The 144,179-nt window shown below is 40.4% G+C and overlaps 1 protein-coding gene across 9 annotated transcripts; it reads right to left on the bottom strand.

Annotated features, from left to right (window-relative positions):
- Nucleotides 1–51,977: 51,977 nt before the first annotated feature.
- Nucleotides 51,978–141,682, bottom strand: GatA (glutamyl-tRNA(Gln) amidotransferase subunit A, mitochondrial). 9 transcript variants are annotated; one of them, XM_053781312.1, is made up of 9 exons: nucleotides 141,584–141,682; nucleotides 118,063–118,249; nucleotides 115,542–115,832; nucleotides 105,514–105,633; nucleotides 96,141–96,342; nucleotides 82,808–82,978; nucleotides 60,036–60,296; nucleotides 59,423–59,514; nucleotides 51,978–52,253 (listed from the first exon to the last, which is right to left on the bottom strand). In XM_053781312.1, exons 2-9 carry the CDS (start codon nucleotides 118,245–118,247, stop codon nucleotides 52,016–52,018), a joined length of 1,560 nt encoding a protein of 519 aa, XP_053637287.1. In that variant the 5' UTR covers nucleotides 118,248–118,249; nucleotides 141,584–141,682; the 3' UTR covers nucleotides 51,978–52,015. The 9 variants fall into 9 exon arrangements, with proteins under 9 accessions (XP_053637287.1, XP_053637050.1, XP_053637129.1 ...); XM_053781075.1 differs by having other exon boundaries at nucleotides 141,545–141,663; XM_053781154.1 differs by having other exon boundaries at nucleotides 141,541–141,627.
- Nucleotides 141,683–144,179: the final 2,497 nt, after the last annotated feature.

Raw genomic sequence — 144,179 nt, 5'->3', positions numbered from 1 at the left:
TAAAGTAGAATAAGTTCACAATTTTGCCATTATATTCCAAAGCTCATTTTTTGATTACCACTTTATTGGTCACCACAACCTATATTAGTCCCTTTTATATTATAATTTTATACTATAATTCTAACTTTAAAAAAATTACCTTTATAGTACTACCTACTATCATATTCCCAAGCTCCACTATTTGATCATCACTTTATTTGTATTAGTCCCTTAGCTCATTATTTTACATTTGTTAAATAATCCAGGTGCTATTTTTTAGCTTAAGACTATTTACTTTGTTTTATACTTAATTCAAACTATAGATTCACTACAAATCTTATGATTACAAGCATTGATCCTGATACCAACCTCTTATTTAATGACTTAAATGAATCAAACAGTAACTGTAATTACTACACTGCAGAACAATCAAAGGCACTTCTCAGTGTCAACAACAACATAACTATATTTAACTACAATATCAGATCTTTAAGCAAGCATTACGATGACCTCATAGCATTACTAAATTCCTTACATGCCAATATGTCCATCATTACACTAACTGAAACCTGGCTAAAGCCTGATAGTACAGATGTCTATGCCATTCCTGGTTACACAGCCATACACAACTGTAGGCCAGATCAACAAGGGGGTGGCACAGCCATATACTACTCAGACCAACTAGAATGTATCACTAATACTTGCACAAGGGATGAACATGGGGAATATATAATAGCTAAATTCAAATCAAAGTACCTACAAAAACCTCTCACATTGATAAACATCTACAGAGTTCCACAGTCAAACATTAGCCAATTTAGTCAAAATCTAGGAAGTATGATAACTGATGCACGCATGAACAAAGATCACTTACTACTCTCAGGTGACTTCAATATAAATCTCCTGCAAGACCAGGACCCACACGTTACTGAATTCACAAACACAATGAGTAACTGTATGTTACTACCAACAGTAACAAAACCTACAAGAGTTACAGAGACTAGTGTTTCCCTACTTGACCACATCTGGACCAACACCATATCCCCTTTAAAATCAGGCATAATTACAGATAATACCACAGACCACTACCCTACTTTCCTCATAACAACTCTTGGTAAATTACCCCAAGACACTACTAAAGTCACCTTCAGACTTCACAATGAGGCAGCCATTAATAACTTCACAACAGCAGTAGCAAACATTGACTGGCACACCGAGCTAGAAATCTATACAGATATTGACGAATGTATTAATAATTTTCTAAAAAAGACCCAATACCTCTATAACAAGCACTGCACTAAAAAAACTAAACAGATGACAGCTAAGAGACTGAACAGTCCCTGGTTAACACCCAGCATTCTCAAATCCATAAATACAAAACACCAATATGAAAAACAGTACAGAATGGGTCACATAACCAGAGACCAAACAAAACGTTACTCGTCAATCCTAACCAGCCTGATAAGAAGGGCAAAAAAATTGTATTATGAGAACAGATTATCCAACTTACGAGGTGATATAAAAAAGACCTGGAAAACCCTATCAGAAATTCTAGGAACAAAAAAGATATCACGAAATAGCGGCATAAAATTAGCAAAATCAGATGAACCCCAACTCCCACCAACAGAAACAGCAAACAGACTCAATGACTTCTTCTCCACTATAGGACAAAACCTTGCCAATAAAATCCCAAGCTCAGATACCCCACCAAATGACTACCTCACTGGCAACTACCCGAACACACTGTTCCTAGCTCCGACTAACCCATACGAAGTCTCCCTTATTATCAACACGCTAAAAAACAAGGCAGGAGATTTAAATACCTTACCACCCTTTATATACAAAAAAGTGTCACAAGTGCTATCACCAATCATTGCAACACTCTTTAACAAATCCATTGAATCCTCCACCTTCCCCACAGTACTCAAAATAGCAAGGGTCACCCCGATCCACAAAGGAGGAGACCAAACAGAGTTGAATAACTATAGGCCAATATCCAACTTACACCCTCTCTCAAAAATCTTCGAAAAATTAATTCATAAACGAATCTACTCCTACCTTATCTCCCAAAACATACTCAACCCCTGCCAATTTGGATTCAGGCCAAATAAAAATACTAATGATGCTATTATACACATGCTAGAACATATATACACTGCAATAGAGAAAAAAGAAGTCCCACTGGGGATCTTCATTGACTTACGTAAAGCTTTTGATACAGTTAACCATGACTTGCTCCACGTAAAATTGTCACACTATGGTATAAAAGGGCACTCCCTCAACTACCTCAAGTCATACCTCAGCAACAGAAGCCAATATGTGTATGCAAATGGGGCAAACTCTTCTGCACAACCAATTACAGTTGGTGTCCCACAGGGAAGTGTCCTTGGCCCTCTTCTCTTTCTCCTATACATAAATGACCTACCAAATGCTTCGCAATTACTCAAACCCACACTATTTGCAGATGACACTACATACGTCTTCTCCCACCCGAGCCCAGTCACGCTAGCCAATACTGTAAATACAGAATTACAGAAAATATCTACCTGGATGAGGACTAACAAACTTACACTAAACATTGACAAAACCTACTTCATTCAGTTTGGTAACAGAGCTACAGATGTCCCTCTTAACATAATGATAAACGGATCACCTATCACAAAGCTAACAGAGGGAAAATTCTTAGGAATCCACCTTGATAATAGACTCAAATTTCATACACATATACAACAAATTTCTAAGAAAATTTCCAAGACTGTAGGCATACTATCGAAGATACGGTACTATGCTCCACAGTCAGCCCTCCTGGCCCTATATCACTCTCTTATTTACCCCTATCTCACCTATGGAATTTGTGCATGGGGCTCAACAACAAGTAACCATCTCAGACCACTAATTACCCAACAAAAGGCTGCAGTTAGAATGATAACAAATTCTCACTATAGGCAGCACACTCCACCAATATTCAATACACTAAACCTATTCACCATACAAAACATTCATACTTATTACTGCACCTATTACATACATAGAACACTTAACTCTGATATTAACCCTCCCCTCAAACATCTCCTTGCCAACCTCAACAGAACACATGACCATAACACAAGGCACAGATCACTCTTTGATATTCCTCGTGTCCATCTCACACTATGCAAAAACTCAATGCACATAAAAGGCCCTAAAATCTGGAACTCATTACCTGTAAATATAAAAGAAACACTACCTGTTTATAAATTCAAGTCTCTTCTCAAAGATCACTTACTCACCCAAAACCAAATAAATACTGAATAACTGAACCTTATAAATTGTATATCTTAAATGTTTCTCACAATTATATCACATAAATGTTAAACCTAAAACCCAATCTAACTTTATTATTTTTTAAATACACTACCTAACAGAATACTCCATTCTACTGAATGTACAACAATGCATACAACCATATGACCTGTCTTTGTAATACTCACTTGTGCTTTATAGTAATCTGTTTACATTAAAGTTTTATCACCGATGTCATCATTGCTTAGTTCATCTTAAGTTAATTTTAAGCCAGCCCGCAATGCTATGCATAGTATAAGTGGCTTTGGCATACTGCTCTATTCTGTATTTTTTGTACCTCTGTATGTGTGCACAAATTTTTAAATAAATAAATAAATAAATAAATCTCATGGGCATGGCCCTACCGGGCCATGGGCACAAACACACAAGCCTGTGTAGCCACCACGGCTTGGCAATTAAAGTAAGAAGCCTCCGAAGACGTTTATCAATGAACCCCGCTCTGCAAGAGCCACCAAATAATCTCGTTATAAATGGTAGGAAGTGGTGGTTGTAGCAGTTGTGTTTGCCTGGAGAGAGGAAGGAAGAGGGATGAAGTCATCTTGACCTTATCACCCTACACAACAAGTATCCGTCTCTCAACGAGTTATCCTGATGTTGTGTCTGCATGTTTCAGCATCCAGACACAGGTACAAGCAGGATCTAGCCGAAATTTACCGAATATCTTCGAGAATTGTAAGTGGAGTCCCAGTGACCCCACTCTACAGCATCCCACGCTGATTCTCAAGTCACGTGTTCAGCATCACTTGTATGTTGCTGCTGTTGTTCAGCTCAGCACAGCTGTTTGAGCAAGCCAGAGGTGAGTTTTGTGGTGATTTCTGCGTCCAGAGTGAGTTTCTTCTCGTGTTTGTGGAGAGAAGAGGAGGAAGTGGCCGTTCCTTGCCTCGTCCACGCTCGCCCTGCTGTACACTCACATCTCACGAGCCTACCATACACTCACCACTGCCCACTCCCTCTGCTGTGTTTCTGCTGTTTTTCATGTGAATTCATTGCTAGAGCTGTGTATCTGAGTGCCAGACGCCACTCGAAGCTATGTGGATCAGCATGCCACGTAGATCAACAAGCCATGTGGATCAGCAAACCATGTGGATCAGCAAGCCATGTGGATCAGCATGCCATGTAGATTATGACACCACGTGGATCCCGATGCCATGTGGGGTGTGGACGAAGCCACGTGGATCTACGAGCCACATGAGTTACAGATGCTGTTGCCCGACTTCATGACGTCACGAGGTCTGCTGACATCACAGTGCTGCTGACGTCACCTCGCAATGTCACGCCTGACATCACATGATGTCACATCGAGTGTTTCAGTAATTGTCAGTATTGTTGAGAAGATTGAGAGAAGACACATGTTGTGTGTTAATTAATTCCTCTCAGTGTTCTCACATGTTAATATATGGCTTAGTGTCAATTTTGTGCACAGAAAAGCATCTTTTGCTAGTTTAAGCCATGTTGTACCGCATGTACCGTGGGTGTGTGTAAAGTTTTCCATGTGTCCAGTGTGGTCTGCGGCAAGACCCCTGAGTAGCACCACTGTATTAGTCACCTGGTGTGACCAGTGCATTTGACAGATGATACTAGTCAGCCTGAGCATATGAGCCCCTTTGTACAGAAAGCTCATATGCTCGTTGCTCTTAGTTGTTCTGCAGAATTGTACCTGCTACGATTCCCATCGAGATTTGTTTCACTTCACCTCCAGACCTTCAGAGTGCAGCTATATGTAGAGAAACAAATCTGGGGATGCTTAGACTAACCTCTGCTATAACTCCAACTGCCGAGAGAATGACACTCGTCAAGCCGCAGTTAGCCCTGTTGGCAGGCACTCTGTCAGCTTCGTGTCACAAGCTTCAGTGAGCAGCCTGCACAAAGAACATGTTACTTTGACTGCTAGCTCACTCACTGCAGTCTGGTGTATTATGTTATGACTCCCTGATGTTTCGCCCAGTCGTCTCTGCCACAACTAGCTCCACAACTCATTCCACGCTCACTGACAGTGACAGCTCAGCGACAGTACCAGTCGAGAAGTGTCCCCCTGAGTTGCTTGCCAGAAGAAGTCCTGCCCAGCATGTCATGCTCCAGGTTGAGTGAAACCTGCAGTGACTCCTACAATGACTGCTTCACCGTTCTAGACGAGACTGTACCCTGTTAAGTCACAGCTCAGCCACAGTGATGTCTCCTGTGTTGCAGTATCTGTCCAGACGCAGGAAGGCATGCAATGATGCCCATCGACGCTCACTGCCTATGACCACGATGTTTAGCACACCCCACATGTTTTTTTCTTCCCTCCCTGTAGGAAGTTTTTTTTTCCATGTCCATATGTATATACGTATATATTTTTTTTATTTTGTGTTCTGTGCCCTGTTCCTACGAGAGAGAGACCGAGTTTTTTACCGCCAGACATGGTCAGGACGACCATGTGGTAGGTGGCCGAGTGTATGTAGACAGCCTGTACTGTCTGCACAGACAGCCTATGCTGTCTGCCAGCTTAGTTCATTTTTTGCGGCACTAAGGTGCTGCCCTCTAGGCCAGCCCAAAGTCAGTGGGACGCTGGTCCCACATGCGCACACTCACTCAGCGGCCTAGCAGCAGTCAGTAAGTCCTACTAGCTCTCTCCCTCGTGGGCATGGCCCTACCAGGCCATGGGCACAAACACACAAGCCTGTGTACCCACCACGACTTTGCAATTAAAGTAAGAAGCCTCCGAAGACGTTTATCATTGAACCCCACTCTGCAAGAGCCACCAGATAATCTCGTTATACACACACACAAACACACACACACACACACACACACATGCACACACACACACACACACACACACACACACACACACACACACACACACACACACACAAATTGCTCCTGAGGTTTAATCCTACTAAGTGTAAAGTCATGAAGCTTCGGGATGGACAAAGAAGACCGCATACGGGGCAAAGACTGTAAACCTCACTAAAGGAGGACCTTGGGGTGAATATCAAACTGAGCATATTCCGTGAAGGGCACATTAGTTAAATAACTGCAGCAAATGCATGTCTAGCAAGTCTAAGAATAGCTTTTCGACATTTAAGTAAGGAGTCATTTACGATACTATATTATGAAACCAACACATCAAGAAACTGGAGAAGTTGCGGAGGTTTGGAACAAGACTAGTCCCGGATCTAAGGAGTATGTCGTGTGAGGAGAGGTTAAGGGAACTCAGCCTGATGACACTGGAGGACAGGGGTCATATGGGAGATACGATAGCGACGTAGAAAATACCTGGAGGAATTGATAATCTTGCCCCTTCCATTAAATTTCAAGCTGAATTGAAATCTGATTCTTTGCTTCCTTTACTTGAAATTCATGTCCACCGCTCAGATACAGGTTTTACTTTTCCCGTGTAACGCAAGCCTATGTACAGTGGCATATACATTCACTGCTTTTCTTATCATGCTTCCTCTGTCAAGAAAAGTGTTCTTATTACCTTGACGAAGGAATTACAAGTGATATAAACAAATTCGCTGATGACACGAAGATAAGTAGGATAATCGATTCAGACGTAGATGTCACGGACCTTCAGGAGGATTTAGACAGACTCTATTCGTGGTCAGAAAAGCTCGGGAATGTTCATAACCCTAGCATTTATCAGTTAAATAACGTAAAACTTAGCCGTACAGAATGCGAAAAGAACTTGGGGATTATGGTAAACAGCAACCTTAAACCAAGATAGCAATACCTAAGCGTATGTATTATATACAATTCTTGTTCTACTACTACTACTACTATCACCACCTCTTCCTGCCTATATATAGCCGTCCTGCTCCACCTCTGGTTAGTGTGACTTTGTCAATGGTCCAAGTCGGACCGAAACGTCGTCGTAAGCTTCTCTCTTTTATGTGCGGGTTATTTGTGTATCGTTCCAGTCACGGTATTGTGCCTTTTTTGTTATCTAAGCGTACGTAATAAGGCAAATAGATTACTGGGATTTATATAAAAAAGTGTGGTATAAACCTTGGTAATAAATACCGACAAGTTGGTTTAGAAAGACACGTAAGCAAACACTATGACATATTTATTAGAAAACGTTTCGGTCCTGGAACCCTGATCAATTCTAACACACAGAGTAGAGAGACATTATATATAGGCGGAGAGTGAGGTGTGAGTGACGCATGGTGACCTGAAGAATGCCATGTTGGGATGAGGACGGGTAGACGATGAGATCATGTGACTCCTGTGTTGTTGGGTTGGTGGTGCTTAGCCTACTTAAGTATCATGTATGCTAATGTTTTTGAAATTTTGTGGTTTCCAGTGTTACGTTCTATTGTGTCGGTGATTAGTGAGGCTTCTAGGCACCGTTGGTATCTGAGGTCTGGTTCGGTGAAAACGAGTTGTGCCTCATTCCAGTTCATCAAATGCCCTGTGGAGTCTCTGTGGAGTCTTGAGAGCTCTTCGCATCCCCAGCCCAGTGTAAATAGGTCGTCGTCCAACCGTTGGACGACGACCTACTTACACTAGTGGCAGGTCCCACTGTGATCCCGCCTCCTCCTGCTTCGACTCACCTGCCTGCAGTATATAAGCCACCTCTCTGGCCCTATGCTGTACTTCCTACAAGAGTGATGGACTGAACACATTGATTCCAGGCTGAGGGACTGATTACCTCAAATTCCCCCTCTCCTTACCCATTTCTACTTTGTATTGGACTGATGAAGCCACTGTGTGACGAAACGTTTCTTCAATAAAGATTCCCATGTGTTGCATAAGTGTCTCAATTCTTCAACTTGTCGGTTTTCAAAACCACTCGTCAAACCAGCTTATGCTTATCCAGATGGCTTCTTATAATCTCAGCTATAATTGACTAGCAATTTACTTACAATTGAGGTTAGGCTTATCGGGCGGTAATTTGACGGTAACGACTTGACTCCTGCTTTAAAAACAGGAATTACATTAGCCATCTTCCACATATCAGACACTGGATCTGTTTGAAGAGATAAATTAAAAACATTAGTTAATGGTTCACAGAGTTCCATTTTACATTCCTTAAGAACCATCGAAAAAAGCTCATCAGGACCCGGCGATTTATTTTGTTTCAGTCTGTCTATTTGTTTCATAACCATTTCACTAGTGACTGTGATGTTACATAATTTATCTTCTTCAGGCCCACTATAAAAATTAATTACTGGGATATTGTTTGTGTCTTCCTGTGTAAAAACCGAGAGAAAATAATTATTTAAAATCGAGCACATTTCATTCTCTTTGTCAGTAAGATGCCCATAGTTATTTTTAAGGGGCCCTATCTTATCTCTAACTTTTGGAAAAAAACTTTTTTGGATTAGTTTTCGAATCCCTAGCAACTTTAATTTCGTACTCCCTTTTAGCTTTTCTTATCCCCTTTTTAACGTCCCTCTTAATGTCAATATATTGGTTCATAAGATGACCCTCACCTCTTTTGATACGTCTATAAATTCCCTTCTTTTGCCCTAAAAGATATTTGAGCCTATTATTCATCCATTTTAGATTATTTTTATTCAATCTAATTTCTTTATACGAGATCAATGTTCTTTGGGCAGCATGTATTGTGTTAAGAAAACTGTCATACTGATAGCTCTCTTCGTTACCCCAGTCTACAGATGATAAGTGTTCTCTAAGCCCATTGTAATCTGCTAAGCGAAAATCTGGGACCATTACTGAATTATCCCTACTGTCATACTTCCATTCTATGTTATAGGTAATTGATTTGTGATCGCTTGTGCCGAGTTCCTCTAAAATAATTTCTAAATTATTAACAAGGGTTTCCCTGTTTGCCAGAACCAAATCAAGGTAGGTTCTGTCACAAACTGCTTCAAAAAACAATCCTGAACTTCTTCTAAAAAATCATTTGATTCTAAATTTCCAGTCAAGAAAATCCAATCAACCTGATTAAAGTTAAAGTCCCCTTATTAAGGCCTTGTGGCCTTAACAATTTCCTCCCATAGTAATCTCTCCTGGCCCCTGTCTAAGTTTGTGGGACGGTATATCACTCCTAGAATCAATTTTTCATGCCCCTCTGAAAATTCTATCTAGACAGACTTTGTATGTGTTATTTCAGACTTATTACCCGTTTTTATGCAACAGTTCAAGCGATCACGGACATACAGTGTCACCCCACCCTCCTTCCCGATACTTCTGTCTACTTGGAACAATTTAAAACCCTGAATGTGACATTCTGCAGGCATGTCCCGACTTTTTTAATTAAACCAGGTCTCAGTTAAGGCAAATACATCAATGTTACCTGCACTAGCAAATAATCTCAACTCGTCCATCTTATTCCTAGCACTACGGTTATTAGCATAATATATTTTAAAAGACCCTCCTTTCTCTTTACCCTTCCTGCTCATTTCCGTTTTTCCACTAAACCTATTACTGTCCTTGTCACCTAGTGCCACTGGCTTTTCTATATCCACCTCGTTCTGCTTATTACTAGTTCCCCTAGAACTCATAATATTACAACACTGGGACTTCACTGTATTCCCGCCAAAACCCATACCACTAACTATTCCTAGTTTAAAGCCCTAACAGCTCCCGCCACTGCCGTTGCCAGTGCCCCCACCCCAGACCTAGATAAGTGAACCCCATCCCTGGCATACATGTCATTTCTGCCGTAGAAGAGGTCCCAGTTGTCAATGAATGTTACCGCATTTTCCTTACAGTATTTGTCCAGCCAGCAATTGACACCAATTGCCCTGGACATCCATTCATTTCGAACTCCTCTTCTTGGCAAAATACCACATATGACAGGGTTCCCACCCTTCTTCGTAATTATTTCTGTTGCTGACCTATACCTGCTAATCAGGTCCTCACTCCTACATCTGCCAACATCGTTGCCTCCCGCACTGAGGCAGACAATAGGATTGCTCCCATTACCTTTCATGATGTCGTCCAGACGGCTAACAATATCCCCCATCTAAGCCCCAAGAAAACATACCCTGTGCCTCCTCTTCCCGTCCCTGAGACAAAAGGCCCTATCCATAAACTTAACCTGATTGTCTCCAACTAAAACAATGTTCTTACCTTCACTTGTGGAATTCATCATGACGTTCTCGATGGTCTTCGTTGGGGTTTCAAGGGATGTCTCACTCACGTCTGCCAATGCTTCTTTGGTGCTCGTTGTGACGTTCCCAGTAGACAACCCACATTCGTCAGGTAGCACCGAAAATGGGTTGGAACCTTAGACCTGGCTTTGTCTCTGTAGTGATGTGGCCTGGAAGCTAAAGGGAAAACAGTCTAAAAAAATTAGGGACCACTGCTCTGAACAAATACAACTACTTAAATTTCTCTGTTTCTGTCTCTCTTTGTCTGTCTCTGTCTCTGTTTCTGTCTCTCTTTGTCTGTCTCTGTCTCTGTCTCTCTCTCTGTCTCTGTCTCTGTCTCTGTCTGTCTGTCTGTCTGTCTGTCTGTCTGTCTGTCTGTCTCTCTCTCTCTCTCTCTCTCTCTCTCTCTCTCTCTCTCTCTCTCTCTCTCTCTCTCTCTCTCTTTGTTTTTTTTTTTACACAGGGTTTGACAAGGTTAAGAATCCCTAGCTTTATTGACAAGCTATTTACAGGTTAAGGATTCCTAACTTTATTGGCAAACTAAGAGCTGTTACCTACATTAGCTCATTTGAAAGTATTTTTATTGTTATGAGACATACAAGTAGGGAACAGGATGAAGTTGGAGCCATCTGTGGGCCAGCATTTTCATGTGATCAACTGACGTTATCTCGTTGACATCATTATGCTGTACGAATGTGTTCCAGACTCGAGTCATCCTGGGTATGTATGATCTCAGATGGAGTGATGTTCTGGAGAAGGGTACAGCCAGAGTGAAGTTGCTGCTTTCTGCCCGTCTTGTGGCATGAAAGCTTGTTTCACGCTGTCCTCGAAGTGGATCCAAGTGTGGTACTTTGACAATATTGGCCTTGTACATAACAGTAAGGCCACCCACATCCTTCCTATGTTGAAGGCTCTGCTGAAATGACAGATCTATCCAGGATGGGTCCAGGCGAGAGATAAGACGTCTTGCTCTGTTCTCTACTCTGTCAAGCAGTCGCAGATGAGAGGGGGGGGGGGGCCGGGAAACGAAGAAAGTGGGACATACTCAAGGTGTGAGCGTACTTGTGCCTCGTACAGAATCTTGCAACCCCTACTGTCAAGCAGATGCGAGATACGGCGAAGTGCTGTAAGCTTCCTGGCTGCCTTGTTTGCAAGATTTACAACATGGTTCTTCATGGTTAGTTTGGAGTCAAATTTCACCCCAAGGATATCAACTTCTTCTCCAGGTGCCAACACCCTCCCATTCATCCTTACCACTGCACCAGCATTACCATCATGGTGCCTAGAGACGATCATCATTTGCATTTTCTCAGGTGCAAATGTTACTTGCCATCTATTTCCCCAAGCTGATATAGCTCTCAGCTGGTGATTGATGTAGCTTAGAGCAGCTGGCATTTCTTCTCTTGGATAAGTGAATGTCAGTGTACAGTCGTCTGCATATGCATGTGATTCTGGGATGAGATGAAGAAGGTCGTTGAAGTAGACATTTCATAACAATGGTCCCAGTACGCTTCCTTGTGGAACACTTGCCCCAATAGGATGTCTTGCTGATTCCGTTCCATTGAGAACTACACTTAGAGATCTACCATGAAGGTAATCACTGAGGAGTCATAACGTCGTAGGGCCTGCAGTTCCCAGTGCTTGAAGTTTTGCTAAGAGGCCCTGGTGCCACACCCGGTCGAAAGCGCCAGCAATGTCCAGTGCTACCACACAGCTGACTTTGGATTCATCCAGTGACTGGTGCCACTTAGTGGAGAGGTTTAACAACAGATCAGCAGCAGAGTAACCTTTCCTGAAGCCATATTGACGATCACAAAGTAGTGAGTGGTAGTCAAAAAACTCTGTCATTTGTCTTGAGATTATTGTCTCAAGGATCTTACCAGCGATTGACAGGAGTGACACTGGTCTGTAGTTGCTAATTTCTGCTCTGCTCTTCTTTTTGTGAACAGGGACTACATTTGCCTCTTTCCATAGAGAGGGCCATTTACACTGTACTAGGCAGTGTTGAAAGATGCGAGTTAGAGGTGCTGCTAGCTGGTCTGCACATCTTAGCAATCTTGGGCTAAACTTGTCTGGGCCCACAGCCTTTTCTTGGTCAAGCGATTTAAGAAAGAAATGCACCTCCTCCTGCCTTATTGTCACCACTGACAGTTTTGACACAGTTCTCTCAGCTAGCCAAGGTGGGTCCCTTGCTGGATCAGGAACTTGCATTTTGGTAGCAAAGTGTTCAGCAAAGAGGTCACTCTCTCTCTCTCTCTCTTTCATTCTCTCTCTCATCTCGGCAAGAAGAAGCAAGTTGCAGTAAGAACAACAGCATCACTCTCCGCGTATCCAAGAAGCTGTGAAAATCAACAGCCGAACAGCAAACTTTATGAAGAAGCAGCAGCAATTAGTCAAAAACCAGCAACGACCAGACTGGTCAGGATGATATATGGGAAGGAGGAGGAGGAGGAGGAGGAGGAGGGGAATGAGCAAGAGGAAGCCGGAGAGAGGGAAAAGGAGTATGAGAAGGAATAGCATGAGGGAAAAAATGCCTGAGAAAAAGGAAAAGTAGAATACATAGGAGGACGAGGCAGAAGAGACAACGGAGGAGGAAAAGCAAACTATTCAGTAATCTGTACTACTTTTTTTTAAAAGTTCTGAAGCTTCGGTTGATACCCTTTTATGTGATGGTGAATGTCCAGCAGGTTGACGGAGCCCTGTGCTCTTCTCACCCCTTCCCCTCCATCCCCCACCATCCTTCCTCAGCACCCAACATTACTGCTTCCTCCCGGCTTCCTATTGTCTCTACCTGACCTTCCAACTTCCCTCCCCTCCTCCTCCTCCTCCTCCTCCGCCACTAGCCTACCCACCACTCAAATTTTTATTTTCTCCTCTCTTCCCTTATTTTACTTTCTCCTGCCCTTATGGGAGGGAGCACATGGAAATTCATAAGAACGGCAGATAATATCAGAAGACGTTTCGTTCTTTAACGAGGCTATCTACAGAAATTTATATATATATATTTTTTTTTATTCCTTGCTTCGTCAGGAAACAGCGTGCTTCCTGACGCGGGTTATCTTCTAGTGATGACCTACTCAGTGACACCTTCCTCGTAGACGCAGAAGTGGAGGTATAGTATTCCTCATGGCTGGGGCTCGTTGAGTCATGCCCTTTTGCTGGGTGCACTGATGGCTGATGTCAGGCGCCCTATGATGGAGGCATGGCAGGTCGGAGCCGGCCGTGCTGTCTGTTGTCGTGTTATTAAGTGAGGTAGCCAGTGAGTGCTGGTCAGGGCGCATCGATGAATTCTTCATTCCAGTGCAGCGACAGCGAAGCTCTTCTCAAAGACTCCAGCAAGAAACTCGTTTACAGTGTGGCCAACCAATCTTGCTGATCAATACTTTTGGCTAAAGGAAGGCACTGGTAATTATAAACGAGACACTGACCAAGTAGTAAAAAGAAAACACCAGTTGTGATGTAGTCCTTTATGGATACAGAGTTTCACCCATCCTTGGAAAAGCCCACCCGTGGGGTATACTTTGTATTAGAATAAAGGACTCCACTGCAAGGATAATTTTATTGTACTTTCCAAAGTGTTAAAACCGAGTGGGTTATTGTTACGTTGGTATGTCTTATTACTTTGATAGTAAGGTTCTTTACTTTTTACTTAATGGCCTTATCTGTCTAGGAGTAATACTTACATCATGGCTGATCATCTTGAGTGTCTCTGATATCCTTTCACCAGCCCTCTTCACAGGTTATGTAAACTACTACTATAAAAATATAACTATATTCTAAATAGATATGTACAGAAGATACAATCACAGCAATCACATTTTCAAAACAAAAATCTACACACTCCTTAGCTGTTCTCCCACATGGTGCATCTCAGCAACTTTGTCCATCTCTCTTCTTGACTAACTCTGGGCTAGCCAGTGTTTTGACACACTTTATTCACCCTGGGTATGGTAGCCACAACTTATGTTATAAAAACTCGCCCCTGGAGCACACATAATGCCCCAAAAAGATAGAAAGAAGGACCCAGAGGTCCTGTCACCTTCATGTCAACAGAGAGAGGGGGGGGAGGAGCCAAGCAAAGCTCCTCCCACACCCACCAAAAACAAAAGACTGTTGCCAAGCACAATTCTCCAGTTACCACAATTCTGCCACACCTTAATTTTACTTTTACAAAAAGAAATACAACTTTATAAACTACTTATTTAAATTGTGTTTGTGTGTCTATAGTATAACCTTTATATTGAGAAAAAAGGCTTGACCCAGCTGCCTCTCAGTCATAAGGGTGATCTGCCCTTATGACATTTAGAACTGAGTCCCCATCAATTCAATACAATTAGGTATTCCAGAGTAACTGTTACTTATAAATACATGTTGGGTCCTATAGTCCTATAACAGTTATTCAACAGGTGAAGGATGAGAAAGAAAAGTTAGTCTAGCAACATATAATTTTTTCTAGATAGTTGAAATTAGAGACAAAAATAGCAGAAGGCTTTTATGCGTTTCGCTTAGAAAACGGGATCTAATTCATATGTTAATTTAAGGTATTAAAGAAACTGGAGAAACTTGAACAATAAGAACAATATGTGCCAGGAGACTATGCAACACGAAATAACAGTAATTCAAAGAAATGCAGTTTAAATAAAGAACACCGGAACAAAATGGCTTAAAAGGTTGAAGGATTAAATACAATACAATCAGTTTAAGAATCGTTGGGGTAAATATTATTTTTCATAGTATTTGAATTACTAGTGTTAGGGTCGACCTACAAAATCTTTTTGCGCACTCTTCGTTTTTGGTGTCTTCCTTCTGACTGCTGTCCGATATTTCTAGGAAAATGATTTTATAGGTCATTACATCATCTTTGGGGAATTTCCGCAAATGCATAAATAAAAGATGGGGTGAAAAACAACTTTACCGCAGGGGTCAAATTATCAAAAATGTCACAGATATTTCTATTTAGATTCAAATGAAAGGGAATTTTATGCTGAATAATATACTATCCCAGTCCGACTTGATCTGGCTAGATCTTCATTATTTCTTATAGATAAATAGCTTACTGTCTATTTCTTATGCAAGAGTTTGAGATGGTTTATGCAAATCTGATATGAACTGGCTAGATCGTCCCTATGTTTTGTTTCTAATTTGTAATGTAGGAATTCCAGATGGCCGATGCAACTGTTGATGATGGGAAGTGTCTTCTCTTAACCTACTGCAGGTCTACTGTTGATGAGGTAAAGTGTCTTCTCTCAACCTGCTGCAGGTCAACTATTGATGAGAGGAAGTGTCTTCTTTCAACCTGCTGCAGGTCAACTATTGATGATGGGAAGTGTCTTCTCTCAATCTGCAGCGGGTCAACTGTTCATGAGGTGAAGTGTCTTCTCCCAGCCTGCAGCAGGTTAACTGTTGATGAGGGAAAGTGTCTTCTCTCAACCTGCAGCAGGTCAACTGTTGGTGAGGGGAAGTGTCTTTCAACCTGCAGCAGGTCAACTGTTGATGAGAGGAAGTGTCTTCTCTCAACCCGCTGCAGGTCAGCTATTGATGATAGGAAGTGTCTTCTCTCAACCTGCTGCAGGTCAACTGTTGATGAGGTGAAGTGTCTTCTCTCAACCTGCAGCAGGTCAACTGTTGATGAGGGGAAGTTTCTGCTCTCAACCTGCTGCAGGTCAACTGTTGATGAGGGGAAGTGTCTTCTCCCAACCTGCAGCAGGTCAACTAATGACGATGTGAAGTATCTTCTCACAACCTGTGGCTGATCTACACTACCCCAACCATGCCCAGCTACCAGGATTTAATGAAGTGACTGAATGAGCAATACAGCGGCATGTCTATGAGGCTCTTAACATAATATCGGCTGATCTAGATTCTCGTATGGAACAAGCATCTGTAGAACGCCATAAAAGCTATTATTGTAAATTTACCTCGAAGGAACATGTCAAAATGCTTCTAAGTAAAGAAAGATGGTTCAGATGATAGTGATGAACCACCAGTTGTCAAAAAAAATCACAATTAAAAGTGTTTAATTTAAAAAAAAATTGCGCTGAAGCTTGTATGCCTATAGACCCTAGACATTCTGATAAGTGGGACGTGGTGTTCCTCGTTTTGAGAATATATAAGATTACTGCGATGAATGCAATATGTGGGGTAGTGATGTTCTCATGCGTTGTAATGCTGCGCATGATTTAGCTGCAGCTGAGGCACGGTATCATCTTCGCTGTTATGATGAGTTGAAGACATTCCCTGTGCATATTGACCAGACCTCAATGATTGATGATGAAGCTATGAAATTGCTTGTATATGAGAGGTATGTAAATCGAGAGATATGTATTTGGACATCCACCCTATCTCACCCAGTGTCTAGTGGAAATGTGTGTTCTCCCTGCTGAGGTCAGGGTGAACTTTGTCTGTCTGTCTGTCGGCACCATGAGCAATATTTTGGAATGTCGTCTCTAGTGACAAGTTTGGCGAGTAAACTGCCATCAACTATTTAGCAACAGAGCTCTCAAGGGCATGACTGTTTGCTGAGATTGTTTCTGAGTGAATTGACGTTTTCCCAGTCATAGTGCACGTGTCATTCTGCACGAACTACGTCTACTCTGTTCATCTGCCAGGTCGGACTGCTCAAAATCAAGACGAGGAAGAGTTGAAGCACCGGCGTGTCTTAGATGATCTGGGTCACATTGCTACGAAAGTGAAAAAAAACTACCTCACTCACCGGAGGATCATCGCTCTCATCTTTACAGTTCAGTCACAGTCCAAATTCCCCTGATGAAGTGAATAGTGCTGATTCCATTGTGATTGTAGAAAAGATAGAGAGCAAGTGCGTTACCATTCACCTTGATGGGTTCTGTTATCCTATCAGTAGCCCCATCAAGCTGATGGACGTTGTCAAGAAGCACTGTCAAGGGCAACAAGAACATTTTCCTGAGACTCTTGGTAATTGGGCAGGGAGTTTGGGCCTCTGTTCACCTACGAGGTGTGTGCAGTGCCTCCAGCGCAACAAGTCAGCCTCGTGCAAGCGTTTTGGTGTGCTCGAGATCTTACCAACAGCTACTGATATTGTCATCGCAGCTGTTCAACAACTGTTCCACTATATCGTGTGGCCACACGGCAGCAGTCCCTTAGATCTCATCACATCCATCAGAGGTTGTCTGAATCACTCTCCAGAAAGCGCTCAGAAAATAACTGTTTTTGGCTATTACCAAGATGTCTCTACCGAGGACGACGAGAGAATGTGACGGACTGATGAAGTTTCCATCGACTATGAGCTGTCACTCACCAGTCCTCTGCTCAGAAGAAATGCAGTCTTAAGAGCAACAACAAGCGAAAGCTGGCACATGTGCTCTCTACCTTTAGTCTGAGAGAGAATGTTACAATGCAGACTCAGGATGATGCCTTTAATCATGACAAGGCAGACATCATTATCATCCACATCCTTGAGGCTGCCGTTCCTGGTTTTATTATCCTAGGTTATTAACCCTCCCAAGTTAACGATCAGAATAAAATAGTCCTTCCTTTTTTTCCTCTCCCCTGCGAAATATTTTAATATGTGACAGGGGAGGGAAGAAAGGCTGGAAGAAGAACAGGGACAAAATTGGATGAAAACAGGTTTTGTTTGACAGAGCGTATTGCTGTCGAGATCACATTAAGGAGATGAGGTACTTTTTGATTATAGCTTTGGAACAATTGCCTGATGCAAAAGCGGACTGGGTTTTAAAACCGGCCCGGGCATCCGTGGCACGGGCAGCGGTCAAGCCTCCCGGCTTGACCGCTGCCAGTGCCACACTAACAGATTGCTTAGGGCCAGAGGCGTATTTTCAGTGCTCATTTAAGGTACGTTCCATTTTCGCTTCAATCTTTGTACAGCGAATATGACTTTAGTTTTTCATGACATTTTTTCATTTTTTTTTTTTACCCAGCCCAGCGACCCACCGGGCATTGCCCAAATACACGTACCCGGATGGCCAGTCCGCCTCTGCATGATAGGGGACCTTTAGAATCTTCAGGTAGAGAGTTCGATATTAAAAATCATACACTCAAAGTTTTTAAAACTAGCTTGAGCCTAGTAGTACGTTGCTATGTTGCTAGCATTCTTTAATATATACATGCATATAAATAAAAAACAATAAAAGGTTTTTCATCTAGCTTGTAAGAGGACGGAGAGTAACCAGACAGTGGTTTATTAAGGAGAGTCTAGGCCGTGAGTGGTGGCCTTATTTACCGGGTAGACCACTTGTGGCTTCATTACGTGGCTTACATACATTCATTAGGCACTTTGACTGCATTTTTGCCCACCCCCCCTCTCGCTTTAGATGTCACCCCCTTCCGTCATCTGACTCATGTGTGCATTATATATATATATATATATATATATATATATATATATATATATATATATATATATATATATATATATATATATATATATAAAATATATATATATATATATATATATATATATATATATATATATATATATATATATATATATATATATATATATATATATATATATATATATATATATATATATATATATATGCAATAAGATCACAGTAAACAGGTGATTTCAGAATATGCAAAACAACCACTCTGAAAGAATAGAGAAATTCCAAGCGCTTTCGTGACTACTCACATCATCAAGGAACTATAGTTCCTTGATAATGTGAGTAGTCATGAAAGCGCTTGGAATTTCTCTCTTCTTTCAGAGTGGTTGTTTTGCATATATATATATATATATATATATATATATATATATATATATAAATATATATATATATATATATATATATATATATATATATATATATATATATATATATATATATATATATACATATATATATATATATATATATATATTGTGTGTGTGTGTACTCACCGAATTGTACTCACCTAATTGTGGTTGCAGAAGTCGAGACTCAGCTCCTGGCCCCGCCTCTTCACTGATCGCCACTAGGTCCTCTCTCTGCTTCCTGAGCTTTGTCATACCTCGTCTCAAAGCTATGTATGGTTCCTGCCTCCACTACGTCACTTGCTAGGCTATTTCACTTCCTGACGACTCTGACTGAAGAAATACTTCCTAACATCCCTGTGACTCATCTGAGTTTTCAACTTCCAATTGTGACCGCTTGTTTCTGTGTCCCCTCTCTGGAACATTCTGTCTCTTTCCACCTAATCTATTCCACGCAGTATCTTGTATGTCGTTATCATGTCTCCCCTGACCCTTCTGTCCTCCAGTGTCGTCAGGCCGATTTTCCTTAACCTCTCTTCGTAGGGCATTCCCCTTAGCTCTGGAACTAGCCTTGTTGCAAACCTTTGCACTTTCTCTAATTTCTTGACGTGTTTGAACAGGTGTGGGTTCCAAACTGGTGCTGCATACTCCAGTATGGGCCTGACGTACATAGTGTATAAAGTCTTGAGCGATTCCTTACTGAGGTACCGGAACGCTATTCTCAGATTTGCCAGGCGCACATATGCCGCAGCAGTTATCTGGTTAATGTGTACTTCTGGCGACATACTCGGTATTATACTCACCCGTAGATCTTTCTCCTTGAGTGAGGTTTGCAATCTTTGGCCGCTTAGCCTATACTCTGTATGCAGTCTTCTTTGCCCTTCTCTGATCTTCATGACTTTGCATTTGGCGGGGTTAAATTCTAGGAGCCAGTTGCTGGACCACGCATCCAGCCTGTCCAGGTCTCTTTCTAGACCTGTCTGGTGTGTGTGTGTGTGTGTGCGCGTGTGCGTGTGTGTGTGTACTCACCTATTTGTACTCACCTATTTGTGGTTGCAGGGGACGAGTCACAGCTCCTGGCCCCGCCTCTTCGCTGATTGCTACTAGGTCCTCTCTCTCCCTGCCCCATGAGCTCTATCATACCTTGCCTTAAAACTATGTATGGTTCCTGCCTCCACCACATCACTTTCTAGGCTATTCCATGGCCTGACTACTCTATGACTGAAGAAATACTTCCTAACATCCCTTTGATTCATCTGAGTCTTCAACTTCCAATTGTGACCTCTTGTGTCTGTGTCCCATCTCTGGAACATCCCGTCTTTGTCCACCTCGTCTATTCCGCGCAGTATTTTATATGTCGTTATCATGTCTCCCCTGACCCTCCTGGCCTCCAGTGTCGTCAGGCCGATTTCCCTCAACCTCTCTTCATAGGACAATCCCCGTAGCTCTGGGACTAGTCTTGTTGCAAACCTTTGCACTTTCTCTAATTTCTTGACGTGCTTGACTAGGTGTGGATTCCAAACTGGTGCTGCATACTCCAGTATGGGCCTGACGTAGATGGTGTACAGAGTCTTAAACGAATCCTTACTGAGGTATCGGAACGCTATCCGTAGGTTTGCCAGGCACCCGTATGCTGCAGCAGTTATCTGATTGATGTGCGCCTCAGGAGATATGCTCGGTGTTATACTCACCCCCAGATCTTTTTCCTTGAGTGAGGTTTGCAGTCTTTGGCCATCTAAACTATATTGTGTCTGCGGTCTTCTTTGCCCTTCCCCAATCTTCATGACTTTGCATTTGGCAGGGTTAAATTCAAGGAGCCAGTTGCTGGACCAGGCTTGTAGCCTGTCCAGATCTCTTTGTAGTCCTGCCTGATCCTCGTCCGATTCGATTCTTCTCATTAACTTCACATCGTCTGCAAACAAGGACACTTCTGAGTCTATCCCTTCCGTTATGTCGTTCACGTATACCAAGAACAGCACAGGTCCTAGGACTGACCCCTGTGGAACCCCGCTTGCCACAGGCGCCCACTCTGACACCTCGTCGCGTACCATGACTCGTTGTTGCCTCTCTGTCAGATATTCTCTGATCCATTGCAGTGCCTTTCCTGCTATGTGTGCCTGGTCCTCTAGCTTTTGCAGTAACCTCTTGTGAGGAACTGTGTCGAAAGCCTTCTTGCAGTCCAAAAATACGCAGTCGATCCACCCCTCTCTCTCTTGTCTTACTTCTGTCACCTTGTCATAAAACTCTAGTAGGTTTGTGACACAGGATTTTCCTTCCCTGAAACCGTGCTGGTTGTGTGTGTGTGTGTGTGTGTGTGTGTGTGTGTGTGTGTGTGTGTGTGTGTGTGTGTGTGTGTGTGTGTGTTTGTGTTTTCGGATGTATATGTATAAATGTATGTACGGTCTCTCTAATGAATTAATGTAATGTAACTTAGTCCTGCCCAAACCTATCTTGGGTCAGCCTGCATTTAAAGAGTACTTCTGAAGGAAGGCAGAAATTGATTTATTTTATTAGCTAAAATACTGATGAGAGTGATAGCATTATCACTTGGTATGAATTAGATAATGCATTAAATAAAGGGCGATCAACCGTCGCTGGAGAGGATCGTATGACTTTTTTTAGCGCTATAAAATCTTCGTAACATCGAGGATGATCTTCCTACTTCCTAGACCAACATTCTTATTGTGTCTATCCCGAAGCTGCAACAGCCTGATACATTTAGACGAATCTCCTTAACTATTTATCATTAGAAAGCATTTGAGAAAATGAAACTTAATAAACTACAATAGACTCAAATACCATCTTTCTCCTCATTTCTATTTTTTTTTAAAGGAAAATGTGTTTAGAATTGTATTACCAGTTTTCTCACTTTCGTAGGTATAATGTTTGTTAGAAAAAGAAGACAAGTCTTCCCTGACGCGGATCTTAGTCATTTGATGACCCATAGCTGGAGCGTTTGGTCATCTGCCCAAGGACTTCCGCTGGCTTACCGGTCCACCTTTTTAAAAAATCATAGTTATCATTTTATGATAATAACCATTAAGCAGTAATTGGGAGGAGGCAGCAAGAGCAGTGACCCCCGACCTGTAGATAAATGATGCAGCGCGGGGGATTATCGTGGCCTTCTCTTTCCTCCGTCTCCTTTCTGCTATTTTCTTGCCTTTGCTCTGCGATGCTGGAGATATCTTCATAAATATTCCATTTCTCCTGTGTATGGGATATGCTATCCCGAGGAATGGTAATACTTAACAATATCCTCATTGCCCTACTAAAGTCTTCCAACTCGGGTTGACAGATTTCAATACTTTGTATGTGGTCAGTCCTACATAATGGAATATGACAAGGAAACGTAATTAACTTTTGTTTCTACTGTATAACTATCATGTGCAGTGATCCCATTATTCTTATATAAAAAGAAACTGGGACACCTCAGAAAAGAAACTGGGACACCTTAGTAAAGAAACTGGGACACCTTAGTAAAGAAACTGGGACACCTTAGTAAAGAAACTGGGACACCCTTAGTAAAGAGAGTACTCAGTGATTACAGCAATAAGGTAACTCAGATAACAAAATATTACATACAGTTACAAAGAAAATACAACAATAGGAATAAGTTTACTATTAAAACTAAACTCCTCGTCAATTTACATTTTTGTTTGAAATAAATCCTGGATATACGGAGTCCCGAACAGAATTTGGTGAGGCATTACTCCTAAATCCGGGACTGTCCCTGTTAACTTGGGACGCAAAAGATCTCTAATCACATGTAATAAGGTGACGGCATACTACTGATGTCTCCAAATTTGCTTACAAAAAAATCATTCCTCATTCTCGCTCCTCTCCGACTCCTCTCCCTCTGGTTCCTTTCACTTCTCTTTTCCCAACCTCGGAGAGACACTTGGATACTGGGAATTCCTTCACCAGTCATGACTGCATTTAGGACTTAAGCCAACACGAAAAATTCCTAGCAAACCTCTCACGGTAGCACCCAAGAGTCTCTTTCTCTCTCTCCCTCGCTCGAGGCCTGTACGCCAGAGTTCATAAAATCCGGTATTTGCTATAAGACTTCCCTGCTAGTGATTGAAAAATAGACTTGTATTGAAGAAGTGAATATTTTATTGAAGGCAGTTTACTTGTGTTTGTGCTTTAAGCAATGAGTATGATTTTTTTTAGGGGAGTGATTTGTGATAAACTTTTCTTTACGTCATCGGACATTTTCCACTGAAAGAAGGAAACACTTTCACCGTTACTCATTCAACATCTGTCTTTCCAGAAGTACATGGACACTGCGTCCCAAATGGTGCTTCGAAGTCCGAACATCCTCATCCATCCTTCACTGTGCAGACACTATCCTTCCCATTTCCAGAACTGCAATATTCCTATCCTTTCTTCAGAGTGCAGGAACTGTACCTCAGCCACCACAACTGCAACATTTTCACTCATATTTAAGACAGTTTACTTTCCACTTCCATAACTGCAACTTCCCTCCATCCCTCAGAGTGCGGGCACTGTACCTCCTACCTCTAGAATTGCAACATCCCCTCCTATCCTTTAGTGTACAGACACTGTATTTCTCACCTCCAGAACTGCAACATCCCCACATATCCTTCAAAGTGTAGTCACTATATTGCCTACCTCCTGAATTGCAACAGAACCATCCACCCTTCAGAGTGCGGGCACTGTACTTCTCATCTCCAAGAACCGCAACATGTCCACCCATCTTCAGCGTTCTGGCATTTTACTTCCCGCCTCCACAACTGCAACATTCCCAACCCCATCCTTCAGAGTGTAGACGCAGACACTGTGCCTCCCTCCTCCAGAACTGTAACGTCCCCCCATCCTCCCATCTCTAGAACTGCAACATCCCCACCAATCCTTCAGTGTACAAACACTGTATTTCTCACTTCCAGAACCGCCACATCCCCACCCATCGTCCAGAGTGCAGACACTACTTCCCACGTCCAGAACTACAACATTTTCGCATATCCTTCAGAGTGCAGGAACTATATTGCCTCCAGAATGACGTCTCCATCCATCCCTGAGAGTTCAGACACTGTACTTCCCACTTCCAGAACTCAAGTCCGATTAACACTTTATCTAAAAAATACTGCTAAATTAATCGGCGATCATAGATTGCTGGGAGTTTAACTAATTTTAATGAGTGTGGAAATATCCACAATATTCAAACCAAAGAAAATGTTGGGTTCTTCGTCTGTAAACTGTTTTTAAGAGTGAATGCTTCCGGGCGCAATCCACGTCCTGGGTTTCTGTTTGAGAAAGACAGAATGAACTCTTAAATTCAATTCAAGTTCTTGAACTGTGCTTAAAAGAGTAGTCAAACACTCAATAAAATCTAAGAATGGAAGCAGTGAAGGAATAATAAAAAATTAAGAAAGCAATTAAATCCTTATTCGAAATGGGTAACTGGCCTTTATCAAAAGTAAACCTTATCTATGGAACAATTATATCTGGTGAACAGTTAGAGTTGTGTGATCTCTACACTTTGTGAAACAGTGGCAGACAGTCATCAGGCAGTGATTGTATTTGTGTAGTCATTAATTAAGGAAACACGAGAATACTATCTTTGTCCCAGTCAGCGCACAATCCATGCTACAGTTACAACACCAGTGGGCAGCTCAAAGGCGTCATTTGCCCTACCAAGACATCCGAATAGGTAAAACTGGTTAATTAGCCAGAACTCATTTAAAATTAAGGTCTTTCTAAAATTTTCTCTTATACGTTTAAAGATATATTTTTTTTAATCAAACTAAATATAATTAGATTAGTTTACAGTGATTTAATAAAAAACAAACATATATTTTTCGTTAGGTTCAGAATGATTTTTGCGAAATTATTGCATACACAAATTTTCGCTTGCCTTATTCGGCAAGAAGAGCATTGCTATTTAAGCCAAAATCGCGTTTTACCTATTCGACATGATATATTATATTATATTATATATTATGTATATATATATATATATATATATATATATATATATATATATATATATATATATATATATATATATATATATATATATATATATATATATATATATATATATATATTGCATATTTGTATGTACTTACCTATATATGGTTGCAGGGGTCGAATCAGCTACCGCTTCTTCGCTGGTCGCTACTTGGTTCATTCTCTCCTGGCTTCGCGAGCCTTATCGTACCTCTTCTTGAAGCTATGCATGGATCCTGTCTCGACCGCTTCACTCTACTACTCTAAGGCTGAAGAAATACTTCCTCACTCTACTACTCTAAGGCTGAAGAAATACTTCCTAACATCCCTGTGACTCATCTGAGTTTTCAACTTCCAGCGGTGCCCTCGTGTTCCTGTTTCCCATCTCTCAAATAATCTGTTCCTATTCACCCTATCATTTCCTCTCGGTATTTTGTACGTCGTAATCATATCTCCCCTAGTTATCTTCTCCTCCAGTGTCATCAGGTTGGTTCCCTTAACCTCTCCTCATAGGGCATACCCCTTAGCTCCAGGACTAGTCTCATTAGTAACATCTGCACTTTCTCCGATTTCTTGACGTGTTTGACCAGGTGTGGGTTCCATACTAGTGCTGCATACTCCAATATGGGCCTAACGTAGACGGTGTACACGTGTCGTGAACGATACCTAACTACTACAGTAGTTATTGGGTTCATGTGCTCCTCAGGTTGTATGCTTGGTACAATATTCACCCCAAGATCGTTCTTAAGTGAGGTTTGCAACATTTAGCCATCGAGTCTGTACTTCGTCTGCGGTCTTCTTTGCCCTTCATAACTTTGCATTTGCTGGGGTTAAACTCCAGTAGCCACTTGTGAGAAAAGATCTGCAGCCTGTCCAGGTCCATCTGTAACCTTTCCTGGTCCATGTCTGTTTGCATTCTCCTCATTAATTTGTATGTATTTATATTTATTTATTTGTTTCCGTGTATGTATGTGTGTATGTATGTATTTATATACGTATGTATTTATAGACGAATAAGGAGCAGAGATAATAATGCCTTGGTAAACATCTTTACTGAATATCCAGTCACCCTCATTAATCATCCAAACGTTTCGGGGTATCAAACTCCATCATCAGTGCTTAAACAATTAAGAACAATTGTCAAGGAGAATAGTTGATCATTATAGACAAAATGTACGGTTTGTGTAGGCTTTATTTTATGTCGCCTTTGTAAGAAGTAGGAATAATGGAGAACTGGCAGCAACAAGGGTACAAGAAAAAGCAAACATTAATTTCAAGTTGGAAGAAACATTATAGCAGATTAATATAAAAATATTACATGGAAATGGCCCGTGGCCTGGTAGGCAACGCCCTTGCTTCACACGCTGAGTGTCCGTGGTTCGATCCCCGTAAAGAAAAAAACAGTGGGGGTGTTTCCTTACACCTGCTGTCCCGTTCATATAGCAAGCAAGTAGGTACCTGGGTGTTAGTCGACTGGTGTGGGTGGCATCCTGGGGGACATGACTTAAGGACTCCAATGGAAATAAGACAGACAGTCCCTCGATGACGCACTGACTTTCCAGAGTTATCCTGGGTGGCTAACCCTCCGGGGTTAAAAATACGAACAAAATCTTATCTTATTTTAAAGATACGTTAAAAAAATAAGGCGAATCTGGAGAATATAATAATTTTCAGAAATAACTTTTCGTTACTTAAGAGAAGTAATATAATAACTATTGTTGACAAGATTCCATCCTTCCAGAGGAACCTCCAAGGTCATGTCTCAGCACGTCTTGGAATATTATATTAAGTCATAACTTGATAATGGTACATGATGGACCGAAACGTCGTTTAGTTTTCTCTAGAAAGTGTTGGTTATTTGCGAAGTTTTTAGTCACGGTTTTGTGACTTTTATCTTCCAATAGTTAATATTATATATATTTTAAATTAGTTTCTCTTTAAATAAGGAGAGAAAGAAATTTTTACTACACTTGATTTCTAAATATTTTGTTCTCAATATTTTCTGGACCACGCGAATATTTTTCTGGACCACGCGAATATTTTTCTGGACCACGCGAATATTTTTCTGGACCACGCGAATATTTTTCTGGACCAAGCGAATATTTTTCTGGACCACGCGAATATTTTTCTGGACCAAGCGAATATTTTTCTGGACCACGCGAATATTTTTCTGGACCACGCGAATATTTTTCTGGACCAAGCGAATATTTTTCTGGACCAAGTGAATATTTTCTGGACCACGTGAGTATTTTTTGGACCACGTACAGAAAATACTCTGAGCCACATGAATATTTTCTAGACCACGTGAATATTTTCTGGACCACGTGAATATTTTCTGGACCACGTGAATATTTTTGGGGCCACGCGAATATTTTCCGGACCACATGAATATTTTTTTGACCACGTGAATGTTTTCTGGGCCTCATGTGAATATAAAACCGCGACATGGCGGCCAATTTCCCGCTTTAAAATTGACACTATAGCTCTCACTAGGGGCAAATATTCCAGCTCTCTTCTGCAGGAGGACAGCCTTTGATGGCCCGGCAGCAAGAACCAGCGCTCAGGGCCACTCACCAAGGACCAGGGTCCTGTGTTGAGGTGCCCGGCTGTTGACCCTTACGAGTCGAGGGCGCTTGTGGCAGTGCAGAGCAGTTGAGTGCCAAATATTGCCGAGTGCCTAAGGGGATGGGGGAGGTCGGGAGGCCTTTGACAGCTCCTCCTGGCCCAGCCCTCTGTCTTATGACCCATTCTCAACCCCCACCCCCCTTTCTTCTCCCCTCAGTCTTATCACCCCGAGGCACAACGTAGCTCACTGTTGAAAACATTCTACTCACAACTGCATGATCCGATTCCCTGGCACGGAGAAACATATGGACCAGCTTCCTTAGACCCCCTACTGCCCCAGCCTAACTTGCAGCAAAACTAAGAATCTGTGTGTTAGCTGACTGTCGCCGGTCGTATCTAGGGAAAAATGAGTTAGAAAACTCCAATCCTGTTGGAATGTCACATGATGTGTGAGAAAACATTTCAGTCGCGCTTAAGAAAATTTAAGTACCTGATATTAGTTGGTTTAGAAAGACACGTAAGCAAACACTATGACATATTTATTAGAAAACGTTTCGGTCCTGGGGCCTTGAAGTGATCAAGGTCCCAGGACCGAAACGTTTTCTAATAAATGTCATAGTGTTGCTTACGTGTCTTTCTCAACCAACTTGTCGGTATTTATTGCCAAGGTTTATACCACCTGATATTAGTATTCAAGTGCCGGGTAAAAGACAACCGTTTACCAAATGATGGTAATTAAAAACATTTTTATCACTCCACCTTGCGTCCTGAGTCATGTCCTCCAGGCAGCCTGGGTACTTACAGCTCATCATGTGAACAGTAGCACATACAAAAAAAAAAAGGATTACAGATATTACGAAGGCTTTTGTCTGACCAACTGGGCATAATTACTTACGTCATTAAGATATTACAGTTATTTCATGTAAAACACTCTTATCGAAATTCGTTGCGTGGGTGTAATAGCAAAATGCTCTTAAGTCATATCATTGCTACTATATACACTGGTCATTTACTAGGTTATAGTCTCATCAAATAACAAGTGTGCAGCAGGATGATACAAACTCTGGATTTCAGATATTATATTACATCATGTGGATGCCAGGACACTTTTAAGACATATTGTTCTAGTGTACTCACCTATTTGTGGTTGCAGGGGTCGGTTCATAGCTCCTGGCCCCGCCTCTTTACTGATTGCTACTAGGTCCTCAAACCTCGTCTTAAAACTATGTATGGTTCCCGCCTCCACTACGTCACTTTCTAGGCTGTTCCACTGCCTGACAACTCAATGACTGAAGAAATACTTCCTAACATCCCTTTGATTCATCTGAGTCTTCAACTTCCAATTGTAACCCCTTGTTTTTGTGTCCCATCTCTGGAACATCCTGTCTTTGTCCACCTTGTCTATTCCTCGCAGTATTTTATATGTCGTTATGATGTCTTCCCTGACCCTCCTGTCCTCCAGTGTCATCAGGCCGATTTCCCTTAACCTTTCTTCGTAGGACAATCCCCTTATCTCTGGGACTAGTCTTATTGCAAACCTTTGCACTTTCTCTAATTTCTTGACGTGCTTGACCAGGTGTGGATTCCCAACTGGTGTTGCATACTCCAGTATGGGCCTGACGTAAATGGTGTACAGAGTCTTGAACGATTCCTTACTGAGGTATCGGAACGCTATCCTTAGGTTTGCCAGACGCCCGTACGCTGCAGCAGTTATCTGAATGATGTGCACCTCATGACATGCGCTCGGTGTTACACTCACCCCAAGATCTTTTTCCTTGAGTGAGGTTTGCAGTCTTTGGCCACCTAAACTATACTGTGTCTGTGATCTTCTTTGCCCTTCCCCAATCTTCATGATTTTGCATCTGGCAGGGTTAAATTCAAGGAGCCAGTTGCTGGACCAGAATTGTAGCCAGTCAAGGTTTCTTTGTAGTCCTGCATGATCCTCGACCGATTTGATTCTCCTCATTAGCTTCACATCAACTGCAAACAAGGACACTTCTGAGTCTATCCCTTCCGTTACGTATGTATGTTCCTGTCTTTGTCCATACAACATTTAATGTAGCGTTCAGCGAAGAGGAGGGGTCAGGAGCTGGGTATCGACCCATGCACCCACAATTAGGTGAGCACATCTCAATACAAATTGTACTGTCAAAGATGTGATGAATGGTTTGAAAAACCGACAAGTTGACGATTGAGACACTTATGCAACATATGGGAATCTTTATTCAGGAAACGTTTCGCCACACAGTGGCTTCATCAGTCCAATATATAGTAGAAAGGCGTAGAATGTACAGCATAGGGCCGTAGACGTGGCTTATATACTGTAGTGAGGTGAGGCGAAGCAGGAGGAGGTGGGGTCATAGTGGTATCATCCACTAGTCGATGTAGGTCTTCGTCCAAAGGTTGAACAAGTGTTGAAGAATTCTTTGTAACAAGATCCCATGATGCTGCAGTGTCTAACAGTTGTGATGAATGGTTTGAAAAACCGACAAGTTGACGATTGAGGCACTTATGCAACATATGGGAATCTTTATTCAGGAAACGTTTCGCCACACAGTGGCTTCATCAGTCCAATACAAAGTAGAAAGGCGTAAGGAGAGGAGGAGTTTGATGGACTGAACACATCGACTCCAGGCTGAGGGACTGATTACCTCAAACTCCTCCTCTCCTTACGCCTTTCTACTTTGAATTGGATTGATGAAGCCACTGTGTGGCGAAACGTTTCCTGAATAAAGATTCCTATATGTTGCATAAGTGTCTCAATCGTCAACTTGTCGGTTTTTCAAACCATTCATCACAACTGTCAGACACTGCAGCATCATGGGATCTTGTTACAAAGAATTCTTCAACACTTGTTCAACCTTTGGACGACCTACATCGACTAGTGGATGATACCACTATGACCCCACCTCCTCCTGCTTCGCCTCACCTCACTACAGTATATAAGCCACGTCTACGGCCCTATGCTGTACATTTTACAAGATTGGTGGACTGAACACATCGACTCCAGGCTGAGGGACTGATTACCTCAAACTCCTCCTCTCCTTACGCCTTTCTGCTTTGTATTGGACTGATGAAGCCACTGTGTGGCGAAACGTTTCCTGAATAAAGATTCCCATATGTTGCATAAGTGTCTCAATCGTCAACTGTCAAAGATACTTATAGCCTAGCCTTAGTCTAGTAGTCAGGACGTCTTGTAGTTCAGTGATCATGTTACTTTCTCCAGACATTACACAAATAATCTCAACAATTCTCTCCGTCCCTTAGACATTAAGCTTACCTTCCGCCAGACTAACACTCTTCGCACTAATCTCGTTCATACCTCTCCTCCCTCTACAGATGTTCCTGGTGTCTACTCTATTTCTTGCTCCTCCTGTCCTCTTCAATACTTCGGAGAAACTGGTCGATCTCTTTCTGACAGACTTAGGGAGCACAAAAATAGTGTTAGGCTTGCCGACACTAACAATGCTCTTTTCTGTCACGTCAGAGATCATAGCCATCCTATTGACTGGTCTTCTGCAAAAACTGTCTTCCCTACTTCCAACTCGAACAGTCGCCGTCTAGTTGAATCCTCTCTAATACACAACTTTCCTTGTATGAACCTTAGCCCTGGCTTCGTCTCTGTAGATGACTTCCTCTCCCACTACATTGTAAAATGCTCCAAACTTCAGAACACCCGTGACTTAACCTGAATGCTCACTTTTTTTTTTTTTTTCTTCTTCCTCTTCCCCTTTCCTCTCTCCTTTTCTCCTCTGGGTTGTCTTTCTCTCTCCTGTCTCGTGTTTCTGTTCCTTCTTCATTTATTTTATTTCACCACTTCCCCTTTCACGCACCTCTGTGCGCTTGCTCTCCCTCTGTGGGTATCTAGCTCTCTTGCAGTGCTCCCCTTCCTTTGTATTTGACTGGCTCGTCTTCCTTATTTCCCACATTTTCCGCTACCACTACTACTACCTCTTCTTCTTCTACTACAACTACTGTTGAAATTAAGACACATGTGCGGCGTCTGGTTGTCTTTGTTGTGGACGTTTCGCCATCCAGTGGCTGGCTGGATGGCGAAACGTCTACGATGGGGATGCCCGGGCGTTGTGCATGTGTCTTAATTTCATCCTGTCAGTATTATATACAATTCTTGTACTACTACTACTACTACCACCTCTTCCTGCCTATATATAGCCGTCCTGCTCCACCTCTGTTAGTGTGACTTTATCAATGGTCCAAGTCGGACCGAAACGTCGTCGTAAGCTTCTCTCTTTTATGTGCGGGTTATTTGTGTATCGTTCCAGTCACGGTATTGTGCCTTTTTGTTATTTATTTCTCCAGACATGTTTTACTTGACACGTGTCATTCCCTCCTTCTCTCTCCTGCTCCTGCCTCTCCTCTACCCCTCAGTCTAATCATCTCAGTCCTGCGTCCTCAGTCATCCCTCCCTCCTCTCCCGTCTATCCTGCCCCTGCTGCTCCTCATGGGAGGGGAAGGGGGAGGGGGATAAAAAGATAATGGAGAGCGACCCAACATCCCAGACAGTAGTTCGCTTGCCCCGGCTGCGGGATTATTTTTATAATAAAAGCGCTATACTCGTAAGGGTAATACCGCACTAGGGAATGGGAGATAATCAGGTTTGATCCAAAGGGGAAAGTAGCTCCAATTCCTTGGATCAGTTGTCCACTCTGAAGGGATTCCCCGGCGAGATATGATCAGTTAATCGCAAATAAAAGAAGGCGGAGAGAGAGAGAGAGAGAGAGAGAGAGAGAGAGAGAGAGAGAGAGAGAGAGAGAGAGAGAGAGAGAGAGAGAGAGAGAGAGAGAAAGAGAGAGAGAGAAAGAGAGAGAGAGAGTTAGCCAACCAACATTCCCGCCTGATAATCTCATTGAAAGTTGCTTGGGCAAATTCTATAAGGGCGACCTATTACCGAGACAAAGTTAGGTTCACACAGGTGGCGGCGTCGACGATATTGCATTCACGACGTGCCATCCCAGCCTAGATCAAAGACGCATCCCCAATTAAACTTATCTAGGCATGGGACGGCCCAGATTCCTATTGATCAAGCCAATGTAATGACCGCAGCCTCGACAAACACTGATCTCTCCCTCTCCTACTCTCTCTCTCTCTCTCTCTCTCTCTCTCTCTCTCTCTAACTGGTGTTTAAACACATAACTGTTTAGTCTTTTTATAAATGGCTAAACTAGCACTTTGTAAATTACAGATTTAACTATGAACAATCATTTTTAATTAAAAATACGAAATTTAGCTATAAATAAAGGGAATTTAGCTATAAAATGGATTTAACTAAAAACAACAGAATTTAGCTAAAAATGGGACTTAACTAAAAGTAATGGGATTAAACTCAAAAGAAAGTGACTTAGCTACAATGGAATTTAAATATAAACAACAGAATTTAAATGCAAAAAAATGGGATTTAACTCTAAACAGTGATGTGACTCGTAGAACAATTATGATAATTCACAAATTTCTCAGGACGATCGGTTAACCGTGAACAAACTAGGACATATTAGTAGCAGAGATAGTAACTTATATTTGTTGGTAGTAGCAGTAGCAGTCCAAGCGTTGTTTTCAGTCATATGAGCGGTCCAAGAGGGTTCCATGGGCTAGTTAATAGTAATAATAATAATAATAATCTTTATTTCTACAACTACCGTTACCTGCAGACTTTTAATTTAATTATCACTTCCAATGCTAGCAATTTTACTGTTCAGTAAACATCTATTCAAAATCTACAAATTTTGTCAAACTCTAAAACTATAATAATTCAATATTAATTCATCAAATCCGTACCATATGAAGAGTAAACTGTATCTCTGTATTTTTTAAAAGCTATTTGTAACAATTCATTATCTAGTAAGATATATTAGTTAAGTATCAAAATTATTAAGTTTAACATAATACTTTATTCAAAAACCTAGTTGTAGAAACACTCTCATTCTTATGACTACATGCATTGATCCTGATGTAAACTTTTTATTTAATTAATTACACTAATCAAACAGCAACTGTAATTATTATACAGCAGACCAAGCAAAGACATTACTCAGAGCAAACAATAACATAACTGTCTTTAATTACAATGTCAGATCCTTGAGCAAACATAACGATGACCTCATAGCATTACTCAATTCCCTTAATTCCAGTATGTCAATCATCACACTCACAGAAACCTGGCTAAAGCTTGGTACTACGGATGTCTGTGCCATTCCTGGTTACACAGCCATACACAACTGTAGGACAGACCAGCAAGGGAGTGGAACAGCTATGTACTACTCAAATCAAGTTGAATGTATCAATAATTCTTGCACATGGGATGAACATGGTGAATATATTATAGCTAAATTTAAATAAAAAGACCTGCAAAACCCCCTCACAGTTATAAACATCTACAATACCACAGTCAAACATTTACCACTTTAGTGAAAAATTAGGAAACGTGATAGCTGATGCACATATGAACAAAGACCACCTGCTGCTAACAGGAGATTACAACATAAATCTACTACATGAAAGGACCCACAAGTAACCGAATTCACAAACACTATGAGCAACTGCTTGTTGCTACCAACAATATCAAAACCTACAAGAATCTCCGAGACTAGTATCTCCTTATTAGACCACATCTGGACTAACACAATATCCCCTTAAAATTAGGCATATTCACAGACAACACCACAAACCACTACCCTACCTTTCTCATAACCAACCTAGGTAAATTTCCCCAAGACACTACTAAAGTTACCTTCAGACTACATAATGAGACAGCTTCTAATAATTTTATAACAGCTATGAATAATATTGGCTGGCATAATGAGCTTGAAACACATACAGATGCGAATGAATGTATTAATAATTTTCTAAAAAAAAAAAACACTACCTCTATAACAAGCATTGCCCTAAAAAACTAAACAGATCACAGCTAAGAGATTGAATGGTCCCTGGCTAACACCCAGCATCCTTAAATACATTAACACAAAGCACCAACATGAAAAACAGTACAGAATGGATCAAATAACACAAGAACAGCCTAAACGTTACTCGTCAGCCCTTACCAGCCTGATAAGAAGGTTTAAAAAATTGTACTATGAAAACAGATTACATAACATAAAAGGTGATATGAAAAAGACCCGGAAAACCCTATCTGAAATTCTAGGAACTAAAAAGATATCCAAAAACAAAACAATCAAATTAACAAAAACAGACGAACCCCTACTCCCACCAACTGAAACAGCAAACAGACTCAATGTTTTCTTCTCCACCATAGGAAAAAACCTTGCGAGTAAAATCCCAAGCTCAAGCACCTGTCCATCAGACTACCTCATGCGCACCTACCCGAATACACTATTCCTAGTTCCAACCAATCCAACAGAAGTCTTGTTCATCATCAACACCCTTAAAAACAAAGCAAGAGACATAAACAACTTGCCAACTTTTATGTACACAAAAGCTTCACAAGTACTGTCACCAATTATTGCAACACTCTTTAACAATCCATCAAATCCTCCGCCTTCCCAGCAATTCTCAAAATAGCGAGGGTCACCCCGATCCACAAAGGAGGTAATCAAGCGGACTTGAATAACTATAGACCAATATCTAACTTACCACTGCTCTCTAAAATCTTTGAAAAATTAATTCATAGACAGATCTATTACTACCTCGTCTCATACAACATAATAACTCCGTCAGTTTGGATTCAGGAATAATAAAAACACAAATGATGCTATTATACACATGCTAGAACTAATATATACCGCTCTCGATAAGAAAGAAGTCCCGCTGGGAATTTTCATTGATTTACGTAAAGCTCTTGATACAATCGACCATGAATTCCTGCACACTAAATTAACACACTATGGTATAAGAGGCCACTCCCTCAACTAGCAGATTACGATGAGCTTAGAGAACACTTATCATCTGTTGACTAGGGTAACGAAGAAAGTTTTCTGAACACTATACATGCTGCTCAAAGAACGTTTATCCCGTATAAAGAAATTAGATCAAATAGAAATGACCCAAAATGGATGAATAATAGGCTGAAATAACTACTAGGGCATAAGAAGGGAATTTATAGGCGTATCAAAAGAGGTGAGGGTCATCTTATGAATCAATATATTCACATTAAGAGGGATATTAAAAAGGGGATAAGAAAAGCTAAAAGGGACTATGAAGTTAAAGTTGCTTGGGATTCGAAAACTAACCCAAAAAGTTTTTTCCAGGTCTACAGAACAAAAGTTAGAGAAAAGATAGGTCCCCTTAAAATTAACTATGGGCATCTTACTGACAAAGAGAATGAAATGTGCTCGATTTTAAATAATTATTTTCTCTCGGTTTTTACACAGGGAGACACTAACAATATTCCAGTAATTAATTTTTATAGTGGGCCTGAAGAAGATAAATTATGTAACATCACAGTCACTAGTGAAATGGTTGTGAAGCAGATAGACAGACTGAAGCAAAGTAAGTCGCCGGGTCCTGATGAGCTTTTTTCAAGGGTTCTTAAGGAATGCAAAATGGAACTCTGTGAACCATTAACTAATATTTTTAATTTATCTCTTCAAACAGGCGTAGTGTCTGATATGTGGAAGATGGCTAATGTAATTCCTGTTTTTAAAGCAGGGGACAAGTCGTTACCGTCAAATTACCGCCCAATAAGCCTGACCTCAATTGTAGGCAAATTACTAGAGTCAATTATAGCTGAGATTATAAGAAGCCATCTCGATAAGCATAGCTTGATTAATGATACTCAGCATGGATTCACGAGAGGCCGTTCTTGTCTCACTAATTTATTAACTTTCTTCAGTAAAGCTTTTGAGGCTGTTGATCACGATAAAGAATTTGATATTATTTACTTAGATTTTAGTAAGGCTTTTGATAGAGTTCCGCACCAAAGGCTGTTAAAGTGGCAGCTCATGGCATTGGGGGAAAATTGCTCTCGTGGATCAAGTCATGGCTCACAGACAGGAGGCAAAGAGTGTCCATAAATGGGGTTAAATCCGAGTGGGGATCTGTAACAAGTGGGGTTCCACAGGGATCAGTGTTAGGCCCGTTGTTGTTTATAATATATATCAATGACCTTGATGAGGGTATTACTAGTGATATGAGCAAATTCGCCGATGACACAAAGATAGGTAGGATAATTGATTCAAACGTAGATGTTAGGGAACTTCAGGAGGATTTAGACAATCTCTATTCTTGGTCAGAAAAGTGGCAGATGCAGTTCAATGTAGATAAATGCAAGGTTCTGAAGCTCGGGAGTGTCCATAACCCTAGCACTTATAGGTTAAATAATGTAGAACTTAGCCATATAGATTGCGAAAAGGACTTGAGGGTTATGGTGAGCAGCAACCTTAAAACAAGACAGCAGCGCCTAAGCGTAAGTAATAAGGCAAACAGATTATTGGGATTTATATCAAGAAGTGTAAGTAACAGAAGTCAAGAGTTGTAGATGAATGGTTCAGAGAACCGACATGTTGTTGAATTAGACACATGTGCAACTCTTGGGTATCTTTATTGAGGAAACGTTTCGCCACACAGTGGCTTCATCAGTCCATACAAAGGATAAACTTGAAGAACAGGAGGGGAATAAGGTAATCAGTCCCTCAGCCTTAACAGGACACACGACCATAACACAAGACACAGATCTCTTTTTGATGTACCCCGAGTCCATATCACACTGTGTAAAAACTCTATGCACAAAAAGGGCCCCAAACTTTGGAATTCATTACCAGAAAATACTAAAGTAACCTGGTCTGAAAATCAATTCAAAACTCTTCTCAAAAGCCATTTACTTGCCCTAGACTAAATACTCAATACTCAATATTTTAACTTTACCAAAAGATCTCCCAGTTACCTAAATCTTAAAACTTCAAGACTAGACGCCCAAGTTCGTATATTAACTAATACTACATAGTTTACCTGGAGTTTACCTGGAGAGAGTTCCGGGGGTCAACGCCCCCGCGGCCCGGTCTGTGACCAGGCCTCCTGGTGGATCAGAGCCTGATCAACCAGGCTGTTACTGCTGGCTGCACGCAAACCAACGTACAAGCCACAGCCCGGCTGGTCAGGAACCGACTTTAGGTGCTTGTCCAGTGCCAGCTTGAAGACTGCCAGGGGTCTGTTGGTAATCCTCCTTATGTATGCTGGGAGGCAGTTGAACAGTCTCGGGCCCCTGACACTTATTGTATGGTCTCTTAACGTGCTAGTGACACCCCTGCTTTTCATTGGGGGGATGTTGCATCGTCTGCCAAGAGTCTTTTGCTTTCGTAGTGAGTGATTTTCGTGTGCAAGTTCGGTACTAGTCCCTCTAGGATTTTCCAGGTGTATCTAATCATGTATCTCTCCTGCCTGCATTCCAGGGAATACAAGTTCAGGAACCTCAAGCGCTTCCAGTAATTTAGGTGTTTTATCTCCGTTATGTGCACCGTAGATGTCCTCCTCCATCAGGCCTATACAGTAAGACAAGACCTCCACTTTTTCTTAGGATTCTGGCCAGTGTCTGGGGAAAGTTGCGAGTGAGTTGAGCTGTAGGCCTTTGTGCAGTCAGCAGTTCATGACCAGTACGTACTTTGTCTCTTGTCAGCCTAGAAGCTAGTGTCACTTTCTGCATAGTTATTCTAGGGGATTCACCCCCCCTTGGAAATAGGAATTTCTGAGGTGCAGGCAGGTCACTAATAACGATTGAATATTGCAGGAACTACGGCTCCTGGTTGCACGTGGTTTCTGAGGGGAAGTCCTATGGGGCTAAGCTTAGGGAGGTTGAAGACCAGAATAGCTTCTACATCACCAAGTAAGTTAGTCCTTTAAACGTGCATGCAGGCGAGATTTCTTGCAACATCAGTCATTTATGAAAATCTGTGAGGCTGAGGTACTGACCTCAGAGCTCGGTGTCAACAGAGCTTGCCAGGGTAGGCGACTCACTTGGAGGCAGTCCAGACAAATTTTCACAGCAATGAACTCCAGGAGGATTTGGACAAATTAATGTCTTGGTCTGAAAAATGGCAGATGAAGTTCCATGTGGATAAGTGTAAGGTACTAGTCCTTGGTAATGAAAATAACCCTCGAAGCTATGAACTAGGTGAAGTAGAGCTTGATCATACAGAATGTGAAAAAGACTTGGGAGTCATGGTAAGCAGAAACCTAAAGCCAAGACAGCAGTGCCTTAGTGTGCACAACAAGGCTAACAGATTATTTGGATTTATCTCAAGAAGTATAAGTAACAGAAGTCCAAAAGTTATTTTACAGCTCTGTACATCACTAGTGAAGCCTCATTTAGATTATGCTGCTCAGTTATGGTCTCCTTACTACAGGATGGATATAGACTCATTGGAGAACATACAGAGAAAAATGACTAAAATGATTTACTGTGTAAGGAATCTCCCGTATGAAGATAGACTTAAAGCCTTAAATCTCCACTCTCTGGAGAGACGTAGAATGAGGGGAGATATCATTGAAGTGTATAAGTGGATGACGGGCATAAACAAAGGGGATATTAATAAAGTACTGAGGGTGTCGAACCAGGTAAGAACCAGATTATTATTATTATTATCAAGGGGGAAGCACTAAACCCGGAGGATTATACAGCACCTGGGGGGGATGTGGAAGGCATTCAGGCTTAATTCGGGGAACTGGAGCAGAGATCCAATTCCCTAAATCAAGAGCCCCTCACCAACGTCAAGGAACCTTCCTTGAGGGGTCGGTAAGAACCAGAAATAATGGATTTAAGTTGGATAAATTTAAATTTAGAAAGGACATAGGTAAGTACTGGTTTTCTAACAGAGTTGCGGATGCATGGAACAATCTTCTTAGTAGGGTGAAAGAGGCTAGGACCTTGGGTAGCTTTAAGAAGAGACTGGACAAACATGAGTGGGAGGGGCTGGGTTTGATTGATGTCATTGAGTACAGGAGTTAATTCTTGGGTAGCGGTGGTTTTGATAAGGACCTGCCTTGTATGGGCCAGAAGGCCTTCTACAGTGTTCCACCATTCTTGTGTTCTTATGAGTAAATTTGCTGATGATACAAAGATAGGTCGTATGATTCATTCTGAGGAGGATTCCAATGAACTCCAGGAGGATTTGGACAAATTAATGTCTTGGTCTGAAAAATGGCAGATGAAGTTCATTCTGGAGTTTACCTGGAGAGAGTTCAGGGAGTCAACGCCCCCGCTGCCCGGTCTGTCACCAGGCCTCCTGGTGGATCAGAGCCTGATCAACCAGGCTGTTACTGATGGCTGCATGCAATCCAACGTACAAGCCACAGCCCGGCTGGTCAGGTACCGACTTTAGGTGCTTGTCCAGTGCCAGCTTGAAGACTGCCAGGGGCCTATTGGTAATCTCCCTTATGTATGCTGGGAGGCAGTTGAACAGTCTCGGGCCCCTGACACTTACTTTATTGTCTCTTAACGTGCTAGTGACACCCCTGCTTTTCATTGGGGGGATGTTGCATCGTCTGCCAAGTCTTTTGCTTTCGTTGTGAGTGATTTTCGTGTGCAAGTTCGGTACTAGTCCCTCTAGGATTTTCCAGGTGTATATAAGCATGTATCTCTCCTGCCTGCATTCCAGGGAATACAGGTTCAGGAACTTCAAGCGCTCCCAGTAATTGAGGTGTTTTATCTCCGTTATGTGCGCTGTGAAGGCTCTCTGTACATTTTCTAAGTCAGCCATTTCACCTGCCTTGAAAGGTGCTGTTAGTGTGCAGCAATATTCCAGCCTAGATAAAACAAGCGACCTGAAGAGTGTCATCATGGGCTTGGCATCCCTAGTTTTGAAGGTTCTCCTTATTCATCCTGTCATTTTTCTAGCAGCTGCAATTGATATAATGTTATGGTCCTTGAAGGTGAGATCCTCCGACATGATCACTCCCAGGTCTTTGACGTTTGTTTTTCGCTCTATTTTGTGGCCGGAATTTGTTTTGTACTCTGATGAAGTTTTGATTTACTCGTGTCTACCATGTCGGAGTAATTGAAATTTCTCATCATTGAACTTCATATTGTTTTCTGCAGCCTATTGAAAGATTTGGTTGATGTCCGCTTGAAGCCTTGCAGTGTCTGCAATGGAAGACACTGTCATGCAGATTCGGGTGTCATCTGCAAAGGAAGACACGGTGCTGTGGCTGACATCCTTGTCTATGTCAGATATGAGGATGAGAAACAAGATGGGAGCGAGTACTGTGATTGTAAAACAGAGCTTTTCACCATAGCCGCCTCGGACTTTACTCTGTTGGCTACTACTCTTTGTGTTCTGTTTGTGAGGAAATTATAGATCCATTTACAAACTTTTCCTGTTATTCCTGTAGCACGCATTTTGTGCGCTATTACGCCATGGTCACACTTGCCGAATGCTTTTGCAAAGTCTGTATATATTACATCTGCATTCTTTTTGTCTTCTAGTGTTTCTAGGACCTTGTCGTAGTGATCCAATAGTTGAGACAGACAGGAGCGACCTGCTCTAAACCCATGTTGCTCTGGGTTGTGTAATTGATGGGTTTCTAGATGGGTGGTGATCTTGCTTCTTAGGACCCTTTCAAAGATTTTTATGATATGGGATGTTAGTGCTATAAGTAAGTAAGTAAGTAAGTAAGTTTATTCAGGTATACACAAATACAGTTACATAGAATTATCATACATAACAGCATATGTGTAGAGAACCTAGGATAACCCAAAAAAGTCAGACTGAGTGACTTATTTCCATTGGGGGTCCTTTTACCTTATTATTATAATATAAAGGTTATAATATTTTCTTATTATTCTATAATGAAGATAACATCTTATTATCATACTAAAAAGACTATCTACTACACGAGGGTCGTTAAGACTATCTACAATACGAGGGTCATTACTAGGAATAAGGTAAAATTTACACGTATGTTAGCTAAAAAATAGAAAATCATTCCCCTCCCTTTATGTAGCTACATTCATCAGACATCTTTTGGCACTCTTCTTGAACTGGTTCATGCTAAGACTGGCTTTGACATGTGCGGGTAGTCTGTTCCATTCCTTTATTGCTATACAACAAAAGGTGTTTGAAGCCTGGCCAGTGACTGTGGGTACTACAAAGTTGTGCTCTCTCCCCCTAGTACTATGATTGCTTTGGTTCCCAACCTTGACAAAATTGACAGCAAGATATTCTGGACACTGTTTGTGAGCAATTTTATAAACATGATTTAGCTTCAGTTGTTTTACTCTGTCTTCAACATTCAGCATATCCAACTGCTGTAATTCATCCTGGCCTACATCTTCTCTTGGTCCCAACCCCAGGATGAATCTTACGATTTTGTTCTGGGTGATTTGTAGTCTATCTTTCAGTTTTTTTGTCAAGGCAGAGTACCATGAAGAGCATGCGTAATCCATATGGCATTGTATAAGGGCTAGACATATGGTCCTGCGAGCCTCAGTAGGTAGACACTGTGCTTGTCTATACAGGAACTTCAGTTTGGCATTCGCTTTCTTTACTACACTGTTCCCTATCAATTCTCCTGACATGCATGGGTCAAAGGGGATTCCCAGATATTTTACTGATGAAACCAAAGTGATGGGCTCCCCATTACACTGGACATTAAAATTATTTACCCTTCTCAGTTTATGTTTCGTGCCAAAGAGAATGGCTTCAGTTTTCCCGAGGTGTAATGATAGTTTGTTGTCTACTAACCATTTGCTGCAGGACTCCAGTTCCAGTGTTAAAACATTAGCTATATCTTGTGGGCCTTTACCTGACACTAACAGGGCACTGTCATCTGCATACAGTAAGAGTTCGCACTTGACACTGATAGGCATGTCATTGACATAACATAAGAATAATAAGGGACCCAGAATACTACCTTGGGGAACTCCACATGTTATCGGCAGGGGTTCTGATTCCGTTTTGTTGATTTTGACAATTTGTCTCCTGTTGCTAAGGTAGGACTTAAACCAGTCTACAGAACCTATACCGATAGCTTGAAGTTTCGTACATAATATATTGTGGTTGACAGTATCGAAGGCCTTTTGCAGGTCTAAGGTTACAATACCTATGAGGTTCCCCTTTGACATTTCAGTTCTCAGGTAATCCATCAGATTAATTAGGGAGGTGTCGGTTGAGTAAGATCTTCTAAAGCCCGATTGATAGCTATGGAGAATGTTGTTGTCATTAAGGTACTTAACTACTTGAGAGTACACTGCCCTCTCTAGAATTTTGGATATTATACTGAGTATACTAACAGGCCTATAGTTGCTGACATCAGACCTACTATTTTTCTTGAAGATAGGAGTAACTCTGGCCTCCTTGAACCCCTCCGGTATGGTATTAGTGGTGATTGATAGATTTATTATGTGAGCAATAGGGATTGACAGTTCAGAAGCACCATCTTTTAGGAACTTAGACGGGATGTTATCAGGGCCTGTGCTCTTAGTTGGGTTTAACCTACTTAGTTCTTTTTGAATAAAGTCATGAGATACACTTACTAGTTGACATCTGTTTGGGGTTACCCCTTTATTTGTATAGTATGTTTGAAACTTATCAGTCTGTGTTAAAGGTATTTGATGCAGCTGGTAGTTTACTTATTAGTGTTGATGCGACAGATGTGTAGTAGGAATTAAAGCAATTTGCCACCTTAGATGTTTCGTGGCATACCTCATTATCGATAGTGAGTACTATGTTAGACCTATCTACTGGCTTATGGCTATACCCCAACTGTTTTAGTTGTTGCCAGAGCTTTCTGGGGTTATGCTTATACTCTTCAATTTTTGAGCAATAGAGCTTTGCCTTTGCTCCTTTTATAAGTCTCTGTACTCTGTTCCTCACCCTTTGGAATTCATTTAGTGCTGCAATATCCTGTCTGTTTGCTTTAAATCTTTTTAGCAGCTGGTCTCTGAATTCCATATTATCTAATATCTCAGTATTCATCCAGGGTTCAGTTCTTCGTTTAATCCTAACCTCTTTAACTGGTGCAATATTATCAAGGATGGTAGTGAACATTGTTTTGAATTTTTCCCAGGCATCGTTTACGTCCGTGCAACTTGTTATCTCTGTCCAGTCACAATTGTGTAGCCTATTTACCAGTGTTTCTTTACTGTAGTTTCTAGTTGACCTCATTTTTATTGTCCTGTGTAGGCCTATCCTATCCCTAGTGATTTTCCTGGTGCAGTAAATGATGAAATGATCACTAAGGCCTGTGGTAATGACGCCTGACTGACTAATGTTCTAATGACTAATGACTAATGCTATCGGTCTGTAGTTCTTTGCTATTGCTTTACTGCCCCCTTTGTGGAGTGGGGCTATGTCTGTTGTTTTTAGTAGCTGTGGGACGACCCCCGTGTCCATGCTCCCTCTCCATAGGATGGTAAAACATGACTCAAGAAATCGTAATGACACGATTGCAAACAAACCATACCCCCGGCCGGGATTGAACCAGCGGTCATAGAGTCTCAAAACTCCAGCCCGTCGTGTTAGCCACTAGACCAGCTAGCCACAATAAGATTCATCCAACTAGGTATATTTCTACACCATAGGAAGGTTAGCACAGGCACCTCTGTAATGACACGATTGCTTGCAATCGTGTCATTACGATTTCTTGAGTCATGTTGACGGCAGTGAAGGGACTTGAGCTAGAGTTCGTCACGGCCACTCTAGCTGGAGATTCGTCTGTAAAAACTTGCATTTGTGGTCACAGAGGTGCCTGTGCTAACCTTCCTATGGTGTAGAAATATACCTAGTTGGATGAATCTTATTGTGGCTAGCTGGTCTAGTGGCTAACGCGATGGGCTGGAGTTTTGAGACTCTATGACCGCGGGTTCAATCCTGGCCGGGGGTATGGTAGGATGGTAAAAGCTTGTGATAGGGGCTTCTTGCAATTCTTGATGAACACGGAGTTCCATGAGTCTGGCCCTGGGGTAGAGTGCATGGGCATGTCATTTATCGCCTGTTCGAAGTCATTTGGCATCAGGATAACATCAGATAGGCTTGTGTTAACGAAATTCTGTGGCTCTCTCATAAAAAATTCATTTTGATCTTCGACTCTCAGTCTGGTTAGCGGCTTGCTAAAAACTGAGTCATATTGGGACTTGAGTAGCTCACTCATTTCCTTGCTGTCATCTGTGTAGGACCCATCTTGTTTAAGTAGGGGCCCAATACTGGACGTTGTTCTCGACTTTGATTTGGCATAGGAAAAGAAATACTTTGGGTTTCTTTCGATTTCATTTATGGCTTTTAGTTCTTCTCACGATTCCTGACTCCTATAAGATTCCTTTAGCTTAAGTTCGATGTTTGCTATTTCTCTGACCAGTGACTCCCTATGCATTTCAGATATATTGGCCTCTTTTAGCCGCTGTTATTCTTTTTCGTCGCCTGTAAAGGGAGCACCTGTCTCTTTCTATTTTACATTTACTCCTTTTTCTTAAAGGAATAAGCCTTGAGCATACATCGAGTGCCACCGAGTTAATCTGTTCTAGGCATAAGTTGGGGTCTGTGATGCTTAGTCTATCTTCCCAGCTTATATCGGTTAGGACTTGGTTTACTTGGTCCCACTTTATGTTCTTATTATTGAAGTTGAATTTGGTGAAGGCTCCCTCATGACTAATCTCATTATGTCGGTCTGGAGCTCCGCTCATACATGTCTGAACCTCGATTGTGTTGTGATCTGACTATATTGTTTTTGATATGGTGACATTTCGTATCAGATCATCATTGTTAGTGAAGATGAGGTCTAGTGTATTCTCCAGTCAAGTAGGCTCTATTATTTGCTGGTTTAAGTTGAATTTTGTGTAGAGATTTAAAAGCTCGTGTGTGTGTGAATTCTCATAAGAGCTGCCTCCTGGAGTTATCACTGCAACAACATTATTCGCTATATTCCTCCATTTTAGGTGACTTAAGTTGAAAACTCCCAGGAGCAAGATGTTGGGGGTAGGAGCTGGCAGATTTTCCAGACAGTGGTCAATTTTTAACAGCTGTTCCTGGAACTGCTGGGACGTTGCATCCGGAGGCTTGTAGACTACCACAATGACTAGGTTTTTGTTCTTGATCTTTACTGCTAAAACTTCCACTACATCATTTGAGGCATTAAGCAGTTCTATGCAAACAAGTGACTCTGCGATATACAGGCCAACCCCCCCTTTTGCCTGTTCACTCTGTCGCATCTGTATAGGTTGCAACCTGGGATCCATATTTTGTTGTCCAAGTGATCCTTCATGTGGGTCTCTGTGAAAGCCGCGAACATTGCATTTGCCTCTGCAAGCAGTCCACGGATGAAAGGTATTTTGTTGTTCGTTGCTGGCTTTAGACCCTGTATATTTGCAAAGAAGAATGTCATCGGACTGGTGGTATTGGTGGTACTGGGGGGGGACTTTTTTTTCCGGCATTAGTATCCGTATCTGTTGGTTTGGAGTGGAGGCCATCGACTGTGGTTCCACTCCAGGAATGACTGGATTTGGTGTATGATTTCTGCCATTTCCTGCCAGATTTTTTTCTTCCTGGCACTAAAAAACCTCTCCCTCTTGAGTGGCTGTGGCTACCCAGGTTTTCCCATGGTCTGGATGTTTTGCATCTTTTTGTCCCCTTTAGATGGTGTGCCTAGCAATTTAAGTTATAGCACTGTCTTTCCTGTACTGAAGAAGGACACATTTCAGGGTGAAAAAGCTAACAGGAAGGGAGTTTGCATTTTCCTGTTGTCATATGGGTATGGCATTTTCTAGGGTGGTCAAAGTTGCATGTCCCATCTGTTTTTCCAGATTTCCCATGCCTACAGATACCAAGTGCATAGTATGTGCACAGGCTTGGTTTCCGTTTGCCTTGGGTTTCTGTGACTGTATTCCCTGTTGGTGCATGTTTGCCTGTGTCTTTCGTATCCTCACTAGCACTAACAATGGGGCTCTCACCAGTTGTTTTTGGTAATGTATCCTCACTGATGCTAGTGGAGTCCCCTTGTTCGCTATCTCCTGTGGTATTACTAGTTTGTAATATTGGTATTATCTTGTCTTTGAGTACATCTGTTTCCTCACCACAGCTCCTGTCTCCCTCGGGGTCATTTATATGCATTCCCTCCTGCGTATAATTACTGACTACCTGGCCAGCACCTCCATCCTCACCATTACTGTCTCCTAGGACAGCACCTCCAGCTTCACCATTACTGTCTACCAGGACATCATTATCAGCCCTACATTTACTGACTACCGGGGCAGCACCTCCAGCCTTACAGTTTCTGACTACATGGCCAGCACCAAGGGTGATACCATCCAGCCCAGACTTTTTATTTTTCCATCTGTTATAGAATGCTTCCAGGTTTTCTATGAAGGCTGCTTTGATGTTATCCTCTTTTAATACCAGTGTGATTTTAGTCCACAGATTGATCTCATTTGGGCATACCCAAGAACACTTCCCTTGGGAATGAAAACCCTCGAAGCAATAAACTAGGTGAAGTAGAACTTCATCATACAGAATGTGAAAAAGACTTGGGAGTCATGGTAAGCAGAAATCTAAAGCCAAGACAGCAAGTGCCTAATTGTGCACAACAAGGCTAACAGATTACTAGGATTTACAAAAGTATTGGGAAGGGGGGTGGAGTGGCATTGTATATCTGAGATCGCTTGAACTGTTGCATAAAAACGGGTATTAAGTCTGAAGTAACACATACAGAGTCTGTTATGATAGAATTTTCAGAGGGGCATGAAAAATTGATTTTAGGAGTGATATACCATCCTCCAAACTTAGATAGAGACCAAGGGAGACTACTATGGGAGGAAATTGTTAAGGCCACAAGGCACGATAACGTAGTAATTCTAGGAGACTTTAACTTTGGTCATATGTGATGTGTACTTAGCTCAGTGGTGACGTGTACTTATCTAGCGGTGATGTGTACTTAGCTCAGTGGCGACGTGTACTTAGCTCAGTGGTGACGTGTACTTAGGTCAGTGGTGACGTGTACTTAGCTCAGTGGTGACATGTACTTAGCTCAGTGGTGACATGCACTTAGCTCAGTGGTGACATGTACTTAGCCCAGTGGTGAGGTGTACTTATCTCAGTGGTGAGGTGTACTTAGCTCAGTGGTGACATGTACTTAGCTCTGTGAAGACTTGTTTGTGTGCTGTCTGTGAATCTGAACCAGGATGCCCTCTCTTGAGCAACTCTACCAGCAGCTAAAAGAGGACCTTAGGGTTGCTAAGCTGGAGATAAGGCGATTAATGGAGGAGAACAAGAGGATTCGTAATCCTGTTGTGAGTCCTCAGGTTAAGAGAAGAACCTGGTCAGTGGCTGCACAACTGCTGAGGATCAAAAAGACTGTTGGAGAGGCAGAAACAATGAAGAACCAGAAGATTTCTGTGGAAACCTCCAATCCATTTGCAGTGCTACCTGACGAATGTGGATTGTCTACTGGGAATGTCACAATGAGCACCAAGGAAGCATTGACAGACGTGAGTGAAACATCCCCAGAAACCCCAACGAAGACCATCGAGAACGTCACGACGAATTCCACAAGTGGAGGTAAGAACATTGTTTTAGTTGGAAACAGTCAGGTTAAGTTTATGGATAGGGTGTTTTGTCTTGGGGACAGGAAGAGGCAGAGGGTATGTTTTCCTGGGGCTGGGACGGGAGATATTGTTAGCTGTCTGGACAACATCATGAAAGGTAATGGGAGCAATCCTATTATCTGCCTCAGTGCAGGAGGCAACGGTGTTGGCAGACTTAGGAGTGAGGACCTGATTAGCAGGTTCTCACTCCTACGTCTGCCAGCAATAGAAATAATTAGAAAGAAGGGTGGGAATCCTGTCATATGTGGTATTTTGCCAAGGAGAGGAGTTGGAAATGAATGGTTGTCCTAGGCAATTGGTGTCAATTGCTGGATGGACAAATACTGTAAGGAAAATGCGGTAACATTCATTGATAACTGGAACCTCTTCTATAGCAGAAATGACATGTATGCCAGGGATGGGGCACACTTATCTAGGTCTGGGGTGGGGGCACTGGCAACTTCAATGGAGGGAGCTGTTAGGACTTTAAACTAGGAATAGTTAGTGGTATGGATTCTGGCAAGAAAATAGTTAAGTCCCAGTGTAGTAATATTATGAGTTCTAGGGGAACTAGTAATAAGCAGAATGAGGTAGATATTGAAAAGCCAGTGGCACTAGGTGACAAGGACAGTATTAGGTTTAGTAGAAAAACAGAAATGAACAGGAAGGGTAAAGAGAAAGGAGGGTCTTTCAAAGTATATTATGCTAATAGCCGTAGTGCCAGGAATAAGATGGACGAGTTGAGATTAGTTGCTAGTGCAGGTAACATTGATGTATTTGCCATAACTGGGACGTGGTTTAATTAAAAAAGTGGGACATGCCTGCAGAATGTCACATTCAGGGTTTTAAATGGTTTCAAGTAGATAGAAGTATCGAGAAGGGGGGTGGGGTGGCATTGTATGTCAGAGATCGCTTGAACTGTTGCATAAAAATTGGTATTAAGTCTGAAGTAAAACATACAGAGTCTGTTTGGACAGAATTTTCAGAGCATGAAAAATTGATTTTAGGAGTGATATACCATCCCCCAAACTTAGATAGGGACCAAGGGGGACTACTATGGGAGGAAATTGTTAAGGCCACAAGGCACGATAACATAGCAATTCTAGGAGACTTTAACTTTAGTCACATTGATTGGAATTTCTTGACTGGGAATTTAGAATCTAACGACTTCTTATTAGTAGTTCAGGATTGTTTTTTGAGGCAGTTTCTGACAGAGCCTGTGAGGGGAAATAACCTGCTTGACTTGGTTCTGGCAAGCAAGGAAACCCTTGTTAATAATTTAGAAATTACAGAGGAACTCAACACAAGCAATCACAAATCAATTCATTACCTTTAGCATTGAATGGAAGTATGACAGTAGGGATAATTCAGTAATAGTCCCAGATTTTCACTTAGCAGATTACAATGGGCTTAGAGAACACTTCATCTGTAAACTGGGGTAACAAAGAGAGCTATCAGTATGACAGCTTTCTTAACACAATACATGCTGCCCAAAGAACATTTATCCCATATAAGGAAATTAGATCGAATAGAAATGACCCAAAATGGATGAATAATAGGCTCAAATATCTTTTTGGGCAGGAATTTTTAGACATATCAAAAGAGGCGAGGGTCATCTTATGAATCAGTACATTGACATTAAGAGGGACATTAAAAAGGGGATAAGAAAAGCTAAACGGGAGTACGAAATTAAAGTTGCTAGGGATTCGAAAACTAACCCAAAACAATTTTTCCAGGTGTATAGAACAAAAGTGAGGGATAAGATATGTCCCCTTAAAAATAATTTGCGGCATCTTACTGACAAAGAGAATGAAATGTGCTCCATTTTAAATAATTATTTTCTCTCAGTTTTTACGTAGGAAGACACTAACAATATCCCAGTAATTAATTTTTATAGCGGACATGAAGAAGATAAATTATGTAACATCAGTCACTAGTGAAATGGTTATGAAACAAATAGACCGTCTAAAACAAAATAAATCACTGGTCCTGATGAGCTTTTTTTCAAGGGTTCTTAAGAAATGCAAAACAGAACTTTGTGAACCATTAACTCATATTTTTAATTTATCTCTTCAAACAGGTGTAGTGTCTGGTATGTGGAAGATGGCTAATGTAATTCCTATTTTTAAAGCAGGAGACAAGTCGTTACCTTCAAATTACCCCCCAATAAGCCTGACCTCAATTGTAGGCAAATTACTAGAGTCAGTAATAGCTGAGATAATGAGAAGCCATCTGGATAAGCATAATCTGATTAATGATACTTAGCATGGATTCACAACAGGCCGTTCTTATCTAACTAATTTATTAGCTTTCTTCAGTAAAGCTTTTGAGGCTGTTGATCACGATAAAGAATTTGATATTGTTTACAGTATTTAGATTTTAGTAAGGCTTTTGATAGAGTACTGCACCAAAGACTGTTAAAGAAAGTGGCAGCTCACAGCATTGGGGGGAAAAGTGCTGTCCTGGATAGTCATGGCTCACAGACAGGAAGCAGTGTCCATAAATGGGGTTAAATCCGAGTGGGGATCCGTAACAAGTGGCGTTCCACAGGGATCAGTGTTAGGCCCGTTGCTGTTTATAATATATATCAATGATCTTGATGAGGGAATTACTAGTGTAATGAGCAAATTTGCTGATAACACAAAGTTAGGTAGGATAATTGATTCAAACGTAGATATCAGGGAACTTCAGGAGGATTTAGACAAACTCAATAACTGGTCAGAAAAGTGGCAGATGCAGTTCAATGTAGATAAATGCAAGGTTCTGAAGCTCGGGAGTGTCCACAACCTTAGCACTTATAAGTTAAATAATGTAGAACTTAGCCATACTGGGCCATACAGATTGTGAAAAGAACTTGGGGGTTATGATAAGCAGCAACCTTAAACCAAGACAGCAATGCCTAAGCATACATAATAAGGCAAACAGATTACTGGGATTTATATCAAGAAGTGTAAGCAACAGAAGTTCAGCAGTTATATTACAGCTTTATACATCATTAGTAAGGCCTCACCTAGATTAAGCAACTCAGTTCTGGTCTCCATATTACAGAATGGACATAAATTCGTTAGAAAACATTCAGCGTAGAATGACTAAATTAATACATAGCATTAGAAATCTTCCTTATGAAGAAAGATTGAAGACCCTTAAATTACATTCACTTGTTAGACGAAGAATGAGGGGAGACATGATCGAAGTGTATAAGTGGAAGATGGGTATTAATAAAGGGGATATAAATAAGGTCTTGAGGATACCTCTCTTAGAGAGAACCCTCAGTAATGGATTCAAATTAGACAAGTTTAGAGATTTAGAAAGGATATAGGAAAGTATTGGATTGGAAATAGGGTAGCTGATGAGTGGAACAGTCTACCTAGTTGGGTTATTAAGGCTAAAACCTTGGGTAGTTTCAAATTTAGGTTGGATAAATACATGAGTGAGAGGGGTTGGATTTGAGTGTGACTTGCATATGAGAGTGGATAGAGTTATCAGAGCTTATTTCTTGATTGGCATTGAAAATTGGGTTGGGCAATTGTTTTGTTAGTGGGATGGATCGTAAAGGACCTGCCTAGTGTGGGCAAACAGGCCAGATTTGAAGCCGCTAGAATTTTGGCACAGTATTACTGGACCGACACCCCTTTGGTGTCGGTCCTGTAATATTATGGGACCGACACCGAAGGGGTTAATATATGATAGTGTAAACATGCTATCAGGCTTTTATATGCATTTGAAGGTGAAAAAGGCTATGATTCACTGTTTCGCAATTTTTCACTTTACAGCAGTATCTCGGAATCTAACCTTCTGTATAAGCTGACCCCTCCTGTACAATAATTAACAAAAAATATATCAATACTTAGGAAAAAAAAAGTGCTAGTTCAGCTATATAATACTGTATTTACATATAAAAGACACTTATTCTAAAATATTTATTCTCGGAAATTTTACATTTTGTTCAACCCACTTAGCAGCAGACAACATAGCTGGATCTTTTCCCCACTGACCTATCAGCTGAAGTGATACTGGTAAGCCTTCAGTATTTAATGACACTGGTATGCTAACTGCTGGTACACCTGCCATGTTAGCTGCTTGAGTACAAATGTCTTGAGTTGCTGTTTGAGTACGGTTATCTAGGTTTTGGAATTCAGAGTATCTGCAACAAAAATATATGAGCAGCATTAGTAGACATCACAACATTCTTGTAATCTTCACAGCTCTAAATTGCAAAGAACATTTTTATTAAATGTCAAGTACAGTAAGGCCCCATTTTACAGTGTTTTGCTAATACAGACATTTCAAATTATGACAAAAATTCGTTATATGACTCCTGGTCTCTGCACGCCACTGTTTGTTTACATCCTCTGTGAGCTGTAATTATATTGTTTATTATGTCATATTAGATCAATTGTGATAGATAAATAAGCCGTAGAGTTGATATTTGAGTTATATTGAAGTGTACTGTAATGAGGAAAATTGACTCAGCATACAAACAAATCAGGATACGAACAAGGTCACGGAACGGATTAAGCTCGTAAGCCGAGGTTCCACTGTATAGGCAATGGGGTAGATGATGTATGGGGTAAATTTAAGAATATAGTGTTAGTGTGTTCAGCAGAAGTTTGTGGTTACAGGAAAATAGGTGGAATGATGATGTAAAGAGAGTAGTAAGAGAGAAAAGGTTAGCATATGAGAGGTTTTAACAAAGTAGAAGTGATGCAAGGAGGGAGGAGCACATGGAGAGAAAAAGAGAGGTTAAGAAAGTGGTGAAGCAATGTAAAACGAGAGTAAATGAGAGAGTGGGTGAGATGTTATCAACAAATTTTGTTGAAAATAAGAAAAAGTTTTAGAATGAGATAAATAAGTTGAGAAAGCCTAGGGAACGAATGGATTTGTTAGTTAAAAATAGGAGAGGAGAGTTATTAATCAGAGAGTTAGAGGTATCGGGAATTGTTAAATGTTGATGAAGATAGGGAAGCTGTGTTTTCATGTATAGGGCAAGGAGAAATAACATCTTATAAGAGTGAGGAAGAACCAGTCGTGAGTGTGGGAAGTGCATGGGGCAGTGGGTAGAATGAATGAAAGGGATTAAAGCAGCTGGGATTGATGGGATAAAGATAGAAATGTTAAAAGCAGGTGGGAATATAGTTTTGGAGTGGTTAGTGCTTTTATTTAATAAATGTATGAAAGAGGGTAAGGTACCTAGATTGGAAGAGAGCATGCATAGTTCCTTTGTATAAAGGCTAAGGGGACAAAAGAGTGTAAAAATTATAGGGAAAGGAGTCTGCTGAGTACCTGGTAAATTGTGTGGTAGAGTTATTATTGAAAGAATTAAGAGTAAGATGGAGAGCAGGATAGCAGATGAACAGGGAGGCTTTAGGAAGAGTAGGGGGTGTGTAGACCAAGTGTTTGCAGTGAAACATATAGGTGCACAGTATTTAGATAAGGGTAAAGAGGTTTATGTAGCATTTATGGATTTGGAAAAGGCATATGATAGGGTGGATAGAGGGGCAATGTGGCAGATGTTGCAAATGTATGGAATAGGAGGTAGGTTACTGAAAGCAGTGTAGAGTCTTTATGAGGATAGTGAGGCTTAGGTTAGAGTATGTAGGCAAGAGAGAGATTATTTCCCAGTAAAAGAATGCCTTAGACAGGGATGTGTGATGTCACCATGATTGTTCAATATATTTATAGATGGAGTTTTTAAGAGAAGTGAGGGGTTGAAAGATAAAGAATCTAACACAAAGTGGGAGTTATCACAGTTGCTCTTTGCTGATGACACTTTGCTTTTGGGAGATTCTGAAGAGAAGTTGCAGAAGTTAGTTGATGAGTTTGGTAGGGTATGTAAAAGGAAAATAAAAGTGAATATAGGAAAGAGTAAGGTGATGTGGATGTTGTGAGGGTTCGTGGAGATGTGATGGTTGGAGTTAAACACACTTGTTGGATGGAAACACTTATATTAGCAGAGTGTGAGAAAGGGAGCCCAGCCTGGCCTGTCCTGTTGCCTGGTAAGTCTACGGTGAACTGAGAACAAGACCGGGAGCACAGCGCTCACAACGGCATCACGTGATGTCACACAAGCTAGTCACTGAGCCTAGCAATGGGTCATGTATGTAAAACATATGGATCGTACAAACTATGATACTCATACAAGCTATACAACACATGTAGGGGATCAGCAACTATGCTGACATGGATAACAAAAAAATTAGGTAATGGAAGATTGGATATCAGATTGGAGGGAGAGAGTATGGAGGAGGTGAATGTATTCAGATATTTGGGAGTGGACCTATCAGCAGATGGGTCTATGAAAGATGAGGTAAATCATAGAATTGATGAGGGGAAAAAGGTGAGTGGTGCACTGAGGAGTCTGTGGAGACAACGAGCTTTATCCATGAAAGCAAATAAGGGAATGTATGAGAGTATAGTTATACCAACTCTCTTGCATGGGCGTGAGGCATGGGTTGTGAATGTTGCAACAAGGAGAAGGCTGGAGGCAGTGGAGATGTCATGTCTGAGGGCAATGTGTGGTGTGAATATAATGCAGAGAATCCAATGTTTGGAGATTAGGAGGAGGTGTGGGATTACCAAAACTATTATCCAGAGGGCTAAGGAGGGGTTACTGAGATGGTTTGGACATATAGAGAGGATGAAATGAAATAAAATGACTTCGAGAGCGTATAAATCTGTAGTGGAGAGAAGGCGAGGTAGGGGGTGGCCTAGGAAAGGTTGGAGGGAGGGGGTAAAGGAGGTTTTGTGTGCAAGGGGCTTGGACTTCCAGCAAGCATGCATGAGCATGTTAGATAGGAGTAAATGGAAATAAATGGTTTTCAGAGCTTGACATGCTGTTGGATTATAAGCAAGGTAACATTTATGAAGGGATTCAGGGAAACAGGCAAGCCAGACTTGATTCCTAGAGAGGGGAAGTACAGCGCCAGCATTCTGAAGGAGGGGTGTTAATGTTGTAGGTAAGCATGCCTCTGGCAAGACAGAAATGGAGTGAATGATGATGAAAGTTTTTCTTTTTCGGGCCACCTTGCCTTGGTGGGAAACAGCCGATGTGTTAATAAAATAAAAAAATATTACGTGTGTGTGTGGTAGCCAGGTGGGCTACCATACTTACCACACCTGACTTTCAACAATAAATACTAGTCACCTCTCACCCTACATTAAGACTACAATTATTTTAAAGTAAGTACAGTGGAACCTCAGTACAATTTGGTATTCGAACGCTTTGTTCAGTAAACAAATTGCTCGGTAGTCGACCGTTTGCTCAGCACTCGACCAAAGAAACATGACCTGCCTAAACTTCACTGTAAACTACAGCCTCTCCTCAATGACATACTCATTTACTGATGACTCAGACTTACGATGGGTTCTCTGACCAGTATGCATACCTAAATAATGTATATTAAGAGTTGATTTCCTCTATTCTGTTTATTACAATATACAGTACACTACTGTATAAACATTTAAGAATATACAATAGGGCCCCACTGTTCGGCATTTCGCCTTACGGCGTTCCGCTAATACAGCAATCTCAAGTTATGACCAAAACTTTCTATATGGCAAATGGTTTTTCAAATACGGCACGGGCCACCCAATTTGTTTACATTCTCCATGAGCACATCTCTCTATTATGTAATAATAATCACTCTTGGGCACATTAAATGTCTAATTTTACGTCAATATAGATATTTTTCATTAAATCCGTCTATGATATTTTCTTCAAAATTATATAAGAAACATGTTACATAGCATATAAACATGCTGTTTATATGCTATGGAGGTGTGGTTGCCAGGTGGAGGGTAAACATTATGTAATATGTACTAAAAATAATCACTCTTGGCCACATTAAATGTCTTATTTTATGTTAATATACACAGTTTCATTAATATATCTATTATACATGTATTTTCTTCAAAATTATATAAGAAACACGTTACATAACATATAAACATTTTATGTTTATATACTATGGAGGTGTGGTAGCCGGGCAGAGGGAAAACATTACATCACTCCCCTTAATACATAACGCTTTTGTTTACAATTCTTGGCATGAATTATTCATTACTTCTTCCTTTGTTTATGATGACATCTAAAGGTAGTTGTTAGAAACGATTAACCTTGGTGAACATGGTATGTCAATGGTAATAATATGGCTCTGGGCCACATTAAATATCGTGTAGCTATTTATTTTTATTATTAATTTGGACATGATACATAGATGTACAAAGAAATACAGTGGTTAAGTGCACATGCTAAAAGCCCCTTGCATGCAAAGCATTATGGGCAGGCTTAAAATTAACTTAAGAATAACTAAGCAATGATATATTCAGTGGTAAAAATTACAGTAAACAAATAACAATTAAGCACAAATGAGTATTTCAAAGACAGATCATATGGTCATTTGATGAGTTACCGTGCATTCAAGAGAATGGAGTATTCTATTAGGTAATGTAATTAAAAAAACAAAGTAGGTATAGGTATGTAGCCCAGGCAGACTACATACCTACATTATTATTATAACTGATAATTAAGTGATAAGTGTTGACATGTACTTGGCTCTGTGAAGACCTGTTTGCGCGCTCTCTAGAATTGAAGCAAGATGCCCTCCATCGAGCAACTTTACCAACAGCTTAAGGAAGAATTGAGGATGGCGAATATGGAAATTCGGCGACTGACCGAGGAAAACAAAAAGATTCGTAGTAGTCCTCCTGTTTTGAGTCCTCAGGTCAAGAAGGGAAACTGGTCAGTGGCTGGACAGCAGGGAAAGAAGTTGACGATCAAGAAGACGAATGGAAAGGTAGAAACGATGAAGAAGAAAGAGACTGCCGTGGAAACTGTTGTGGAAACATCTAATACATTCTCAGTGCTACCCGACGAATGTGAGTCGACTACTGGGAATGTCACGACGAACGACACCAAGGAAGGTACGAATATTGTTGTTGTTGGGGATAGCCAAGTAAGGTATATGGATAGGGCGTTCTGCTTGAAGGACAGGAGTACGAGACAGAGAGTTTGCTTTCCTGGGGCTGGGATGGAGGATATTGTTAGCCGTCTGGATGACATCATGAGAGGTAATGGGAGTAATCCTATTATCTGTCTCAGTGCTGGAGGCAACGATGTTGGCAGACGTAGGAGTGAAGACCTGATTAGCAGGTATAGGTCAGCAATAGAAATAATTAGGAGTAAGGGTGGGAACCCTCTCATATGTGGTATTTTGCCAAGGAGGGGAGTTGGAAATGAATGGTTGTCCAGGGCAATTGGTGTCAATTGTTGGCTGGACAAATACTGTAAGGAAAATGCGGTAACATTCATTGACAACTGGGACCTCTTCTATGGCAGAAATGACATGTATGCCAGGGATGGGGTTCACTTATCTAGGTGTGGGGTGGGAGCACTGGCAACTGCAGTGGAGGGAGCAGTTAGGACTTTAAACTAGGAGTAGTTAGTGGTATGGGTTTTGGCAGGAAAACAGTGAAGTCCCAGTGTAGCAATATTACGAGTTCTAGGGGAACTAGTAATAATAAGAACGAGGTAGATATTGAAAAGCCAGGGACCTTGGGTGATAAGGACAGTAATAGGTTTAGTAGAAAAATAGAAATGAGCAGGAAGGGTAAAGAGAAAGGAGAGTCTTTCAATGTTTATTATGCTAATTGCCGTAGTGCTAGGAATAAGATGGACGAGTTGAGATTAGTTGCTAGTGCAGGTAACATTGATGTATTTGCCTTAACTGAGACGTGGTTTAATTCAAAAAGTCGGGACATGCCTGCGGAATGTCATATTCAGGGTTTTAAATTGTTCCAAGAAGATAGAAGTATTGGGAAGGGGGGTGGGGTGGCATTGTATGTCCGAGATCGCTTGAACTGTTGCATAAAAACGGGTATTAAGTCTGAAGTAACACATACAGAGTCTGTTTGGACAGAATTTTCAGAGGGGCATGAAAAACTGATTTTAAGAGTGATATACCATCCCCCAAACTTAGATAGGGACCAAGGGAAACTACTATGGGAGGAAATTGTTAAGGCCACAAGGCACGATAATGTAGTAATTCTAGGAGACTTTAACTCTAGTCATGTTGATTGAAATTTCTTGACTGGGAATTTAGAATCATACGACTTCTTAGAAGTATTTCAGGATTGTTTTTTGAAGCAGTTTGTGACAGAACCTACAAGGGGAAATAACCTGCTTGACTTAGTTATGGCAAACAACGAATCCCTTGTTAATAATTTAGAAATTTCAGAGGAACTGGGTGCTAGCGACCACAAATCAATTACATTTAGCATTGAATGGAAGTACGATAGTAGCGATAACTCAGTAACAGTCCCAGATTTTCGCTTAGCAGATTACGATGGGCTTAGAGAACACTTATTATCTGTTGACTGGGGTAACGAAGAGAGCTATCAATATGACAGTTTTCTGAACACTATACATGCTGCTCAAAGAGCGTTTATCTCATATAAAGAAATTAGATCAAATAGAAATGACCCAAAATGGATGAATAATAGGCTCAAATATCTACTAGGGCATAAGAAAGGAATTTATAGGTGTATCAAAAGAGGTGAGGGTCATCTTATGAATCAGTATATTGACATTAAGAGGGACATTAAAAAGGGGATAAGAAAAGCTAAAAGGGACTATGAAATTAAAGTTGCTAGGGATTCTAAAACTAACCCAAAAAGGTTTTTCCAGGTCTATAGAACAAAAGTTAGAGATAAGAAAGGTCCCCTTAAAAATAACTATGGGCACCTTACTGACAAAGAGAATGAAATGTGCTTGATTTTAAATAATTATTTTCTCTCAGTTTTTACACAGGAAGACACTAACAATATTCCAGTAATTAATTTTTACAGTGGGCTAGAAGAAGATAAATTATGTAACATCACAGTCACTAGTGAGATGGTTGTGAAGCAGATAGACAGACTGAAGCAAAATAAGTCGCCGGGTCCTGATGAGGTTTTTTCAAGGGTTCTTAAGGAATGCAAAATGGAACTCTGTGAACCATTAACTAATATTTTTAATTTATCTCTTCAAACAGGTGTAGTGTCTGATATGTGGAAGATGGCTAATGTAATTCCTATTTTTAAAACAGGGGACAAGTCGTTACCGTCAAATTACTGCCCAATAAGCCTGACCTCAATTGTAGGCAAATTACTAGAGTCAATTATAGCTGAGATTATAAGAAGCCATCTCGATAAGCATAGCTTGATTAATGATACTCAGCATGGATTCACAAGAGGCCGGTCTTGTGACCGATATTTCTTTTAGCTGTAAAACTGTATTTTTTAGGTTAAAAGCATCAAAGAAGTTACTTAGTATACCTGATAGCAGTGGACAATGTTACTGGAGTGAGGAGGAGGTTAACTCCGCTGGCCCACACCTTGCTAAAGTCTTCTGAAATAAGGCGACGTACCTGTAAAATACACACTTGTATTACTACTGTATTCTTATTTTATAATCTTAGATGTCAGTAGAAATATTTGAATTTTGATGATTTTCCTGAGGAAGGGTAAGGCACCCTCCTCCAGTCTGATTTATGGGGTTTTTGCTAAGTCTGCTTCAATTCCTGAGACACTGTACCCCATAACCAATCATTCCTGGTTATATTTTATTTTCCAAGAAATAGACTAAAACTGATTTTTTTGTGTGATGATGGATTCAAAATGGAGGGCAAGTGTAATATGAGAGGCCTGGGGATGAGATTAATGAACAAAGGAGTGGTTGCTTTAGTAGATGGAATACATAGTGTTTATTTTGGTTTCTGTTTTTTATACTGCAATTAAAGTTTGTGTAAAACTGGCCAAATTACCAATTTCTGTGGACCTTGTTTTTTTGTGCTCAATTAAAGAACTGGGATGTTACAAAATGCAGAACACATGTTGGGTTGTAATAAGAAATAAACAAAATATGTGCATCAAGAATAAGCTATCATACCTTTAAAGCTTGTTTAAAATATTTGCTTTTATTCTCCCTTAAGAGAAAATAGTTTCCAGCTAAGATTCGTCCCTTAACAACCTCATTCAATCCTGAAGATCGAGTGAAGGCATACATAGCTTCCATAGAGTGAGATGCCGATACGCGATGCCCATAGCCAACCCCAGTGTATCTTGTAAAATTGGAAGCCACTTCACATGGATTTAAGACTGAGTAGCAGATGATGGAATACTGTGTATGTGGCATTGATACCTCACGAACCTGTAACAAAACAGATAAATAACAAGAGAAATATGTCCCACAGCCTTTTGGTAACTCCACACCTCCTAAATTCCAAACTCTGAATTCTCAGCATAATATTCACACCACACATTGCCCTCAAACATGACACCTCCACTGCCACCTGCTTCTTTCTTGTTGCAACATTCAAACTCATGCTTCACACCCATACAACAGTATTGGTACCACTATACTCTGATACATTCCCCTTTTTTGCTTCCATGGATAAAGTTCCTTGTCTCCACAGATGCTTCAATGTACCATCCACCTTTTTTCCTTTGTCAATTCTATGGCTCAACTTGTCTCTCGTAGAACCAAATGCTGACAAATTCACTCCGAAATACATATCTGAACACATTCACTTCCTCCATACTCTCTCCTTCCATTCTAATATTCAATTATTTTCACTGTAGCTACCACTATATAATGACCCTTATACTCAAAAAATTTCCTTACCCCCTTTCTCAAACCTTTCCTTGGATGATCCCTTCCCCTCCTTCCCTCCACCCAGGATTTACGTATCATCCTCAAGAGCCTCTCCTCAACCTTTATTAATCCCCCACCTTTTAGTCTACATGATCCAAATTATGTGTGTAATATTCACACCAGACATTGCTGTCAAACTATTGTAGTACGTATATTATGTATTTTTTCAACACACTGGCCGCCTCCCACTGAGGCAGGGAGACCACAAAAAAAAAAAAAAAAAAAAACACTTTCACCATCATTCACACACAATCACTATCTTCGCAGAGGTGCCCAGATATGACAGTTTAGATGTCACTCCAAAGAGCCAATATCCCAAATCACTCCTTTAACCCTTTGAGGGTCGACAGGCCCTCTCTGAGACTTGTACTCAGGGTCCCCTAAATTTCAAAAAAAAAAAAAAAAAAAAAAAAAAAAAAAAAAAAAAAAAAAAAAAAAAAAAAAAAAAAAAAAAAAAAAAAATATATATATATATATATATATATATATATATATATATATATATATATATATATATATATATATATATATATATATATATATATATATATGAAAAGATAGAGAATCTTTTCCCGATCATAATGACACCAAAAGTATGAAATTTGATGGAAAACTTATGAAATTATGCTCTTGCGAAGTTAGCAGTCTCGACAATGTTTACGCATCGGCGATTTTGCCCACTTTGAGCCCTATTTTCGGCCAATTCCTCTGTACTAGTTGACAAAAATCATAACTTTCTCTAGAACTCCATTTTTTCTATTGAATGAGCACAAGAAACCACCCATTTACTGATTTCAACTATCCAATACAGTGGTCAGAATTTAGCAATTTTGCCAATTTCACACAAATTTCAAAAGATGCCAATTTCCAAATAGGGTCCAGAATAAACAAGAAAGTCATTCCTGGCACTAACATAACATTTCCTCTGTTCGTTAGTCACATCCCCAGGCCCCTCTTATATTTCTTTGGCTTTCCACTTTCAATTTTTATTCTTACAAAAAATAGAAGATTTACTGTTATGCAGATTACTGCATTAGTGTAGAAATGGTATAAATAATATCAGTGCACTTGTGAAAGAATATTAGACTCACCAGTTGACGTGTATTGGACGTTTGGCATGATTTGTTTACTGTACTTTTGAACTTTGGTAAAAATCGAACATTTCTGCTTCTTTGAGCTCAATTTCAAGGTACTTTTCATTGTAAAACCAGTCAAAATCATCTCAATTTCTGTAATATGTCTTCCATTCTATAAAATGAGACCAGGAAAACTAGAATACAATAACAAATACCATATGCAAATACAGTGTAAAGTCGCTGTTTTATTCCAAAAACACGGTCAAAGTTTTTTTTTTCTCATTATGCACTGTGTGCTGCAGGATATTTTTTATACTGTGCACACTGACCACATAGACCCATTCTTTCATATGTATGCCTACCAACTTTCTCGCACTAGATTTGAGGGCGCTAGAATTTAGGCGTACTAGTATGCCAAAAACCCTGGTTTGTAAGCCGTACTAGTACGGCCGAAACCCTCAAAGGGTTAAAGTGCAGGCAGTGAACTAGAATATTATTATAATCAAAAAGAAGCGCTAAGCCACAAGGGCTATACAGCGCTGCAGGGAAGGGAAGGAAGCGAGGGTATCGGGTAGCAGAAGGGGGGAGGGATGATTAGTAGGTTACAGAAAACAGCAGGGCAGGGGATAGTGCTGGGGTATGGGGTAGCAAGAGACTGAGGTAGAAAGGGCTGAAGGTATCATCAGAGTTTGTGGAGTAAGTCAGTTGTTGTCAAAAAGTCAATGAGAGAGTCCGGATGAAAGGTGGGTCCATCAGCAAGAAGGGAAGGTAAAGAGAGAGTAGTAGAGCAGAGACGACGTTGGAGGTAAATTCTGCGTGCTCGTTGATAAATTGGGCAGTCTAACAGAATGTGGCTGACTGATAATGGAGCCTGACAATGCTCACAGAGAGGAGCGGGGCGCCTCTCCATGAGATGTCCATGAGTAAGACGAGTATGGCCAATGCGAAGGAGGGAGAGAGTAGTTTCCCAACCTTGATACTGGTGACAAGAAGACGGCCAGTAACCTATACTCGGTATAATAGAACAAAGTTTGTTATTGAGCAGAGCAGACCAACGTTGTTGCCAACAGGTGCGAAGGTGGGTAGCTATTACAGCAAAATAGTCTGGAAATGGAACACCTCTATATGAAATTGGTAGGTCATGTACTGCTGACAGTGCAGCAGTGTCTGCCTGTTCATTGCCCTGTACATCAACATGACCAGGGACCCAACAAAAAACAATATCTTTATGTATGGTAGAGATACGGCGTAGCCAAAGTTGGATACGGAGAACTAGGGGGTGAGGTGTATCAAATTTCCGTATAGCCTGTAGAGCACTGAGGGAGTCTGAGACAACCACAAATGATGACACAGGCATAGATGCGATACGAATAAGTGCTGCAAGAATGGCATACAATTCAGCAGTAAAAATACTAGCCGAAGATAGTAAATGCCCTCGCACAATGCTGTCCGGAAACACTGCTGCGAGCCCAACGCCGTCAGAAGATTTAGAGTCATCTGTGTACACGGCGATGGCATGAGAATGAGAGTGGAAGTGGTCAAGAAAAAGAGAGCGGGAAGCCACCGTAGGCAGTTGGGGTTTCGAGCAGGGGAATGAGAAAGAACAGACCCGAACAGCTGGAACTTCCCAGGAAGGGGTAGGGAAAAGTGAGATGCTACATGAACATATAAAGGCGATAACTGAAGGGAAGACAAGAGCGAATGTATGCGAAGAGAGAAGGGACGGAGCAAACAGGGGCGGCAAACAAATAAAGAATGTCTACTTATATCAGTGACCATTCTATAAATGGAAGGACTGCGGAGATTGTGAGAGCGCACATAGTAGCGAAGGCAATGGGCATCACGGCGATCAGACAAGGATGGAAAATTCACTTCTGCATAGAGGCTCTCAACAGGGAAAGAGCAAAAAGCACCAAGACATAAATGTAATCCTTGGTGATGGGTGGGGTTAAGGCTAGAGAGTAGCAGGAAAGGCCGCTGAATAGATCTGGTCACCATAATCAAGTTTTGATAAAATGAGGGCTGAATGTAGGCGAAGGAGAGTTCGACAATCAGCTCCCCATGAAAGATCAGCAAGGGTCTTAAGAAGGTTCAGCCGGCTGTGACAAGTTGCCTTTAGAGAGGCAATGTGGGGTTTCCAGGATAACCTACTGTCAAAGAGAAGGCCTAGAAACCTGACTGCATCAAGTTCAGGGATACGGGAGCCATAGAGGTACAAAGGATAATCGGAGATGACAGAGCATCTAGTGAAAGTAATTTGGTGAGTTTTGGTACTGGAAAATTTAAACCCATGCGTGGTGGCCCAATTGGAAACACTGTCGACCGCATGTTGGAGAGAAACTGTAATGAGGTGACAGTCAGCGCCTGCACAAGCAATAGCGAAGTCATCTACATAGAGTGATGACCAAATATTGGATGGAAGAACAGAGGCCAAATCATTTATAGCAAGGAGAAAGAGTGTTGTGCTCAGAACACATCCCTGAGGGACACCTTCAGCTTGGATAAAGTCCGGGGAGAGCAAATTATTGACTCGAACACGGAAATGTCTGTCAGTTAAAAAGTTCTTAAGGAAAGATGGTAGATTGCCTTGGAGGCCTAAGGAGTGGGCTTGGGCCAAAATATTATACCTCCAAGTTGTGTCATATGCCTTCTCAAGGTCAAAAAATATGGCAATAACTGAGTGTTTATTTGCAAAGGCATTACGAACATACATATCCAAGCGTAGTAAGGGGTCTATGGTAGAATGGCCCTTACGAAAGCCATATCGACGAGTGGAGAGACTGTTGGGTGTCTAAATACCACATTAAACATCTATTTATCAAACGTTCCATCACTTTGCAAATTGCACTGGTAAGAGCGATGGGACGATAGTGGGAGGCTTCATGTCCCGTAGTACCCGGTTTGCGGAAAGGGAGAACAATGGCAGATTTCCACAGCTGTGGAAGAACTCCTTGTGACCAAATAAGACTGAAAAGGCATAAGAGGACTGCAAGGGCTGACTGATGTAAATGTTGTAACATACGAATATGAATGTCGTCGGGCCCAGCTGTCAATGATCGGCAAGCTGAGAGTGTTGCCTCCAGTTCCTGAAGTGTAAAAGGCACATTATACTGTTCTTCTCTGAGAGAAGAAAAGTCCAAGGGTGCTAACTCTCTGGCAGACTTAGAGGAAAGAAACGAGGGGCAAAGATGGAGCCCCAGAGAAATACGGACCAGATGATTGCCAATTTCAATGGCAACATCTAGAGGGTTTGCTATATCAACACTAGCAACCTGCAGAACAGGAGCCGGATCAGGAGAATATTTACCACTCAGTTTCCATACTTTTTTCCAGACTGCACTCATAGAGGAAGCAGAGGTGATGGTGGAGACATAATCTCGCCAGCAAGTGTGTTTAGCGTCACGGATGACACAGCGAGCAATCGCACGCTTCTGCTTAAAATCAAGAAGTCTCTCAGTGGTTCTATTATACCGGTACCTGACCCAAGCAGCGCGTTTCAAACGTACTGCACGAGCACAAGCAGGAGACTACTAAGGCACACATTTCTGAGAATGCCTGCCCGAGGTTTGGGGTATAGAATGAGAAGCTGCGGTTAAAACTGAGGACGAGAAGAGGTGTAAAAGCTCATCAATGGAGGGCGAAGAAGGAACCTCACTAAAAACAGTTAGTTGTGAGTAAAGGTCCCAATTTGCCCGATCAAATTGCCAGCGTGGGTTACGAAGAGGTGGTGAATATGAAGGGGAAGTAAGAATGATTGGAAAATGATCGCTGTCATGTAAATCCAGGAGAACAGCCAGGTGAAGTCTAGTGCAGCGGAGGAAGAGCAGACTGAGAGATCAATGCAAGAGAGTGTATGAGTACGAGGATCAAAATGGGTGTGAGTACCTGTATTTAAAACATGGAGAGGGTGGGAAGCAAGAAAAGCCTCTAGCTGAATGCCACGGGAATCACAGTGAGACCCCCCCCAGAGGAAATGATGGGCATTAAAATCGCCAAGTAACAGAAGTGGTGGCGGTAATGACGAAACAAGAAAGGCAATATCCGGAATAGATAATGCTCAAGAAGGAGAGAGATACAAAGAACAGAGTGTATACCACCTATGCAGGTGGATACGGGCTGCTGTGTAATGCAGAGAAGTACGAATAAATAGCTGATGGTACAGAATATCAGTGCGTAGAAGAAAGACACTTTCATTAAAGGTCCCATCAGGAAAAGGATCCAAAGAATACAATAAATTATAGCCTGAGATGGGATAGATAACAGCAGAGTGTAATTTTGGTTCTTGTAAGCAAACACCAACAGGGGAAAATTGGGAAAGCAACATCTGAAGCTCACCCCGATTACCCCTGAGGCCGCGTATATTCCACTGTAAATAGGCCATGATTGGCAATGATAAAGATACTAGAAATCTGCAGGGAAGGGTACTTACGGACCAGAGGGGTTAGAAAAGTCCACATGCGGTGGCAGCGGAAAACGTTCAAACAGCGAAGGAATGGTGCGCTGTGAAGAAAGGAGTTGCGCAGATGGAGAAGAGGAAAGAAAAGAACAAAGGGTGGATCAGTGTCCATTGATGGTTTGGTCTCTGCAATATATTCAGAGATTGCTTAAGTGTTTCAGAGTTCAGAGACATCGTATGGGAGACAATATCGGAGATGGAAGGAGGAGGAGTTTGAATAAAGATCGGAACTGTAATGGACTGTACCAAAGTGGGGGGGGGGGTGAAAGAATGGAGGGAACTGGAGAAGTGTGGGAGGGGACAGAAGAGGCAGAAACCTGTGAGGTGGCAGAAGAGGAAGAAACCTGGGAGGGGACAGGGAAGGAAGGCACAGTACGAGGAGGAGGATGAACCTCCACACTTGTAACAGATGCAGTGAAAGGGGAAGACCCAGGTACAGAGACTGGGAAGGCAAAATGTGGAGGTGGATGAAGGGAAGGAGGGGTTAAAGGAGATTTTTTGGACTTCTGAGAAGTAGAGGAACGATTGGGAGGAGGTGTCGTATGAGGTTTTGTTGATACCGGGGTTTGTGAGGGAGAACACGAAGAAGTGAGAACAGACTGAGGTGTTGAAGTAGGGATGTCTGAGCCCAAGACAGCAAAAGAATTAGTTGCAGGAGTGACTATGGGACTGGCAACCGCAGAGGAAGCTGCAGAAGATGGGACCCCAGAAGTGGGGGGACGTTTTGAAACATGAGAATAAGAAACACAGGGTAGTCTCCCTTGGAGGCGGAGATGAGAAACTGCCATAGCATAAGGGAGACCTTCTGCCTTTTTGAGGTAACGAATTTCCCTCTCATTTAAGTAGACCTGGCAACGGCGAGAGTACGAAGGGTGAGCCTCATGACTAATTAAGGCAAGAGGGAGGTCGACTGCAAGATGTATTAGAATGGTCATCGGCACCACAGACTGGGCATTCGGCTATAGATCTGCAATATTTTGCTGGGTGGCCAAATTGCCAGCAATTCCTACACTGTTGCGGTGTAGGGATCACCTTCCGAACTTGTAACCGATGTCCTGCTACAAACAGAGGATGGGAGTTCACGGCTGTCAAAAGTTAAATGAGCCACATTGCAAGGGTATCGTCTTTGCCCATGGGCAGGAAGAACCTAAGTGTCTACCTTGAGAAATGGGAGATCTTGGAGTTACAGCTGTTTGAGAATGTCATTGCCACATGTCTGGAAATTCTGTTGGACTATGGTATGGGGCAGAATAACAGTACCACTACAAGAATTGAGGGAATGATGTTTTTCGATAGTGATAGGAACAGTATCGATATGTGAAAGAAGAGAAAGATCATGAGCTTGGGTAAAATTCTGGACTGTGATGATGCACATACCACTCTTAAGAGCATGAAAGGAAATATCTCTACCAACGTGGCATAGGAGCACTTTGCCAATACTATGGTTGGAAAGATAGGCAGTAGAAGAAGTCGGTCTTAAAGTAAAGAATTTAGTCCATTGTGTGGTCCGAAACTGAGTGTGGAGAGGGAGTGCATGACGTGTCGGTCTTTTCCGAGTAGAATGGGAAGGTAACGAAGTAACATCATCAGGAGATTGTCGTTGGCGTTTAGAAATGGGACTAGAGTCGGTCCGACGTGGGACAGGCTGGCGATTCGAAAATCGCCGCACCGTAGAGGGAGAGGCCGGAAGCACAGTCAAAGGAGAGCGGAGGTCAGACAAATCGAAGGAGTCAGTCAAAACCCCAGCACCTGAAGCGGGTGACAAAACAGCACCAGCAAGAGGTACAGGGGCCTTAGGAGTGTCTGAAGAGTGGCCAAAAGACGAGGCAAGGTCAGAACGGGGTGCGGTAACAATAAGGGGCCCGGGGGTAGCGGGGTCATGGATCAGGTACTCCATGGTTCAGTTACTTCTTTCTTTTTGTTTTTAAGAAAAAAAGAAAGAAAAGAAAATAAAAATAAAAAAAAGAATAAAAAAAGGGGAGACTGGGGAGGGATACTTCCTAGGAGGAATGAAAGGGCCAGAAATCTCCCTCTGCGCCCAAGAGGACCTCAGCACAGCAAGTAGCGCGGATGCAGCATGGAACCTGTGCCATACCCTACCCTTCATGCCAGTAAACCAGCAATCCGGGATAGCAACCTCACATCTGCCGAGCTACCTCGGTGGACAAAAGAGAGGGCGGCCGGATATCTGCCACAAAGCATACCTCCTTTGGCCACCACCCCAGGAATCCGAAAGGTGGCTTCCAGAGATACACCCGTCGCCCAAAAGACACCCAAAGCCACCCTCCGGGATACCGGAGAGGGATCGGGACATCCCCAGGTGATCCAGATTCCACGGCAAACTACGCCACCGCCAAGAACCTCAGCGGAATGGGATGGACCCCGGTACCCTTCCCCCTACCTAGGAACTAGCGCACCTGTGAGAAAAATCCCAAAGGTCAAAAAGAGGAAGGGCAAAAGGGAGGGGTGGGGAGGAGGAGGAGGAGGAAAGGAAAAAGGGGAGGATGGGATAGGAAGGGGGGATTGGGGGCTAATTAGGTTCGGTCTGAGGAAGGAGGCTGACAGGTTTAATTCCTCAGACCAAGAGCCTTTTCACCATGCCAAGGAGCCCCCCTTGAAGAGGTGTACTAGAATAATTAACCTGAACCTAACATAAAACACCTTGACTTAACCTAAGGAGAATTAAAATTTGGTAAAATAGTACCTGGCCAGGTGTCCCTGGAACCTGACCAGGTCTCCCTGAAGCCTTATCAGGTCTTTCTGGAAACTGACAATGTTAGGCTCCTGGATCACCATATTTCAGGAAAACCCATCACTGATAGGACTGTGGAATCAATGAGAAAATCATCATGCAGGAATAGGGAGGAGGAGGGATTTTTATTATTCTGCTTATGTTGAAGGCTTAACCCTTTGACTGTTTTGGCCGTATATATACATCTCACGAGCCAATGTTTTCAACGTATTAATAAGCCAAAATTCAAATCAAGCGGGAGAAAGCTGGAAGGCCAACATGTGAGAGAATGGGTCTCCATGGTCAGTGTGCACAGTATAAAAAAAATCAGTGAGCCAGTGGTGCATTGTGGGAACACCATTTCAGTAGTCCTTGTTCAGCATGCCAGCAGTAAGAAATGTCTGATTCCCCAGTGAATCTGGAACTCTTCTCTTCCCAAATAATAGCTCTAACGCAGGTGAAAGTGTCAGTGAAGATGAATTTTATGGTTCTGAGGAGTTTGTGACTGACAGCAATGCTCAGGATACCAGAAGGAAGGAAGGAAGGAAGGAAGGAAGGAAGGAAGGAAGGAAGGAAGGAAGGAAGGAAGGAAGGAAGGAAGGAAGGAAGGAAGGAAAGAAAGAAAGAAAGAAAGAAAGAAAGAAAGAAAGAAAGGAAGGAAGAGATGAGAGGAAGGAGGGAAGGAAGGAAAGAAAAAGGAAGGAAGGAAGGTATGAAGAATGGAAGGAAGGTATGGGTAATGTTACAATTGGGATGGTATATACCTGTAGTAGCAGGTGGTGGTGTAATGCTGTGTCACAATAATTGTAGCACAACCACAACAACCTGCACAATCACAACAACAACAACTTGCACAACCACAACAACCTGTACAACCACAACAACCTGTGCAACCACAACAACCTGTGCAACCACAACAACCTGCACAGCCACAACCGCAGGAGTGTAAAACAGGACTGTGTATAACACTATGTTCAAAGAGTTCCACAAGCTGCTGAACTTCTAGGAAAGTGTCCAGTGACTGTACATTTCTATATACTGTATACTATAGAATAATAGTAAAAAAACAATTTTTTGTATTGTTGGTTTGTGTAAACAAGTTTTGTAAACAATCATATTCCCAAGCTCCATTATTTGATCATCACTTTTTTGTTCACCACAAATTATTTTAGTCCCTTTTATTTTGTCCCCTTTATTTTAGCTTTAAAAAACTACCTTAGCTCATTTTTTTTACATTTGTTAAATAATTCAGGTGCTATTTTTTAGTTTTAGAATATTTACTTTGTTTTATACTTAATTCTAACTATAGATTCACTACAAATCTCATGATTACAAGCATTGATCCTGATACCAACCTCTTATTTAATGACTTAAATGAATCAAACAGTTACTGTAATTACTACACAGCAGAACAAAGGCACTTCTCAGAGCCAACAACAATATAACTGTCTTTAACTACAATATCAGATCTTTAAGCAAGCATTACGATGACCTCATAGCATTACTAAATTCCTTGCATGCCAACATGTCCATCATTACACTAACTGAAACCTGGCTAAAGCCTGATACTACAGATGTCTATGCCATTCCTGGTTACACAGCCATACACAACTGTAGGCCAGACCAACAAGAGGGTGGCACAGCTATATACAGTGGACCCTCGACTAACGCTATTAATCCGTTCCTGAGAGCTCATCATTAGTCAAAATAATCGTTAGTCAAGTTAATTTTCCCCATAAGAAATAATGGAAATCAAATTAATCCGTGCAAGACACCCAAAAGTATTGAAAAAAAAATTTTTAACACATGAAATATTAATTTTAATACACACAAACTGAAGAAGACATGCACAGTTACATGACACTTACCTTTATTGAAGATCTGGTGATGATCGATGGGATGGGAAGAGGGGAGTGTGTTGATGGTCTTAGTGTTTAGAAGGGGAATCCCCTTCAATTAGGACTTGAGGTGGCAAGTCCTTTTTCGGGGTTACTTCCCTTCTTCTTTTAATGCCACTAGGACCAGTTTGAGAGTCACTGGACCTCTGTCGCACAACATATCTGCCCATAGAGGCCTGTACCTCCCGTTCCTTTATGACATTCCTAAAGTGTTTCACAACATTGTCAGTGTCACCATTAAACACTTGTTCAGGTTTCAGACCTTCACTGTCTATGTACTCCTTGAATTCCTGCACATATTTTTCAGCTGCTTTTTGGTCCAAACTGGCAGCCTCACCATGCCTTATCACACTATGTATGCCACTACGATTCTTAAATCTCTCAAACCAACCTTTGCTGGCCTTAAATTCACTCACATCACCACTAGTTGCTGGCATTTTTCTAATTAAATCGTCATGCAACTTCCTAGCCTTTTCACATATGATCGCTTGAGAGATGCTATCTCCTGCTATCTGTTTTTCGTTTATCCATACCAATAACAGTCTCTCAACATCTTCTATCACTTGCGATCTCAGTTTTGAAAACATAGTTGCACCTTTGGCAAGAACAGCTTCCTTGATTGCCGTTTTCTTGGCCACAATAGTAGCGATGGTTGATTGGGGTTTTGTGTACAGCCTGGCCAGCTCGGAGACATGCACTCCATTTTCATACTTAGCAATGATCTCTTTCTTCATATCCATAGTAATTCTCACCCTTTTTGCTGTAGGGTTGGCACTAGAAGCTTTCTTGGGGCCCATGGTGACTTATTTTGCAGGTGCAATCACTAAAAATGCTGTGATAATATGAAATGTTCCGATTGTATGCTTGGAAGCGACCGCGGTGGCTGGCTGGCTTGTAAACACTGGTCAGAAGTGGACGCGTCTCAGACGGAACAAATAGTGTTTGTCGAGTTTTTAGCGCTAATCGAGGCAAAATTTTGGCGATAAAATGTATCGCTAGTCAGATTTATCATTAATCGATGCCATCGCTGGTCGAGGGTCCACTGTACTACTCAGACCAACTAGAATGTATCACTAATACTTGCACAAGGGGTGAACATGGAGAATATATAATAGCTAAATTTAAATCCAAATACCTACAAAAACCTCTCACATTGATAAACATCTACAGAGTTCCACAGTCAAACATTAGCCGATTTAGTCAAAACCTAGGAAGTATGATAACTGATGCACGCATGAACAAAGATCACTTACTACTCTCAGGTGACTTCAATATAAATCTCCTACAAGACCAAGACCCACACGTTACTGAATTCACAAACATAATGAATAACTGCATGTTGCCACCAACAGTAACAAAACCTACAAGAGTTACAGAGATTAGTGTTTCCCTACTTGACCACATCTGGACCAGCACCATATCCCCCTTTAAAATCAGGAATAATCACAGATAATACCACAGACCACTACCCTACTTTCCTCATAACAACTCTTGGTAAATTACCCCAAGACACTATTAAAGTCACCTTCAGACTTCACAATGAGGCAGCCATTAATAACTTCACAACAGCAGTAACAAACATTGACTGGCACACTGAGCTAGAAATCTATACAGATATTGATGAATGTAATAATAATTTTCTAAAAAAGACCCAATACCTCTAAAACAAGCAGTGCCCTAAAAAAACTAAACAGATGACAGCTAATAGACTGAACAGTCCCTGGCTAACACCCAGCATTCTCAAATCCATAAATACAAAACACCTATATGAAAAACAGTACAGAATGGGTCACATAACCAGAGACCAAACAAAATGTTACTCGTCAATCCTAACCAGCCTGATAAGAAGGGCAAAAAAATTGTGTTATGAGAACAGATTATCCAACTTACAAGGTGATATAAAAAAGACCTAGAAAACCCTATCAGAAGTTCTAGGAACAAAAAAGATATCATGAAATAGCAAAACTAAATTAGCAAAATCAGATGAACCCCAACTCCCACCAATGGAAACAGCAAACAGACTCAATGATTTCTTCTCCACAATAGGGAAAAACTTGCCAATAAAATCCCAAGCTCAGATACCCCACCAAATGACTACCTCACTGGCAACTACCCGAACACACTGTTCCTAGCTCCGACTAACTCATACAAAGTCTCCCTTATTAACCACACTAAAAAACAAGACAGGAGATTTAAATACCTCACCACTCTTTATAAACAAAAAAGTGTCACAAGTGCTATCACCAATCATTGCAACACTCTTTAACAAATCCATTGAATCCTCTACCTTCCCTACAGTTCTCAAAATAGCAAGGGTCACCCCAATCCATAAAGGAGGAGACCAAACAGAGTTGAATAACTATAGGCCAATATCCAACTTACACCCTCTCTCAAAAATCTTCGAAAAATTAATTCATAAACGAATCTACTCCTACCTCATCTCCCAAAACATACTCATCCCCTGCCAATTGGATTCAGGCCTAACATTCAATTCAATTCAAAGTTTATTCTCTATAAGGATTACACTGCTGAGTTTACAGAATTTGGTTATTGTGTGGTTTACATGTAGTAAAATAATAATTACAGAGTGTACCACTAGAACACCTAGCATGGCTAGGCATTTCGGGCAGACTTAAATTAAATCTAAAGTTTAAAATATTTCAAAATTATGAGGTAAGTTGGTATTATGGCTAAGTGACTAAATACTAGTTTGTGAGTTTAGCAATGTGAATGCTTTTGTTTTGGCACTATACATAGTTTCAATATTGGAGTATCACAGGCCAACTTATGACTAGTTAAGATTCATTATTTTGAGATTGAGATTGATATTTGTTTATGGTCAAATGGGTGAGTGAGTGTAAGTGTTAACCACCAGGTGGTATTCGTGTAATTAGTTGACAGGGAGTATCAGAGAGATAAGATGTTTTCTGATGGTAGTTTTGAAGGTGATGAATGTGTCTGCAGTTTTAGAATTTTCAGGTAGGGTGTTCCAGATTTTAGGGCCTTTGACATACATTGAATTTTTGTAAAGGTTTAGTCGGACACGGGGAATGTCATAGAGATGTTTGTGTCTGGTGTTGTGCCTGTGGGTTCTGTCGCAACTATCAAGAAAGCGTTTTAGGTCAAGGTTAATATTGGAATTTAAGGTCCTGTAGATGTAGATTGCACAGTAGTAAGTGTGGATGTACTGAACAGGGAGTAAGTTTAGATCTATGAAGAGTGGGGGGGGGGGGTGTTGCCAGGGATGGGATTTAGTGATTATTCTTACTGTGGCTTTTTGTTGGGTTATTATTGGTTTTAGGTGTGTTGCTGCAGTTGAACCCCAAGCACAGATAGCATAGGTGAGGTATGGATATATAAGTGAATGGTATAATGAGAGAAGGGCAGTTTGCGGCACGTAGTATCGTATCTTGGAGAGGATCCCAACCGTTTTGGATACTTTTTTGGTTATGTGTTGGATATGGGTGCTGAAGTTCAGGTTGTTGTCGAGGTATAGGCCTAGGAATTTGCCCTCATTATGCCTGGCAATTGAAGTGTTGTCCATCTTAATATTAATTTGCGCATCTCCTGCTCTGCTACCAAACATAATGTAGTAGGTTTTGTCAGTGTTAAGCGTAAGTTTATTGGCTGTCATCCAAGTCGATATTTTGATCAGCTCCTCATTAACAATGGTGTTGAGGGTGGCAAGATTAGGGTGAGAGATGACATAAGTCATGTCGTCAGCAAAGAGAATGGGGTTCAGGTGTTGAGATACGTTTGGAAGATCATTGATGTATATGAGGAAGAGCAGGGGACCAAGGACACTTCCCTGCGGAACTCCAGTATCAAGTGGCTGTGTTGTTGATGCTGTGTCTTTAATGGTGACATACTGATACCTATTAGTAAGGTAAGATTTGAAATATGCAAGCGCATGGCCTCTTATAATAGACCATGACTAGGTCCACATAAAATTGTCACACTATGGTATAAGAGGGCACTCCCTCAACTACCTCAAGTCATACCTCAGCAACAGAAGCCAATATGTGTACACAAATGGGGCAATCAACCACGGTGACATCACAAATGTGTGATGTCACCGTGGTTGTTTAATATATTTATAGATGGGGTTGTAAGAGAAGTAAATGCGAGGGTCTTGGCAAGAGGCGTGGAGTTAAAAGATAAAGAATCACACACAAAGTGGGAGTTGTCACAGCTGCTCTTTGCTGATGACACTGTGCTCTTGGGAGATTCTGAAGAGAAGTTGCAGAGATTGGTGGATGAATTTGGTAGGGTGTGCAAAAGAAGAAAATTAAAGGTGAATACAGGAAAGAGTAAGGTTATGAGGATAACAAAAAGATTAGGTGATGAAAGATTGAATATCAGATTGGAGGGAGAGAGTATGGAGGAGGTGAACGTATTCAGATATTTGGGAGTGGACGTGTCAGCGGACTCAAATTTCATACACATATACAACAAATTTCTAAGAAAATTTCCAAGACCGTAGGCATACTATCGAAGATACGGTACTATGTTCCACAGTCAGCCCTCCTGGCCCTATATCACTCCCTCATTTACCCCTATCTCACCTATGGAATAGGTCATACTATCGAAGATACGGTACTATGTTCCACAGTCAGCCCTCCTGGCCCTATATCACTCCCTCATTTACCCCTATCTCACCTATGGAATCTGTGCATGGGGCTCAACAACAATTAACCATCTCAGACCACTAATTACCCAACAAAAGGCTGCAGTCAGAATGATAACAAATTCCCACTACAGGCAGCACACTCCACCAATATTCAAAACACTAAACCTACTCACCATACAAAACATCCATACTTATTACTGCACCTATTACATACATAGAACACTTAACTCTGATATTAACCCTCCCCTCAAACATCTCCTTGCCAACCTCAACAGAACACATGACCATAACACAAGGCACAGATCACTCTTTGATGTTCCTCGTGTCCATCTCACGCTATGCAAAAACTCAATGCACATAAAAGGCCCTAAAATCTGGAATTCATTACCTGTAAATATAAAAGAAACACTACCTGTTTATAAATTCAAGTCTCTTCTAAAAGATCACTTACTCACCCAAAACCAAATAAACACTGAATAACTGAACCTTATAAATTGTATATCTTAAATGTTTCTCATAATTATATCACATAAATGTTAAACCTAAGACCCAATCTAACTTTGTTATTTTTTTTAAATACACTACCTAACAGAATACACCTACCATCCGACTTACAACCTGCTCGACTTACGACCACTCGACTTACGACCGTGTTTTTTATGCCAAATTTCTGGGAAATAAACAACTATTTGTGTTGCACAAAGTGTTTATCCTAAACCTTACAGTATAAAATAGAGTACTAACAGCATAAAAAGTAAAGTAAAACGTGAAATACCAAAATAAAACAATAAAATAAAGTCATTACAAAAATGTTTTGTTGATATTCAGTAGTAAAGTTTGACTTACGACCATTTCGACTTACGACCGGTTTCTCGGAACCGAACTCGGTCGTAAGTCGGATGGTAGGTGTACTCCATTCTACTGAATGTACAGCAATGCATGCAACCATATTACCTGTCTTTGTAATACTCATTTGTGCTTTATTGCTATCTGTCTACAATAATGTTTTATCATTGATTACATAATTGCTTAGATAATCTTAAGTTAATTTTAACCCTTTGAGGGTCGACAGGCCCTCTCCGAGGCTTGTTCTCAGGGTCGGCCAAATTTCAAAAAAAAAAAAAAATTATTTTTCTTGTGAAAAGATAGAGAATCTTTTCCCGATCATAATGACACCAAAAGTATGAAATTTGATGGAAAACTTACGGAATTATGCTCTCGCGAAGTTAGCGGTCTCGACGATGTTTACGCATCAGCGATTTTGCCCACTTTGAGCTCTATTTTTGCCCAATTCCAACGTACTAGTCGACAAAAGTGATAACTATTTTGCTAGAACTCTATTTTTTGTATCGAATGAGTACAAGAAACCACCCATTTACCGATTTCAACTATCCAATAAAGTGGTCAGAATTTAGCAATTTTGCCAATTTCACACAAATTTCAAAAGATGCCAATTTCCGAATAGGGCCCAGAATAAACAAGAAAGACATTCCTGGCACTAAAATAACAAGTTCTCTGTTCGTTAGTCACATTCCCAGGCCCCTCTTATATTTCTTTGGCTTTCCACTTTCAATTTTTATTCTTACAAAAAAATAGAAGATTTACTGTTATGCAGACTACTGCATTAGTGTAAAAATGGTATAAATAATATCAGTGCACTTGTGAAAGAATATTAGACTCATCAGTTGACGTGTATTGGACGCTTGGCATGATTTGTTTACTTTTGAACTTTGGTGAAAATCGAACATTTCTGCTACTTAGAGCTCAATTTCAAGGTACTTTTTATTGTAAAACCAGTCAAAATCATCTCAATTTCTGTAATATGTCTTCCATTCTATAAAATCAGACCAAGAAAACTAGAATACAACAATAAATACCATACAAAAATACAGTGCAAAGTCGCTGTTTTATTCCAAAAACATGGTCAAAGTTTTTTTTTCTCATTATGCACTGTGTGCTGCAGGATTTTTTTATACTGTGCACACTGACCACATAGGCCCATTCTTTCATATGCAGGCCTACCAGCTTTCTCCCACTAGTTTTGAGGGCGCTAGAATTTAGGCGTACTAGTTTGTCAAAAACCCTGGGTCATAAGCCGTACTAGTACAGCCGAAACCCTCAAATGGTTAAGCCTGCCTGTAATGCTATGCATACAAGTGGCTTTGGCATACTGCTCTTACCTGTATTTTTTTGTACCTCTGTATGTGCAAATTATTAAATAAAAAAATAATAAATAAATAAATAAATAAATAAAATAATAATGTTTGTGTGGCTATTGTGTTGCATACGAGTGTATATATGTACACTGCACCTTACTTTGGTCTTACAGGCCACATAAGTTACTTGAAAAAATAAAATATTGGAAAATACAAGAAACCATCGAATGGAAGTAAAAATAATTTTACAGGGTGAGCGGCATTCACCACTGCTGCCATACATGGCTCATTTTGTGCCAACTTTATGTCTCTATATCTTGGTAAGGACTGAGCGCAAAAAAAAAATTGGGGGACTTTAAACAATCAGCAAATTAATCTTAACATTTTGGTATGAAATTTTTTTTTTTTTTTTTTGAATTTTATGTGACACAGGGAGACAGTTTCAGAATTAGGGTTGCAACAGTCAAAGGGTTAATGTGTTTTACAGTAATGTTCCTTTGGTAACATTTCCTTTGGGAACATTTCTTAGACTGAAGTATGGTTACTTCACACTTTTCAGAAGTTATGACTGATTTGCTTAAAGTTGCAAACATGTTATCATTAGTATGTAACAATTATTGTGTCAGATTTAATTTTTCACAATAATTGTAGCAAACATCAAACTGCCAAACATTTACTATTTTGTGTGAAGCCCAATTCATCTCTCATACTGCCACTTGTAAAACCATCGTTTGCGTTTGTGTTAAACTCTGATCATCTGTCATACTAATACTTGTAAGCCCTCATTTACTCATGTGTATAACGCTTTGATCACCTGTCATATTACTATGTGTAAATCATCTTATTAAACTTAATTTATTTGCTGTAACTAAATAAATACATATGCAATACCTGGGTATCTGTGTTTTATAGATGATTTGCAAGCCAGTGGTTTTACCAGACACCATCTTGAATTCTTACTGTAGCACAAGATGAATTTATGGGGACTTCATATTTTTTTCATAATACAGTGGACCCCCGGTTAACGATATTTTTTCACTCCAGAAGTATGTTCAGGTGCCAGTAGTGACCGAATTTGTTCCCATAAGGAATATTGTGAAGTAGATTAGTCCATTTCAGACCCCCAAACATACACGTACAAACGCACTTACATAAATACACTTACATAATTGGTCGCATTCGGAGGTGATCGTTATGCGGGGGTCCACTGTACTCATGCATCTTTCAGTTTATAAACCGAGTTTATATAGAAAAGAAAAATTGGATTTCACATTGGAGGGAGGGCGTATGGAAGAAATGAACGTGTTCATATACAATGGACTCTTGGTTTTCGTGTTTAATCCATTCCGGAGAGACTGGCGAAAACGGAAATTGGCAAAAACAAACCATTTTCCCATAAGAAATAATGTAAATCCAATTAATCCATTCCAAACACCCAGAAGTATTAACAAAAAGTTTTTTCTTACCTTAAAGATAGATTACATGCACAAAAGAATGAACATTCAACATGACACTTACCTTTATTGAAGACTTGTTGGTGGATGGAAGACAGGGAAGAGGGGAGAGGGAAGAGGGAAGAGTGGTTATTCTTTGGAAGGGGAATTCCCCTCCATAAAGACTCTAGGTACCAAGTCCTTATCTGGGGTCACTTCCCATCTTTGATCTTTAATGCCACTAGGACCAGCTTGAGAGTCACTGTCCAGATAGGTCTGTTTCTGGCGTCTCCTTAAAATTTCCCTAAAATGAGACATGGCATTGTCACTGTAAAAATCGCCGGTATGGACTGCAACAGCTTTCTCAGGGTGATGTTCCTCCACAAATGAATGCACCCTACTTCACATTGCAGAAATCTCCTTAATCTCTGAAGAAGGCACCTTCTTCCATCTCTCTTCCTCCTCCTCTGAAGCAATATCCTGAGCTGTGGTCTATTGCTGCTGCAGATAATGCTCTTGCAGCTAATCAGTGGTTAGCTCTTGATTGTGGTCCTCCACCAGCTCTTCCACATTCTGGCCACTCACATCCTACTCCATAGAATTCCCCAATGCCGCAACTGATTGCACAACAGGTGTAGGGTTGACAGGGTCACCCTCAAACCCTTCAAAATCCTTCTTTTGGACACAATCTGACCACAATTTTCTCCAAGCAGAGTTCATCGTCCTGGAAGTCACTCCCTGCCAAGCCTTATCTATAAGGCTTATGCAATGGAAGATACTGAAGTGATTTCTCCAAAACTCTCTTATGGTCAACGCAGAGTCCGAGGTTATGTCAAAGCACCTTTGAAACATTGCTCTGGTGTACAGTTTTTTGAACTTTGCAATGATCTGCTGGTCCATGGACTGGATGAGAAGAGTGGTGTTAGGAGGCAAGAACCTCACTGTTACAAAACTGAATTCCTTAGACAACTGGTCTTCCAAGTCTGGAGGATGAGCAGGAGCCTTGTCCATTAACAGGAAGCACTGGAGTGGCAATTTATTTTCCAGCAGGTATTCTTCACACTCGGGCCAAACACTTCGTTGAACCATTCCAGGAAAATTTCCCTCATGACCCATTCCCTACAGTTAGCCTTCCACATCACACACTATTTACTCTTGACGACATTGTTTTTCTTGAACACTCTGGAATTTTCAGAGTGATACCCCAGTAAAGGCTTCACTTTGAAATCCCCACTAACATTGCCACACAACAAGAGAGCTAGCCTGTCTTTCATAAGCTTGTGTCCTGGGAGTGCCTTTTCGTCCTGCATGAAGTAGGTCCTCTTTGGCATTTTCTTCCAAAATAGGCCTGTTTCATCACAACTGAACACTTGTTGGAGTTGGAATTTTTCAGCCTGTACACAGTCTTTGAATTCCTCGCCATACCTTAGCACACTGTGTATGCCAGATCGCTTCTTTAAGTTGTCGAACCAGCCTCTGCTGGCCTTAAATTCATCAACATCAACACTCGCTCCATGCAGTCTCTTTATGAGATCGTCATGCAACTGCCTTGCCTTTTCACAAATTATCGACTGCAGAACACTATCTCTCTCTGATCCACATCAATAATTTCTCCACATCTTCAATTGTTTGGGATCTCTGTTTCATTATCACATTCACCCCTTTCGCAACATCGGCTTCCATGATTTCTTTTCTCTTCTTCACACTGGAACTGATGGCTGATGGTGCCTTCCTGCACATCCTGCTGAGGATGGCAATACGTATGCCACTACCGTATTTTTTAATTTCTTTCTTCATTTCTACGGTGTTCCTCACTTTCTTTACCAAAGGAGTGGCACTAGCTTTCTTTGGGGCCATGGTGGCTTATTTAGCAGTTACACACAATAAACAGGTGCCAAAAACAATGGATTATTACGAAATGTTTTGTATGACATCTCAGGATATGTTCACTCACCGAGAAACAACACGACACTGCCTGAGAATGCGTGTGGGAGGCAGCTTTGTGTGTGTGCTGGACACTGGACAGGTTCTGTACCATCGATGAAAATGGAGGAAATCGACAAAAACAGAGCCAATATTTTGATGAAAAAACTTGGTGAAAATGGAAATCAGCAATAACGGAGACTGACGAAAAGGGAGGGTCCACTGTATTTGGGAGTAGACTTGTCAATGGAAGGGCTTATGAAGAATGAGATAAACCATAGGGTCTGAAGGAAAAAAGGTGGGTGGTGCAGTGAGGTATCCATGGAGACAAAAAAAAAACATTATCCATACAGGCAAAGAAGGGAATGTATGAGAGTATAGTAGTACCAATACTCTTATATGGGTGTGAAGCATGGGTTGTAAATGCTACAGCAAGGAGGAGGCTGGAGGCAGTGGAGACATCATGTCTAAGGGAAATGTGTGGTATAAATATTATGAAGAGAATTCGTAGTGTGAAAATTAGGAGGTGTGGAGTTTCTAAAAGTATTATTCTGAGAGCTGAGGAGGGGTTGTTGAGGTGGTTTGGATGACTTTCAGGGTGTATAAATCTGTAGTGGAAGGGAGGAGGGAGAGGAGGAATCCTAGGAAAGGATGGAGGGAGTGGGTAAAAGAGATTTTGTTTGCAAGGGGCTTGAACATACAGCAAGCATGAGTGAGCATATTAAAGAGGAGCGAATAGAGATGAATGGTTTATGGGGCCTGACAAGCTGTTTGAGTGTAAGCAGGGTAATATTTTGTGAAAGGATTTAAGAAAATCAGTTAGCCAGACTTGAGTCCTGGAGGTAGGAAGTACAATGCCTGCACTTTAACCTTTTGACTGTCTTGGTCATATAAATATGTCTTATGAGCCAGTGTTTTTGATGTACATTAGTACACCAAAATTCTAGCGGCTTCAAATTAAGCGGGAGAAAGCTGGTAGGCCCACATGTGAGAGAATGGGTCTGTGTCATCAGTACGTGCAGTATAAAAAAAATCCTGCAGCAGGCAGTGCATAATGAGAAAAAAAAAAACTCTGCCTGTGTTTTTGGATTAAAACGCTGACTTTGAAGTATATTTTCATATAGTATTTATGGTTGTATTCTTGCTTTCTTGGTCTCATGTGATAGAATGGAAGACATTGTACAGAAATAGAGATGATTTTGATTGGTTCCACAATGAAAAGGACCATGAAATTGAGCTCAAAATAGCAGAAATGTTTGATTTTTGCCGTTGTTCGAGAGAAAAGATTATCATTTCTTAAGAAAAATAATTTTTCTTTTTTATTTTGTGACACTGAGACACACTTTAAGATTTGGGGTCGCGACAGTCAAAGGGTTGAAGGAGGGGTTTTGGGATACTGACTGTTTGAAGTGACATCTAAACTATTGTATCTGAGCACCTCTGCAAAGACAGTAATTATGTGTGAATGATGGTGAAACTGTTGATTGATGGTGAAAGTGTTTCTTATTTTTCTGGGTCACCCTGCCTTGGTGGGAGACAGTCGATGAGTTGAAAAAAATTATTTGAATCTTGCCCAATTTAAGCTTTCCTTGATTGTTTTATGTCAAGAGAACAAAGCATTGCTCAAATTAATAATATCCAGTCATCAATACAGGTCCTAATAAGAAATTAAAACAAATGCATTACAATAATGCTACATCATACCTGGGCTCCACTGTCCTCCATCAAATCTGCCACTTTTGTCCACTCATCAACTATCTCCTTACTCATGCCTGGCCAATGGTACTCTCTTGGTATACCAATAATTAAGCCATCTAAACTAGGATTTTCTGGAAGCTTCAGATTCTGCAGATCACTTGATACACTAGTTGAATCCTGGAAAAAAATTAAATACAATAATTATTCTCTTAACTGGAGCAAAGATGGAAGTTCATCAAAAGTACCTGATCAATTGGGTTGAAATAGCTATATGAACCTGTGAGCCACAAGCAGCAACAGCAGAATTGACCAGGTAGCCAACATGGACACCTGGCCCCAGGCAAGGCTGTGAGGGTAGAATCTTTGATAACAGTCACAGGTATGTCATAGATATATTCTCCTTAGCAGAATTTTTATTATCACTTCCACGTGTCAGTTCACATAAAAAACAAAAGTCAACCAGCCAGGTGTTAGTAAAAAAAAAAACTGTATATAAACTTGTGCTCTCTAGACTGGAATACTGCTGTACACTAATGGCCCCCTTCAAGGCTGGCGACATTGCAGACCTGGAGAGTGTACAAAGAACTTTCAAGCCACACACAAGTGCGATAAGGCACCTGAACTACTGGGAACGGTTGAAGGTCCTTGATCTGTATTCCCTCGAACGCAGCCGAGAGAGATACCTGATAATATACACTTGGAAGGTCTTGGAGGGATTGGTACCAAACCTGCACACGAAAATCACTCCATATGAAAGCAAAAGACTCGGCAGGAGATGCAACATTCCCCCGATGAAAAAGCAAGGGTGCCACGAGTACACTGAGAGACAATACAGTAAGTGTCCAGGGCCCAAGACTGTTCAATTGCATCCCAGCATACATATGGGGGATTACCAATAGACCCCTGGCTGTCTTCAAGAAGGCACTGGACAGGCACCTAAAGTCAGTACCTGACCAACCGGGCTGAGGTTCGTACGTCAGGTTGTGTGGCCAGCAGTAACAGCCTGGTTGATCAGAGCCTGATCCACCATGAGGCCAGGTCTCAGACTGGGCTGCAAGGGCATTGACCCCCAAAACCCTCTCCAGGTAAACCACTTATACCAAATGACCATATAAAAATATATTTTCTTTTTTATTAACACATTGGCCATTTCCCACCAAGGCAAGGTGGCCTGAAAAAGAAAAACTTTCACCATCATTCACTCCATCACTGTCTTGCCAGAGGCGCGTTTACACTACAGTTATAAAACCTGCAACATTAATACCCCTCCTTCAGAGTGCAGGCACTGTACTCCCCATCTTCAGGACTCAAGTCTGGCCTGCCGGTTTCCCTGAATCCCATCATAAATATTACCCTGCTCACACTCCAACAACACGTCAAGTCCTAAAAACCATTCGTCTCCATGCTCACGCATGCTTGCTGGAAGTCCAAGTCCCTCGCACACAAAACCTCTTTTACCTCCTCCCTCCAACCTTTCCTAGGCCAACCTCTACTCTGCCTTCCCTCCACTACAGATTTATACACTCTCAAAGTCATTCTACAGTGGACCCCCGGTTAACGATATTTTTTCACTCCAGAAGTATGTTCAGGTGCCAGTACTGACCGAATTTGTTCCCATAAGAAATATTGTGAAGTAGATTAGTCCATTTCAGACCCCCAAACATACACATACAAACGCACTTACTTAAATACACTTACATAATTGGTCGCATTCGGAGGTAATCGTTATGCGGGGGTCCACTGTATTTTGTTCCATCCTCTCTACATGTCTGAACCACCTCAACAACCCCCCCTCTAGCCCTCTGGATAGTAGTTTTGATAATCTCGCACCTCCTCCTAATTTCCAAATTACGAATTCTCTGCATTATACTCACACCACACATTGCCCTCAGACATGACATCTCCACTGCCTCCAGCCTTTCCTTTGTTGCAACATTCACCACCCATGCTTTGCACCCATTTAAGTGTTGGTATGACTATACTCTCATACATTTCCCTCTTTGCTTCCATGGACAAAGTTCTTTGTCAACAAAGACTCCTCAGTGCACCACTCACCTTTTTCCCCTAGTCAGTTCTATGATTCACCTCATCTTTCATAGACCCATCTGCTGACACATACATGCCTAAATACAGTGGAACCTCGGCTTACGAACTTAATCCATTCCATGACTTTGTTTGTATCCTGATTTGTTCGTATGCTGAGTCAATTTTCCTCATTTAAATTAATTAAAAAGACATTAATTGTTCCAGCAGAATTCCTCTAGAATGAATAAAATATGTCATTATGTGATAAGTGGAGGTGGCCATAACCACTCCTGCACTGTTGTGGTATTCACTGCCATCTAATGACGGCCCCTTGAAACCATCTATTAATATAATTATTATTATAGCACATTATTATTATTACTATTATAATGGGGAAGCACTTGTGGGGAGGGGAGGGGATGGAAGGTATTCATGCTTAATTTAGGGAACTCAAACACAGAACACAGATCCAATTCCCCAGATCAAGAGCCCCTCACCACGTATGTACTACTACTACTACTACTAATAATAATAATACCAATTATAATAATACAATAGTAATAATAATAACAGTAAGGAGAAACTTCAAAAGGCTGCCAGCGGTTGGTGCCACCATCAGCAAAACATTGGTAACCACTACTTTTCACCTGCCTAGACTAAAGCAGTCTATAAGTATTAGGTTAAGTCTGCCCGAAATGCTTCAGCATGATAGTGGCTTTCTTTGCTCCAATCATATTATAATATGTAAACACACGACTCATGAAATCGTAATGACACGATTGCAAACAAACCATACCCCGGCCGGGATTGAACCTGCGGTCATAGAGTTTTGAGACTATGACCGCGGGTTCAATTGGCCAAAATGCCAATTTCTGACCACTTTATTGGGTAGTTGAAGTTAGTAAATGGGCGGTGTCTTGTACTCACTCAATAGAACAAATGGAGTTCTAAAGAAATAGTTATGAGTATGGTCGACTGGAACAATGGAATTAGCCAAAAATAGGGCTCAAAGTGGGGGAAATCGTCGATTCGTTAATAACGCTGAGGTCGCTAACTTTGCGAGAGCGTAATTCCGTAAGTTCCCCATCAAATTTCATACTTTTGGTGTCATTACCATTGGGAAAAGATTCTCTATCATTTCATAAGAAAAAATATTTTTTTTGTTTTTAATTTTTGTGACACCAGAAAACACCTCAGGATTTGGGGTTGCGAAGGTCAAGGGACTAATATATGTTAGTGTAAACTTATAATCTGGCAATTTCTGCTTCAAGGCAGTAGCGTGGAACCTAACCTGCCATATAAGTAGGGTCCTACTGTACATGTATACAGTGGAACCTCTACTTAAGAGTTTAATCCATTCCGTGACCTTGCTCACATTTGGATTTGCTCGTTTGCAGAGTCAATTTTCCTTGTTTAAATTAACTGAAATGGAATTAATCCATTCCCGTGGAATTCCAGGCATGACAAAATATGTGATAAATGGTTTGGAAAACCGACAACTTGTCAGTTGTCAAAACCATTCATCACATCTGTCAGACACTGCAACATCATGGGATCTTGGTACAAAAGGCTTCAACCCTTGTCCAATCTTTGGACGATAACCTACTTACACCAGTGGAAGGTCCCACTGAGAGCCTGCCTCCTCCTGCTTCAACTCTCCTGTCTGCAGTATATAAGCCACCTCACTGGCCCTATGCTGTACTTGATACAAGAGTGATGGACCAAACACATTGATTCCAGGCTGAGCAACTGATTACCTCAATCTCCTCCTCTCCTTACCCATTTCTACTTTGTATTGGACTGATGAAGCCACTGTGTGGCGAAAGGTTTCTTCAGTAAAGATTCCCATGTGTTGCATAAGTGTCTCAATTCTTCAACATGACAAAACACTTCAATTATTTCCCTAATATCAACTCTACGGCTTATTTATCTATCATAATTCATATAATATGACATAATAAACAATATAAATAACATAGAAACCTGATATATACTCCAGAATGAATAAAATATGTCATTCATGTAGTGGTATTGGCAGCATCGGTGGCAGACGAGAGTTTGTCTGGAGACAGGACAAAATACTTCTTGAATAATTTCACTAATATCAACTCTATGACTTATTTATCAATCACAATTCATCTAATATGACATAATAAACAATATAAATAACATAGAAACCTGACATACACTCTAGAATAAATAAAGTATGTCATTATGTGATAGGTGGAGGTGGCCACAACCACTCCCGCATTGTTGTGGTAATCACTGCCATCTAGTGACGGCCTTTTGAAGCCATCTATTATTATAATAATTATTATATAGTACATTATTATTACACACGTATTATTATTATACATATTATATTATTATTATATTATTATACAATTATTATAAGAATTACTATTATTATTATTATTATTATTACAATTTAACTCTTTGAGTGTTTCGGTGGTATATATACGTCTTACGCACCAATGTTTCTGACGTATTTATACGCGTAAATTCTAGCGGCTTCAAATCAAAAGGGAGAAAGCTGGTAGGCCCACATGTGAGAGAATGGGTCCGTGTGGTCAGCGTGCACCACAAAAAAAATCCTGAAGCACGCAGTGCGTAATGAGAAAAAAAAAAACTGACCATTTTTTTGGATTAAAACGATGACTTTGAGGTGTATTTTTATATAGTATCTATTGTTGTATTCTCGTTTTCATGGTCTCAGGTGATAAAATGGAAAACATATTACAGAAATAGAGATGATTTTGATTACTTTCACTATGAAAACGACCTTGAAATTGAGCTCAAAGTAGCGGAAATGCTCGATTTTTACCAATGTTCAGGAGTAATTCTTTCACTAGTGCACTGATATTATTTATACCATTTTTACAATAATGCAGTAATCTGTACAACAGTAATTTTTTTATTTTTTTGTATGAATAAAAAATCAAAATAGAAAGCAATAGTAATATAAGAGGGGCCTAGAGACATGACTAATGAACAGAGGATATGTTATTTTAGTGCCAAGAATGTCTACATTGTATATTCTAGACCTCATTTTGAAATTGGCATCTTTTTTAATTTGCGTGAAATTGGCCAAATTGCCAATTTCTGACCACTTTATTGGGTAGTTCAAATCGGTAAATGGGTGGTTTCTTGTACTCAACAGATAGAAAAAATGGAGTTCTAAAGAAATAGCTATGAGTTTGGTCAACTGCAACAACAGAATTGGGCAAAAACAGGGCTCAAAGTCGGCGAAATCGCCGATGCATATACTATGTCGCCGAGACTGCTAACTTCGAAGGAGCGTAATTCCATGAGTGTTCGACCAAATTTCGTACTTTTGGTGTCATTACCATCGGGAAAAAGATTCTCTATGATTTCATAAGAAAAAATAATTTTTTTTTTCCAAAAATTTATCGACAAAGAATGACAGTTTCAGAAAGAGGCCTGCGACAGTTCAGGGGTTAAATAATTTGTAATTTTTATTCACACAAAAAATAGATTTACTGTTATACAGACTACTGCATTATTGTAATACAGTGGACCCCCGAGTTTCGTGATTAATCCGCTCCAGAAAGTCTATGATTGTAATCATGTCATAACGTGTTTATCATTCATTACCTTTGAAACTTGTCATGATTGTGACCAGCTCTACCTGGAGCTCATTACCTTTGTAAATTCTCATGATTAATGTGTTTATGATTCATTACCTTTGCAATTATTCATGAGTGTGACCAGCTCAACCTGGAGCTCATTACCTTTGTAACTTGGTCATGATTATGACCAGATCTAGTTCATTACCTTTGTAACTTGCTCAGCTATCAAAACTTTGGAGTCCAGTCCCTGGACCAATTATGTACCTCTGTAATCTTTTGACTACCACCCACAGGATGGGTATGGGATGCATAATAAACATATTAAACTAACTAAACTAACTAACCCATAAAAAATAATGGAAATCCAATTAATCCATTCCAGACACCCAAAAATATTAAAAAAAAAAATCTAATTAAATAAAGATTTACGTACAGAAAACAATGAGAAATCAAGTACAGTGGACCCCCGGTTAACGATATTTTTTCATTCCAGAAGTATGTTCAGGTGCCAATACTGACCGAATTTGTTCCCATAAGGAATATTGAGAAGTAGATTAGTCCATATCAGACCCCCAAACATACACGTACAAACGCACTTACATAAATACACTTACATAATTGGTCGCATTGGGAGGTGATCGTTATGCGGGGGTCCACTGTACAGTGGACCCTCGAATTTAGTAGTCCCTTTTCTGTATGCAAAACTATTGTTATTCTCTATAAAATGTAATTTTTTTTAATATTTCCCATGAGAAATACATAATGTAAATCCAATTGAACCATTCCAGACACCCAAAAATATTAACAAAAAATACAGGGATGTGTGATGTCACCATGGTTGTTTAATATATTTATAGATGGGGTTGTTAAGGAAGTAAATGCTAGGGTGTTTGGGAGAGGGGTGGGATTAAATTATGGGGAATCAAATTCAAAATGGGAATTGACACAGTTACTTTTTACTGATGATACTGTGCTTATGGGAGATTCTAAAGAAAAATTGCAAAGGTTAGTGGATGAGTTTGGGAATGTGTGTAAAGGTAGAAAGTTGAAAGTGAACATAGAAAAGAGTAAGGTGATGAGGGTGTCAAATGATTTAGATAAAGAAAAATTGGATATCAAATTGGGGAGGAGGGGTATGGAAGAAGTGAATGTTTTCAGATACTTGGGAGTTGACGTGTCGGCGGATGGATTTATGAAGGATGAGGTTAATCATAGAATTGATGAGGGAAAAAAGGTGAGTGGTGCGTTGAGGTATATGTGGAGTCAAAAAACGTTATCTATGGAGGCAAAGAAGGGAATGTATGAAAGTATAGTAGTACCAACACTCTTATATGGGTGTGAAGCTTGGGTGGTAAATGCAGCAGCGAGGAGACGGTTGGAGGCAGTGGAGATGTCCTGTTTAAGGGCAATGTGTGGTGTAAATATTATGCAGAAAATTCGGAGTGTGGAAATTAGGAGAAGGTGTGGAGTTAATAAAAGTATTAGTCAGAGGGCAGAAGAGGGGTTGTTGAGGTGGTTTGGTCATTTAGAGAGAATGGATCAAAGTAGAATGACATGGAAAGCATATAAATCTATAGGGGAAGGAAGGCGGGGTAGGGGTCGTCCTCGAAAGGGTTGGAGAGAGGGGGTAAAGGAGGTTTTGTGGGTAAGGGGCTTGGACTTCCAGCAAGCGTGCGTGAGCGTGTTAGATAGGAGTGAATGGAGACGAATGGTACTTGGGACCTGACGATCTGTTGGAGTGTGAGCAGGGTAATATTTAGTGAAGGGATTCAGGGAAACCGGTTATTTTCATATAGTCGGACTTGAGTCCTGGAAATGGGAAGTACAATGCCTGCACTTTAAAGGAGGGGTTTGGGATATTGGCAGTTTGGAGGGATATGTTGTGTATCTTTATATGTGTATGCTTCTAGACTGTTGTATTCTGAGCACCTCTGCAAAAACAGTGATAATGTGCAAGTGTGGTGAAAGTGTTGAATGATGATGAAAGTATTTTCTTTTTGGGGATTTTCTTTCTTTTTTGGGTCACCCTGCCTCGGTGGGAGACGGCCGACTTGTTGACAATAGTTTTGCATACAGAAAAGAGACTACTAAATTTGAGGGTCCATACATACATATATAAAATAATAATAACATTGCACTTACCTTTATTGAAGACTTCTGGGTGGATGGAAGATGGGAAGTGGGGAGAGGATGAAGGTACACTATTGTTTGGAAGGGGAATCCCCCTCCATAAAGACTTCAGGTACCAAGTCCTTTTCCGGGGTTACTTCCCTTCTTTGTTTTTTAATGGTACTGGGACCAACTTGAGAGTCACTGGACCCCTGTTGCACAAAATATCTGTCCAGAGAGCTCTGTTTCTGGCATTTCTTTAAAACATCCCTAAAATGGGACACAACATTGTCATTGTACATGTTGCCAACACTGCCTGCAACAGCTTTGTCAGGGTGAAGTTCATCCATAAATGTTTGCATCTTTGTCCACGCTGCACAAATCTCCTTAATCTTTGAAGAAGGCACCTTCCTCCATCTCTCTTCCTCCTCCTTTGAATCAATTTCCTGAGCTGTGGTCTGTTGCTGTTGCTGATGAAGCTCTTCCAGCTTTGTAGAGGTTAGCTCTTCATTGTGGTCCTCCACCAACTCTTCCACATCCTCAAAACTCACATCCAACCCCATGGAATGCCACAATACTTTCCACAACTGGCATAGGCTCCTCAGGGTTAGCCCCAAACCCTTCAAAATCCCTCACTTGTATACACTGTGGCCACAATTTTCTCCAAGCAGAGTTCAAAGTCCTGGAAGTCACTCCCTCCCAAGCCTTACCTATATGGTTTATTCAATGGAGGATACTGAAGTGATCTTTCTAGAACTCTCTTAGAGTCAATTCAGTGTCTGAGGTCACTTCAAAGCACTTTTGAAACACTGCTTTGGTGTATAGTTTTTTGAAATTTGAAATGACCTGTTGGTCCATGGGCTGGAGGAGAGTGGTATTAGGGGGCAAGAACTTCACTTTGATGAAACGAAACTCCTGCACCATTTGCTCTTCCAAGTCTGGAGGATGAGCAGGAGCATTGTCCATTACCAGGAGGCACTTGAGTTCCAATTTATTTTCCCAGGAGGTATTTCTTCACACTGGGGCCAAACACTTCATTGAACCAATCAAGGAAAATGTCCCTCGTGACCCATGCCTTACTGTTAGCCTTCCACATCACACACAAATTAGCATTGGTGACACTGTTTTTCTTGACCACACTGGGATTTTCAGAGTGATACACCAGTAAAGGCTTTACTTTGCAATTCCCACTAGCATTACTACAAAACATGAGAGTTAGCCTGTCTTTCATAGGCTTGTATCCTGGCAGTGCCATTTCCTCCTGCGTGATGTAGGTCCTCTTTGGCATTTTCTTCCAAAACAAGCCTGTTTTGTCACAACTGAACACTTGTTTGGGTTTGAATTGTTCAGTCTCTATGTACCCCTTGAATTCCTGAACATATTTTTCAGCCGCTTTTTTGTTAGAACTGGCAGCCTCGCCATGCTTTACCACACTGTGTATGCCACTGCGCTTCTTAAATCTCTCAAACCAGCCTTTGCTGGCCTTACAATCACAAACATCAGCACTTGTTGCAGGCATTTTCTTCACAAGATTGTCATGCAACTGCCTTGCCTTTTCACAAATTATTGACTGCATAACACTATCTCCTGCTAACTGTTTTTGGGTAATCCACACCAACAATAACCTCTCCACTTCTTCGAGGATTTGCGATCTCTTTTTTGTCAGCATAGCTACCCTTTTGCAACAACAGCTTCCTTGATTTCCTTTCCCTTTGCCACGATCGAAGTGATGGTTGAATGGTGTTTGCCATACATCCTGGCAAGCTCTGAAGCACGCACTCCACTTTCATATTTTTCAATTTCTTTCTTTCTTTAATTCAATCGTGCTTCTCACTTTCTTTACCAAAGGGCTGGCACTAGCTTTCTTTGGGCCCATGGTGACTTATTTAGCAGTTGGAGGCATAAAAAATAATGGAATATTACGAAATATATCATATGAATGCATGCGATGATGGTCACACACTGATAATTAATGGCACACTGAATGTGAATGGTGCAGGAGACTGGCTATGTGTGCGCCCTGACACTGGGATGCCACTTGGACGCGTACCAGACGGTCGCCGAATCACGAGGCCAATCACGAACCATAAGGCTATGTTTCGACAAAAAGCTGCCGAGTCAGATTTCACGAAAGTCGCGGCCGCCGAAATGCAGGGGTCCACTGGAATTGTATAAATAATGTTAACCCATTCATGGCTGCATATTGGAATGGACAGTGACATCATTTGTTTACTCTTGAACATCGCCAAAGAACTGAACATTTCTGCTACTTTGAAGTGAACTCCATTATTTATGGTCCGATTTCTTTCATTTTTGTACGTTACAAACCATCTTTTCATCATACAATGCCCAAGTTTCAATAAGATAGTCCAACAAACAAATGAGACCCAATTCCCTATATCAAGAGCAAGAGCCCCTTACCAGCGCTAACCCTTTGACTGTTTTGGTCGTATATATATACGTCTTTGGAGCCAATGTGTTTGATGTACATACACAAAAATTTTAGCACCTTCAAATCAAGCAGGAGAAAGCTGGTAGGCCCACATGTGAGAGAATGGGTCTGTGTGGTCAGTGTGCACAGTATAAAAAAAATCCTGCAGCACATAGTGCATGAGGAAAAAAAAACTCCGTGTTTTTTGGATTAAAACGCCGACTTTGAGGTGTATTTTCGTATAGTATTTATGGTTGTATTTTTGTTTTCTTGGTCTCATTTGATAGAATGGAAAACATTATAGAAATAGAAGTTATTTTGATTGATTTTACTATGCAACATTCATCACCCATGCTTCACACCCATATAAGAGCATTGGTAAAACTATACTCTCATACATTCCCCTCTTTGCCTCCAAGGACAAAGTTCTTTGTCTCCACAAACTCCTAAGTGCACCACTCACCCTTTTCCCCTCATCAATTCTATGATTCACCTCATCTTTCATAGACCCATCCGCTGAAATGTCCAATCCCAAATATCTGAATACATTCACCTCCTCCATACTCTCTCCCTCCAATATGATATCCAATCTTTCATCACCTAATCTTTTTGTTATCCTCATAACCTTACTCTTTCCTGTATTCACTTTTAATTTTCTTCTTTTGCACACCCTACCAAATTCATCCACCAATCTCTGCAACTTCTCTTCAGAATCTCCCAAGAGCACAGTGTCATCAGCAAAGAGCAACTGTGACAACTCCCACTTTATGTGTGATTCTTTATCTTTTAACTCCACGCCTCTTGCCAAGACCCTCACATTTACTTCTCTTACAACTCCATCTATAAATATATTAAACAACCACGGTGACATCACACATCCTTGTCTAAGGCCTACTTTAACTGGGAAATAATTTCCCTCTTTCCTACATACTCTAACTTGAGCCTCACTATCCTCGTAAAAACTCTTCACTGCTTTCAGTAACCTACCTCCTACACCATACACCTGCAACATCTGCCACATTGCCCCCCTATCCACCCTGTCATACGCCTTTTCCAAATCCATAAATGCCACAAAGACCTCTTTAGCCTTATCTAAATACTGTTCACTTATATGTTTCACTGTAAACACCTGGTCCACACACCCCCTACCTTTCCTAAATCCTCCTTGTTCATCTGCTATCCTATTCTCCGTCTTACTCTTAATTCTTTCTATAATAACTCTACCATACACTTTACCAGGTATACTCAACAGACTTATCCCCCTATAATTTTTGCACTCTCTTTTATCCCCTTTGCCTTTATACAAAGGAACTATGAATGCTCTCTGCCAATCCCTAGGTACCTTACCCTCTTCCATACATTTATTAAATAATTGCACCATCCACTCCAAAACTATATCCCCACCTGCTTTTAACATTTCTATCTTTATCCCATCAATCCCGGCTGCTTTACCCCCTTTCATTTTACCTACTGCCTCACGAACTTCCCCCCCACTCACAACTGGTTCTTCCTCACTCCTACAATGTTATTCCTCCTTGCCCTATACACGAAATCACAGCTTCCCTATCTTCAACAACATTTAACAATTCCTCAAAATATTCCCTCCATCTTCCCAATACCTCTGACTCTCCATTTAATAACTCTCCTCTCCTATTTTTAACTGACAAATCCATTTGTTCTCTAGGCTTTCTTAACTTGTTAATTTCACTCCAAAACTTTTTCTTATTTTCAACAAAATTTGTTGATAACATCTCACCCACTCTCTCATTTGCTCTCTTTTTACATTGCTTCACCACTCTCTTAACCTCTCTCTTTTTCTCCATATACTCTTCCCTCCTTGCATGACTTCTACTTTGTAAAAACTTCTCGTATGCTAACTTTTTCTCCCTTACTACTCTCTTTACATCATCATTCCACCAATCGCTCCTCTTCCCTCCCGCACTGATGTTCAAGAGTAAACAAATGGCGTCATTGTCCAATAAATGTCCAACTAGCCATTCTAATACACAGTCATGAATGGGTTGACGTAATTTATACAATTATTACAATATTGCAGTAGTCTGCATAACAGTAAATCTTCTATGTATTGTGTGAATAAAAATTCAAAATAGAAAGCAAGAGTATTATAACAGGGACCTGGAGATGTGACTGATGAACAGAGAAAGTGTTATTTTAGTGCCAGGGATGTCTGCATTGTTCATTGTGGACCCTGTTTTGAAATTTACGTATTTTTTAATATTCATGAAATTGGCCAAATTGCTAATTTCTGACCACTTTATTGGGTAGTTGAAATCGGTATATGGGCGGTTTTGCATACTCAATCAATAGAACAAATAGAGTTCTAAAGAAATAGCTATGAGTTTGGTGGACTGGAGCAATGGAATTGGCTGAAAATAGGGCTCAAAGTGGGCGGAATCGCTGATGCATAAATGTCACCTAGGTCGCTAACTTCGCGAGAGCATAATTCCATAAGTTTTCCACCAAATTTCGTACTTTTGGTGTCATTATCATTGGGAAAAGATTCTCTATCATTTCTTAAGAAAAAAATAATTTTTTTTTTCAAATATTTTGCGATGCCAGGAGACACTTCAGGATTTGGGGTTGTGACAGTCAAAGGGTTAAGGAGCCTCCCTTGAGGCCCGCTCGCTTATGGATTTAGCTCGTGTATGGAAGCAAAAAATCGACTGAGCAACTGCTCGTATTTGAAAAAACTCACACGTAGATGCGCTCAAAAGTGGAGGTTCCACTGTATTTGTTTTTTCAACATTAAAGGTGAGTTTGTTGGTAGTCATCCATGTATAGACCTTTTTACATTCATTAGTCTCTATGGTGTTGAGTTTTCTTTGTATGTGGTGATATGGCACATGTGTGTTGGATTTACATATATTTTGGAAGAAACTGGTTTTGAAATATGGATTTTCTAACCTTTTTTGGAATAGGCAAATAAGATAGTTTTTCTATTTTTCTCAGCTGTTTTGGGATCAAATGAATTTAGTTTAGCTGAAGTAAAATTATATAATGTATAATTTAAACTTTATAGTAACAAATATAAGAAGTTGCTTTACTGTAAGGTAGCAATTGCAATATTGGTACATGTCGTGATATAAATAAATTACAAGTTTAATAAGTAATAATGGTTAAAAATATTTATTAAGTGATTGCATATAATTAATGTGGTGCCTACCTGAGGGTCCAGCCCAGAGACAACACTGAGCATAGTAGCAACATCATCAACATAGCGACCGAACAGCCCAGGTACATCTAAGGAGTTAACTAAGCTGATGAGTCCAAACCGTGACACTAACCCATACGAGGGTTTCAAACCGACGACCCCACAGTAGGATGATGGGTTGCGCACAGACCCTCCAGTGTCAGACCCTAATGCCCTGTTGAAAGCAACATATGGAAAAGACTTGTCACTCATAACAGATACAGGTTATAGTGCAATAATTTAAGATAAAAACCTTAATTTAATGGACTGTGATTGAACATATTTTGGAAACAATGGACAAAGTTTGTTAAATCCAGAAATGTTTATTAACTGTTATGGTCACAATTCACCCACCATTGTTTATTATAAGACACTACTAAACTTCACCCACCATTGTTTATCACAAGAAACCACTAAACTTCACCTATCACAGTCCACCACTGCTGTACACTTCCCCCACACACCAATACTCATCACAACTCACCACCAAACTCACCAACTACCAGTGCTCATCACAACATACCACCACATTTCACCACCACCACTCACCATAACATGCCACACCTCACCACCCACCACTACTCACCACCACACTTCACCAAGTATCAATGCTCACCACAACACACCACCACACTTCACCAAGCATCAATGCTCACCACAACACGCCACCACACTTCACCAAACATCAATGCCCAACACAACACACCACCACACTTCACCAAGCACCAATGCTTACCACAACACACCACCACACTTCCCCACCCACCAATAATTATGTGCCAGCACTAACAGCCTGATTGATCAGGATTAGGTACCCCTCTGGCAGATCTGCATACTAAGTTACTAAAATTCATTTAGAAGTCAAATGAAACTCAACATAAATAGCTACAGTTTATTTCATCCAGGAGGGTAATTATACAATTATTTTATTACAAAAATAAATTTATTTAATTATTATGCAAGTGAGTAAATGTGATTTAACCCGTAAACGGTCCAAACGTATATATACGTTCACTACCGTACTGCCCCAACGTTTTTGAGAAAAAAAAATTGTTGTTTTTTAATAGGAAAAAAGAGCATATGGTACCCAGGCATCCCCAATTATTTTAATATGGTGCACAGTGAGTGCTCACACCCATTCTCACATGTCTAGGCGACTCAGGCTTATTGTGGCAATGTTAAATGTAGGACACATAAAACGTACATATACGTTTGGGGCACTAGCGGTAAAAACGTATATATATGTTTGGACCGTTTACGGGTTAATATCGACTGTCAGAAATATCAATGCATACAGTGTGTTTATTTTCCTCAGAATGCTGCTGAACAAATTTCTTTTTTTCAATACACCAGCTATCTCCCACTGAGGTAGGATGAGTCCCCAAAAAACAAGAAACACTTTCACCAACATTCACTCCACAGTCTTACCAGAGGTGTGCCGACATTTCAGCTTAGATGCCTTGCCAAACTCCAATGTCCCCACCCCTTCTTCAGAATGCAGGCACTGTACTTCACACCTCCAGGACTCAAGTCCGGCTTACCGTTTTCCCAAAATCTCTTCATAAATGTTACCTTGCTCACACTCCAACAGCACAAGTCATAAAAACTGCTTGCTTCCACTTACTCCTCTCTAACATTCTCACACATGCTTGTTGGATGTCCAAGCCTCTTGCATATGAAACCCATGATGGAAGTTGTCCACTCAAAGCTACAAGGTATCCACCACTTAGAGAAGTGTCAGTGTGATACAGAGATTACACTACCACCAGAAAAAACAATGTCTGAGAGCAAGAGGGACTACATGAGGAGAGGCGACTCTATAACGGAATTCACTAAAAGTAATCGATGTAAGTCATTAATGTCTATCAACAGTCAGGATCGTCTCTCTTATCAGATATCGAAAATACTATGAAAGAACAAAACTAAATGAGAAGTTGAAGGTCACACGAGTGAGCAGTGAAAGGTCAATTAACTCAAGTTCTTGGGGACTTGATGTGATATACCACCTACCTAAGTTGTATAGCCATCTATACCCTCTCCAGGTATACTCCAGGTATGGAATACATACCTGGTATCACATTCATGGCACAATATCACTATTCATCTACAGTAATGAAATGCAGCTACATATTTAACAAAGTGGACAAATTTATTTATGTTAATACATTTTGCAAAATTGAGGCATATTTTCCATGTACATGCCATAAAAATGGTTTACAAGGTGGAGTACATGAAGGGAATATGTGGCACATACTGCAGTCTTTCCCCTGAGTCTACTGTCTTATGGGATAGAGGGTGGGAGTGATCTAGCTAGTGGGTATGAAGGTGTAAGCTAGCAGATGGAAGCAGGTGAGCTAGTGGGTGGGTGGGAATGGGTGATCTAGTGAGCAGGAGCAAGTGAGCTACTGGGTAGGAGTGGGTGAGCTAGTGGGTGGGAACAGACAAGCTAGCAGGTGGGAATGGGTGAGCTAGTGGGTGGGAATGGGTGATCTAGTGGACTGGAGCAAGGGAGTAAGCAAGCTAGGGGGTGGGAGGGGGTTAGTGGATATGAAGGTGCGAGCTAGTAGGCAAGTGGGTGAGCTAATGGGTGGAAGGGGGCGAGTTAGTAAGTGGGAGCATGTGAACTAGTGAAAGAATGGGTGAAGAAGGGTGAGTGAAGGCCTGAGCTAATGGGTGTGAGTGACCCACAGGTGGTGCATGCTGTCACTGCAATCCCATGTTCCTTTCACTTACTGTACATCCCATGTGGCACTGTAGTGTATGGTCAGATGGGCACTGGTGTGGGGATGGGTAAAGGCAGATGGGTTAGGATATGTGGGAGAGGATATGCAGATGAGGGTGAGTGTTTGGGAGAGAGAGGTGGGTGCAAGTGTTGAGGGGTGAGGGCCGAGAAAGCACAATGGGGGTGAAGCATGAGAGGAAATATGGGCGAAGGGCAACTGTGGGAGATGGGTGAAGGTGTCAGTCCACAGCCATCCTACCCTTCAATGTATGGGCAGGAGGCTGAGGGCATGTGTGTGATGGGATGGGTGAAGGTGGGTGAGAGGATGGGTAAAAGTGGGTGATGGCTAAAATGTATGGGCAGAAGGGTGTAAAAAAAAAAATAGGCAGAGGGGGCAAAAAAAAAAAATGTAAAAAATAGGTGGTGGCATTGGAGATAGTGGGTGAAGGTTAGAGTGCCTGGCAGTGAGGCTATGTAGAGAGGCTCAGGGCCTCTGTTTGCACATGTCTAATACCTCACCTTGTGCTATGTTCATACATATCCTGTACTATGCCTCAGCCACATGCCTCTGCCCACACAAACTGTTCATTCAATCTCCCTCTCCCTCCAATGGCCACATGCCCTCGCTACACATCCAGCAACCTCACCCACACTGCCCACAACCCCACCCATACTACCCAACCCCAAGGTCACATGCCTTCACCCACACCACTGCAACCAGCAACCTCCAGCCTCCAGCTGGAGGTTGTTGGTTGGAGGCACAAAGTTAGCAGTTGTGGCACAATTTATGCACTGGCAATTTCACCACCTTGAGTCCTTTTTCTTTTAAGCCAATTCTATTGCTCCATTTAACTAAATTATTAGTTATTTTTCTCTTATGCTTTCTATTCTTTTGACTGACCACAAGAAACTGCCCATTCAACTCTTTTTAACTGTTCTATGAAGTGCACAGAAGTCAGTAATTTCACACAGTTAAAAAAAATACCACAAAAAACTATGTAAGCATTCCTGGCACTAAAACAACATCTCCTCTATTCATTACTCATGTTTCCTGGCCTCTCCTATATTATACTTGCCTTCCATTCTCAACTCTTAATCACACAAAAATAAAAGAGTTACAGTACTCTTATTTTTTTGGATAATAAAATATAACCAGGAATAATTGGTTATGGTTTGCCATGTCCCAATAATTGAATCAGACCTAATAAAAACCACAAAACAGACTGGGATGTGTAGGAAAGCCTTAGGGGAGGTGTAACCAGTTTGGGTCGATTTTTTTTTCTCGTTTGATTTCTTTCATTTTTAGGTGTACATGAAGATGTGTTCATGAAGTTTATTCTCTGTAAGTTTCAATAACATAGCCCAAAAAATGCTGAATTTTTTTTTTCCAACAAACCGGCCATATCCCACCAAGGCAGGGTGGCTCAAAAAGAAAAACGAAAGTTTCTCTTTTTAAATTTAGTAATTTATACAGGAGAATGGGTTACTAGCCCCTTGCTTCCGGCATTTTAGTCACCTCTTACGACACGCATGGCTTACGGAGGAAGAATTCTGTTCTACTTCCCCATGGAGAAAAAAAAAATATATATACACGTATACTGAAAATTACATTTGGCACGAAGATGTAAATTAGTGGCATTATGAAAGGTGGTTTTTGGGACTTGGTACTCATAAAACAATCATAATGCAATATTCCTGTGAATGCAGTCACCCTAAATATCTTATCTTTATTCTACAAAAAAATAAAGTTGGTAAGTTTTTTACATGTTGCACAATACCTTGCCCTTTACTCCCACACAACTCCCAAAATGTTTTGAATAAAATTATTCTGTATTCACCAGAAATTAGAACAATCATTGATTTATGATTTTTGTTAATAAATTATTTCATTTAAATCAATAATAAAGGCTCATCTTCATCAAATAAGTCAATAACTTACTTCCAAGATAATCTCTGGAACACCAGCCTGCCTCCCGACTCAGGAAAAAAATTTTTTTAAGAAAATTGCATTTATTTCACGGTTTACTGGTGAACACCGTTTTCTCTTACTCAAGACCAAAGATGACGTTATAGGATGGAGGGGAAATTATTTTATTCCTAATATCCCTGGTAGGCACTCGCCATATTATGGCCCATTTTATTAATTCTAGTGAATACAGTGAACCCCTGCATAACGATATTAATCCGTTCCTGAGAGCTCATTGTTATGCGAAATTATCGTTATGCGAATGAATTTTCCCCATAAGAAATAATGGAAATCAAATTAATCCGTGCAAGACACCCAAAAGTATGAAAAAAATTTTTTTACCACATGAAATATACGTTTTCCTACACACAGAGAGAAGGATACATGCACAATAGTAGAGTAGTACATGCACAATATATATTGTGCATGTACTACTCTACTAAATGAGGAATAAATGACACTTACCTTTATTGAAGATGCAGCAATGACTGATGAGACACTGTGTCCTGGGAGTGCCTTTTCCTCCTGAGTACTGTAGGTCCTGTTTGGTATTTTCTTCCAGAACAGGCCTTATCACACTGTGTATGCCACTACGATTCTTAAATCTCTCAAACCAACCTTTGCTGGCTTTAAATTCACCAATATGAGCACTAGTTCCAGGCATTTTTCCCTGTTCACCTGGGTGTTAGTCGACTGGCGTGGGTTGCATCCTGGGAGACAAGATTAAGGACCCCAATGGAAATAAGTTAGACAGTCTTTGATGACACTGACTTTTTTGGGTTATCCTGGGTGGCTAACCCTCTGGGGTTAATTGTTTCTTGGTATTCTCAATAAGCCACACCAACAACGGTGCTACAGCAGCAGCAGCAGCAGCAGCAGCTGACAGTGCTACAGCAGCAGCTGACAGTGCTACAGCAGCAGCTGACAGTGCTACAGCAGCAGCAGACAGTGCTACAGCAGCAGCAGATGGTGCTACAGCAGCAGCAGCAGCTGACGGTGGTACAACAGCAGCAGCAGCTGACGGTGCTACAGCAGCAGCAGCAGCTGACAGTGCTACAGCAGCAGCAGATAGTGCTACAGCAGCAGCAGACGGTACTACAGCAGCAGCAGCAGCTGACGGTGGTACAGCAGCAGCAGAAGCTGGTGCTACAGCAGCAGCAGCAGCTGACAGTGCTACAGCAGCAGCAGCTGACAGTGCAGCAGCAGCAGCAGCAGCTGACAGTGCTACAGCAGCAGCAGCAGCAGCTGACAGTGCTACAGCAGCAGCAGACGGTGCTACAGCAGCAGCAGATGGTACTACAGCAGCAGCAGCAGCTGACGGTGCTACAGCAGCAGCAGCAGCTGACGGTGCTACAGCAGCAGCAGCAGCTGATGGTGCTACAGCAGCAGCAGCAGCAGTTGACAGTGCTACAGCAGCAGCAGCATCAGCAGTTGACCATGATACCACAGTATTTCGATAATATTTCTCACCCTTTTTACCACAGGGTTGGCACTAGAAGCTTTCTTGGGGCCCATGGTCACTTATTTTGCAGATAAAATCACCAAAAACGCTGTAATAATACGAAATGTTCCGATTGTATGCTTGGATGTTACCGCGGAGGCTGGCTTGTAAACAATGCCACCAGCGGAACATGTCAGGCTGGCTCAGGCCTCACACAGACACGTCTCGGATAAATAGCGTTGAGCGAGATTTTTAGTGCTATGCGAGGCAAAATTTTAGTGATAAAATGTATCGCTATGTGGATTTAACGTTATGTGATGCCAACGGTATGCAGGGGTCCACTGTATATCATGTTTATATGTCATTTATAGTGTTTATAATGTCATATTAGATCAATTCTAATAGATAAATAAGCCGTAGAGTTGATATTAGTGCAATAATGAAGACTTTTCTCCCAACTCCTCCTGCCTCCCAAGAGCGGGAATGTTCCCAGCCGGTTCCTGATTGGCTGGCACTCTACGGATAAACTCCGCCCACTCTTATATGATGCCAAATAGTCAATTATTATATTAGAAAGAATAATACAAGAAATAACAACAAAAAAAAGGAAAAAAATCCGAAAACATTTACAGGATGTGAGCAGTCATGATGCCAGCGTCGATGTCACCATACACAATTAAAATGACTGTAATTCCTTCTAGAAATGTCGTAGAACATTGATTCTTGTAACACTGTGTTGCCAGAGAATTAAGTTATTTTTCTATAACAATAACTCAATTTCCATAATTTTTCGATTTTTTTTCACTCGCACGCAGCACCTGTTACCCCTCCCCTTACCCACCCTCAGGAATATCAGCAAAAATTTAATATTTCTCCTGATTTGAATTCAATTTCAAGCTACTTCTGTTCTGTAACCAATCAAAATCATCTCTTGCTGTGGGCCTCTCCAGTTTTCTCTTGGTGTTTATAGGGGTTATCCTGTGTGTCTTCCATTCTATCAAATGATACCAAGAAACAGTCAATATTTTCATAAAAACCATGTGAGAAAACACCTCAAAGTTCTTATTTTAAACTATCCACACAGAGTAGTTTTCCCATCATGCATTATGTGGGGCAGGAATGTTTGCACAGACCCATTTTCTCATATCTAGGCTAAAATTTACCACTCACAGCTTATCCAAGTGAGCTGAACTCATAATGAAAAACTACATGAGAGACCCTGGCCTCAGAGAAGTAATTCTATGTGACGGCCACTGAAAGAGTTAAGGAAATAAGCCATCATGCTTGACTTTCTTGGGATAACCCTCAAGAGATAATAACCCATAGAAACACTTCTTCAATACACCACTATAAGCATCCCACCCACCACCCTTTCCTTTCTTCCTGCCTTGAAACACACCCCATCTTGCATGAAAACACAGCATTAGGGTGTTGGTGTACATTCACCTAGAGGTGTATACAGGTGACATCCCCACTTACAACATAATAGGTTCCTGGAGAGGAATTGAAAGTTGCACTGTTGAATATTAAAATGGTATAAAATACCGACAGGTTGTTAGGTAAGACACATATGCAACAGTTAGGTATCTTTATTTCGAAACGTTTCGCCTACACAAGGCTTCTTCAGTCGAGTACAGAAAAGTTGATAGAAGCAGAAGAGACTTGAAGATGATGTAATCAGTCCATTACCCTTGAAGTTTTGAGGTGGTCAGTCCGTCAGTCTGGAGAAGAGTATTGTTCCATAGTCTGAAACAATATGGAGTTGAAGTGACAGGATGGAGCCTTATATACCGCCAGGAGGTGAGATGTAGGCCACTAGTAGAGGTAAGAATGTAGTCGCTGGGAGGTCACGTTCCTCTCAAATCCAGCCATTCTCACTAGTTGTCAAGTCTCTTCTGCTTCTATCAACTTTTCTGTACTCGACTGAAGAAGCCTACTATGTAGGCGAAATGTTTCGAAATAAAGACACCTAACTGTTGCATATGTGCCTTACCTAACAACCTGTCGGTATTTATACCATTTTAATATTCACTCTGTCAGACACTGCAACACAAAGGTATCTTGGTACAGAACTGAAACCAACTTGGACAACTTCTACTAGTGAGAATGGCTGGATTTGAGAGGGACATGACCCCCCAATGACTACATTCTTACCTCTACTAGTGGCCTGCATCTCATCTCCTGGCGGTATAAAAGGCTCCACCCTGTCACTTCAACTCCATATTGTTTCAGACTATGGAACAATACTCTTCTCCAGACTGAGGGACTGACCACCTCAAAACCTCAAGGGTGATGGACTGATTACATCGTTTCAAGTCTCTTCTGCTTCTATCAACTTTTCTGTACTCAACTGAAGAAGCTTACTGTGTAGGTGAAACGTTTCGAAATAAAGATACCTAACTGTTGCATATGTGTCTTACCTAACAGTTGCACTGTTGAAAATCCAACTGTCATTTCCCACAAGCGTGATGTTATCAACGGAGGTTCAATTCATAGGAATCAATATATCAAACCCTAAAAAATTTTTTATTAGGAGAAGAAGAATTATCTTGACATGAATAAATGGCAAAGGAGGGATAAAAGAAGGTCTGAGTGGTAGGGGCTTGGACATGAAACAGGCATGTCAGAGTGTCTCACCCTACTTCTGTGTGAGAGGGCCAGAGTATTTAAAAAAAAAAAATTGGGGGAGGCATTGGTTGGGGGTTGCCTGCCTATACAGTAATAAGGATTAAAGTAGGTTCCATAGTATTATACAGAGAGATAATTAAGCTAGAAATGAAAGTGTTATGAAAGAGTAGACTGAGACAGAGAGTGAGCTGCATACCATGCTAGTGTTTGTTGTTCATAATCATCAAGCATGAGAGATTATCACACGAGGAAAAGCAACTTATTCTATGAGGGGTATCCTAAGTTTATTTTCAGTTATTATTCAGGATTACATTCCATCTACAGTCGTTCTTCAGGAGGAATACTATATACAAAACACTGCATTTTAATTCACCTGGCAAGGTATATATGTGCTCCTGTGTAATGATTTTTCTGATGACTGGAGAAAGCTTGTGTTAGACAGCAAAAAAGAAATCAGATTTTCTACTCTATACAGAGCTGAATAAATCAGAATCGATACAATTAAAAACAGAATTGCTGATATGCATTATATGAAAAACTTTATTGTATCATGCCATTAGTAAAGCAAATATGTACACAAATGACTTACAAGAAAGTTGTGCCCGATGCCACAGCCAAAGCGCTACCCCCAGAGCTGCCTCCCGTTACATACCAATCTCCATTTTCAAGTGCAGTAGATGGGATTCTAGAAAGGATGTTATCATATTCTCTGTGGGAATGAATACAGACATAAGGAACTGTATATACAGTAAAAATTCATACATGCACAAACACAAATAGGTAATTACATATACACATTAATGTATATCTTTCTTCTTTCAACAAACCGGCTATATCCCACCAAGGTGGGGTGGCCCAAAAAAAAGAAAAACAAAAGTTTCTCTTTTTAACTTTAGTAATGTATACAGGAGAAGGGGTTACTAGCCCCTTGCTCCCAGCATGTTAGTCACCTCCTATTACATGCATGGCTTACAGAAGAAGAATTCTGTTCCACTTCCCCATTGAGATAAGAGGAAATAATCATGAATAAGTACTAATAAGAAAATGGAAGAAAACCCAGAGGGGTATGTATATGTATGCTTGTACATATATGCAAGTGTAGTGTGACCTAAGTGAGAGTAGCAGTAGCAAGACATAAGACATACCTGAAATTCTGAATGTTTATGAGACAAAAACAAGACATCAGCAATCCTACCATCATGTAAAACAATTACAGGCTTCCATTTAACACTCGCTTGGTAGGAAGGTAGTACCTCCCTGGGCGGATGCTGTCTACCAACCTACTACTTCTACATTAATGTATATACAGTGGACCCTCGGTTATCGGCCGTAATCCATTCCAGAAGGTCAACCGAAAACCGAAATAATATTTCCCATAAGAATTAATGTAAATACAATTAATCCGTTACAGATAAAAATATTCACAAAAAAATATTTTTTTTAACAATTATATAAACATTATATACATTTATTGAAGGCTAATGCTGGCTTCTGGAAGATAGGGAGGAGGAAAGAGGGAGGAGTTAGTGTTTAGAAGGGGAATCCCCCTCCATAAAGACTCTATGTAGCCAAGCCTTCTCTGGGGTTACTTCCCTTCTTTGTCTTTTAATGCCACTAGGACCAGCTTGAGAGTCACGGGACCCCTGTCTCACAAAATAACTGTCCAGAGTGCTCTGTTTCTGGCGTCTCTAAGATTTCCCTGAAGTGGGACAGAGTTTTGTCACTAAAAATGTTACAGATATGGTTTGTTGCAGCTTTGTCAGGGTGGTACCTCTCGACAAAACTTTGCACATCATTCCACTTTGCACAAATGTTCTTAATCAATGAAGAAGGGACCCCCTTCACTTCCTCTTCCTCCTCCTCTGAAGCAAGTTCCTCAGCTGCAGTCTGTTGCTGTTCAAGTTGAAGCTCTTGCAGCTCTTCAGTGGTTAGCTCTTCCCTGTGGTCCTCCACCAACTCTTCCACATCCTTGCCACTCACCTCCAACCCCAGCGACTTCCCCAGTGCCACAATAGAGTCCACAGGATCGGCAGGGTGAGCCTCAAACTCTTCAAAATCCCTCTCTTGGACACAATCTGGCCACAGTTTTCTTCAAGCAGAGTTCAAAGTCCTGGAAGTCATTCTCTCCCAAGCCTTACCTATAAGGCTTATGCAATGGAGGAGAGTGAAGTGATTCCTCCAGAACTCTCTTAGCATCAACTGAGTGTCAGAGGTCACTTCAAAGCACTTTCGAAACACTGCTTTTGTCTTGAGTTTTTGAAGTTAGAAATGACCTGTTGGTCCATGGGCTGGAGGAGAGGAGTGGTGTTAAGAAGCAAGAACTTCACTTTTATAAAACTGAAGTCCCTAAACACTTGGTCTTCCAAGTCTGGAGGATGTGCAGGAGCATTGTCCAGTACCAGGGGGCACTTGAGTGGCAATTTCTTTTCCAGGGGGTATTTTTTCACACTTGGGCCAAACACATCATTAATTAATGCACTCTTTGAAAATTTGCCTTGTGACCCATGCCATATGATTAGCTTTCCACATCACATACAATCTATTCTTCATGACACTGTTTTTCTTGACCACACTGGGATTTTCTGAGTGATACACAAGTAAAGGCTTCACTTTGAAATCCTCACCAGCATTACCACACAACAAAAGAGTAAGCCTGTCTCTCATACGCTTGTGCCTTTTCCTCCTGGGTTATGTAGGTTCTGTTTGACATTTTCTTCCAAAACAGGCCTGTTTTGTCACAAGTGAACACTTGTTGGGGTTTGAATCCTTCAGCCTCTATGTACCACTGGAATTCCTGCACGAATATTTCAGCAGCACATTTGTCAGAACTTGCAGCCTCACCATGCCTTACAACACTGTGTATGCCACTACGCTTCTTAATTCTATCAAACAATCCTATGCTGGCCCTAAATTCACAAATTGCAGCACTTGTTCCAGGCATTTTCTTTGCAAGATCCTCATGCAACTGTCTTGCCTTCTCACAAATAATCGACTCCACAACACTGTCTCCCACTAATTCTTTTTCCTTAATCCACAATAATAATAACTTTTACATCTCTTCCAATATTGGTGGCCTTTGTTTAGTTAGAAAAGTTACTCCTTTTGCAACATTAGCATCCTTGATTTGTTCTTTCTTTGCCAGGATGTATGTAATTGTTGATTTATTCTTGCTGTACATCCTGGCAAGTTCCAGCACCCTCATACCACTCTCAAACTTTTCTATCACTTCACACTTGAATTCCATGGTGTGTTTCACTTTCTTTACCACAGGAACTTTATTTGGAGTTGCACTGCAAAAATAACACAAACTGCAATGGAAAATTGTATATGAATGGTTCATATACTTGGGAATTCTTCACTTGCCTAACCCTTGGGTACAACCTACTTCCACATTGGATAAATGTGACACCATCTACGACTGCTGCACCTCTCCTGCCTACAGTATATAAGCTACTTCTCCGCAGATATGCTGTATTCCATTCAAGATTGATGGACTGACCACATCGACTCAAGGCTGAGGGACTGATTACCTCATTCTCCTCCTGTTCTTCATGTTTCTCCTTTGTATGGACTGATGAAGCCACTGTGTGGCAAAACGTTTCCTCAATAAAGATACCCAAGAGTTGCAAATGTGTCTAATTTATCTACAATGGGAAATAAGCAAAATGTTTGGATGTATGAGCAGAAGCTTCCTCAGCCACCAAAAGACACAGCCAAACTGACACGCAAGTGGCCCCAGCTGGCGGGTGGATGAGTCCGAAATGGCCGATCACCGAATTAACGGCGATAACCGGGCGCTGAAAAACCGGCCGATCACCGAGTTGGTCGATAACAGAACCGGCCAATAACCGGGGGTCCACTGTATATATTCAGTATATACTGTTCGTACACACATACAGTATTGTAAAAGAAGAGCAGTAAGGAACTGAACCAGCACCACTTAACAAGGAAGTGTGGCACGTGGCTATGTTAGCAAAGCACTTGCATCACACATACATAAGAACATAAGAAAGGAGGAACCCTGCAGTAGGCCTGTTGGCCCATACTAGGCAGGTCCTTCACAAATCCAACCCACTACAGAATAAACACTACCCAAGCAATAAGATTTGACAATTCTATAAACTCACATGCTAGTCCCACTCAAATCCAACCCCTCTCACTCATATACTTATCCAATCTAAATTTGAAACTACCCAAGGTTTTAGCTTCGATAACCCTACTAGGCTGACCATTCCACTCATCAACTACCCCATTACCAAACCAGTACTTTCCTATATCCTTTCTAAATCTAAATTTATTTAATTTGAATCCATTATTGCGGGTTCTCTCCTGGAGGAATATCCTCATATATATCCACTCATATACTTCAATCACGTCTCCCCTCATTCTTCGTCTTACAACTGAATGTAGTTTAAGGGTCTTCAATATTTCTTCATAAGGAAAATTTCTAATGTTATGTATTAATTTAGTCACTCTACGCTGAATGTTTTCAAACGAATTTATGTCTATTCTGTAATATGGAGACCAGAACTGAACTGCATAATCTAGGCGAGGCCTTACTAATGATGCATAAAGCTGTAATATAACTGCTGGACTTCAGTTGCTTACACTTCTTGATATAAATCCCAGTAATCTGTTTGCCTTATTATGTATGCTTAGGCATTGTTGTCTTGGTTTAAGGTTGCTGCTTACCATAGCCCCCAAGTCCTCTTTGCAATCTGTATGGCTAAGTTCTACATTATTTAATTTATAAGTGCTAGGGTTATGGACACTCCCGAGCCTCAGAACCTTGCATTTATCTACATTGAACTGCATCTGCCACTTTTCTGACCAGGTATTGAGTTTGTCTAAATCCTCTTGAAGTTCCAAGATATCTACTTTTGAATCAATTATCCTACCTATCTTCGTGTCATTAGCAAATTTGCTCATTTCACTAGCAATTCCCTCATCAAGGTCACTGATATATATTATAAACAGCAACGGGCCTAAGACTAATCCCTGTGGAACGCCACTTGTTACAGATCCCCACTCAGATTTAACCCCATTTATGCACACTCTCTGCTTCCTGTCCATGAGCCATGACTCATTCCATGAGAGCACTTTTCCCCCAATGCCATGAGCTGCCACTTTCTTTAGCAGTCTTTGGTGCAGTACTCTATCAAAATCCTTACTAAAATCTAAATAAACATATCAAATTCCTTATCATGATCAACAGCCTCAAAAGCTTAACTGAAGAAGGTTAATAAATTAGTTAGACAGGAACGGCCTTTTATGAAACCATGCTGAGTATCATTGATCAAATTATGCTTATCAAGATGGCTTCTTATAATATCAGCTATAACTGACTCTAGTAATTTGAGTATAATTGAGGTCACACCAAGTGTCCATGGTTCAATCTCCAGCATGGGTGGAAATGTTGGGAGTGTTTCCTTACACTTGCTATCCCTGTTTGCCTTGCAGTAAGTAGATACTTGGTTATCTAAGGTCATTAATGTACACAGAAGTAGTGACATCTGAAAGTAACTCGAAATGATCAAGGAGGAGCGAGTCCAAGTCCAAAGTAGAGAAGCAAAGATTCTGGAATGAAAGGAAGAAAGAGTAGATTTGCACCAGAAGACAAGGTGGGAGGGAAAAGTTGGAGAGAGAAACAGAAAGATGAAGACAAGACGTCTGTAGGCACAGATCACAATTGAAACTGCTAGCTGTACAGATGCCAGTAAGAATTCTATAGCTTTTAAGATCATGAAAACCATGGAAATTAACAATATAACGGAAACAATGGACCTCTTAATGACTGCATATTGATCACATATGCAATCCTGATTCCATATTACAGTACAGTACAGTGGACCCTCGAATTTCTTGAGTCTCAATTTTCGTGAATTTCGATTATTGACAACTTTTTTCGTCAAAATGTAGCTTCAATTTTCATGATTTGCCTTTGAATTCGGTGGTCATAAGGAACGCGTCCCAGGGCCCATGTGCACACAAAGCCTCCCACATACACCATTCAGTGTGGCATTGTTTCTTGGCGAGTGACCATCACCCCCCGCATTCATATGATAAATTTCATAATAATCCATTGTTTTTGTGCTTGCAAATGCTAAATAAGCCACCATGGGCCCAAAGAAAGCCCTTTGGTAAAGAAGGCGAGAAACACAATAGAATTCAAGAAAGAAAACACCAGTCAGGGTACTTCCCCACACACACCAGCCAGGGTACTTCCTTACACAAACCAGCCAGGGTACTTCCCCACACACACCAGCCAGGGTACTTCCCCACACATACAATTTGATTTGAGTGGGATTTGCACATGAGTGAATAGAATTATCAAAGCTTATTGCTTGGGGAGCATTGAAAATTGGGTTGGGCAAATATTCTGTTAGTGGAATGGTATGTGAAGGACCTGCCTAGTATGGGCCAACAGGCCTGCTGCAGTATTCCTGCTTTCTTATGTTCTTATGTACACCAGCCAGGGTACTTCCCCACACACACCAGCCAGGGCACTTCCCCACACACCAGCCAGGGTACTTCCCCACACAAACCAGCCAGGGTACTTCCCCACACACACCAGCCAGGGTACTTCCCTACACACACGATTTGATATGAGTGGGACTTGCGCATGAGTGAACAGAATTATCAAAGCTTATTGCTTGGGGAGCATTGAAAACTGTGTTGGGCAAATATTCTGTTTGTGGGATGGTTTGTGAAGGACCTGCCTAGTATGGGCCAACAGGCCTGCTGCAGTGTTCCTGCTTTCTTATGTTATGTACACTGAGGAAATTGCTTCAGAGGAAGAGGAAGAGAGAGGGAAGAAGGTGCCTTCTTCAAAGATTAAGGACATTTGAGCAAAGTAGAGTGAGGTGCAAACATTTATGAAGGAACATCAGGAGGGGTGTTAATGTTGCAGTTTAAAAACTGTAGTGTAAAGCACCCTTCTGGCAAGACAGTGATGGAGTGAATGGTGGTGAAAGTTTTTCTTTTTCGGGCCACCCTGCCTTGGTGGGAATCGGCCAGTGTGATAATAAAATAAAAATCACCCTAACCCTCTCCCCTCCTCCCGTCTTCCGTACACCAACAAGAGTCTTCAATAAAGGTAAATGTGATAAATGTTCATTTACAGTATACATTTTATTATTGCTTCATATTAATTTCTCATTCTTTTCTTTATGTAACTCTATATTTAATCTATAAAAAAATAATTTTTTGTTAATACTTTTGGTTGTCTGGAGCAGATTAATTGGATTTACATTACAGTGGACCCTCGACCAACGATGGCATCATCTAACTTTAAATCCGACTAGTGATACATTTTAACGCAAAAATTTTGCCTCGACTAGCGCTAAAAAACTCGACCAACACGATTCGTTCCGTTTGAGACGTGTCCACTTGTGGCCAGTGTTTACAAGCCAGCCAGCCACCGCGGTCCCATCCAAACATACAATCAAAACATTTCATATTATCATAGCATTTTTAGTGATTGCACCTGCAAAATAAGTCACCATGGGCCCCAAGAAATCTTCTAGTGCCAACCCTACAGCAAAAAGGGTGAGAATTACTATGGATATGAAGAAAGAGATCATTGCTAAGTATGAAAGTGGAGTGCGTGTCTCCGAGCTGGCCAGGTTGTACACAAAACCCCAATCAATCATCGCTACTATTGTGGCCAAGAAAACGGCAATCAAGGAAGCTGTTCTTGCCAAAGGTGCAACTATGTTTTCGAAACTGAGATCGCAAGTGATAGAAAATGTTGAGAGACTGTTATTGGTGTGGATAAATGAAAAACAGATAGCAGGAGATAGCATCTCTCAAGCGATCATATGTGAAAAGGCTAGGAAGTTGAATGACGATTTAATTAGAAAAATGCCTGCAACTAGTGGTGATGTGAGTGAATTTAAGGCCAGCAAAGGTTGGTGTGAGAGATTTAAGAATCGTAGTGGCATACATAGTGTGATAAGGCATGGTGAGGCTGCCAGTTCGGACCAAAAAGCAGCTGAAAAATATGTGCAGGAATTCAAGGAGTACATAGACAGTGAAGAATTGAAAACTGAACAAGTGTTTAATTGTGACACTGACAATGTTGTGAAACACTTTAGGAATGTCATAAAGGAACGGGAGGTACAGGCCTCTATGGACAGATATGTTGTGCGACAGAGGTCCAGTGACTCTCAAGCTGGTCCTAGTGGCATTAAAAGAAGAAGGGAAGTAACCCCGGAAAAGGACTTGACACCTCAAGTCCTAATGTAAGGGGATTCCCCTTCTAAACACTAACACCATCCACACTCTTCCCTCCTCCCGTCCCATCAATCATCACCAGATCTTCAATAAAGCTAAATGTCATGTCATCGTACATGTCTTCTTCAGTTTGTGTGTATTAAAATTAATATTTCATGAGGTAAAAATTTTTTTTTTCAATACTTTTTCGTGTCTTGCATGGATTAATTTGATTTCCATGATTTCTTATGGGGAAAATTAACTCGACTAACGATAATTTCGATTAACGATGAGCTCTCAGGAATGGATTAATATCGTTGGTCAAGGGTCCACTGTATTTCTTATGGGGAAAATGGTTTCGATTTTCATGAATTTTGACTTTTGGCAGACTCTCTGGAATGAATTAATCGCGAAAATCGAGGGTCCACTGTACTCTTTAAAAATAACAGAGTACTACACACTCCTTCACACATACTTTCTCTCATTAAAATACATTATCTGCTCTTTGTTTCTTTATTATGTAGTACAGCGGACCCCTGCCTTACGAACGCATTGCGTTATGTTAAATCCGCCATACGAAGCATTTGAACGCAAAAATTTTGCCTTGCCTCACGTCAAAAAACTCGCCTTACATGATTCGTCCGGGAGGTGTTCTACGTGTGGCCTCAGCGCCAGTATTTACAAGCCAGCCTGTGCGGTCGCATCTACGCATACATTTGGTACATTTCACATTATCCCAGTGTTTTTAGTGCTTGTAACTGCAAAATAATTCAGTAGTAGGTTGGTAGACAGCAACCGCCCAGGGAGGTACTACCGTCCTGACAAGCGAGTGTAAAACAAAAGCCTGTAATTGTTTTACATGATGGTAGGATTGCTGGTGTCCTTTTTTCTGTCTCATGAACATGCAAGATTTCAGGTATGTCTTGCTACTTCTACTTACACTCAGGTCACACTACACATACATGTACAAGCATATATATACACACCTCTCTGGGTTTTCTTCTGTTTTCTTTCTAGTTCTTGTTCTTGTTTATTTCCTCTTATCTCCATGGGGAAGTGGAATAGAATTCTTCCTCCGTAAGCCATGCGTGTCGTAAGAAGCGTCTAAAATGCCAGGAGCAAGGGGCTAGTAACCCCTTCTCCTGTATAAATTACTAAATTTAAAAAGAGAAACTTTTTTCTTTTTGGGTCACCCTGCCTAGGTGGGATACGGCCGGTTTGTTGAAAAAAAAAAAAAACTGCAAAATAAGTCACCATGGACCCCAAGAAAGCTTCTAGTGCTATCCCTGTGGTAAAAAGGGCGAGAATTAGTATGGAATTGGAAAAAGAGATTAAGGAAATGTGTGCAAAGTGGGTTGAACTGCAAACCTTTACGGATGAAAATCGCCCTGATACAGCTACTGCAAGCCGTGTTGGCAACCTGTACAATGACAATGTTATGACCCATTTTAGGAACATCTTAAAGGAATGGGAGGTACAGAGCTCTATGGACAGATTTGTTGTGCGACAGAAGTCCAGTGACTCTCAAGCTGGTCCTAGTGGCATTAAAAGAAGCGAAGTAACCCCAGAAAAGGACTTGCTACCTCAAGTCCTAATGGAAGGGGATTCCCCTTCTAAACAATAACTTCCACACTCTCCCCTCCTCCCATCCCATCAATCATCACCAGATCTTCAATAAAGGTAAGTGTCATGTATTCTATTCTTAGTAGAGTAGTAATTGTGCATGTCTTCTTAAGTTTGTGTGCATTATTAAAATTAATATTTCATGTGGTAAAAAAATTTTTTTTTTTCATACTTTGGGGTGTCAGGAAGGGATTAATTTGATTTCCATTATTTCTTATGGGGAAAATTAATTCGGCTAACGATAACTTCGGCTTACGATGAGCTCTCAGAACGAATTAATATCGTAAGGCGGGGGTCCACTGTACTTACTTTTGCCCAGTCCTGCTATCATTCATTCTATCTGCAATCCTGTAAATGCAACACAAGTAGGGTGGAGAATGTATTTTACACATTTCATTGAATAACTTTCTTTTGCATCTCTATAATAAAGATCCTCTGACCTACTTAGCAATGCTTACATACTAACTTGGCCTTTAAGAAATGTGATGAATAACACATATCTTGCTCCTTCAAGATATGTGACATGGCATGATGATATTGATTCTTTGTCTTGTTAAATAGTAGCTACTAATCATAATATTTTCACATCATTATGACATTATCAAGTTGAAGTTATTCATATATAAATATTAATAAGTATTAATGATTAAATAGAAATGAAAATATACAGTTTACATTTCAGCTCTATTGCCAATGATTACTTTGAAAAATTAAGCAAATTAGTACCTAGTCATTATCAACAACAACAACTTGTTAAATGCTCAAGAAATTATATTTTACCTGCTTGGGTGGAGAAAGTTATACTCAACTCCAGAGCGATAAATGTTTTTAGATGGCCCAAATGTGGAGTCTGTTGTTCCAGATCCCATCCCAAACTCATCCAAGTTTGTTTTACCAACAATTACTGCACCAGCCTTCTGGAGTCTCCTTACCACAGTTGCAGAGTAAGTGGGGATATAATTCTGCAACATTACTGAGCCACATGTTGTTGGAATCCCTGAAGTACAGAAATTGTCTTTGACTGCTACTGGAATCCCATCCAACGGGAGGTTTTGCTCTCCTCTATCATACCTTTGAATGTGGAAGAAAAATCACAGGTAAGCTATTAAGAGTAATTATAACCCCCTGGCTTTGCCAAGAAAAATTTATACACTGTATACAAGTCACATACAGTACGGGAACAGTCTTTTTTTTTTTTTTTTAATTTTATGCAGACAGTAGGGCCCCAATTTATAATGTTCTGACTTATGAGGTTTCACACTTATGATGTTGGCACTATATAACCAGTTAATTACTTATGAACAATGACTCAGCTTTCCAATGTCAGGACAAGTATATATGCGATTTTTTTAAGAATGAATTATAGAAAATAATTTTTTTATAGTTTTTTACCAAATACGTACATTCAAACTTGTGCACTCAGTAAATGTTCACTGATGCACTATTCAGTGAGGAAAGATTATTGTTTCAGTGAACATATTAAGGTAAGCATGTTGGAATACAGTTAAAGGTGCATCATCTACAGGTTGTAGTTTTGTCAAGTTATGCACTTGACAACAATAGTAAGAAAAATGTCCAGAAAAAAATTTGGACATGGACAAGAAAATGAAGAAATTTTGAACAAAATTCTATGGTTAGTTTTCAATTTAAAGGTCAATAACCAAGCCAAAAATAAATGGGCAACCTTGAAAGAACGCATAAATAAGCAAACATTTTCACGAGATGCACTTCAAGAAAAATGTTTGTTAACTGAAGCTTGCAGTTTACAAACATTGCAAATTTTGAGTCCTACTGTTCTTTCTTTCAGTATCTAAAAAGATTCAAAATCAAACCGGTTTCACATGGACACCCTGTATAACTATATACAGTAGGACTCCGCTTTAGGGCGTTTCGCTAATAAGGACATTTCAAATTACTATGACCAAAACTCGCTATATGCCCCCCCCTACCTGACTTTCTAATACACTCACCACGTCCCACCCGGTTTGTTTACATTCTCCGTGAGCACCGCGTCTCTCCATTATGTCTGGAAACCTTCCAAAATTTCAAGTGTTTTAACTGATAAGTACTAGGGTTATGGATACTCCTGAGCTTCAGAACCTTGCATTTATCTACATTGAGCTGCATCTGCTACTTTTCTGACCAGGAATTGAGTTTGTCAAAATCCTCGTGAAGTTCCGTGACATCTACAAATAATTATTATTATTATTATTATTAATTTAGGGAAGTGGAGCACAGACCCAATTCCCTTGATCAAGAGCCCCTCACCAAGGAACCTCCCTTGAGGGGGAAGTTCGCATCCTGAAATATTGTTCATATCCAGAAGCAAATTATCGATCGAGCGACTGTTCTTATCCTGAAAAATTCGCATGGTGGGGTATTTGTAAGCCGAGGTTCCACTGTTTAAAACTTAACTCAACACTGATTAGGGTTTAGATAATAAAAAATAGGCCGAGTCTATTTGACTGGTAACTAATGGCCAAAATGCAGAGAGATGTTGATCTGTGTTGTCAGAGTTGCAGCATTCATTTATTTTCAATTTCCTTATTTGTGATTCAATATATGTTGTTGTAACTTAACTTAAACTAACCTGAAAATTTACCATTATTCAACTGCTGCATAAATAGTCTTTAACATACTCTTCATTATACTACACATGGCTGCCAGTCAGATATAAGAGGGCCCCACTTTATAGCGCTTCATTTCACAGTGTTTCATTAATGCAGCGGTTTTCAATTATAACCATTTTTCATTTATTCAGACTTCCTACAATAAATATGTTCACCACTCACTATTAGCAAGGGACAAAAATATTTTTGGGCAATTAATGTGTGTACTGCATATGCCTTGTTTAAGCCTAGCTCTATTGCTCACTTAATATATGATAATGTAAACTTGTTATCAGGCTTTTATATGCATGTGAAATTAAAAAAAGGCTATGTTTCACTTTACAATGATTCTTGCTTTATAGCAGTAACCTGGAACCTAACCTGCTGTAAAAGCAGGACTCTCCTGTATATATTTCACAGTTGTCCTGAGGCTGGAGAGAGAGAGAGAGATAAATCTTTAGGTGACCCCATAAAAGATCATCAGTAATAAACTGCAATGTAAATTTGCAGTAATTACAGTACCATATTTGTACAAAGCTCCTTAAATGAAATATTTACTATGGTAATAGCATCAACAATTAACAGCTATCTTATTGCACTGCATATTAAATTTGAAATTGTAAAACTCTTACTGAAAATGGCTGCTTGAACATAAAAACCAATAAAGCAAATTTGCTAAAGAAACTTCTAACCTTTTCTGGGAGTGAAGTGCAGACTCTCTAGCGAGATCTGGTGTGTGGGTGATAAAGGGATGTAGTTTAGCCACGGCATTTTGACGCTTCAAGGCTGCATTGCAGAGCTCTAATGATGAGATGGTTTTTTGCTTCAGCAGAGATGAAACATCTCTTATACTAAGACTTAAATAGTTCATCCCCATATCTGCAACCAATATTCTCACATTACTTATTATGGTGCATTAAATTTAAAAGAACTAATCAGCAATTACCAATACACCTTAAGAAATGATGACAATTCTTAAGTTAACATACACTGTGAAATAAATAAATGGAGTTCAACTAAAATATTTAATATAAATGGAAGTAAAAGCTGCTAAATAGAGAGTAATGGATAAATAATGAAAGTGTTTGCATGTGAATAATGTACAGGTTTCCCCTTGCTTTATGAAGATTTGCTCTGTATGAATTCATTTGTAAATGCTGACCCAATTTCTACCAGTAATCTGCTCTTATGTGATCAAAAGAGACCACCATCACTTGATTTTTTAACTGTATCTCTTTGAATATTGTTAATATGAAATTGTTTTTATATTCATGGAAAGTGCTAAACAAGAAAGGGTCATACAGCACTTTGAAGTGAGAGATAATCAAGTTTAATAAAAGGAAGGGAAGGGAAGGGTAGCTCCTGTGACTGGCATGAAGGGAGCCCCCCCTTCCTCCCTCCCTTTCCCATCAAAGGCAGATATTTCACAGATGTCACCATTAGTATTTATACAGTAAGGCCCTGCTTTACGGTGTTTTGCCTTACGGCGTTCCGCTGTCAAATTATTACCAAAATTTGCTATACGGCAAGCGGTCTTTCAAATATGGCCCCCCCCCCCACCCAGTTTGTTTACATTTTCCGTGACCACATCTATTATGTCAGGTAACTTTCCAAAATTTCAAGTGTTTTAAAGTTACTGCATATTTTATATGTACTCTGATAATTATACTTATGTGCACCTGTACCTAAATATACTTACGCACTGTGCTGGTGTGCAGGTACACATTAAAATCGCGAAGTCTCTCTCTACTCATGACGCCAATACTACGTAATAATAATCACTCTTGGGCACACTAAATGTCTTATTTTACATCAATATAGGCATTTTCATTAAGCCATCTATGATATTTTCCTCAAAATTATATATGAAACCCATTACATAGCATATAAACATGATACATACACTCACAGAATAAAAATTAATGTAAATATGAGACTTGTTTACAAAGCAGCTGTGTAGGTAGTGTCGGAAGAATTACGTTTTCTCTAGTCAAACACTGGGGGATAACTGTAGAAAAATATTCTTTTCGTATGCCTTTACTCTCTATATAGCAAGTCACAACCCTTGTGGGTTTAGTGCTTTTTATAATAATAATAATATTATTATTATTATTAATAATAATAATAATAATAATATTATTATTATTATTATTATTATTTTCATTCACTCTAAAAATGGTGTGTTGCTGTTTGTTTATTCTGTACTAACTTGTACAACTTGTAAACAATGTAAGAGTATTTGCATTGTGAGGTAATTATTATTATAATAAAAAAATATTGAGGTAAATGTTTTACAAACTCTTACAAACGGACTTGAATGAACTAAAAGTAGACACATACAGTGAAACCTCAAAAATCAAACGTATCACATATCGAACGTTTCGAAAATAAGACCATTTTTTCGGACAAACTGTGTCCCAATTATCGAATGCGCCCCTAATTTCGGACAGCCGGGTACGGGACTTGTCTGCCAGCCCGCACTGTCCGCGTCCCCGCGCAGGCGCCATGAGCAGTCTAGCTTTGCTTATGTTTGAGTGAACACTAACCTGCGCTCGCATTCACACATTTTACGATTATTTCGTTGTGTTTAGTGCTTGTGGGACTGTGAAATAAGCTGCCATGGGCCCAAAGAAACTTGCTAGTGGTGTCCCTGTGGTAAAGAAAGTGAGAAACACCATAGATGTGAAGAAGGAAATAATACAGAAGTATGAGACTTTTTGAGCTTGCCAGGATGTATGGGAAAAACAAGTCGACCATCAGTTCTATCTTGGCAAAGAAAGAACAAATCAAGGAAGCTGATGTTGCGAAAGGTGTTAATATGCTAACCAAAAAAAGACCACAAATAGTTCAAGAGGTTGAGAAGTTGTTGCTGGTGTGGATCAAGGATAAAGAGATTGCAGGTGATAGTGTTTCAGAGACGATCATTTGCGAAAAGGCAAGGAAGTTGCATGCCGATCTGGTACAGAAAACTCCTGGAACCAGTGCTGATAGTGAATTTAAGGCCAGCAGAGGCTGGTTTGACAGATTTAAGAAGCGTAGTGGCATACGCAATGTTGTAAGACATGGTGAGGCAGCCAGTTCAGATAAATGGGCGGCTGAGAAGTTTGTACAGGAGTTTAAGGGGTACATAGACAGCGAAGAATTCAAACCTGACCAAGTGTTTGTGACGAAACAGGCTTGTTTTGGAAGAAAATGCCAAAAAGGACCTTCATCACACAGGAGGAAAAGGCACTGCCAGGACACAAGCCTATGAAAGACAGGCTTACTCTTTCATTCTGTGCTAATGCTAGTGCTGATTTTAAAGTGAAGCCTTTACTTGTGTATCATTCAGAAAATCCCAGTGTTTAAGAAAAACAATGTCTTTAAGAACAAGTTATGTGTCTTGTGGAAAGCTAATCATAAGGCATGGGTCACAAGACAAATTTTCAAAGAGTGGGTCTATGAAGTGTTTGACCCCAGTGTGAAAAAATACCTCCAAGAAAAGAAATTGCCACTCAAGTGCCTCCTGTTAATGGACAATGCTCCTGCTCATCCTCCAAACTTATTAGACCTCTTGTCTAAGGACCTCAGTTTTATAAAAGTGAAGCTCTTGCCTCCTAACACCACTCCTCTCCTCCAGCCCATGGACCAGCAGGTCATTTCTAACTTCAAAAAACTCTACACAAAAGCAGTGTTTGAAAAGTGCTTTGAAGTGACCACAGACACTAAGTTGACCCTAAGAGAGTTCTGGAGGAATCACTTCAACATCTACAACTCCATAAGCCTTATAGGTAAGGCTTGGGAGGGAGTGACTTCCAGGACTTTGAACTCTGCTTGGAGACAATTGTGGCCAGATTGTGTCCAAAAGAGGGATTTTGAAGGGTTTGAGGCTGACCCTGACCCTGACCCAGCTGACCCTCTGCCTGTTGTGGACTCTATTGTGGCATTGGGGAACACCCTGGGGTTGGAGGTGAGTGGTGAGGATGTGGAAGAGCTGGAGGACCACAGGGAAGAGCTAACCACTGAAGAGCTGCAAGAGCTTCATCTGGAGCAGTATCAGACCACAGCTGAGGAACTTGTTTCAGAGGAGGAGGAAGAGGGAGTGGATGAGGTGCCTTCTTCAAAGATTAAGGAGATTTGTGCCAAGTGGAATGATGTCCAAATGTTTGTGCAGAAGTACCACCCTGAGCAAGCTGAAACAAGCCATCTTTGCAACAAGTTCAGTGACAGAACCATGTCCCATTTTAGGGAAATGTTAAAGAGGCGCCAGAAACAGAAGACTGTGGACAGTTATTTTGTGAGACAGGGGTCCAGTGACTCTCAAGCTGGTCCTAGTGGCATTAAAAGACAGAGAAGGGAAGTAACCCCAGAGAGGGCTTTACCTGAAATCCTCATGGAGGGGGATTCTCCTTCCAAACACTAACCCCAACTCCCTCTCTCCTCCTCCCTATCTTCCAGATGCCATCACCAATCTTCAATAAAGGTAAGTAAAAATGTTATTTTATATGTATTACTATACATAATTAAAAACTATAGTATTTGTTGTATGTAAAACTGTAATTCATCTCTATAAAATGTATTTTTTGTGTGAATATTTTTGGGTTTCTGGAACGGATTAATTGTATTTCCATTATTTATGGGAAATATTGCTTCGAATTTCAGACTTTTCGAAATTAGAACTAGCTCCTGGAATGGATTAAGTTCAATTTTTGAGGTTCCACTGTATTAATACGCATTTATTTCGCCTGACAAAGTGATCGTCCACTACCTGCTCAGTTTGTGTTCTTACATTGTCTCAACTCTGTATATTGTTCTCTCTCTTGTTTACTCTTTTGTTAACTAGTTGGCTCTCATTGACGATGGTGTCTAAGCTTAGCTGTGATAAAAAGAGAAGTCGTAAGCCTCTTGCTTTAAGTGCCAAGTTAGAGGATGATAGTGTGCCATTCTGATTTTATTCAATAAACACCCTACCACTCACCTCTCACACATTAATATTAATATTTTAAGGTAAGTAATAAGTGTACTCTGTGTGTATCTTACACTTTGTGTTTTAAATGCCTATTTCTATTGCTAACTTAATATAAGTTAGTGTAAACTTGTTGTCTGGCATTTATTGCATATTTTGTGTGTACTCTGATAATACTTGTGGACCTGTGTGGTAGCCGGGTGGAGGGACAACATTACGTTTTCTCTGCTCAGCCATCAGAGAAAATGTGTATGAATCTGCGTTTGGCCCAGCCACTCCCTCACTCCGCTTTTGTTTACAATTTTCGGCATGAATTATTCATTACTTCTACCTTCATTTATGATGGCATCTAAAGGTAGCTGTTACAAATGATTAAATTCAGTGAACAAGGCATGTCGATGTTAATAATATGGCTCTGGGCCACAGTGTAGGTAGCCGGTAGGTGTAGCCTACACTGACTTCCTACAAATAAATACTACTCACCTCTCTTCCTATATTAAGACTACACATATTTTAAGGTAAATAATGAGTGTACTGTATGTGTATTTTACCTCTCTGGGATGTTTTAAATATCGTATATTAAGTATGAGACGGGGAGCCAGGGCTACCTACACCTGGGCTACCTGCACCTGACTTCCTACAAATAAGTACTACTCACCTCTCTCCTCACATTAAGATTACAAATACTTTAAGATAAGTAATGAATTTACTGTGAATGTATTTTACTTTGTGTGCTTTTAATGCCTAGTTCTATTACTAACTTAATATAATTTAGTGCAAACTTGTTGTCTGGCATTTATATGCATTTATAAATGGAAAAAAATGGCGTTCTGTCTTCCGGCAATGTCTGCTTTCCGGCGACAGCCTGGAACCTAATCCACCGTATAAGTGGGGCCCTACTGTATATGTTTGTTGGTATCTACAAAGTGAAGTAAAGTGATGAAAAATACTACACTTAACCCCTTAAACTGTCGAAGGGTCTCAAATAAATGCACACTGTGCCAGCAGTCTTGAAAAAAAATTATTTGATCTTATTAAAAATTCTCTTATTTTAGAAGTGTAATAAGACAAGAATGAGTAAAGCTTACAGAGATATGAAGAACTGAAAGTAACCTACATGCATGGTTTCTTAGGATATTTCACTTTTTTACACTGCTCAACAATACACTAAAGAATTGGTATTTTCTGGGTCCCACAATGGCCTGCACAAAACAGAATTTATTTTCATACTGTGTACACACATGGTGTAGACCTGTTTTCTCTGAAGTAGGCCTAACCAAGCCAATAGGAACCATTTTTTTCCTGGGTAGAGGCATGGCTGACAAATAGACAGCAGAGAGTTTGCATAAATGGGGAGAAATCAGAACGGGGGCACGCCACAAGCGGTGTTCCTCAGGGGTCAGTGTTGGGCCCGTTGTTGTTCACAATTTACATAAACGACATAGATGAGGGAATAAATAGCAACATAAGCAAATCTGCTGATGACACCAAAATAGGCTCTCCAATTCATTCTAATGAGGACACTAGAGCACTCCAGGATGATTTGAATAGACTGATGCAATGGTCGGAGAAGTGGCAGATGCAGTTTAATATTGACAAATGCAAAGCTCTAAATGTTGGACAGGTAAATAATCATGTCACATATAAACTAAATAATGTAGATCTTAATACTACTGATTGCAAAAAGGATTTAGGAGTTCTGGTTAGCAGTAATTTAAAACCAAGACAACAGTGCATTAGTTTTCGCAATAAAGCTAACAGAATTCTTGGCTTCATATCTAGAAGTATAAATAATAGAAGCCCTCAGGTTGTTCTTCAACTCTATACATCCTTGGTTAGGCCTCATTTAGACTATGCTGCTCAGTTCTGGTCACCGTATTACAGAATGGATATAAATGCTCTGGAAAACGTACAGAGGAGGATGACAAAGATGATCCCATGTATCAGAAATCTTCCCTATGAGGATAGACTGAGGGCCCTGAATCTGTACTCTCTTGAAAGGCGTAGAATTAGGGGGGATATGATTGAGGTGTATAAATGGAAAACAGGAATAAATAAAGGGGATGTAAATAGTGTGCTGAAAATTTCCAGCCAAGACAGGACTCGCAGCAATGGTTTCAAGTTGGAAAAATTCAGATTCAGAAAGGATAGAGGAAAGCACTGGTTTGGTAATAGAGTTGTGGATGAGTGGAACAAACTCCCGAGTACAGTTATTCAGGCTAAAACGTTGTGTAGTTTTAAAAATAGGTTAGATAAATACATGAGTGGGTGTGGGTGGGTGTGAGTTGGACCTGACTAGCTTGTGCTGCTGGGTCTGGTGCAGTGCTCCATCCTTGAGTGGAGATGATCAGACTGGGTGGGTCATTGGGCTAATCCGGTGGAGGGGGGGGTCATTGGTCTAATCCAGGGGGGGGAGACATGGACCTGCTCCGCATGGGTCAGTAGGCCTGTTGCAGTGTTCCTTCTTTCTTATGTTCTTATTTTGAAGGTCCTAGATATTTGACGCATGGTACGGATAAGGTCAACAAAAAGCTACAGTGGAAATAAAAGGTATAAAATACCGACACAATGGAACACAGAAGCAGTATAATGTGATCCTTTATTGACAACATTTCGCCCACACAGTGGGCTTTGTAGATGAATGGTTCAGAGAACCGACATGTTGATAAATTAGACACATGTGCAACTCTTGGGTATCTTTATTGAGGAAACGTTTCGCCACACAGTGGCTTCATCAGTCCATACAAAGGAGAATCTTGAAGAACAGGAGGAGAATGAGGTAATCAGTCCTTCAACCTTGAGTCGATGTGGTCACTCCATCAATCTTGAATAGAATACGGCATACGTGCTGAGAAGGAGCTTATAAACCGTTGGCAGGAGAGGTGCAGCAGTCATAGGTCGTGTAACATTTGTTCACGACCTTGGTCGACCTTGGACACGACCTACTTCAACATTGAACAAATGTTACACGACCTATGACTGCTGCACCTCTCCTGCCAACGGTTTATAAGCTCCTTCTCAGCACGTATGCCGTATTCTATTCAAGATTGATGGAGTGACCACATCGACTCAAGGTTGAGGGACTGATTACCTCATTCTCCTCCTGTTCTTCAAGATTCTCCTTTGTATGGACTGATGAAGCCACTGTGTGGCGAAACGTTTCCTCAATAAAGATACCCAAGAGTTGCACATGTGTCTAATTTATCAGTGGGCTTTGTCAAGTCACAAACAGATCTATCTGGGTAAAAGGTACGTGAGTATAGAATGGAGTCGGGTGGAGAATGCTGGGTAGGTTGGATCTGAACTTGCGTGTGACAATCTTCCAAGAAGGTCCAAATGGTCCAAACGTATATATACATTCTTACCACTAGCTCCCCAAACGTATATATGTTTTATTTTTCCTGCCTCCAAATTTGGTATGATTGGCCTGAAATGCCTGGTCAGCATAGAATGGGTCTTAACATTCGGTGTGCACCATATTAAAAAAATCTGGGACCACTTAGTACCTTGTGGGAGTGACAGTTAAATTGAGCACCAGCTCGAGCAAACAGTGCGGCAGACACCAAGGATTCACTGATGTAATGTCATATTAACACTCCCCTTTTAAGAGGAAAGTGATGTTAACCCCAAGTTTAGGATCTGTCTATCTCTATCTGCCTCTATCTGTCTCTGTCTATCTGTCTCTGTGTCTGTGTCTATCTGTCTCTGTGTCTGTCTGTGTCTGTGTCTGTCTCTGTCTGTCTCTGTATCTGTCGCTGTCTATCTGTCTCTGTCTATCTGTCTCAGTCTATCTGTCTCTATCTGTCCCTGTCTATCTGTCTCTGTCTGTCTCACAGGTACACACAAATACAATTATACATAGTGAAAATTACCTAGGATAACCTAAAAAATCCAAAGTGCTATACTGTGCTTGTAGATATACGTAATGCATATGAATACCTGTTTGTTCACAGTGGCTCTCTCTGAGACAGACAGACAAGCAGAGAGACGGAAAGAGACAAGCAGACAGAGAGACAGATAATCAGACAGGGATACGAGCCCATCGAATGTCATCCCATATCTCATCACTGCCCTCCCGGATGTTTGTCACATTGCGTCAAGGGAGCTTCTTTCTTCTTCTTCCTCCTCCTCCTCCTCCTCCTCCTCCTTCCTTCTTCTACTTCTATACTCCCGTGTATCCAAAACATTGCTGGAACCTATAAATACTTTGTATATATTCCTAGACATTAGTAAATGACCAAGGCAGGTGTAAATGTCCACCTGTCAATGTGTTAATGACAATTTGAGTATAATTTCAGTACCTAATATGTGTCAGAACAAAGATTGGTTATGAAATGCCAAGAAATACAATAAATTGTAATTATCAGAACATAAAAACTATATAAAATATAAAAATGAGAAAAAATGGTATATCGGCAACACTTCCTCAAGCTGCAGGACACAATGTTGCCGTCAGGTGAGCATTGACTGCCAAATTTGCAGCCTCTTATCTCAGTAAGTACTGACCCTAATATTTTTATTTTATTCCTATTACACTTAGAAAATTTTTCTCTGTAGTATTTCAATGAAAAAAATTTTTTTTTCAAAATATTCGGGGCACTGGGGGAGAGAACATATACAGTGGACCCCTGACCAACGAAGGCATCATCTAATGATAAATTCGACTAACGAAGCGTTTGAGTGTAAAAATTTTGGCCCGACCAACGATGAAAAACTCAAACAACATGATTCGTCCCGAACGCATCCACATGTCCCATCTGGTCTGAGCACGCCTTAGCTGCCCTGCTTTCAGTTAGTGTGCCAGTGTTTACAAACCAGTGCAGTCGCATCCACGCATACATTCGGTACATTTTGTATTATTCCAGTGTTTTTAGTACTTGTAACTGCAAAATAAGCCACCATGGGCCCCAAGAAAGCTTCTAGTGCCAACCCTGTGGTAAAAAGGGTGAGAATTACAACTGAAATGAAGAAGGAGATCATCACAAAGTATGAAACTGGAGTGCGTGTCTCTGAGCTGGCCAGGTTGTATAACAAACCCCAATCAACCATCGCTACTATCTTGGCCAACAGAAAGGCAATTCAAGGAAGCTGTTGTTGTGAAAGGTGCAAGTATGTTTTCAAAACACAGATCGCAAGTAGTCAAAGATGTTGAGAGACTTATTGGTGTGGATAAATGAAAAACAGATATCAGGAGATAGCATTTCTCAAGCAATCATATGTGAAAAGGCAAGGCAGTTGCATGACGATTTAATTAAAAATAAAGGTAAAGTGTCATTTATTCTTCATTACACAATATACATATGTATACATGTATTGTGCATCTATCCTTCCGTTTGTGTGTAGGAAAATGTATATTTCATGTGGTAAAGAAATTTTTTTCATACTTTTGGGTGTCTTGAACGGATTAATTTGATTTCCATTATTTCTTATGGGGAAAATTAATTCAACTAATGATAATTTCGTCTAATGATGAGCTCTCTGGAACAGATTAATATCGTTGGTCGAGGGTCCACTGTATATACGTTCGGACCGTTTAGGTGGGTTAAAAAGAGACTAAACAAATATATGAGTAGACCTTCTCCTACAATAAAGAAACACTGGTAAATAGGCTACACAATCATGATTGGTCTGTGATAACAAGTTGCACGAACATAAATGAGGCCTGGGAAAAGTTCAGAACTATGTTAGCGCCATCCTTGATAATACTGAACAAGTTAGAAAGGTTAGGAGTAAATGAAGAACTGAACCCTGGATAACTGCCAAGATGTTAGAAAACATCACATTCAGGAATTCGTTACTAAAAGGATGTAAGGCAAACAGACAGGATATTATAGCACTAAATGAATTCGAAAGGGTAAGGAACAGAGTATATAGGCTTATAAAAAGAGCAAAGGCATGGCACTATTGCTTAAAAATTGAATAACCACAGAAAGCCCTGGCAACAACTAAAAGAGCTGGGGTATAGCCATAAATTCATGGATGAGTCTAACATTTATTTATTTACTTAGTAATTTAAACATAGTGCTAAATACTGATAACAAGGTATGCCATGAAACAACTAAAGTGGCAAATTGTTTTAATTCATACTACACAATTGCTGCATCAACACTAGTTAGTAAACTGCTAGTTGCATCAAACGCCTCTAACACAGACTCCAATAAGTCTAAAACATAGTACACTACCTGGCTAAGTTCCTCAAAAGATATTGCCTTCAAAATGCCAATCTCCATTACGCACATAATAAATTTATCCATCACCATTAATACCTTTCTGGAGGGGTTCAAGGAGGCTACAGATACTCCTACCTTGAAGAAAAATAGTAGGTCTGATGTCAGCAACCATAGGCCTCTTAGTATACTCAGTGTGATGTCCAAAATCCTAGAGACAGCGGTATACTAACAAATAAAGTTTCTTAATGACAAAAACATTCTCCATAGTTACTAATCTGGTTTGAGGACATCTTACTCGACCGACACCTCCCTAATTAATCTGTTGCAAAAGGCCTTCAATATGGTCAACCCTAACACATTCTGTAAGAGACTATCAGTATAGGTTCTGTAGACTGGTTCAAGTCCTACCTGAGAAACAGGAAACAAATTGTCAAGATCAACAACACAGAATTAGAACCCCTGCTGATAGCATGTAGAGACCCCCAAGATAGCATTCTGGGTCCCTTTTAGTTCCTATGTTATGTAAATAACATGCCCATCAGAGTCAAGTGCAAGCTTCTGTTGTATGCAGGCAACAGTGCTCTGTTAGTGTCAGGTAAAGATCCACAAGAAATATCTAATGTACTATCACTAGAGTCCTGCAGCAAATGGCTAGTAGACAACAAATTATCATTACACCTCAGGAAAATGAAAACCATACTCTTTGCCACAAAAAATAAACTGAACAGGGTAAATAATTTTAATGGCCAGTGTAATGGGGAACCCATCACTTCAATATCTTCAGTGAAATATCTGGGAATCCCCTTTGACCCAAGCATGTCAGGAAAATTGATAGAGAACAGTGTCGTAAAGAAAGCAAATGCCAAACTACAGTTCTTCTACAGACAGGCACAGTATCTAGCTCTCTTACAGTGCCATACAGATTACCCTTGCTCTTCGTAGTACTCTGCCTTAATGAAAAAACTGAAAGACAATACAAATCACCCAGAACAAAATGGTGAGACTCACTGTGGACCTGGGTCCAAGAGAGCATGTAGGCCAGGATGAATTACAAGAACTAGATATGGCTTCTCCAGCCTACTGTGTAGGCGAAATGTTTCAAAATAAAGATACCTAACTGTTGCATATGTGTCTTACCTAACAACCTGTTGGTATTTTATACCATTTTAATATTCACTGTGTCAGACACTGCAACACAATGGTATTTTGGTACAGAACAGAAAACATCTTGGACAACTTCTACCAGTGCGAGTGGTTGGATTTGACAGGGACATAACCTCTCAATAATTACATTCTTGCTTCTACTAGTGGCCTACATCTCACCTCCTGACAGTAAATAAGGCTCCATACTGTCACTTCAACTTCATATTACTTCAGACTATGGAACAAATACATGTACTTTTCTCCAGGCTGAGGGACTGACCACCTCAAAACTAGATCTTCAAGGGTGATGGACTGATTACATCATCTTCACATCTCTTCTGCTTCTACCAACTTTTCTGTACTCCACTGAAGAAGCCTACTGTGTAGCCAAAAATGTTTTGAAATAAAGATACCCAACTGTTGCACATGTGTCTTACCTGACAACCTGTCAGCATTTTAATATTCACAAAGCCTATCACAGTATGAGCCAGTTCAGGAAGAGAGCCAAAAGGTCCCTAATGAATGTAGCTACAGGAAGAGAGGAGAGCAATTTCTTGTATAGTTAACATAAATGTACCTATTACTGTGATCTGATCCTGTCTTTAACCCTTTGAGGGTTTCGGACGTACTAGTACGGCTTACGACCCAGGGTTTTTGACGTACTAGTACGCCTAAATTCTAGCGCCCTCAAATCTAGTGGGAGAAAGCTGGTAGGCCTTCATATGAAAGAATGGGTCTATGTGGTCAGTGTGCACAGTCTAAAAAAAATCCTGCAGCACACAGTGCATAATGAGAAAAATAAAACTTTGACCATTTTTTTGGAATAAAACAGCGACTTTGCACTGTATTTTCGTATGGTATTTATTGTTGTATTCTAGTTTTCTTGGTCTCATTTTATAGAATGGAAGACATATTACAGAAATTGAGATGATTTTGACTGGTTTTACAATGAAAGGTACCTTGAAATTGAGCTCAAAGTAGCAGAAATGTTCGATTTTTACCAAATTTCAAAAGTAAACAAATCGTGCCAAGCGTGCAATACACGTCAACTGGTGAGTCTAATATTCTTTCGCAAGTGCACCAATAATATTTATACCATTTTTTACACTAATGCAGTAGTCTGCATAACAGTAAATCTTATATTTTTTGTGAGAATAAAAATTCAAAGTGGAAAGCAAAAGAATATAAGAGGGGCCTTGAGACGTGACTAATGACCAGAGGAAATGTTATTTTAGTGCCAGGAATGTCTTTCTTGTTTATTCTGGACCCTATTCGGAAATTGGCATCTTTTGAAATTTGTGTGAAATTGGCAAAATTGCTAAATTCTGACCACTGTACTGGATAGTTGAATTTCATAAATGGGTAATTTCTTGCACCCATTCGATAGAAAAAATGGAGTTCTAGCGAAATATTCACGTTTTTTGTCGACTAGTACAGTGGAATTGGCCGAAAATGGGGCTCAAAGTGGGCAAAATCGCCGATGCGTAAAAATCGCCAAGACCGCTAACTTTGCGAGAGCATAATTCCGTAAGTTTTCCATCAAATTTCAAACTTTTGGTGTCCTTATGATCGGGAAAAGATTCTCTATCTTTTCATAAGAGAAAATAATTTTTTTTTTTTTAAATTTGGCCGACCCTGAGAACGACTTTCGGAGAGGGCCTGTCGACCCTCAAAGGGTTAATGCTAATGTAAATACCTCACTTTACCTTAGTCCTTTCATTGCAAATGCTTTTCACATATTGAGTTACTTAGCTGTTATAAGTTTTAAGGTTTAAATCGTAAGATGTTACAAGGACCCTAGTGGAAATAAGTCACTTTGTCAGACTTTTTTATGGGTTATCCTGGGTAATGTATACATATGCTGCAATGTATGATAATTTATGTAACTGTATTTATGTGTACCTATACTTGAATAAACGTACTTACTTACTATGTCAATGGCAGTTTCCCGGTTGGCATGAATATGCATCAGCAGCAGCTCAAGGGTAAGAATGCATTAAGCTTTGATTATTTGAATGTGAAAAACTACTAACCAAAACACCTCAAATGGTACCAGTGCAGTGGTTAGTGCTCTCAACTCAACCCTTAGAGGACCCAAGAGGACCCTCATAGTAGGGTTAAGCTTCACTGTGAGGCAGAATGTATGGCCATCTTACACCTTCTATCCCTGGTACTTAACAGTAAATAAGACAGTGTTTGACTTTATTGTGTTATCAGAGGTCAAATTCTACATAATTTATTATATAAAACCATTATAAAAGTTTCAAATAATGAATGAGGCCTAAACAAAAACCTATAATATTTGGGAGTGTGTCGACTGTTATGGGTCACATACTAGGGTAACACCTTGATGGATTATTATATTTTTAGGGAAGCATTATACCTGCAGGTATAATGCTTCCCTAAGCAGAAGCAGAAGATAAAGATTTTTATTTGGACTGTTAACCTGGAGGGTTAATAATCCAGGATAACCCAATACATCCACTATATCTGGGCTGATTTCCAGTGAGGTCTTTTGATCTTCCTCAGGATGCAACCCACAACAATTAACTAACACTCAGATACCTTTTAATTGGTGGGTGAGTAATGTTTTGGTAATAAGATGTTTAAATGGTTATGAGATTGTAGCTAAATATTGTGTTCTTTAGCTATATAAATAGTGATACATAAGTAAGTTTATTCAGGTACAGATACACATAAATACAGTTACATAAATTATTATACACAGCAGCATGTGTAGAGTACCCAGGATAACCCAAAAAAGCCAGTGACTTATTTCCACTGGGGTCCTTGACTGCGATATATTTTTTCGTGGTGAAACTATTCCAGGTGTCATTGTGGGTGTTCAACATACACTCAAGTTTGACCAATTTCTGTATAAACAATACTGAAATAAAGTTTTATTTGTATTTGTGTAGGTAGCACAAGTAAAATTATAATCCCAGCAGCCGTCTTCTTTAGGAAACCTGAGGTGAATATTCAAGATCCCCAATGGAAATAAGTCACTTCTTTCACTTTATACACATGTTACTATGTAAAACAAGTGTAGTAGTACAAAACAGTGGAAAAAATTATACCTAAATAAATTTACTACTAAAAAAAATTCCAGGGTGTTCGTCTTCTTTGTTGGGTTTATAAGAGCCACTGACAGCATAAGCCGTATCCAGCCTGACTTCTCGATGGTACGAGGAAGATTTGTTGCCCAAGGTTGGGCGATGAGAGAAAAGGAACAAAAGTTTGTTTGAAAATAGAGACAGAAACTTGAAGTTTCCAATTAGATCCAGTGGACGCCCTTGCCCAGCCCCAGCAGAGAGGGACGCCTACACCCACCTGAGTTCAGTAACCGGCTTCCCACCAAAGACCGTTAAAGAATTTTCTGCAGACCGGAAAAAAATGGAGCTGGCTCGAGTAAGCCGATGTACAGGTGCCCCTCCTGTAGAGTGCCCGGCGGGCAAAATAGATGAGGACAAGCGTCCCAGTGAGAACGGGGGAAATTTGTCACTGATATTCAGGCGAGAGAGAGAGAGAGACGTCCACACCCGACGAAGGCTTTTGACACAGTAGACCACGACATCCTACTCCACAAACTTGACCATTACGGCATAAGAGGCCATGCGCTTGCTTATTTCAAATCTTACCTTACTAATAGGTATCAGTATGTCACCATTAAAGACACAGCATCAACAACACGGCCACTTGATACTGGAGTTCCGCAGGGAAGTGTCCTTGGTCCCCTGCTCTTCCTCATATACATCAATGATCTTCCAAACGTATCCCAACACCTGAAACCCATTCTCTTTGCTGACGACACGACTTATGTCATCTCTCACCCTAATCTTGCCACCCTCAACACCATTGTTAACGAGGAGCTGATCAAAATATCGACTTGGATGACAGCCAATAAACTTACGCTTAACACTGACAAAACCTACTATATTATGTTTGGTAGCAGAGCAGATGCACAAATTAACATTAAGATTGACAACACTCTGATTACCAGACATAATGAGGGTAAATTCCTAGGACTATACCTTGACAACAACATGAATTTCAGCACCCATATCCAACATATAACCAAAAAAGTATCCAAAACGGTTGGGATTCTCTCCAAGAAAGAATTTTATTTTGTCAATTTAAATCTAGTTATACTCTTGATCTTGTCAACAACCTATACCAGACTCTAGTGCAATTGCAAGTACCATTTCAATTTGTATTTTTATATTATAAGTTTATATTATAATTCCTACTCTAAGATTGTTTTCATATCTTAGTGACTATATTGTGTGTGCAATTAGTGTATATTTCAATTATATTATTGTTCAAGGCCCTTAACTATCTTTTGCTAACTAGTACCAACTACCTCATATATCCTTTTTTTTTTTTTCTACTTTTTTTATTCTTTTGCTACCTTAACTTGTATATTTTATCTTGTCAATTTAAATCTAGTTATACTCTAATTCTTGTAAACAACTTATATAACACCTTAGTGCAATTACAATTGAGAGTCTTGTGCCTTTTTTATATTATTAGATTAAACTCAGTTGTACTACAGTCAATACCAAATTCATTATATTAGACCACATTGCAATTACTAGTGAGAGACTGGTGCTATTTTTAATTTGTATTTTTATATTATTAGATTAAATCTAGTTGTACTATAGCTCATTCTAGCTCAAAACATTGATTCCACAAAAGTCATTATATTAGACCTTAGTGCAATTACAAGTGAGAGTCTTGTTCTATTTTAAATTTGTATTTTTATATTACTAGTTTATACCTAGTTGTACTTTAGTTCATTCCAGCACAACACATAGACAACATCAACTTCATTATGTGTAGTAGTGACTATAGTCTATATGACCAAAATACTCTAGCTATATACTTATCCAAGCTTCCCACCACTACAGATATCAGTACCAGAACTCAACACATAACTCAGGATATAAATAACCATAATTTAAACCTAGAAGATGATTGATCACATTGACCCTGATCTAAACCTCCATAATCTGACACCCAATCAAAACCTATTGGAAAGTAACTGCCTTTATTACACAGCATCACAAGCCAGCACTATCCTAAACAATGCTAAAAGCCTATCAGTACTTAACTACAACATCAGGTCCTTAAGCAAACACTATGATGACCTCCTGGCACTCCTTGAATCACTAAAGACACCCTTCTCCTGCATTATTCTTACTGAGACCTGGCTTAAGCAGGACACAATAGATATCTACCCTCTACCAGGATACACAGCAATTCACAACTGCAGACCAAACCAAGTTGGGGGTGGTATTGCAATCTATTACTCTAACCAATTATCTTGTATTAGCACCACTTGCTTTAGTGATGAATATGGGGAATACATTTTTGCTAATTTTACTGTAAAAAACCTTAAGACACCTATAACAATCAGTGCCATTTACCGGATACCTCACACAAACATCCCAAATTTCAGTGAGAAATTAAAGTCACTAATAACAAACAGACAAATGAATAAGCACCACCTTCTCCTAGCTGGAGACTTCAACATCAACCTTGGCTTACTAGATGATCAGCCTGTAACTGATTTCATCAACAATATGAACAACACACTTCTCATACCAACAATAACTAAACCAACCAGGCTCACTGAGACAAGTGCAACCATAATAATTCTCTTTTTGCTTTTCTAATTCCCTTTTTTATTTCTCTCTTTAACTGAATATATCGATTTCTTAATTGCCCCTCTCCTCTTTTGATTTGCCTATATATGCCTCTCTTTTGACCAATCAGATATTTTAATCTATTGTTCATCCATTTAGGATCATCAAACAAAAATGATCCTAAATGGATGAACAAGAGATTAAAATATCTGATTGGTCAAAAGAGAGGCATATATAGGCAAATCAAAAGAGGAGAGGGGCAATTAAGAAATCGATATATTCAGTTAAAGAGAGAAATTAAAAAGGGAATTAGAAAAGCAAAAAGAGATTATGAGGTTAAAGTTGCAAGAGAATCGAAGACTAACCCAAAAGGATTCTTTCAGGTATACAGAAGTAAGATCAGGGACAAGATAGGCCCACTCAAAAGTTCCTCGGGTCAGCTCACTGACAGTGATAAGGAAATGTGTAGAATTTTTAACACATACTTCCTCTCAGTTTTTACACAGGAGGATACCAGCGATATTCCAGTAATGATAAATTATGTAGAACAGGACGATAATAAACTGTGCACTATTAGGGTCACAAGTGACATGGTCCTTAGGCAAATAGATAAATTAAAACCTAACAAATCCCCAGGCCCTGATGAACTGTATGCAAGGGTTCTAAAGGAATGTAAAGAGGAGCTTAGCACACCTTTGGCTAATCTTTTCAACATATCACTACAAACTGGCATGGTGCCAGATAAGTGGAAAATGGCAAATGTGATACCTATTTTCAAAACAGGTGACAGGTCCTTAGCTTCGAACTATAGACCAATAAGCCTAACCTCCATAGTGGGAAAATTTATGGAATCAATAATTGCCGAGGCAGTTCGTAGCCACCTTGAAAAGCATAAATTAATCAACGAATCTCAGCATGGTTTTACAAAGGGGCGTTCCTGCCTTACGAATTTATTAACTTTTTTCACTAAGGTATTTGAGGAGGTAGATCATGGTAATGAATATGATATTGTGTATATGGACTTCAGTAAGGCTTTTGACAGGGTCCCACATCAGAGACTATTGAGGAAAATTAAAGCACATGGAATAGGAGGAGAAATTTTTTCCTGGATAGAGGCATGGTTGACAAATAGGCAGCAGAGAGTTTGCATAAATGGGGAGAAATCAGAGTGGGGAAGCGTCACGAGCGGTGTTCCACAGGGGTCAGTGTTGGGCCCCCTGCTGTTCACAATCTACATAAACGACACAGATGAGGGCATAAAGAGCGACATCGGCAAGTTTGCCGATGACACCAAAATAGGCCGTCGAATTCATTCTGACGAGGACATTCGAGCACTCCAGGAAGATTTGAATAGACTGATGCAGTGGTCGGAGAAGTGGCAGATGCAGTTTAATATAGACAAATGCAAAGTTCTAAATGTTGGACAGGACAATAACCATGCCACATATAAACTAAATAATGTAGATCTTAATATTACGGATTGCGAAAAAGATTTAGGAGTTCTGGTTAGCAGTAATCTGAAACCAAGACAACAGTGCATAAGTGTTCGCAATAAAGCTAATAGAATCCTTGGCTTCATATCAAGAAGCATAAAAAATAGGAGTCCTCAGGTTGTTCTTCAACTCTATACATCCTTGGTTAGGCCTCATTTAGATTATGCTGCACAGTTTTGGTCACCGTATTACAGAATGGATATAAATTCTCTGGAAAATGTACAAAGGAGGATGACAAAGATGATCCCATGTATCAGAAACCTTCCCTATGAGGATAGACTAAGGGCCCTGAAACTGCACTCTCTAGAAAGACGTAGAATTAGGGGGGATATGATTGAGGTGTATAAGTGGAAGACAGGAATAAATAAAGGGGATGTAAATAGTGTGCTGAAAATATCTAGCCTAGACAGGACTCGCAGCAATGGTTTTAAGTTGGAAAAATTCAGATTCAGGAAGGATATAGGAAAGTACTGGTTTGGTAATAGAGTTGTGGATGAGTGGAACAAACTCCCAAGTACCGTTATAGAGGCCAGAACGTTGTGTAGCTTTAAAAATAGGTTGGATAAATACATGAGTAGATGTGGGTGGGTGTGAGTTAGACCTGATAGCTTGTGCTAACAGGTCGGTTGCCGTGTTCCTCCCTTAAGTCAATGTGACCTGACCTGTCTAGGTTGGGTGCTTTGGCTTAAGCCGGTAGGAGACTTGGACCTGCCTCGCATGGGCCAGTAGGCCTTCTGCAGTGTTCCTTCGTTCTTATGTTCTTATGTTCTTATAATAGACCACATATGGGCCAATATACTAGCTCCCCTTAAATCAGGGATAATCACAGATAACACTACAGACCACTACCCTACCTTCCTCCTGAAAAACATTAATAAACCACCACTTGAATACAACAAAGTCTCATTTAGACTCCATGACGAGGCCTCAATAAGGAAGTTCACAACTGACCTAGAGATTGTTGACTGGCCTACAGAATTCTCCAAGGCCAATGGTATTGATGACTGGACAGACATTTTTCTTAACAAATTACTTAGACTATACAACAAACATTGTCCTATAAAAACGAAACAGATCACAAACAAACGGCTTGGTTGCCCATGGCTAACCAGCACCATTCTGAAATCCATTGACAAGAAACACCAATATGAAAAGCAATATAGACAGGGCTTAATACACAAAGATATTCTTAAACACTATTCATCAGTTCTCACCAAAGTAATAAAGAAAGCCAAACAACTATACTACTCCAGTAGATTCACAGACACTAGAGGAGATATAAAAAAGACCTGGAAAACACTCTCTCAGATTCTAGGGACCCACAAACTGAAAAAAAACAAAAATATTGTCCTAACTAAACCTAATGAAACACCACTACATCCCACTGACACAGCTAACAAGATAAACGACTTCTTCTCAACCATAGGATCTAATCTCGCCAATAAAATCCCACATACTAATGCCCATGCCGGGGACTACCTAGATGGGAATTTCCCAAATTCCTTCTATCTTGCACCAACTGAGCCCTCGGAAGTCACCGAGATTATAAAGTCACTTAAAAACAACTCAGGGAATCTGTCTAATGTCCCACCATTACTGTACAAGCGAGCGGCCCATATCCTTTCGCATGCTATTTCATTACTTTTTAACAAGTCACTAGAAACTAGCACCTTCCCGAAACTACTCAAGATGGCAAGGGTTACACCAATACATAAAGGTGGTGACCCTACTGACTTAAACAACTATAGGCCAATATCAAACTTACCATTGCTATCCAAAATCTTTGAGAAACTCATGCACAGGAGACTATATTCATTTATAACAGCACAAAACATACTCAACCCCTGCCAATTTGGATTTAGGAAAAATAAAAGCACTAATGATGCAATCATAAAAATGCTAGATCTGCTTTACACAGCATTGGAAAATAAGGAATATCCACTAGGATTTTTTAATGACCTAAGAAAAGCTTTTGACACAGTAGACCACGACATCCTACTCCACAAACTTGACCATTACGGTATAAGAGGCCATGCGCTTGCTTATTTCAAATCTTACCTTACTAATAGGTATCAGTATGTTACCATTAAAGACACAGCATCAACAACACGGCCACTTGATACTGGAGTTCCGCAAGGAAGTGTCCTTGGTCCTCTGCTCTTCCTCATATACATCAATGATCTTCCAAACGTATCCCAACACCTGAAACCCATTCTCTTTGCTGACGACACGACTTATGTCATCTCTCACCCTAATCTTGCAACCCTCAACACCATTGTTAACAAGGAGCGATCAAAATATCGACTTGGATGACAGCCAATAAACTTACGCTTAACACTGACAAAACCTACTACATTATGTTTGGTAGCAGAGCAGGAGATGCACAAATTAACATTAAGATCGACAACACTCTAATTACCAGACATAATGAGGGCAAATTCCTAGGCCTATACCTTGACAACAACCTGAATTTCAGCACCCATATCCAACACATAACCAAAAAAGTATCCAAAACAGTTGGGATCCTCTCCAAGATACGATACTACGTGCCGCAAAATGCCCTTCTCACACTATACCACTCACTTATTTATCCATACCTCACCTATGCTATTTGTGCTTGGGGATCAACTGCAGCAACACACCTAAAGCCAATAATAACCCAACAAAAAGCTGCAGTAAGAATAATCACTAAATCCCATCCCTGGCAACACACCCCCCACTCTTCATAGACCTAAACTTACTCCCTGTTCAGTACATCCACACTTACTACTGTGCAATCTACATCTACAGGGCCTTAAACTCTAATATCAACCTTGACTTAAAACGCTTTCTTGATAGTTGTGACAGAACTCACAGGCATAACACCAGACACAAACATCTCTACGACAATCCCCGTGTCCGACTAAACCTTTACAAAAATTCAATGTTTGTCAAAGGCCCTAAAATCTGGAATACCCTACCTGAGAACTCTAGAACTGCAGACACATTCATCACCTTCAAAACTACCATTAGAAAACATCTTATCTCCCTGATACACCCTGTCAACTAACTACACGAATACCACCTGGTGGTTCACACTTACACTCACTGACTCATTTGACCATAAACAGAAATATTAATCTCAATCTTAAAATAATGAATCCTGTGATACTCCAATACTGAAACTATGTACTGTGCCAAAACAAAAGCATTTACATTGCTAAACTCACAAACTAGTATTTAGTCACTTAGCCATAATACCAACTTACCTCATAATTTGTAATATTTTACAATTAAGAATAAAACTAAGTCTGCCCGAAATGCCTAGCCATGCTAAGCGTTCTAGTGGTACACTCTGTAATCACTATTTTACTACATGTAAACCAAACAATAACCAAATTCTGTAAACTCACCATTGTAATCCTTATATTATTATTTGTTCCTCAGTGTCTACACCACAGTAACAGGTAACTCCAACAGTAATATTGTTTCTCAGTGTCATCAACAAAGAAACAGGTAACTCCAACAGTAACATTGTCCCTCAGTGTCTTCAACACAGTAACATTGCCAGGTTCAAACATCAGGTGGTTCAAACCCTTGGAAAAAAAAAAGTACTGCCCCCACATACTTAACAACAAATAATTAGACTATTATTTTAAGGTTGACTTTATAAGTTTTTTTTTTAAATCAAGACACAATAAAAATTCAATGTTACAATTATTACATCTGGAAGAAAAAAGGGCAGTTTGTACACCCGTCTCGGTGATGTCTCATGATGCCAACTATAGCACTGTGTGTGTCTCCGTCAGAACCATCAGTGTTGGATCACTTTATCAACAACACTAATTCATTGCAAAAAAATGGTGTTTTAAAACTTATTACATGTATTATTATTATTATCATCACTTTTTTTTCAACAAACCAAGGTATTATTATTATATTATTATTATTATTATTATTATTATTATTATTATTATTATTATTATTATTATTATTATTATTATTATTATTATGTTATTTTTTAATACATTGGCCATTTCCCACTGAGGCAGAGTCACCCAAAAAAGAAGAAACACTTTGATCATCACTAACTCCATTTTTATTATTATTATTATTATTATTATTATTATTATTAGTATTATTATTATTAATCACTATAAAAGCCTGCAACAAAATGTAATGCATGCAGCACCATGTACTTATGTCTGGAATGAAATTTTTGACATTAGTTAGTAAGTAAGTAAGTAAGTAAATTTATTCAGGTATACACAAATACAGTTACATAGAATTATCATACATAGCAGCATATGTGTAGAGAACCTAGGATAACCCAAAAAAGTCAGACAGAAAGAAATTATATTTATTAATTTTAAAAAAATTTCTTTTGAGTGTTCTTGCATCTTAGAAAGAAAAATATCTTGATGCATTACTTAATTTGCTCTATATCTTGGAGTATTAATGTTATGCGGTGACAAAAATATGGATAATCAATTATCCAGCTATTTTGGGAGGAGGGAGAGAGGCTGGATTATTTGAAAATCAATTTATCTCCCCCCCCCTTTTTTTCACATTAATTTCTAGTATTATGTTTTTAGTTATTAGATTGAACCAGACTGCTAAATAATGTTGGATGTCATATATCCAGTCACCAGATTATTGATTATTGAAGGACCCCAATGGAAATAAGTCACTCTGTCTGACTTTTTTGGGTTATCCTAGGTTCTCTACACATATGCTGCTATGTATGATAATTCTATGTAACTGTATTTGTGTATACCTGAATAAACTTACTTACTTACTTATAGAGAATAAACTTCGAAGCCAGGTTTACCACCAACCGAGTGTTGTTAGGGGTTTATAAGGCTACTGACGACCAGCGCCGTATCAAGCCCTGTTGTTGTTGTTGTTGTTGTTGTTGATGTTATTGTTCAAGGCACCCTAAACAGACGCTTTAATGAGCCCTACCTCCAGGAGTCTGGGAGGAAACAATATAAGTAATTATAATAATAATCTTTATTTCTACAAATAAATGTTCCAGCTATACAGGATTAGCTGACTTCAGGGATGTACTACAACATGGAGACCCTTTGTTATGGTGAGATTCATCCTGGACCTGGGTCCAAGGGAGCATGTAGGCCAGTATGAATTACAACAATTAGATATGCTGAATGTTGAAGAGAGAGTAAATCAACTGAAGTTAAATCACGTTATTAGTGCCAGGAAAAAAAGATCCTTCCCCCATACCACCAATACGAGGACATTCATCTTCGCACATACAGGGTCTAAAACCAGCAACGAACAACAAAATATTTTTTATCTGCGGACTGCTGACAGAGTCAAACGCAATGTTCACGGTTTCCACAAAGACCCACATAAAGGATCACCTTGACAATGAAATATGGATCCCGGGTTATAACCTATACAAATGCGACAGAATGAACGAGCAAAAACGATGGGAGGGTGGGGTTGGCCTGTACAACACAGTTGATGATATTCTAGGAAATACTAAGTGCCTCATATGATGTAGTTGAAGTTTTGGCAGTAAAGATTGAGAACCAAAACCTGGTCATTGTGGTTGTATATAAGCCTCCGGATGCAACGTCCCAACAATTCCAGGAACAGCTTTTGAAAATTGACCACTGTCTCGAAATTTTTCCAACTCCTGCCCCCAACATCTTGCTCTTGGGGGATTTCAACCTAAAGCACCTAAAATGGAGGAATATAGCAAATAATGTTGTAGCAGAGATAACACCAGGAGACAGCTCAGATGAAAGATCGCACACACACGAGCTTTTAAATCTCTGCACCAAATTCACCCTAAACCAGCAAATAATAGAGCCTACAAGATTAGAGAATACACTGGACCTCATCTTCACTAACAATGATGATCTGATACGAAATTTCATTATATTAAAAACAATATACTCAGATCACAACATTACAGAGGTCCAGACATGTAGGCGGAGAGCCCCTGACCGTCAAAATATGATTAGTCACGAGGGAGCCTTCACCAAATTCAATTTCAATAACAAAAACATAAGGTGGGACCAAATAAACCAAGTCATAAATGATGTGGAAAATTGCATTTATCTGAATGTATAATTATGTACATAACAGTAAATGAACAAAGATAATTATTATTTATCAGTTAGACAAGTAGGAATTTGGGACACCTAGGTCGCAAAAAATGTCCCCCTTCGATACCTGTCACTGTCATATCCACAAGTTGCTCTAGACCTATTAATTATAAATAAAAGATACATCACCAGGAATTCTGGTAAATAAAAATTTGTGGACTGTATATTAAATTAATAAAGGATTATATATATACACATATATATAACAGAAGGAGAATATCTTAATATCACTCACCAATTTGACTGGAAATCAAGGTGTATCATACTCAGAAAACCTCTGTCTATACATGAAAATAACACTGGCCGGAGTTACAACATCACAGACTTATCTGAGGTTCCTGGAGTTGTCTTGTCCAGTCGCCTGATATCTCAAGTCATGCAGAGATGCACATCCAACAATTTCGCCTCCTATTTGAGAGGTGTCAGCCCAATTTTAACCTCAAGAGCATGAAAAATTCTTCCCATTCACTAACGTCTGTTACTCTCAATTCAAACAGCAATGGCGAGTATCCTCTGCACAGGCGCAGCTTCCCATTTTCGATAACATAATTTTTATTAAATACAGTATGGCTGTGGAAATTTATTTGGTCCCTAAAGTTCCACAGCAGATCCAGCATGGCCGTATGGGACGGCTGAGTCGGGTGGCCCTTAAGGAGACATGAATTGCAGGAAGAACTAAAAACCATAAAGGAAAATAAAAAAAGTACTTCTCTTATGCCAAATCTTATTGAAAAACAACATCCAATATTGGGCCCCTGCTTAGGCGAGATGGGACAGACACAGATGACAGCCAAGAAATGAGTGAGATACTAAAGTCCCTGACTCACGAAATCGTAATGACACGATTGCAAAGAAACCATACCACGGGCGGGAATAGAACCCGCGATCAGAGAGTCTCAAAACTCCAGACTGTCACGTTAGCCACTGGACCAGCTAGCCACAATAAGATTCGTCCAACTAGGTACATTTCTACACCATAGGAAGGTTAGCATGGCACCACTGTGACCACAAATGCAAGTTTTTACAGACGAATCTCCAGCTAGCGTGGCCGTGGCGAACTCTAGCTCAAGTCTCCTCAAAACCGTCAACTAGCTGGTCCAGTGGCTAACGCGACGGTCTGGAGTTTTGAGACTCTCTGATCGCGGGTTCTATCCCCGCCCAAGGTATGGTTTGTTTGCAATCGTGTCATTACGATTTCGTGAGTTATGTTGACGACTTTGAGGGGACTTGAGCCAGAGTTCGTCATGGCCACACTAGCTGGAGATTCGTCTGTAAAAACTTGCATTTGTGATCACAG

Source organism: Cherax quadricarinatus, chromosome 2 (assembly GCF_038502225.1).
Source record: "Cherax quadricarinatus isolate ZL_2023a chromosome 2, ASM3850222v1, whole genome shotgun sequence".
NCBI lineage: Eukaryota > Metazoa > Arthropoda > Malacostraca > Decapoda > Parastacidae > Cherax > Cherax quadricarinatus.
The sequence above is the reverse complement of the archived record's forward strand: the minus strand, read 5'-3'. Positions and strand labels throughout refer to the sequence as shown.

Bases quoted from the DNA above. Each gene is read 5' to 3' on its own strand.
- GatA (XM_053781006.2), bottom strand. The intron at 105,634-115,541 runs GTAAAATATAAT...TCATTCCCACAG, and splicing joins AACTTTCTCCACCCAAGCAG to AGAATATGATAACATCCTTT. The intron at 82,979-96,140 runs GTAGGCACCACA...ATTTTTTTCCAG, and splicing joins TCTCTGGGCTGGACCCTCAG to GATTCAACTAGTGTATCAAG.